At 48.9% G+C, this 144,179-nt stretch overlaps 1 protein-coding gene across 1 annotated transcript; it reads right to left on the minus strand.

Moving 5' to 3' along the window:
- Positions 1–561: 561 nt before the first annotated feature.
- On the minus strand, positions 562–95,290 carry LOC102446034 (heparan sulfate glucosamine 3-O-sulfotransferase 3A1). The gene is made up of 2 exons (XM_075903519.2): positions 94,346–95,290; positions 562–9,347 (listed from the first exon to the last, which is right to left on the minus strand). Exons 1-2 carry the CDS (start codon positions 94,768–94,770, stop codon positions 8,729–8,731), a joined length of 1,044 nt encoding a protein of 347 aa, XP_075759634.2. The 5' UTR covers positions 94,771–95,290; the 3' UTR covers positions 562–8,728.
- Between the last annotated feature and the right edge of the window lie 48,889 nt (positions 95,291–144,179).

The raw sequence follows: 144,179 nt of genomic DNA on the forward strand, positions 1-144,179 counted from the left end.
GCATGGTCCAGCCGGGTACGGCTACTGAAAAAGTCTCCGTTATGTGGCGCCGGGGCAGCCCAGCACCTACAGTGGAGCACCCATGGGGACATCACTCGAAGAAGAACACAGGAGTTCTGGAACTGTGCTAATCATGCAGTAGCCGTGTCTCGCATTTGCAATGTCACACCCATTGAAAACTCAGGAAGCCAAGCCTGTTCGCATACAAATATCTTGGGTAATAAAGCAAATGAAGTGAGCTATGGGTAGGCAGATTATTATTTCAAGTCTAAGCACAACTATTTCTTTATATTGTGCTTGCCCTGTGGCATGTGAGCCTTCCGAACACAGCACAATTATTTCTTTATTTAAACTAAATTCCCCACTTACAATCTGGGGAGTCTTATTTGGGTGGAGTGCAGAACCCACATTGTTAACTCCGGATAACAATAATTAAACGAAAATGAAATCAAAGCAGCTTAGGAAATCAATGGAACATTTTTCTGTTAAAGCCAAAAGATTATATTAAACTTCTGTGGTTTAATAAACTATTATGAAGTTTGGGAGAATATTTTTCCTGGGACTTAATCTGTTTATACATCTAAAAAAAAGTAAACAGAATATCACTTTACTTGACCACACAGAGAACCTGATACATCATGGCTGTGCTGCCGCATATGTTTCTTGGTGAAAAGTTTCCACCTTGGGTTTCGCTTAATAGACCTAAAGTGGTGTATGTTCAACTTCTTATGCCATGTGTGAAACCCTGGCTCCACTGAAGTAGACTTCAGAAGGCCAGAGCTCATCCCTTTGTGTCTTCAGAGGAGCTGCACTGATTTACACCCACTGGACCCTGACCTCCACGCTGTAGTTTGTCATTTGGCGGACTTCCCTAAATCAAAGACGTGTGAGGTAGACCGATTGCTTAAGAAGTGTGAGGCATTCATGGCCAGATTTTTCAAAGGTACTTAGTTGCCTAACAAGCAATTTTTCATTTGGGTGAACTGAAACAATTTGTGCATTTGGGTCGGTTTTGGTGAATTGTTTCAGTTGTAAAAGAGCTATCAATCCAGCAAAGACACCTAGACAGTTTGTTGCAGCATTTCTGAAACAAAACTTTTTGTTTAAACCGCCTCCCCCATTAAAAAACCCCTCTCAAAATCACAAAATATTGTATCTTAGGCGGCCCAAAGCATTTTGGGTGATTGTGCTCAGCATTTCATGTTGTCTTTTGCCACCAGTTTGACCAATTTGTTAATCATGCTGCTCTACCTCGTGGGACTGAAGCATCCAGACACTTCAAAACCCCAGTAGGTATCTCGCTGCATTTGTCAGGGCCTACACACCTTTAAAATCTGGCCAACAGATAACGTGGGCCACAGAAAAGCATATTTGATATAAGAGGCACAACAAATTTACACCAGTAGGAGAGAAAAATTCCCCTTTGTTTCAAACCATTTTATACTTCTGAATGTACATTCTCCTCATTACTTTTAAATGACGAAAACACATACAAATGAATAATTTTGCATTTTAGCATAGATCATATACCTTCCCACTCACAACCATCAACAAAAAGACAGCATAGCTTTTCAATACCCGTAAACTTTATTAAATGTGTGCTTCTTCAGTCTTAAATTAAATAAAGATTAATCTGGTCCATACAGAAATAGAACCAAAGGGAGAAAATGAGAAAAATCACAAAGCAAAGGCAAATCAGAAAACATTATGTACAAACAAGAGATTTTTTTTTCTATGTTTAAAAATACACGGACATGTCTCCTCCCCTGGAGAACTAACCTAATAAATGCTAACGTATGAAGGGTGCAAAAGAAGAGGTTGGCTATCAGAGTTATTTAAAATAAATAACTTAAATTCAGGATATACATTTCCATATACCAAGCACGTCATTGCCTGAAATATAACTTACGGTTATATCTGTCCCCTGCTGACATATCAGTTGCATTAAAATACAGGAGCCTCATTTCCTTGGAATCCCATGACATATTGGTGTTTGGGTTCATATCTAGTGTTTAAAATATTTGGATAAGACTATTCCTTGTGAGGTTATTATATACCCCCTGGCACAGAATTAGCCCTCTAGACGAATGTTGTTACAGCAGCTTTTTTTCTAGGACACAACAACAAAAATCCTCTCAGCACATCAGTGGAAAGGTCGCAAGCTCCCTGCAACGTAAGATCTGTTGGTCTAACCTGTCACACCCAAGCAGCGAGATCCCAGTTCAGTAGCAAGATGCCTGATTCAGCAAAGCATTTACACATGTGCTTGAATTCAGCATGTGCTCAGTGCCCACCTTCTGAAAGGTATTTTCATGCCTCATTCTCTTTGAAATCCACGGGAGTTAGGTGCCTAAGTGCCTGAGTCACTGGGCCTACATGCTCTGCAGAATCGGGCTGGACTTAAGCACATGCTTAAATGCTGAATGGGGGCTTCTGAGTCCAATCCCAATCCTGCAGCAGTCGATGGAAAGATGCGCTGGGTGTTTTGGTACCGTGACACCCAAAGCTGGGCTCTGATTCGGAGCAGTGAGCGCCCCCTCCCCGTGTGTCGCACGACGGCAGTTGAAGGGAACTCCATGTGCACAAATCTGATCACAAGGCTGTCATTTATTTAAAATAATGGGGGAGCCAATCGTGTTCTCATGTCCATAACTCTCACCTGGCTTGGGTCCAACATCTCACTCATTTTACCCCAGCGCATGGCTATTAGTCACAATATACGCACACCTCAGAGCCTGTCAGGAGCCTGGAAGCGCTTTGTGTACAGGTTGGACCTCCCTGGTCTGGCACAGGTCTAGTTGGACCTCCCTGGTCTGGCACAGGTCCAATTGGACCTCCCTGGTCCGGCACAGGTCCGGTTGGACCTCCCTGGTCCGGCACAGGTCTGGTTGGACCTCCCTGGTCTGGCACAGGGCTCTAACTAGTGCCCAGGATCCTGCTGCTGTGCCAGGCAGCTCCAATTACTCTGTGCACTGGGCTCCCACTGCCCTGCTGCCATGAGTTGGGCTCCTGCTGCCCTACCAAGCTGCAGGGCTCCCAGGCGCTCTCTCTCCATCGGGACTCTCTGATCCTGGAATATCCGTGATCTTTCCAGACCACAGACATTGCCAGACCAGAGAGTCCCGGTTAAGAGAGTTTCAACCTGTACGTTGCTCCCAGATCCTCAAAGTTATTTTAAAGCTTAACTCTCACTGAATTCACTTATATCCTGGCCTGCATATTTATTCCTGCCTCTGGAAATTTCCACTACATGCATCAGACGAAGTGGGTCTTTGCCCACGAAAGCTTATGCTCCTACACTTCAGTTAGTCTATAACTGAATAGGATTCCTCGCCGCTGAATTCACTTAAATATCTTTCAGGAGCTGAGACTTAGATTGTGGTGGATTTCAGCACAATTTGCAGGCCTAACGTTCCTGAAGCGATTAGGAAAATGGCAGGCTTTAGTCAACCAGTGGAGTTTTCCAAAGCAACAAAGTGATTCAGGAGCATCGCACGTCCATGGTCTGGAAAGTGGGTCAAAGGAACAAACGACAGGTGCTCAGCGTGCCTCCACACCAAAGCTGCATCACAACACGGCCATCAGCGGATCTGAATGCAGAATGCGCAGCAGAACCTGTACTCACTTTCCTCTCTAGAATGCGCGCCCAAAGCAGGGAAGCTGCAATAACAGGGCATGGCCTGTACAACCCGCCAGAACCCAGGTAGTTACATGGACAGCTAGTTTGTGTGGGCACGGCTTCATTGCTGTTGGTCCTCAAGCTAGCCAGGGTCACACCTTCCTAGCAGTGCAGATGTAGCCTCAGCCATTGCTAACCAGAGCTGAAAAAACATAAATGAGTATGAGATTTCAGAGCTAACTCAGTGATTTAGGAGCACAAATCCTATTGGCTTTCAAGGCAACTTGTCTTCCTGTGTGACTTAGGTGCGTCTCAAAATCCCACCCAGGAAGACTAAGACAGCAAATGGGAGCTTAACTCACAAATCCCTTAGTTCATGTCTACACTAGGGCTGTGTCTAGACTGCATCCCTTTTCCGTAAAAGGGATGCAAATTAGACACATCGCAATTGCAAATTAAGCGGGGATTTAAATCCCCCCCGCTTCATTTACATAAACATGGCTGCCGCTTTTTTCCGGCTCGGAGCTTTGCTGGAAAAAAGCGCCAGTCTAGACGGGGATCTTTCGGAAAATAACGCCTTTTCCGAAAGATCCCTTATTCCTCTTAAAAAAAGGGATAGTTCGAATTTATGAAGTTCAACTTCTGGGCACCTAATTTTACAAATTCAAAGTTCTGTGTCCTCACTATAGGGAAGGGTCACATTTAATTTGAGGCAGGCGCTGTTAATGTGGATGCGCTACCTCAGACTCAGAGCCTCAGGAAGCACTCAGGAGAGCTGAGGGACGCTTCCCGGAGGCCAATCAATTCAAATTAGCGGCACCAGAGCATCCACACTAATGTTATTTCAGACTTACATGTTCAGGAATAACATCACTCCCCGTGAAAAGCAGGACTACAGCTTTCCAATTCCGCCGCCCCTTATTCCGGAATAACAGGCTTGGTAGTACAGATGCTTCGCTTACAAATTCAACCTGGCGTGGGGAGGGGGCTAATTTCGGACTAAGGTCATTGTGTAGACCAGGCCTTACAAATCACCTCTAGCGCGCCTTCCACATCTTGGCCAGGATGCCTCAGGAACTTATAGCCATTGGAATCGCCAGTAGTGAATAAAATGTTCAGCCCTTATAAATGTTTTTAAATGAGTATATATTCCACTGCCAGGAAGTTCAAAGTTCAATTGACTCCCTGTTGCACAGTAATGCAGCTTTGGGGGTGGGGAAAGCATTATGTAATATAAATATACGAGTGAGCTTCTTACATGAGTCAGAGCTGTCTGGAAACACAATCTAATAGGCCACATTTCACAGAGAGGGCTTTCATTTCCCTTCAATGTGTCCTGTGTGTGTTGGAAATGTGAAAGGACCATAAATACTGTAGCTCTCCCTTAAAAGCAGGGGAATTGTCACCAGACCTCAAAAGTGCCTTTTCAAAGTGCTAGGTATGGGGAGTGAGATATTCAGATACTTGGGTCCCCTTCATCTGAATGGACGGGGTATGGCCAAAACCAAAAGAGACAGCTTGAAAACGTCCACTAGTGGTTTGGACAAAACTTGCTGAGACTTTGCTTTTCAACTAGTCTTAGAGTGGTAGCCATGTTAGTTTGTCATTTTAAAATCAACGAGTAATCCTGCGGCACCATTTTTTTCAACTAGGTTTCTGATCTGCGCTTCACTGAAATATATAGGAACCTTTCACTGAGTGCGGTGGCTTTTGATCACAGTTTAAATGCCTGACTAGGGCCAGGATTTGATTCACAAACTGAAACATGCTCTGGGTACCAGAATCAAGTCACCCTAATGACTTTAGCCTTTGGTGAACTTCGAAATGCATCCATCCTCAACCCTGCAAAGAACCAGCCCCTGCCTTGCTGTTAAAATTAACAACTGCGCTATCTTTGCCCAGCAACGGTTGTGCCTTGGAACTTGCGGTGTAAGATGGTGTGGTCACCCGAGATTGCTGTTCAAAAGATAGCTGTGCCAAACCAGTGGCTTGAATGAAACAAAGCGAGTGCTTCACACAGATTACGTTGTCAGGTGAGGTGATGACAGCAAAACACATAAAGAAGGGCCACTTGGCTGGTTCTCATATCACTCCGACTAGCTGAGCACGATCATTCAAAGTACCGCGCTAGATACAGCATTTCAGTCTGAAATTTCATTAAAATAGTCCAGTAAAATATCAAACTTCAGGAGGAAAGGAGACACACAATGTCATTGATTTTTGTTAAACCAGCTGCCAATCTGCTCGGATTGATTCTGGGACTTTGGGGAAGAAAATGGAAGCATAGAGGAGGTTGATAGGGAAGTAGAACAAGGAGAAAAAATTAACTAATTAAATTAGCTTTTCTGCTGATCCAAAAGAAATCGCCCGGTTGAGCTTTGGAGAGAGTCTGTCTATGGCAGTAACCCTGGGGCTGTTGTGACCACAGCTGGCCAGGATCGGAACAGGTGAGCCCTGTAGTTGCCATGACCCCAGCACTTTGCCAGATGGCAGTGAGAACTAAGACATAAAGGGAGCCAGTGTGTGCTCATGCAGGCGCGGCGGCATTGCTTTGGGCTGGGCTGCATTTGACCGATCTGATCCCTACTTTTTGTTTGTTTGATTAAGACGGTTATAATTCATTTACCCAGAAATTCTGTGCCACTGGGTCCTGCCAATTAAAGCCAGAACATTCTGAAACAAGAGCGGAGACAGGAAGTGACCCTGTTGGCGGACGGTGCCGGGGGCCTGTGACTCTTATGCTGGGTGGACTGCAGAGAAAATGACTTGACAGTTTTTTAGCTCCCTCCTGTTTGCTTGTGGGCCAGCTGTTATTGTATGTGGAAGAAGGAAACCTGAGCTCAGGTAAGACTTTAGGGGGGCAACAGGCGGGAGAAAGTCATGGAGCCAAAAGCCTTGCTGATGTTAATGTAGTGATTTTAATTAGATTGGGAAGCGCCTCTGGTTTGTGAACCCACCTGGGCTTGCTTCTGCCGAAGTGAGGGGGAAAGGTCTCTTGGAGCTGTTCAGATTTTCTCTTAATCTGGCTCAGAGAAAAGCTGGGACATGGGTTCTACGGTGGGCTGAGGAGAGCCAGGAGCAGGTGCAAGGACTGTCTCTAACGTCTTCCTTTTTACCCGATGAGCTGTTGGTGGCAGATGGGGCATTGGCAGCCCCGGACTGTTTCCTTTGACTTCAGAACAGGTAGGCAGGAATTGGAGGGACCAGCTGTACGGCTAGTGGGTAATTTTACACACAGCACCGTGACCTCTCTGGGGGTCAAGTCATTATCCTCCTTCAATTCCCTCCTTAACGCTCCTGGGCAGAGATGCCTAAAAAGCCCACAAACAATCTTGACAACGTTTAGGCAGCTGGTGTGCTGGGATCTGCTTGTCACGCTGACCAGGACTGTCTCTATGTTACCCAGGGCTGCCCTGGCTGTCTCCTTCCTTTGTCTTGGATGCTGTGGTCTTCGTGGCAGGGACCGTGTTTTGGCTCTGTTAATGCAGTCCTGATCCCTGATGTACATAAGCACTGCCAGGACAAACTGCAACAGGAATGTACAGGGCCTAGCACAACGGGCTCCTGATCCGTGACAGGGGCTTCCAGGTGCTACTTGATTACAGTAATAATAATCTAACGAGGCTGCTGACAAAAGGGCCGAGTTATGTGATCTGGGCACCTGCCTAGTTAATGGATTGTTCCCACCAACTCACTGGATACACGCCACAACAGAGCCATCATCCGAACACAGGAACGGCCAGACTGGGTCAGACTTAGCAGTGCAGTCGTTAGAGGCCCATCACGCTCTTGTGAACACGGGATTCCCTTTCCTCCCCAAACGCCAGCTCTTACCCTATTATGCCATATTAAGACTATCCAGGACATGGGATGTCCCTCACCACGATTTCCCACGGAGGCCGCAGCCTCAAAGCCTGTGGACAACGTCCAACGGGGGGCATGTTGACTTTGTGACACAGGAGTTTTGAAAGGGGGAGGAGATGGGAAAAGCGGCATGAGAGCTGGTTGGCTAGAAAATGGCCTTTAAACACCAATCGCATTTTCATGTCAAAAGATCAGTTTTTGTCAAAATCTATTTCCTCCCTTCTTCAACGTTCTGCAACCAAACCCCAAATTCATTCAACTTTATATTATATCCACCCCCTTTTCACCAGTAACTGGAAAATTGCCTTTCCGCTTTTTGAACCAAACCCCACAACATTTTCCATGACAAATTGATACGACAAGAGAAAAAACATTTTTGATCAAAATTTTCCACAGGAAAAACTATGTCCTGACCAGGCCTGTGATTTTCAAAAGTAATTCGAGACCATAAATTCCATTTTCAAAAGTGACTAAGAGACACATTTGAAAGGCATTTGGGCACCTCCCATAGGAGTTAGGCACCTAAATAAATTTAAAAAATCTGGCCCTATGTCACAAAGGGCCAGATATATAAAGGTATTTATGTATTACAGTGCTCACTTGTTGCATTACCTAGCTGATTTAGGGGCCTAGACCACATTTTGAAAGGTGATTTAGGCATTTAGGGATCTCAAGCTTAATGACTGGTAATGGGATTTTGACTTTTAAGAACCAAAATCCCTTTTGATAAGACTTAAGTGTCTAAATCAGTTAGGCACTGCACGGCTAAATACGGCAATGTCCACATTTTAAAAGGGTTTTGGGCCTTAGAAATCTAACCTCTATTGACTTAATGAGAGTTGGGCTCATCTATATGCCTGTCTTATTTGAAAATGGCATTTAGACGCCTACATTACTTAGGCACATTAAAAATGGTGCTTCTTTTCTAAAGAAACAATGTCAAATCCTGAAACCACTGACGTAAATGACCAGCACCCTGTTGAATTCAACAGCACCAAGCGTTGGCCCACAGCCTTTTTGCCTCGTCCAGGGGAACAGGCACCAACCCGCAGCTAACAGGGAAATGAAATCAAACCAAGCAGAGACATTGTGTCAAAAGCAACAAACAGAATGAATAGTGTTTTCAGCACAACTCTCACATTTTTCTATTTCCTTCTCTATTGATATGTAAAAATATATTTATATATGTATATATATTATATTATATTATATTTTTCTTTTCTTAAATAATTATTTTTTTCAGCCTCAGTCCCAGCCAAAGTCGTGCCCAGTCATCTGGTAGAACTTCATGTTGAAAGGCCGGTAGAACTCCCGCAGTCTCTGCACCACCTCCTGGTCGATGTTGGGGTGGGTCCGGCCTTTTGTTTTCCCCAGGCAGTGGGGTTTGCTGCTGCCCTCGGCCTTCTTCAGGCAGGGGAAGCCCTTGGTTTTGTTGAAGTAGAAGTGTTTGTCCGTGATGATCCTCTTGAGGCCCAGAAAGTCCTGGACCCTGCCCAGCTCCCCGGCAGGGTCGCTGATCAGTCTCTCCCCGCTGACAAAGAGGATCTGGCCAATGGGGAAGTAGAGGAGCCAGTTCTCCAGGTGCTTGGCGTAGATGCCTATCTGGATGGCGCTCCAGGAGGTGTCGATCAGGCCTGTAGTCCTGTTTTTGAAGGTCAGGCTCTCAAAGGTGGGGATATCGGGCTTCTTCGAGAGAGTCTGCGTGTAATCGGAGATGGCTCGGGTCACGGGGTCCCGCACCACCACGATGAGCCTGGTGCCCTTCGACATGGCGGAGATGCGCGCAGGCGCTTCCTTGGTGACAAAGTAGCTGGGGGTTTTCTCCATGGTGATCTGCCCATCAAGGGTTCTGGGCATCAGGTCCCTAGCAGGGAGAGACAGAGAGACAGAGAGAGTGAGATATTAATGCAAATATTACTGGGGATGGCACACGTGAGTCCAGGGCACCGCATGGCTCGAAGGATGACAACGTGGCAGGGAGTCATTGCCTTTTTCCTGGTAACAGAGGTTAGCGCCACCTCCTCCTGCATGTTGGGTGAAGGGGAAGGACTATGATGCCCTAATTCAGTCTGGTGCCTTAAGCCAGTGTTTTCCAATTTTATTGGGCCACGGAACCCTTTTAAACTCAAAAGAATCTTGCACAACACCTAATAACAGTCTTATACATGGTCTAGAACAGGCAATCGCAGAGCTGATTGACTGCGCGCACAGCGCTGAATAGTGACATCATCATCCCCACTCTGGCTAAGCTGGCATTACACAGGGACATCATGGCAAACACAAATGACATTTTTTTTAAAATAAAATTCATAAATTCTTAATTTTTTTTAAAATCATAAAATGTTATTGGAATGGAATTTTCTTGCAGAACTCTTATTTTCACTTTGCAGAATCCCAGGGCTCCGCAGAACACCATTTGAGAAACACTGCCTTAAGCAAATGAGCAGCCCCATTGACTGCACTGGATCTATCCATTAAACAGTTCCATGGGACCTCCGAGTTGGGTCAATAATTGAAATGCATTGGGCAGGGCATACGGATTGCCTCTCCCTAGCCATTTAGTATGGAGTGTTATGATGGCTGAGACAATACTACAGGGAGCATGAAGCTACTCAGGGTGCTAGGGTGGAGAGACTATCAAGGTGGAAACGTAACAGACAACAACGCAACACCACACTAATGGAAGTCAATGCAAGAGTAATAACTCCTGATGAGCCAACACCTGAGGCCCAAGCCACCTGAACTACAACTCCCGTGAGGCACTCATGACTCGACTTGTTTCTAGTTTGGAGCCCTCCCCGACCCCCAAATCCCAAGTCGACAGAACTACTACGAAGGACTTTGACGGGAACTGGGTCAGGTTCTTGGGGCGTGTCTACATGGAGAAAGAGCCTGGAGTAACTATTCAGTTCTAACTCCCCACGGGGACACACTCTGGCTATGTCTACACTGGCATGATTTTCGTTAAAAGAAGTTTTCCGTTAAAAGCATTTTTGGAAAAATCGTGTCTAGATTGGCAGGACGCTTTTCCGCAAAAGCACTTTTTGTGGAAAAGCATCCGTGGCCAATCGATGCAGTTTTCTGCAAAAAAGCCCCGATCGCCATTTTCACGATCGGGGCTTTTTTGCGGAAAACAGTACTGTGCTGTTTACACTGGCCCTCTTGCGCAAGAGGGCTTTTGCCCAAACAGGAGCAGCACAGTATTTCTGCAAGAACACTGACAATCTTACATGAGATCGTCAGTGTTCTTGAGGAAATTCAAGCGGCCAGTGTAGACAGCTGGCAAGTTTTTCCGCAAAAATCACATGATTTTGCAGAAAAACTTGCCAGTTTAGACACAGCCTCTCAGATTAATCTGCTTTGGAATGGGTTAAGCTAATTCCCACAAACACACTGTCAATGAAGAAACCAGACTGAAAACTGAGCAACAGCAATGACAGGGTGAGTGGATCCACACAGGGTTAGTTATGATACTGCCCATGTACATGCAGCAGGACTTATTGGATTCTTTATTTGGCTTCTAGCTTTTTTCTGAAGAGGCTACAGTGGCCCAGTGCACCCAGGGTCACCTGTGATAACGTCTTCTAGTATCGTACAAGCCAGACCCTCCTAAGGGGATCACGCTTATATCTCTAGTTACACAGAGAGCATGTCCTCACTGCAGAAAAAGGTAAATTCTTAATGTGGATTAACACAGCAGTGAAGACACAACATATTCAGGAGCATGGATTGAACTCGAGTTGCTAACCTGAGTTAATACACTCGGGCTCTGGGTGTGCCTAGTCTGGGAACATCCATAATATGGAGGAGGAAGCGGCGCTGTGTGCTGCTGTGCCCACTCCCCCGAGCTGCGGAACAGCAAGGCAGTGACGTGTTTCCCGTGTGGCTTTTCCCCGCTGCTCTCATAGAAGGGGAAGGGGGGGTGCGAAGCAAAGTGGGCCCCTGGGAGCAGGGTACCAGTTAGGTGCACAGACCTCATAGCATCCACCCTGGCCTGGCAAAATCTCTAATATGCCTCACCCCATTGCCCAGGACTGCCAGATTAAAGTGGTTCAAGTGTAGCTGAGTTGCCTTGTCTTTTAACCTCAGTTAGCTAGCCCAAGTGTAAGAACAACCCCTGAGATGAGGCAGTACCTGAGGGGCCTGTCTCACAAGAACTGATTTTCACACTCATCGGCATGTGGAGCAAAGGCTGGAGCAGGCTCTGACTCGGGAGGAGATGGTTTGAAAACATAAGAGGGAATTTTCAACCCGCCCCGCCAAGCCTTTGCTTGCTACTGCACACTGAGAACCAATGTAATGTATACGTTACTAGAGTCCTGTCCTTTTAATTCCTCCTTGCCCACATTGGGATTTCCTGCCTTCTGCTTGAGTTCTGTCAAATATCAGGGAGTCCCTGTAACAAAGGCACTCTCTTCCTGTAGGGTATGAGGAATTTTAAAGGGCCTGGACAGTCTTTTGCTATCTTTTGAGGTTGTTCAGGAGACAGCACAGTGATTTCATCTAGATGTAAGCGGGGGAATGGTCCCGCTATTGTGGGGAACTTTCCTGGCTTCTATACACCCCGGTGAAATGGACCAGCGAAAGGATCTGAGTCCCCGCTCCCACTTCCTTTACCCCACAGCTCCCCTGATCCTGAGGGCTCCCCCTCCACTCTCCTGAGTAGCAGAGCCCTCGAAACCCCAACAAGGCTGGGCCCAGGTTTCCTGGGGCTTAATCCCCGACCTTGTAGTCACTAGGGGCAGGAGTTAGGGTGTCCCCACTCCGAGGAACGGGATCATTGCAGAGGTGTGATGAGAAATGGTTCTGAGTAAATACGAAGGCATCTAAGCAAGCTTGCAGGAAGTCTAAGCTAGTTATAGTGCATCACAAAAGTGCCTCAGTGCGATCAGACCCACCTGACTGTGCTGGGCGCTGTCTAGCTACAAAGTAAAAGGCAAGCTCCAAATCTAGAAGCAACCTGAACAGGCAAGACAAAAGGTGGGAGAAGGGAAACGCTGTTACCATGATGCTATAGATGGGGAAATGAGGCAGCAGAACAAGTGACTTGCCCAGGGTCACACAGAGGATCTGTGACACAGCAGGAAATTAAATTTAAAGCCTCCTGAATCCATCTAGTACGCTGCCCACAAAAGCATTCTTCTTGCTGCCACGGAAGTTAAGCAGCCACCAGGGGTGAGCTGTTTGACCCCCTTAGACTCACGCCAGCTTACACGGTCACCTCTGAGCCAGCCGAATGTCTGCACAATGCCAGCTTTTCAAATGAACCTGTCCTGGGCCAAGTGAGACGCCACCTCCGATCGACCTTTTCTCAATTCTCATTGGAAACCGTGCTAGCTGCTGTAAACGAGCCTGTTCTTCCCAAGGGACACTGAGAATAAACCGGAGACTGTGCGCTGACATTGTTTTACCTTTGTGCAAGGAAGCACACACAATGACGCCACACTGTTTGCCCCTGAGAAACACAGGTTGTAATCAACCCAGCAGCTGACCCCTAGCCTTTGACCTCCCTTGGGCACCAGAACTAGAGTGCCACAATGAACCGTCCCCTGCCTCTATTGCCGTGACGGTCTGGCAGTAGCAACATCTGGATTGGAAACCTTACAAAACACCAGCAAAATTAAAGCCATCGATCAAGAAAGTCCCAACAAAAGCCCAGGTGGAGTTGTTAGGTTACAAGTGAGAGAGAAACGACTGATTGCTTCTGATTGTGTGCCACGCATCACAGATGCTTAGGCTGCGTGCCGAGAATGGGCCCTCAACACGCCCGAGGGTTTGCTGGACAAGGCTGTTTGTGTGACTAGCTTTCCTCACACAGCCACACGGATTGTAGCCATGCCTAGTGCGCAAGGACTCTCTTATGCTGAGAAAGTTCAATGTCATCAGACGCATGTGAAGCCCTGCATGGATATATAGTAAAAGGCAGGCCCCAACGACAGAATCAATTAAAAGCTAGGCCCCGCCCACTCTATTAGCCTCATTTAGCACAGACACTCTGACAATATTTTTCCCCTTCTTTTTCCCTCCCCAACCCTTCTCCGTCTCTGCTGTTTATTGGCACCCATGACCCCTTACTCCATTCATCTGGACAAGTGGGTTGTGCCCACGAAAGCTCATGATCCCATCTACCTGTTGTGTTAGTCTCTAAGGTGCTGCAGAACTATTTGGTTTTTTGGTTTTTTTTACGTTTTTTCAGTTACAGACTAACACGGCTCCCCTCTGAGACGGAGTAGGTGTGCAAGCTTTGTGCTGTAGGTTTGGAAGCAGAACACACCTTTAAAGGTAATTAGAAGTGTTAAGGTGGCTGGAGAGAGGGCATGCAACCTTGGGAACAGCTGTCTCTCTCAACTCTCTCGGTCTCTTCCGGGGCTCATATTGTGGTTAGGTACTGCAGGTAGTCGCTAGCTGAGTAGGTTTCCCCTGTCCTGGGAAATTGCTGGCAGTATCTGCTTACAGTTGTCCCATTTCATGGGCTCAGTGTCATCCCAAAGTTTTTGGACTCTGAGGCAGCAAGCCTACCTTCAGGTGGGAATCTAAACGCACACTGCAAGGGAGCACAACTGGAACTTGTAATGCAGCATTTGTTTCAATTGGCATGACTCCTAGGAGCCCCAGTCATGGAGCAAGACCCCGACGGGCGACGCTCCGTGCAAATGGCAAAGAGGCTGCCCTGGCTGCAGAGCTCAGGACCGAGAACACATAAGGAACACGGCCCCGATTAATTCCATCCCACCAGGTGGTCACTCCAGTCTCATGAGGCACAGCCATTAACACGCAGTCAGAAAGGGAGCGAGTAGGTGCAGACAACTGAACAAGCAGAGTGATTGCAACCAGGCTCTTGCGAAGACATCGCTGCTTGTAGGCAGCAGACACTGGGGTTTTGAGCATCATTTCACAGCAGCCATGAAATCTGTGAGGCAGAATGAGGTCCAAGGTACCTTTCCTGTTACAAGCCACCGACATGGCAACATTTCTAGAGTACCTGACCGCTCCACAGCACCCTGTAAGGCAGCAAAGTATTTGTTACCCCCCTTGCAGATGGGTCCTGGAGCCCAGAGTGGGTGCAACTTCTAAATTCACCTGGGTTAGGAGCCTTAATCCCATTTTTGAAAGTGACTTGGGCATTTAGGGCCTGGTTCATGATTTTTGAGTGCTGAGGTTGGCAATTCTGCAAGCTGCCTGTCTCCGGCTACCCAGAAAGGAAGAAGGCTGGCTTACAGGTTACAAGTTCTTTGACATTTCTAGAACTTTACCTTGACTACATTACAACACAGGAATTGCCAGGCGGAGTCAAAGCAGTGGTCCACCCAGTCCAGTACCTTGCCTCTGATATTGGTCTGTTGCAAGCGTTTCAGACAAAGGTGCAATAAACCCCACAGTGGGTGTTTATTACCAAGTTAATGGGGAAGGCTCCTTCCTGACCCTTATCAGTTGGAGGCTGCCTGATGCCCAGAAGCATGGGGGTATGGCCTCAAGGCACAGTGAACTGAGTAACATTGGTTTAACAGCCCCCACTAAACCACAAAACTGATTTGAATGAGAATGCCAACGGAATGCTGCAGGACGTGCTGAAAATGTGGGGCAGAGGCTTTCAGCCTGAAACGTGTTTTTTGACCAAAAGTGAGCTACAAACTCCTAGAGAATGAGAGTGGGATGGAGGAGATGGGGGCTGATAATGGAAATGCTGACTCACTCCGAGCCGTGAGGATGCAGAGGGCCCGGATCCAACAAAAGTTAAGCGAGAGCTCCCACCAAAGCAGCTGTGATAATTACCAACATTCGCTAATACTTTAATTAGCCTGATGGTTGCACGGTGTCCCCAGGCGATCCTAGGGGAGCACACACTGACGCCTACGTTCAGAAGCTCCACACAAGTGTGGCTAACGAACGTGCATACACATGACAAGACACCACTGAGTGCTGTTTGCAGTGTGGGGGCGGGAGGTAGCCGCCTCCCCCCGCCATCCAGCAGGCTCAAGCGCCGCATGTTAATGCAACCCTTAGGGGGTGAGACAACTTTGGAAGGCGGCTCAGCTTGCCATGGCAACAGCCTGGACTGCCTCTCACTGCCAGCTAGGCCGGCCCTTCATGGGCGCCCAGTTCCACAGTGAGGCTGAGGGAAAGGCCCTCTCATGGCCTGGGCTGAGAACACTTTAAACCGCAAGGGTAACCCCACTAAAGCCAATAGCTCCAGAGGCCAGTTGGTTCCACTGGGACATGATACAGCACAGCCAGCCAGTCAATCAAGGGGACAATCTATGATCCGCAAAGGGAGGGGCTACTGACATGGCAGCTCACCCGTGCAAACTCAAAACTCTGCTGACTTCTGTGTGTTTTGGTAACTCTTCCAATCACAGCTGCAGCATCCCGGTTAGGCGCTTAACTCTTTGAGATCCTTCCAGCACAAAGCGCGCTCCCGTGCCCTGACATGAGCATGTTCCTTTCTTCTGGGGTCGGCAAAAAATGTACTGGGACCCCCTGGGAACACACCACCGCCGGTTTGGGGAGACTGGAAAATTGCAAAGGGCATCTTTCATGGGCATCGGCCGGCTCTGCGGATGGACGCTTCTGGATTTTATTGCAAAGGAACCACTCAAAGAGACCAGCCCCGCCAACATGTTTTGGCAAAGGTGCTCCTAGTTCTCTGCTTAAAAGAGGAAGATTTCCCCAAAAGGGAGCCTTTGGGATGCTTGTTCTTATTGCAGTTCAGTTACTTCCTCTCGTCTCGGCCTGCCAGGTCCTGTTCTGCACCTGAGCCTAGAACTGCTCAAGAACACAGCGGCTAGAACAGCCCCTCTGTCGAGCTCATGCCACAGAGGCTGGGGGATGTGCCCCATGACCGAGGCGGAGCCTGCTGCCTCTAGGCAACCGTCTCCATTTGGTTTAAGGGGAACACAACCTCTGGCTGCTGCAGCTCCGTGGCCTTCGACGGTCTCAGAGACTGTGGCCTACCAGGGCTGTGCAGTGGAGTTGTACCACAGGACGCTCCCAAACCTTTCCCATCGTCACCAGGGGTCATAGCATGGAAGAGGCAAGCGCCTCAAAGCAACTTCCGAGCATGCGCTTTTGAGTCCCTTTGGGCAAAACGATTCTGAGTGTCCAACCAGAGAGGAGGGCCTGCTTTTCACAAGGACGACAGGCCACATTTGTAAAGGCTTTGAGGCACCTACAGAGAGAGGTACCTTGTGAAATTTTTCAAATGTGTCTCGATGCCTAATTACCATCACGCCCAATAGCAGCTAGGTGCTTTTGGTAATCGAGCTAGGGCCTTATCTGCATCTTTAGATGCTTATACAGGTTGGACTTCCCTGGTCCGGCACCCTCGGGGCCTGACTGGTCTCGGACGAGGGATTTTGTTGGATTAGCCTGGAATTTGGACCCCTGCCACTTACCCCCTTGGCCCGGCCGCTGGTCTCCCAGCCAGCTTCCCACCGCCTGCTCTCCCCGCATCACGGCTGCGGCTCTGCCAGGCAATTGCGTGCACTGTGCACCGGAGCTTGGGACAGCCGCGTGCGCTGGGGCTCCCTGGGCAGCCACACACTGGGTCTCCCAGCTCTGCTGGGCAGCCCAGCTGCCATGTGCTCAGAGGTCCCACCATCAGCTCCCTGCGGGCAGCCCACTGCCCTGTTGGCCCCGCAGGGATCCTTACTGCTGCCCTTCCACTGGGAATCTCTGGTCTTGTAACATCCATGCTGGACCAGGGATGCTGCAGACCAGAGAATCCTGGTTAGTAGAGTTTCAACCTGTGTATGTTTAAAAATCTGTCCCTAAAACCTTCTAACTCTTCCCATCGAAGGTGGAAATGGGCTCAACCCCAGCTCGATCAGATGGGATCTCAGTCTGAAATGGCAAAGTCCCCCGTTAGTATTTGTCTAAGTCTCATGTGAGATGCTTTTTGTGTCCGGAAGAAAAGCTGGAATCCTGGGCCAGATTTTCAAAATGGTACAACACCTAAGAGCTACCACTGAAAACACTGGGAGCTGCTGAGTGCTGAGGACTGCTGGAAATCACGGTGCTTACCTGGGATCGATAAAGTGCTGAGCAATTTTGAAACTCATAGCATCTTCCAAAGGAGCAGTAGGCAAGAATTCAATAGTCTTCAGTCCTTTGTGCTGTATTCATTCTAGCAGGAGCACAGGGGTAGATGTGGAATTTATACCGGTTTCGGAAACAGTCATATATAGCAGAAGGTAAATTTCCCCCCTCCGCAGTAAGCGTCTGCCATCAGATCCCAGCACTGAGACTGGCGCTGCACTGTCAGGGCTGGAAGGTGGGATGGAAACAGCTGCTAGCGCCTCCAGTCTGTTATTGTCCTTTTACTCTAAACATGAAGAATGGGGAGCCATTAGCAATAAAGCCAGCAGAAGCGGAGCTGTGCTGGGGACCAGATCCCGGATGGCGGTGGCTTGTTTCAAATAGCAGCAGCAGCCTGGTGTCTGTGCATCTCTCACCTGCTGCCTCCCGCCCTCACTGAAGCAAAGCGACGCAGCAGCCTCTGCTCCGTGCCGCTACCATCTCCGAGGCCAGCCCGGCCACCTTCCTCACCGCGGCGGCAAGAAGGAGAGTGCCCCAGTCCACTGTCGCAGTGACGGGGCTGGCCTGGGAGATGGTGGCAGAGCGGAGGCTACCATGTTGCTCCACTTCCCCCGGCTCCCGCTACGGTGAGTGGCGAGGGACCGACCCCTGCTTCCAACCCCAGAACCATGTTATGGACGGGACGGCTCTGCACACATCTCCTGTGGGCCACAGGGATGTGCCAGCAGTGGCATGTAGCCAGCAACTGGATGCTGCTCTAGCCCAGCTGTGCTGACAGTGGTGGCAATGGGGACTGCTGGACAGGAGTTAAATCTCCTGTGGGTGGCAGGTGAGGCCGAGAGACCCCACCTCTCCCTGGAATCCTACCGGAGGTAGTGCCATTAGGAGAATTTGAGGACTGGCACTGCCCCTAAGATAAACTGAGTTTGAGACCCCTTTGATGTTTGAACAACATGGGATGGGACTGAACGTCCCAAAACAGCAAACCTCATGCACCAATTGGACTTCTCTTTGCTACCGGCAGAGACATGCAGGGAGCTTGTATCCTCTCCAGAGCACATCGCTGCCAGTGACATCAGTGTTACAAATGATTTAATTGGACGCTACTTCAGCGGGAGCCGCAGTGATGTGTCTTTGCGCCGCTGGGTGACAGCAAGGTTAAAAATGAAGCCTGCTTGTTAATGCAGAATTATCAGGGCTCTGCATATGTGGCAGGGGGAGATAAAACAAAACACATTTCCTTGGTGCCGAGAAGGAGCAACATACTCAGCTTTAGCTCTAAAACACGGCAGCCCACTAATCCCACCAGCGTGGGAGAAGGGGTAATGGTGTTTGGAGGCCCTTCGCCCCAGTTTCATGGTGTTTTCTGCCTTGGTTTGCTGTCTATCTACATTTCAGATATTACCCAACAGGTGAATATGTTAGTGGCCCATTGATGGACTGGATCAGAGTGGGAAAATCCAACAGAAGCATAGAAACGTTGCTGTCTCCAACCACCAGGTAATTCCCCTCTTCCTCATAGGGATGTGAACGACTAGTCGACTAGCTGATAAGCAAATGCTTATTGGATAGTCGACTAGTTGCTTCCTGCCCCCTTGCTGCCTCTGTCAGAAAGAGGAAGTGGTGAGAGGGGCGGAAGAGATGGGGGTGCTTCAAAGCAGCAGCGCCGTGTCGAGCTCGGGGCCAGACCCTGGGCTCGAGGCAGTGCTGCTGCTTTGAAACGCCACATGCAGCCTGGGGCCAGCTGGGGAGTCCCCCGCTGACCCTGGGTTCCATGCGGCACTGCCACTTTGAAACACTGTGGGAGCATGGGGCCAGCAGGGGACTGCTTGAGTCCCCCACTGGCCCTGTGTTCCCCTCAATGCTTTCACCTTTGAAGTGTAGCAACAGTCCTGGGGCTGTTGCTACACTTAACAAAGCGGAGGTACCTGTATCGACTAATCGAATAGTCGATGCAAACTGCACCAACTATTCGATTAGCCAGTTCATCTAAATTCAACATTCCTAATTCCTCATGCACAGAGGTGAGGAGCACCAGGCATAGAGCTCAGTGGGAATTTTTCAACACAACGGTTTTTGGCCAGAAAATGCTGATTCATTGAAATCAAAACTTTTCAGGGGAAAGGGTCATTTTCACTATTTTTTTTCCTGGAAGATTTCTCATGCCCCAAGATGAAATTACTGGCTAAAACCAGAGAGAGCTCTAACCCCTGGATGATGAAATCAGTCTCTCCCTCTCTCTCGTGGCCCAATGAATAGTGAATTATTTATACACAAAAAACAGCTTTGACATGAAAAACTGAGCAAATTTTACCCTGTGCTGATTAGGGCACGCCCTTGGGATGTGGAGAGCCAGGTTCAAGTCCTGCCTCTGTCTAATTTGGAGTAGGGACTTGAACATATGTCTCCAAGCTGAGTGTTTGAAACACCAAGCTACTGCCTGTCCTGGAGTTTGGGTCTCTCTCTCATGTTTAAAGACAATATTGGAAGGTCTCAATCCTCACTCTGTCCCTTCCTCACGCGTTCTTTTGCAAAAAAATGTCAAAGTCAGTTTTGTCCCAGCGCAGAACAGGACATTGCTTCCGTGGTTCCGGTCATGTGTGGGCTTCACTGATTGCAAAGCACCTTAGAGAACATTCAGATGGATCCAGACTTTGAACTGAACTTTGGAATATTTACAGAGCCTAGAGAGATGGGTGCCCAAAGACCTTAAGCAGAGGCATAGGTGTGTCCAGCATTACTTCTCCCATTCCCAAACACATCTTCTCTAATCACACAGTTTGGCCAGCACGTCTACATTTTCCTCCCTGCATCCCTCCTCCAGAGGCAGCTTGTCCTTGGTGCAGGCTGAGGTAGTCGCTCTGGGAAGCAGCATGGAAATACAGAACCTTCCCCAGAAAGAATGGAACAACTGGGCCTTAGCCATATCAGCCGCCTTCTCAGCAGGACCTCCAGGTCAGGCCTCTCACACACTGCTGGGCGGGACTGGCACTGATACTGTCCAGAGATGACTTCGATTTCCAAGTTATTTCTTCCTGTCCCCACGCTAAGCTCCCTTGCAGGAATACACAGTTGCTCTTTCTCTTCTTTCAAACTGTTTTTAAGAGATGACCTTTCCGTGCTATTTCCTTGAACACAAAACCCTTTATCACCAGAGATTTGCTTTCCCCCACAGCTCCCAAAAGCAGGATTAAAATTTGAGCAAGATCAGACAATGAAAGGAAAGCTGCTCTCTTGTGACTGTAGTTACCATGTCTCTATGGTTTGTGTATGTACTGGAACTAAAGCCAAAGTCTGCCTGACCATATGAACCTGTCCCTAACATTAGGCGGTATGGGTAATATTTCCCATCAGACACTCTCTCTTGGAGTGACCCATCCAGCGAGGCTATCAGTTTTCTTTGATTAATTACTTGGGCATATGTGAATGACTTGAACTTACTTCTTTCCCTTACCTTAGATGACAGATGAAATCAATCAATGAAAAGAGGCATTCTAGCTTCTAATAAAGACTCCGTGGGAATGAAAAAGTGAAATGATTGCGGAAAACATTCAGCGAACTCAAGAAGGAAAAGAGAATGAGGAGTTGTATGCGTTAACATCAACAGGGAGTCTGTCCATTGGTTTTAATGGAAGTTGGATTGGGCAACATCTGTGTAGAACGGGGTAGACAATTTTTGACAGGGGAGGCCACTCCAAGATTTTGGAAAGTGGTTGAGGGCCGCACTCTTCCATAATATTACCGAGGAGATGCGGGGTCTGGAATGGAAGTTGGGTGCAGAAAGGAGCTTGGAGTAGGTGATTGGGGTGCAGGAGGGAGAACAAAGTCTGGGAGGTAGTTTGGATGAAGGAGGCAGTTGTGATCTAGGGCAGGTGACTGGAGTGCAAGGGTTTGGGATGTGACCCAAGGTAAGAGGGGACTGTGATCTGGGGCAGGAGATTGGGGTGCCAGATCTGGGAGGGAGTATGGGTGCAAGAGGGGGGCAGAGAGTTGGAGAAGGGAGGGACTGGGGTGCCAGAGGCAGACTGTGGCCAGGAAACTTACCAGCCAGCAGCCAAACCAGCCTGCCTTCCTGTAGAGCTAAAGCTTGCAGAGCTTAAAATATGTCTCAGCCAGTCTACATGGCCATGTGCTTGTGTGAATAGCTGAGCCGAGGAAAGGAGTGTGGTTCTTCTTGGCTGCCTGTTATTCAAACAGGCATCTCCCACTGGTCAGTTTCTGGCCAGAAACTGGCCAACAGGATTGTGCTGGGGGCAGAGCAGCTCCTGAAGCTTTCCCCCTCCTCTCCAGTTTTGAAACAAAAATGGGGCCCAGCGACCGGGTTTCTGAGCTGTGTGCGGGGCAAGCAGGGGGACCTGCCTGGGGCTCCCAGCTGCCTCCATGGGCCGGATCCAGTGGCTTGGCAGGACAGATCCAGCCCACAGGCCATATTTTGCCCAGGCCTGGTGTAAAAAGAGAGAAGAGAATGAAAGTGAGGTATAGAGACAGACACACTGATTCACTAAGCAAAGGGCTTAAATTAAGGTGGCAGTGACTGTCTTTTCGTTCTGTTTATACAGCACCGAGCACAGTGGGTCTTGTCCAAGACTAGGGCTGCTAAGTCCCGTCTGACTGATCTGAAACGATGGTCTCTCCAAAGAGAAAGCTGCTACTGCTGCTAAGATTTTACGTTCAGTTTCAATTCAGAAACATCCACTGGAGCCAGAAGGTACATTTCTGACAATTAGCTACAGAAGTGAAGCTGAACCTTCGATGGTGTCAGGAAAAAAGTGCAGTGCTGTTGGTTTATAAGTGATACTAGGGCTTCCCTCAGCAAAGGGCAAAGGACGTCCTCTAGCAGGGACTCAACATTTCAAGCATCTTATCAGGCAGGAGGTCAAGGAAACAGATATAGAATTTGGCAAGGAAGCCATCTGGCCCGGGTCGTCTCCCCCCCCCCCCCACTTCCATATTCTTAATCACCTCACTTAACTCATGATCAGTTAGGGGCAGGTCCCGATTTCAGCTGGGCTGCAGTAATTTGAGGTAATGTATTATATTTTTTTAAACTGATCCAGAGCATCTGTAGTGGGTTTCTGACCAACTCGTGCAGATCTTTGTAGAAATTAAAGAATTCTCTTAGTTTCTTTAGGTGGTACACATAATTTACCATGTTTATTCCTGGATGGTCATGATTCCACATGTAGAGGTCTTTTGTCTTAGGGAGCTAGCCAGCAATTTGTCAGTGTTTTCTTCTGATTCCCAGAAGTCCGGCCTGAATTGAAACAGAGTGAATTCAGCCAGTGCCTAGATGCTTTTATAAGTATAGACAGTTAATCAGGGACTACGGGAAATCTGGAGAAGGGACAGTGGCAAAAGACAAAGCTAGTTCTTCTACCTTTTCCTAAAAGACTATCACAGTTTCTCCATCATCTCTCTGCTTGGAAGATGTGAATCTTAATCATTTCAACCTCAAACAGGCCTTGAATGTCTCCTCTAATAGCCTGAAGAAGAAATTGACTGTTTGTTTGTCCCGAGGAAGAGTCCGATTTCTTTTCCACTTTTTTTCAAGTGGCGATTTAATAAAAGTGAAGAATGAAATCTCCCTCTACATGCCTATTTCTCACCCAGCACTGCTACTCTTTGAAGAGCTAAAAAGGACATGATCAGCTGCAGCAACTGTATTAATGGAGGAATCACAAAATTAATCAAGTCAATGGAGATCACAAAGAAATCTACATGAGAAGTGAACCCATGAGTCAGAGAAAAAGCAGGAATCCCTACCTGCTGCATGTATAAGCCCCAGATTTTCAATGTGCAATGTCAGAGCCACTCTAGAAGAAGTGGGTTGTACCCATGGAAGCTCATGATACCATCTACCTGTTTTGTTGGTCTCTAAGATGCTGCTAGACTACGCATTGTTTTTTAAGCTTTTCTAGTTACAGAGTAACTCAGCTACCCCTCTGACATTTTAGAGCCACTCTAGTTTTGTTTGTCTCATGACCCTGAGCCTGAGCTTTGTCCATAAAAGGTTCCTCATTAAAATCTGCAATAAAATCAGGGATATGGGCTCTCCATATAGCTCAGTGAAAGGTTTCAGTATAATCAAATCTAAGCTTCTACACATGAGCCACGACTGGTTCAGATTCAGTTATGGTGAATTTCCCAAGCAAAAATCGGTGCTGATTGTCTGACTCAGCGACTGCTGCGCTTTACAGAAGAGGAGGCTACCTCTCTCGATCTGGATGAGAAGCAACAGAACATCACTTTTCCAACTCAGTCACAATCTAATTTAGTTGCCCCATCCGGGGTCATGTGCTTCTCCCGGAAGAGCAGAACAGCTGCCTTTGCTTTCTTTAACAGCAACTATACTCTGTGAATTGTGGCTTGTTTACCCACTTTACATTCCAGGAAAAACAATTAAGAGTCAGGGCCAGTCGGCGGTGTTACAAATTATTTTTGGATGTCTGGTCTCACAAACAAAGGCGATGGAATGTTTGTGTCACTTGCTCTATTATATTCCTTCCTGCTCCCCATAATGAAATTCCTGGGAGTGGAGACAGATAAGGATGAAATCACAGATTTTAGATTACTGAGCCAAATGCTTGCCAAGGACAGGGAGAAGAGCACAAAAAGGCAAGTTCAAGCAAAAACATACAAACATGTATCATACACGTAACAACTCTTGACTGAGCAGAGTCGGCAACAATTATCAAACGCTTAACACTATAAACCAAACTCAATCCAATTGTGGAGGGGGCAGGTTGGAGAGACATACCAGCCAGGCCAGGAGCTCTGCCATCTTCCGTTAATATTATTAATTAATATTATTATTAACAGATATTCTATTTTTCTCTATACTGTAAAGAGATAATATGAAATATTTATTAACTGGTAAATCAATTACATGCCTGTATATTATCCCCCACTTGGCACTGGCTTGCCAAACCAAATACCAGAGCACTGGTAATTCAGCGTGGTGCATGGAGAGGTCTTATATGTTGCGTAGATTACTTTCCCAGGACCGTATGCTCCCTCCCCCTTTTAATTTACAACAAAACATTCAGTTTCTCTCCCACATATTAAATAAACAAGTCAAATTGGGAGAAATCAAATTGCTCTCCCGAATGATCAATTACTGCTCAAGAACACGCCAAACAATTCAATTGGACAAGCCGTGTTTCTGCATTACTTCATGTTTATTGACTTGGGGTTTGAGCGTATAAGGTGTTGGGGTGAGACGGGGGGTTGAAGAAGCTGGGGAGGAGTTCGGGGTGAGGGGAATGGGGCACAAGGGGGAAACGGCTGAGGAAGTGAGGGGGAAGACAGCGGCATGCAGGATCAGGTGAGAGGGAGGACATAGGAGGCGACAGGGCAGAAATCACTGGGCATGTAGCTCAGCTGCCTACACTGATCCTCTCCACCGGTCCATAGGGGATATAACGTCATTGCTCAACTCCTGTGCAGCTTTCCATGACATCTTGCAGGGAGTGGAGTCGACTCCCACACGTCCGGCACATGCTGGGTTTGAGGATCCCAGCAGTCAGGCATGGAGACACGGCAAGATCTCCCCTGGCACCAGCTTTTAAAAGAGGTGTTGGAGCCCTCAAATGTCTACAGAACACCAGAATGCTGCACCCCCGACGGTGATCTCTTTGGTGTACCACGCTGCCACCCAGCCCCTGTATAGTCACAAGCAAACGGCTTGTGTCGATTAGGGATGCTGCAGAATGATTCATTAATTCCCCTGCATAACCACGGGAGCAGAGGCACTTACCACTGCAATACACAATTTAAACAACCCCTTTCCGTGAGCCGATCACGCCCCCGAGATCAATTTGGGATGTGCTGTTCCCTTCATTCCCCTGCAGGGTACTTCATATTCAGCCATTCGATGGGACTTGACAGATCGGTCCCAACAGTTAATAAAGTGTCGACTTGGGGCAGAAGAAACACCCCAAATCAAGTGTAAGCATGTTAGTCACTGTAACTGTATAAGCTCCTAAGTACAGGTAGACCATACATAACAATTGGGATGTAAGAGTGATATAAAAAAGAACAGTGATAGAAATGTAGCCGTGTTAGTCTGGGGTAGCTGAAGCAAAATGCAGGACAATGTAGCACTTTAAAGACTAACAAGATGGTTTATTAGGTGATGAGCTTTCATGGGCCAGACCCACTTCCTCAGATCAAATAGTGGAAGAAAATATGGTTGTGACTATTTTCTTCCACTATTTGATCTGAGGAAGTGGGTCTGGCCCACGAAAGCTCATCATCTAATAAACCATCTTGTTAGTCTTTAAAGTGCTACATTGTCCTGCATTTTGCTTCATAAAAAAGAACAAGTATTCAATTTACTCCGGGCTATTTGAAAAAAAACAACAACAACAAAAAAAATGACTCTGCTTCTGGTGGCTTCTGGAACACGTACAGTTCCTCACAAACCTGGATGTGAAACTGAGCTGGAAACTTTATAAAATATTTGAGTCCTCACTGCTTAGAAAGTTCCTTTGCCTTGCTATCTCCGTTCAACCACATCTTTTGCAGAACCTAGAAAAACATCTCTTTTGAAATCCCCCTAGAACAGTTCTTTCCCACAAGCGGGCTGCATTACTTCTCCGTTTACAGTAAATCTGACAATCAGTGCGCAAGGTTTGGCATCTGAGGCTAGCTTAGGAGCCAGAGACCTAAGTGCTCTTTCTAAATCAAATTTAAAAATCATCAGGCAGGCTAAGCACTTTGGAAAGGAGCCAGGACACAAATTCTTCCTCTGCTCCTTCAGGTCTTCCTGAAATTCTCAAATCATTACAGCAAGACTCTTCTTGGAGGTCTGCAACTTCAAGTTTAAGAGAAGATAAGTCTGCGCGGCTTCTCTGCACCTGGGTAGAACACGCTTGATCTTCTATGGATGGTCTCCCTTCTGCTTGGTTTACCGGTCTTGTCAGCCCTGACAGAGTCACTTGCACATTTGTGGCCCTGATATGTACTGTGTCCTCATTCTACCACAGCCTTCTCCAGAATGGCTACCGTAGACCCAGAGCGCTCAATAGCGGCATCTTCTACGGGGGATGCGGAGCCTCCATTCTCATTTTCTGGCTACTGGTAAAGCTCCTGGTAGAAATGTGCCTGCTGATTTTCCAGAGGTTTTGGCTTCAGAGGGGTAGCGGAGTTCCCACAAAAGCTCATGATCCCATCTACAAGTGTTGTTAGTCTTTAAGGTGCTTCAAGACTATTAGTTGTTTAAGTTTTTTCCACAGATTACCTGTTCCTTTCCTGGGGCAGCTGGTCAAGTGCCCTGGACTCTGCATGGAAATGGATGTCAGTATTTGGCTGTCGAGCTCAAGGGGATCAGCTCATCCATGTCTCACAGCCCTCCTTAGAGTCCATCAGTGCTTCAACATTTTCACTAATATGGTGTGATGCGTTCAAAGACCACGTAGCACTTGTGAGCTGTCGTCTTACGAGAGAAGACTGAGCGTTCCCATAGAAAAGTCATTGTGCTGGGAGTCGGCAGGGAGGGAGTCGGATGTTTACTCATCTCTCTTAAGGGTTTCTATAGCATGTATCACCTTGGTTATAAATGAAACTACATCCCTACCATACTAATGGGGCTGTCTTGGCGCTATATGCATGGCAAGATCTCCATTTTACTCACTCAGGGATTGCCTTTCGGGCCTGCCGCCAGATCAGTATGAACATGATAGCCACATCAATGATAATTCTCCCTCCAATTTTTTAAATTATGGATGTAAAAACCATGTGAAATGGTTAACTGATTTGTTTAACTCGTTAACCCACTTGGCCATGTTGGGGGGTTACTCTGGCCTCGACACCAGTGCACTGTGGCTGATGGGGGTTGCTCTGGCCCTGCCAGCTGGGGGCTGCTCCGGCCCTGCCAACCTGCCGTGGCTGGTGTCCTGCTGGCTGGGGCACTGCTCCCGCTAGCCAGGCCCTCTGGTTAACTGGTTACCCATTAAGCATGCTGGTAAGGCTAATGTGTACCAGGTCAACAGAGAAACAAAAGACAGAACTATGCAGCACTTTAAAGACTAACAAGATGGTTTATTAGGGGATGAGCTTTCGTGGGTCAGACCCACTTCCTCAGATCAATATGTGGAAGAAAACTGGCATGACCATATATACCAAAGGGATACAATCAAAAAAATGAACGCATGTGAAATTGACAAATCAAAATTTAGACCAGAGTAAGGGTGAGGGGGGGAAGGTTAGTGTCTGTGAGAATGACATTAGGGGTGATAATTGGGGAAGCTATCTTTGTAATGGGTGAGATAGAGTCTTTGTTTAGAGCCATACATGAAGTGCCTCATTTAAGCATGAATGACAATTCTGAAGCTTCTCGTTGACGTCTGAAGTTAAAGTCTCTTTGAAGCAATATGCATGTTTTAAGGTCATTGAGGGAATGGTCAGTCTGGCTGAAATGGCAAGCAACAGCTTTTTCTATGAGAGAGAGTCTTATATCTCTTTTGTGTGCATTGATTCTTTGGCGAATTGTCTGAAAAGTTTGTCCAATGTACATAGCAGATGGACACATGATGGCATAAATTATATTTTTGGATGAACAGGAATATGTGTTCTTGATCTTGTAATAGGCATGGTTAGGTCCAATAATGGTGTCAGCAGAGTAAATATGTGGACAAAGCTGGCACCGGGAAAGTTCCAGGGTTGGTATTAGTGTGGTATGTCCTGTAGTTGTAGGTAAGAATCATCTTGAGGTTAGGTGGTTGTCTATAGGTAAACGGTGAACCTTTTATATCCCTGTTTTAAATACCACCATCATCAGGAAGAAACTGAGAAACAAAGTATTTACACACCAATTCAGATTTAACATAACTCGACACAACAGTAAACAAATTTAGAAATGCTATTGTGCTCTACCCACATCTTATGCTCCAGACATAATTGCATTTTCTCTACTCAATGTGTTTTAAAATGTGCTTATTGTCAAAGAAAATCTCTGTGCAAAAGTGACACCTCGTTCCATTCATCTGCTTCCCATGTGTTTTTGAGTCAGATCAGACTTTTCCTCCACTGACGCAAAACATGAGCACTTCTGATCCCATTAGCACCACAGACTCAGTGCAGCTACAGGAGAGCAAACTGGATTTTACTCTGCACCACCAATTAACTCTCACTGTCTGCTAAATTCCAATTGCAAAGTCTTTCGGCCCGATCCTATGAGGCGCTAGCATCCTCAAGTCTACCTAAGGTGCTATCACCCTACTCTCTGAACACCTCACCTCCCAACTGTTCATGTACTTGTCCCGAGAACACTCAGCTGAGAGACAGAAGTGCTACTATCTCCCACTGTATAGCTGAGAAACTGAGGCAGAAAGTGACTACGTGTCAGATTTTTTAAAGGGATTAAGGCAGCTACAATGCAGACAGGCAGCAAGTGCCTAATTACCAAAATCTCACTCGGTGCCGATTTGCCTCTTTAGGTTCCTACATTCTTTTACCAAAAGGTCACTCTGTGATGGAGCAGGGACTGGAATCCGGGTCTCCCAAGTCTACTCTAACCACAGGACCATCCTGGCTGGCTGGTTTGATAAGAGCCCTGGCTGAGTTTGAGGGGCTGGTAGTTAGAAAATTCTCTGACTCTTACCTGGAACAGCAGAGCTAGAAATCCCTGCGTGGGATTAAGGACAGGGTCCATTTTGAGAGCGTTACAAAGCAATACAGGCCGGGCATCTCTGCCCACTGGTGCTTACAATTCACTTTCAGAGCGAGGCGCCTCCCTTTTCCCTGCTGAAATTAAACTGATCTGTGCTGAAATACAGTGACTGATGTCAGGCGCACCCAGAGACATCTTTATGGAGGATGATGCCTCTATTTATTCAAGCAAGCTTCAGTATTTATGTATCTCATTACATCTGCAGCCTGTAGCATCTGTTTCCACGCTATATCTGTCAAGCAACATCTTATCAGCGGAGCTCCTTCTATTCACTCCGCTCCCTTCTCTGCTTTCACCTCACCGATAAGTAACCCGATGCTTCTTCTAACCTCTTTTTAAATAACAGAAGGGAGACAGGGCTAAAGAGACAGCCTGAAAGAGCAATGCAAACGCTTGGCGTGCTCTGCACACATCAGAGCGGCGGTGCTTGACAGATCCTCGGGTGAAGTCAGCCCCCTAGTTAGTTAAATTATGATAATAGCTACTGCTATCTTATATTCACACAGTGGCTTTCAGACACAAGGCTCTCAAAGCTCTTTACAAGCTTAGCAGGCACACACACTGTGGATCCCTTGTGCACAGACACGTTCCACCCGCACTTATACCAAAGAAAATCGGGACTTCGGTGGAGCTTCTCGAGATCTTACAAAGCTTCTCTAGGCCAATGCACTGCCCCCAAGAATACCTGCAAGCGAGGGTAGGCTGACCAAGCACACATGATTCAAGGGTCATTGCTGGTCTACTCTAGTTCATTTTCCATGTCAGAGGAAGAAGGGTGATCTACCGGTCTTAGTATAAAACAGGGAGCCTGGGATTCCTGAGTAAAGCCCCGGCTGGGATGATTGAGTTGGGTTGGACTCCTGGGGCCTCTTCCAGCCCTTAGATTTTAGGATTCTCTGTTACGCGAGTCACCTCGTTTCAGTTTTCTAATCTGGGAACTGCAAATTGCACCTGTCAGGCTTCACTGGCCCACTGAGAGGACTGAGCAGCCAATGTTTATGCAGCATTTTGAAACGGAGGAGCTCTCGGTAAGTGCACAGGGTTAGAATTCTCCCAACACGGACATGCAGCCACCACCTCTTATCGACTCGAGAGACTAAGGCCAGAAGGAACCATCCTGATAGCAGAATGGTCCAACTAAAATCCCCCTAAAGGAGTTTGGTAGGAAGACTTTAAATCCCCCAAGCAATCTCCAGCCAGAACTCTGGGATATAACCCACCCCCCTACTCCTGCATCCAGTGCCCCAGCACCTGAAATGACCAGAAGGGGCCATAAACACATCAGAACTGAGCCCGCTGGCAGCATGCCAGCCCCTCGCAACTTCCTGGCATAATTGCTGCAGAATGAAGGCTGCCCAGGCTGCTCTCTTAGGGTATGTCTACACTACATTCCTCTTTCGAGAGAGGAATGCAAATGCAGAGGAATGAAACTGCAAATGAAGCAAAATACCCTGTTTTGAAAAAAGAAGCGCTGTCCAGACGCGGTTATTTCGAAGGAAAACCTTTCTTTCAAAATTACCCTTACTCCTTATAAAATGAGGTTTAAGGCTAATTTCAAAAGCAGGGTTTTCTTTCAAAATAACCGCATCTAGACAGCATTTCTTTTTTCGAAATAGGGTATTTTGAAATAGCACCCAGATGTGATTATGCAAATAAAGCGTGGGAAAGTGAAATTCGCGCTTCATTTGCAATTTCGCTCAGCTGCATTTGCATTCCTCTCTTGAAAGAGGAATGCAATGTAGACATGCTAGCTTCTGCATTTCCAGGGAAGGTCTGAGAGAACACAGCCCCAAGATGGGCCCGGGCAGATGGACTGTGCAGACTGACTGAGCCCTGCCACTCTGTGATCCCAGGCAACGGCAGCTGTTGCTACCCTGTGTTTGTGTTTGTGTAGTGACATTTTCAGTGACTAAACAGCCCCAACTACATGCAAGATGAACCTCCACAACCCTGGGTTTCTGATTCAAATGTTTGGTCAACACCAGCCTAGGCGAGATGAGGGCTCTGAAAAGCACAGAGAAAGACAGGACCTGACAACAGATCCACGACCCCAGGCTAGAATCTCTTGGACCAGGCGCCAAACCCCTGCATCGAGCCAACGCCTCCTTCGCTCCTGGGGAGACCCTCACGCGGGGCTGAGCAAAATGTTCCTCAGCAGGCTGGGAGCGAGCGCTTTGGCCCCCGCCATTCTTCAGTCCTTAGTCTCAGCACACAGCCTGCCAGCCAGGAGGCCGGTCGCGTCACCGGCTCCAAGACCAACACCACCTTCAACACAGGCCACCAGGAAATGGAAACGTTTCCACGGCTCCTGAGCCAGGCGAGCTCTGTGGCCTGCGACGGATCCCCTCAGGCATCAAGGTAACCATTTCTTTCCTCAGGCTTTGAAGCTAGAGAAATAGCTGGGCAGCTTCCTCCACCACCAGGCTGTTCGCCTGCTAACCAGAAGGGTGCATGGACCGCTGCCCTTTAAGAGACAGTAGCAGCCGTCCACTGGCAACAGGAGCCTTACTGTAAGATAGGTGGGACGTGCCTTTTATTCCTCGCACGCGCTCGTGCCATTCAACAATGAAGCGGTCTTTCTTCTCTTCCAGGCCTCACCATCAATGCGCCCCTGCTGAATAAACAGCCACACATTCAAGGGAAACGTTCCCTGACTAATGCCACCAGCTCGGTGCAGCTTACAGATTTGACTTGGGTGCCACCTGATCCAAAGTCCGGGGAAGCCCGTTGACTCCAGCTCAGGCCCCTGGGAGGTGGGAAACCAGGGCTCTACACCTGGGCTTTGCTTTGTGTGTGGCCCCACACAAGTCACTTAGGGCTAGAGGCTGGTGCATTGGAGGTTGCTCCACCACGATACAGGGCCAGGCAGGGGCCAGGGAGGGGCATGCCACCTGGAGTTCCTGGGGATAGGGACGGCTATACCCCCGAAAAGAGGGAGCAGCATGAGCTTCCCACCACGGCTGCCAAAGTCCGCAGGCCTGTATGCAGTGGGAGTATGAAGGGTGTGAAAGCACCCCCATACCAGCATGCTCCGGACAGCTGGGGGAAGGCTGGAGCTGGTTTCCTCGTGTACTTGGGGGGGGGTCATGAGGATGCATTCACACCCTTGTGGTCCACATTTATAAAGAATCCTCCCCCCCCCCCCCCCGCCACACACACACACAAATTCCTGCGTACAGGCCTGGTCTGGAACTGCAAATGAGATGGATCCCTGCAAAGGATAGGGAGAGGGTACAAAGGGAGCCGGTCTTTTCCCATCTGTGATGGGGACAGGCAAATCTGGCTCCTACTCTGCTTCCTACCTGTCAAATCTCACCTCCCTCACAAGCTAATTTAGACTGGTGAGGGAATTTGCCCTAGTGGATTGCAATTGGACTAGTCTAGGACTCAGGACAGCTGAATTCTATTCCTGGTTCTGCCACTAGGCTGCTGGAAGACCCTGGCTGGGTACATTACTTTCCCCTCTCTGTACCTCAGTTTCTCCATCAGTATAATGGGGATAATGATACCTAACTCTCTTTGCAAAATGCTTTTATTTTTACTGATGAAAGGTGCAATATGAGAGCCAGGTATGAGAGTAATATGAAAGACATTTTCAGGTTTATGGTACCTGCCAAAGAATTAGTATTTCACAAAGATTTTTAAAAATGGGTGCCTTCAGTTAGGTATGGACTTAAGAGCTCAGATACATATATAAGTAGCTGGATTTTGGAAGGGATTTTCAGTGGGAGCTGCTGAGATCTCAGAACTTTTGAAAATTCCCTTTTGGAATTTTTACTCAATATTTTTACTTTAAAAATTTAAAATTCAGAAATTCTGGCCCTGATCTAGAATTGCTGAATAAAACAAGGCAGGGTAGAGGGATTATGTGGGGGAAAAGATCATTGTGACCCGCTCTGTTAGTAATGTCAGTCTTAAGAGATAACCAGAGGAGAATGAGGGAAAAGATGAGAAGCATCTGAAGGATGTAAATACCATGTAGTGAGAGGAATTATTTACAATGACGTATGGGAGAATAACTAGGGGCGACGGGAGGGAACAAAAAAAGCATTTAGCCTATCAAGAAAAATTTCCTCACAATGAACTCAGTAGCTTCAGAGCGGTAGTTGAGGTAGTCTGCAACAGGAAAACCTTAAAAAACAATAGCGTAATAGCACCTTAAAGACTAACAAAACATGTAGAACACTACTGTCATCTGAAGAAGTGGGCTGTGCCCATGAAAGCTCACAATACCATCTACATGTTTTGCTAATCTTTAAGGAGTTACTAATTTATTGTTGTTTTTTAAGTTTTTCCAATGAACTCAATGAAACACTAGACAGACTCCCAATATTGCTTTCCACAAGCAGTCAAATTTCATCAGCCAGGTCCCCAAAAATCTTGTGACTGACTTAAAAAATCATTAATTTGTATTACCAAAATATTTCTGGGTTCTGTTTATTTTTGCTACTTGGCTGAAATTTTTAAAATTGGTCCCTTTTCAGACTCTCCTCTGCTGACAGCTAGAAACTCCTTTTCAAAAAGGAGAGAAAAAAAGCGAAGTTTTTCATCTAATCACATGACCCCAGGAGCTGAGTCTTTATGAAAAAAGCCAAATGTTACGAGACTCACGATAAAAATCACAAGAATTAGCGACTTTGGGAGAAGCGCTGGGAGCCCCATTGCTTGGCTCTAGTAAATTGGCTAAAACACAAGCGAATCTCCTAGAACAATCATTCTTGCATTGGCCAGGAACCAGTCTGGATGGCAGAACTTTCCATCCTGGAGACCCAAAATGCTCCGATTAATCAGATGTGTGGTTTTCAGTCTCTTGCCTCCCCAAACACAGACCCGCTCCCCTCGGCCCCACTCAGCTGCAGGGGTTGTACAACCTCTCCAGGCGCATGAGCTCCGATGTTTTGCTAACAACAAGATCCTTTCACGAGCCGAAAGCAGCTCTCTCCTGCTCCCTGCAACGCCCTCCCAGTCCCCCAACAAGCAGAACATTCAGGTCTAGAACATGGGGCCTCCCCTCCTCCCCAAGAGAAAACACAAAAACGCTCACAGACTCTGGCTTGGGAAAAGCAGTAATTAGGTTGAGGGGAAATAAACTGCTGCTTCAGCACTTTGCTCACGGCTGGTCCTACAACAATGACGCCCCCTCCGCGGAGGAGAAAGGAACTCGGCCTCCATGCACCGAGGAGCTCGCAGGGCTCGCCGCTGGCATGCAGGGCTCATTAGTTCACACCCGGGCGATAATCCCAAGCCCTGGACAAGCCGTTCACAGCGTTTCAAGAATTCCATCTGGGAATCGGAGCTGAAAGGGCCTTGTCCAAGGGTTCGGCCTCCAAATGCACTTAGGGCTTAATCCTGCTGTGATCCTACCTTCCAAGGGGGGGCGAGGTGTTAAAAGGAGGGAAACGACACCCCTTTGTCACAGGGGATTTAGAACGGGAAGCGATTTACCGGACGCCCGGGTGGCTATTGTGGGGGCGAGTGTCCCCCACTGGGGCGAGAGTGTTCCAGTATCTCCGTGCCCAGTCCACAGAGGAGATGGGTTGACGAGCCATTAAACGCGGTGGCTCAGGCGGCAACGGCTACTACTTTTAGCTTGTCAGCTCCCCACTGCAACCCCTGCTGGGTTTGTGTCCGAGATAGAGGCCATTGCACACATCGCAATCCTCAGATTTGCGCTCTGTGAGAGGCGGGGAGGGAAGCGAACTGTGATGCTACGGGGGCAGGGAACCTCTTCTGCGTGAGGGGCCACGGACTCACAGACAAATCTGTCGGGGGCCGCACACAAGTGAGAAGCAACCCCCCTCCCAAACTCCAAACCCAACTCCCACTGACATGGCCCCTGGCTGAGAAGGAGAAAGACGCATTCCCCTCACACACCAGGGGAGACCCAGCCTAGTAGATTTTGTACTCCAGCCCCGCGGCGGATCAGCGGTTACCCCCACTGCAATCGAGCCACTGGGCTGGGACCAGAGAACCGTGGCCACTGGAAGCTGCAGGGACGGTGCCTGCGCAGAGCCAACATCAGCCAAATGTCTTACAGCCCACAATCAGCTCACGTGTTTGCCCACCACTGCTCTGTAGTCACACAACAGTCACATACGGAGCGTTCTACAAGAGTAGGGAAGGATCACAAAGCGTTGTACACTGATTGACTAATTAAGCCACATGCGGTATGTCTACACTACCCTCCTAGTTCGAACTAGGAGGGTAGTGTAGGCATACCGCACTTGCAAATGAAGCCCGGGATTTGAATTTGCATAAGCGGGGAGCCGCCATTTTTAAAACCCCGCTGGTTCGAACCCCGTGCAGCGCAGCTCGAACTAGGTAGTTCGGACTAGGCTTCCTATTCTGAACTACCGGTACTACCTAGTTCGAACTAGCGGGGTAGTGTAGACATACCCATGGCTACTGTAGGCAGTGCCCTGGCTACTTTAAGTAACTATTATTACAACTGTTTTACAGGTGGGGAAACTGAGGCAAGCGATGGGTAAGTTACTTGCTTAAAGGCAGAGTGCAGCTCAGTGGAAGAGGTGGAAACAGACCCCAGAGTCTCACTGTCCCTCACAGAATCACCTAAATGAATTCTCTAGATCGAGGCAGATATTTTTCTCCATTCAACCCATCCCGCTGCAGCACCGTGGGACTCGGCTTGTTATCATGATTCAATCCTAGCCACTCCGTTTATCGCTGTAAACACCCTCACAAATAAGAAAATATCCCAGAGAAATGTTGCATCAACCTCAGTTTTTTACCAGGCTCCAAAAACAAGGATATGAACACAGGTCTCCAGCCACTGAGATACAGAGGAGTATTAACATATCATGATCCTCATCTAAGAGACTTATTGCGTTTGATCTACTATTGGCATGTGAAATACACCAGCAGCTTAGTCAGGAGAATTGACTGAAGAATCTAAGGGTGCATCTACACAGCAGGATTAAAGCCAAAATAAGCTAGGAAACTTGAGCACCGGCAATTGCGTAGCTTAAGTCGAAATAGCTTATTTTGGATTTTGGCGCCGTCCACACAGCAGGAAGTCCAAGTTAGAGCGCTCTTCTTCCAACTTCCCTTCCTTCTTGTACAATGAGGGTTACAGGAATCAGAGTACAAAGTCCTTCAGCTCGACGTTATTTTGAAATGATGTCGAAACAACTGCTTGTAGTGTAGACGCAGACGGTGTTATTTTGGAAAAATGCACGTTATTCCAAAGTAACACTGCTGTGTAGACACAGCGTAAGAGTTTATCGACAGAGCTTGTCCTGAATACCTCCGTGTGCAAAGTGCCCTGCCCAGCTGCACTTTGCTTTGAATCCAAGGCTGGGAGGCAGAAATGACCTGGGGTAAGAAGCAAGATGATGCCGGCGAGGGAAGCATTTATGACTAACCACAGTGCAGGTTTCTGGGCCGGTTTACATCTGGCCTGCTGTCTGCATGTGGCCTCGGGAGTCTTAAAATCCTCCCTCTCCCCGTGCTGTGTTGGGTAAAGGCAGCGCCTATTTGGACAGCAGTGATTTCGGTGTTATCTCTAGCCAGACTGCTAAACAGAAATACCCTTGCCTGGGTCTCTCGAGCTTCCGTCCTTCCCTTCTATGCTTGCCCCGATTTTGGCAGCTCCTAGGACGTCTGTGACAGGCACTCACTTTTCTGAATGATCCATCAGGCCTGACGTCTAACATTGCCAAGGGTCTCTACTAGACCGTCGAGTGATTAAAAAATGTAATTGCGATTAATCACACGATTAATCATGTGTGCCTCCCCTTTGAAACATAGCGGTGGCGTTTCAATGGGGCACTGCTGCATGGAGCCCGGGGTCAGCTGGAGTTCCCAGCTGACCCCGGGCTCCATGCAGCGCTGCCCCTTTGAAGCACAGTGGTAGCGTTTCTAAGGGGCAGTACGTTAGGAGCCGGGGATCAGCTGGGGACTCCAGATGATCCCCGGCTCCGCTGTTGCAAAGCCCTTTTGAAGCACCAGAGCAGCACTTCAAAGGGGCTTTTCGACGGCTCCTAATGCGCTGCCCTTTTAAAGCACCAAAACAGCGCTTCAAAGGGGCAGCGCAAGGGATCAGCTGGAATGTCCGGCTCCGCGTTGCAAAGCCCCTTTGATGTGCTACTCCGGTGCTTCAAAGGGGCTTTGCAACAGCTGATCCCCGGCTCCACTTGTGCTGCCCCTTTGAAGCTCCGGAGCGGCACTTTAAAGAGGCAGCAAAGCATTAACGCCTGCGATTAACACGTTAAAAAAATGAACGTGTTAATCCTATCCTGCGTTAATTACAGGCGTTAATGCAGGACAGTGACAGCCCTAGTCTCTATGCATTTTCAGAACTGTCGGCCTCATTCCAAGAGGAAGCAAGCACCCTGAACCCCCCGCGGTCTCACTGCCTCACAGGAAAGGGTCCTGCGTCGCCAGCACCATTTGCTGCAGCACCCGGCTGCGCCTCAGAGCTTTCCTTAAACTACAGGTCTAATGGCTTTTGAGGCTTAATGGGACACCCAGGGCAAGGCAGCTGTTTCTTACTATTGCCTTATTATTGGATCTGACATGCCAGTGACTTGCTGATTGACCTGCTAAAGAGGGGGACAGAACCCTAAGGGATTAGGCCAGGGGAAGAAGGAAGGCAGAGGAGGGAGGTGGGAAGGGAAAACAGCACTGATCACAGCTAATTACAGATTACAATCCCCCTCCCTAATTGCTTTGGTTAATTATTGATGGGCAACGCTTTTTCTTTCAGGTTGTCAGGTAACCTGAGAGCCCCAGGGTCCAAGCAGGCTCCCAGCCGTATTTTGTCATCTCAGGCTAGTAACAGTGGCCACACGAGGAATAGCCGGGGTCCCGCCATCCTCCAATTGGCCTGGAAAAGGGAAACTTACCAACCAGACCCCAAAAGGAGGATATTTCGGGAAGCGCATCTGGGCATCTCCCAGAGACTGAGGGCTCCTAAGTGCTATTGACAAGCAGAAACCCTTTAATGCCATTAGCTGAGCAGCCCATTGATTTTCCTTTCTTTAACAAGGAAATCATTTGAGTTGATCTAATCTGAGCACTCAACACAGCCCCGCTCCTGACCGGCTGGGTCTCGCCATCACTTTTCAGCGTTCGCGCTCGCAAACAATTCAAACTGCCCTGGTCGTTCTTAACATTTGCTGAAGCTGCTGGCATTTTCCCTGTCCTGTTGGAGAGCGATCCTCTTACCACGGCTGGACGAATGTAATCCACGGCCTTCAAACTCGCACATGCAGGGGCTTCCCACAGCTCTGCCTCCTGTGCCCGGGCTCCACCCTTTGTGGGAGTGGCGGCAGCAGTAGGAATCACTCCGAGAAATGCAATCCACCCAGCTGATGGGAGACTTGCCACCGCTTCTCTTTAGCAGGCCGCTGTCCCCATCGCCAGCATCAAGACCTCCAGTGGTGTGATCAATACATTGGAGCACCCTCATGTGAGCCTGGAGCTCAAGGCCTTAGCCACAGGCCTGTTGGTTAATCTGCCCTTCACCTACCACATACAGGCGGCCTCTACCCAAGCTGTTCTCTCACCAACCAATATGTTGGCCTGTTGATCTATCCATCCCTTCCCCTAGGGGGCATGGGAAACAAGGAAATGGCATTTTCCTGTCTGTCATGATCAGTGGGTGAAGTTAGGGTTGGGGGAGGCAAACTCCCAACCCTGCCCCATCTGCATAGGCCCTGCCCCTCAGAACGATGGGGATGTTGGAGGGCACATGGCCGTAGCCCCCCCAGCCCAGAGCACGGGGAGGGCGAGTGCTGCAGGCAGCAAGACTCCGCCCCCAGTATGCCCGTGGCAGATGTTCTGAGGACAGAGTGTGGGCAGAGCTAGGCTGGTGGTTCGGAAGGCAAAGCCTTCCCCTGCCTAGCGCGTCTGCTGCTAATCTTGGAAAGAATGCCCCTCGCCCAAGACCACGGGTCTGTCAAACAGAATGTCGTTGCTTGTTGGCCCCTGCCAGAGGCAGGCTAACAGTAACAGCTCTTCATACTTTTTGCCGTCTGACTTTAAAGCCCTTTAAGGAACAGCTGAACGCAGCTCTCCCGGTTCCTGGAGGGGGACTCAGAGGTTAAGGCGCAAATTTTCACCGGCGGCCACTCACGGTTTGGGGGCGTGAGGCCCGAAGATTCCATTCAGGTACCAGGCTCCCCTCTTCGAGCATTTTAGCTCCTCCGTCTTGACCATGCTGTCCGCAGCCCCAGGATGGGGAAGGGATCTGCCCCCCCCCCCCCCCCCCCGAACTCAGCGCAGAAGCAGGGATTTAATCGGAGCCCCGGCAGGTGAGGGCGGCCGAAGCTCTTCCTCTCACATCAGTCATTTGCTAACTCTTTAGAGCAACAGCCAATTCTAACAATCAAAGCAAATTGGCCCTGCTTCACTCTCCTAATGTCACCAGTGCAGCTCCCAAATTAGAAGTGATTTCTCATTTCCCGACAGACCCGCCTGGATACATTCAAGTTGCTGGTTGGTTTTGTTGTTTGCTTCTTAATAAAAACTGACACCAGTGGTGCGGTCCTATGCCGATGCCTCCATCATTACGTAACCCGCTGATTCCCCCTGTGCTTGACAAAAGCAAAGGAGGGGCCCCCCACGGCTTCTCTTGCTGCCTCCGAGCCGCACGTTGAGCACACAGTGAAAGCATCACAGTGAACTAGGATGGAAACATTTTACACGCGGGTGTCCATGACGATGCAAGCTGCAAGGAGCAGGCCAATCAGCTCAGAGGCTGCCATTTTCTGTTCTTTTTTTAAACGTGTTTTTAAAAGAGTCGCCTGAATGGAGTGCCAGTTAAAGAAACCGGACTGACAGCTCTGGAGAGGTGAAGGCAGATCTCAGGAAGCCTCTGCTGAACCACCACACAGGACAGGGCATTGCAAGCTTCTGCCAGGGCAGTGGTTGGTATAGGAGAAGAACACACTGAGGGTATGTCTACACTACCCCCCTAGTTCGAACTAGGGGGGTAATGTATGCATACCGAACTTGCTAATGAAGCCCGGGATTTGAATTTCCCGGGCTTCATTAGCATAAAGCCGGCGCCGCCATTTTTAAAAGCCGGCTAGTGCGAACCCCGTGCCGCGTGGCTACACGCGGCACGGACTAGATAGTTCGGATTAGGAAGCCTAATCCGAACTATCTGTACACCTCGTGGAACGAGGCGTACAGATAGTTCGGAATGGCTTGCTAGTCCGAACTATCTAGCCCATGCCGCGTGTAGCCGCGCGGCACGGGGTTCGAACAAGCCGGCATTTAAAAATGGCGCCGGCCGGCTTATGCAAATAAAGCCTGGGAAATTCAAATCCCAGGCTTCATTTGCACGTTCGGTATGCATACATTACACTGCTAGTTCGCACTAGTGGGGTAGTGTAGACATACCCTGATTTAGGCATCCAAATGTCATTTTTTTCTTTTCAAAAGGGATTTAGGCACTCAGACTACATGAGATTTTGGTCTCCTATATGCCTAAATCCCTTTTAGAATTCAAAAACAGGCTCCTAAATCAGTTAGGTATTGCAGCACTAGGCACAACAATGTGTCCATATCTTTAAAAACCAGGGCCTAAGTGAGTTACTCTAGGTCACAGTGGGAGTCTTTAGCAAAGGAGAAAATAGACCTTAGATCACTTGAGTGTCACAGGAATGCCTCAATCTCAAGACCATCCTTCCTCTCGGAAGGATACAACCCCAATATTCGAGATCCAAACCCAGCCAAACTTTTGGGCATTAGAAATCCTGATCCACGTTGTTTTACTTGAGCCCATCTGTTGTTGGGTCCAGCTCCGCCCTCCACCCAAGGCAGAATAACTGTTGGAGGCAGACACTATCGCACATGGACGGGGGGGAAGGGGAATGTTCATTTTCACTCACCGGGGGGGGGGAAGGAGACACATCACAAAAAGAAAATCCCGCTTTGCCTTAATTTGGGAAGCTTACGTCCAAGGCCGGACCAAGCAAGTCACCTCAGAAAGGAAGGCTGAAGAACTGTTTATTATTTGAATGTCTCTTACTAGGCTTCATTTTTTGATAAATTAGCTTCAGCTTCATTACTTCATGATATATTTCCCCTGACATTTAATTATACTTACCCCAAACACATTAAGCCAATCAGTCTGAACAGCTTCTTATTAATATGCAAATTTCTCTTTTGAAAACCCATGAATCTGTGAAAAATCTCTTTAGGCTTCAATTAGGTCCACTCAGGAAGTTGTGTACCTCACACAGACACTCGCTCCATTCACTGCCTGGATGAGTCAGCAGTCACTAATTGTTCCAGCTAACTACTCTGGCAGCCGCCTGTGGTTGGGGAAGGCAGAGATGGGGGGTGAGGGGCAGGGAAGAGGGAAAGGAGAGAATGGAACACAGATGCCGAAACAATAAAAAGATATAGTGAGGCCACTATTAGTGGTGGATAATTGGGAACCACGGGATTTTGTGACAGCACGAAAGGTCGTGGGCATCTGAACGGCGCAGAGTGCGCACACCGCAGAGGGAGATGGGTTTCTTTGGTTTAACATTTTTGGAAGAAAGTTTCCGTTTTTCTTTTCAAACTGACATTTCGAGGTCAACATTTGACCAAAATGTTTGGATTGTATTGAACAGAATTTTGGCCAAAATGTTTGGATTGTATTGAACAGAATTTTGGCCAAAATGTTTGGATTGTATTGAACAGAATTTTGGCCAAAATGTTTGGATTGTATTGAACCAAACCATCAAGCCCCTTTTCCTAATTTTTTTACTAGACATTTACATTTTTTAGAACATAAGAACGGCCGTACTGGGTCAGACCAAAGGTCCTTCTAGCCCAGTATCCTGTCTGCCGACAGTGGCCAGCACCAGGAGCCCCAGAGAAGGTGGACTGAAGACAATGATCAAGCGATTTGTCTCCTGCCATCTCTCTCCAGCCTCTGACAAACAGAGGCCAAGGACACCATTTTATCCCCTGGCTAACAGCCTTTTATGGACCTAACCTCCATGAAATTATCTAGCTTCTCTTTAAACTCTATTATAGTCATAGTCTTCACAGCCTCCTCTGGCAAGGAGTTCCACAGGTTGACTACACGCTGTTGTTTTGTTCCATTTTGGAATTTTTCTGTGAAGTAACAGAATTTCTTGCAAAGTAAAAAAAATCTGGTTCCTGCCCAGCTCTATTTGAAACCCAACAGGTCTAGCCACTAAAGGGGGACAAAGTCACACTGGGTCTGCAAGACATTCACCTGACCATTCTGACGGCTGCTGAAAGCCACCTGAGGTCAGCAGGAACTGAACTGAGATTCACATTCTCTTCTCCCACAGGCCACGGAACCAATAAGAGAGCAAGAAGTAGTTACTAGTGGATACACTAATGCTAGCAAGCTAGTTCATGAGGACACAGTCTTAGGCCTCATCTACACTTACCAAGACATTGGTGCTGCGCGGATTGATTTAGCGGCTCTAAAGACCCACTAGTTTGACTGCCGATCACGCTCCTGTTGACTCCTTGGGATCAAGAAGAGTGAGGGGAGTCTAAGAGAGAGTTTCTCCTGTCAACCTCCCACAGCAGAAACACCACCGTAACTCAAACTAAAGTATGTCAACTCCAGCTATGCTATTCGATATTGCCCCCTAGCGTTGACCTAACCTTACATTACCAGACCCTTCAGGGGATAGCTGAATTAGTCTGTACAGGATAAACTTAAAAAACAACAAATGGTCTGGTAGCACTTTATAGACTAACAAAACACGTAGATGGGACCATGAGCTTTCGTGGGCACAGCCCACTTCTTCAGATGACCGGAGTTTTGAGTTTAGAATGTGCAGGGAGAAAGAGGTGGGGGGGAAAGGAAAAGAAAGGAAGGGAGCAGGAAACAAGGAGCAGAAGGTATGAAAATATCAAAGGGAAAAACAAGTAGGCAGAACTGGTAACCTATACGCACCTAAAGATTGGATAGTTAAAAGAAGCAGGACAGCAATTAGATAGGAAGGGTACTAACTCAAGAATCTACACAAAGAGCTGTTGGCACCTTCATTAAATGTTAGGTTGATAATGTCCCAGCCATCCGTTATCTCGATTGAGGAGGTCATCAGTGTGAGAATTGAATTTGTGGATGAACTGGAATTCTAATGCCTCTCCGTGTATTTGGCTTGTAGAATTGGTTTGTGACAGGACAGCCACCTGGAGATCTTTTAAAGAGTGATTAGGTAGACTGAAGTGTTTTCCAGCATGTTTCTGTATGTTCCTTTTACCTAGATCTGATTTGTGTCCATTGATTCTTTCCCGTAGGGGCTGTCCAGTTTGTCCAATATATATAGCAGTGGGACATTGCTGGCATTTGATGGCATAGATCAAATTACTGATGTGCAGTTAAAGGAGCCTTTGATTTGGTAGCTTATGTTATTGGCTCCAGTGATGAATTTGCTTATATAGATATGTGGGCACAGTTGGCACTGCAGCTGATTGCAGGGCTGGGTTCCTGGATGCTTATGATGTGGTTGTGTAGCATGGTGACTGAAAATAATTAGTTTCAGGTTGGGGGGTTGTCTGTAAGCGAGAATAGGCTTTTCCCCAAGGCCTCTGAGAATGAGGGATCATTTTCCAAAATGGGTTGCAGATTGTGTATAATGCGTTGGAGGGGTTTGAGTTGTGGGCTGTAGGTAATGACAAGTGGAATTTTTGTTATTTTCTTTTTTGGGTCCGTCTTGAAGTAGTTCATGTCTGGGTACTTTTTTGGCTCTGTCAATCTGTTTTTACACTTCTCCAGTGGGTATTTCAGTTTTAGGAATGCTCTGTAAAGATACTGTAGGTGTTTGTCTCTGTCTGCGGGATCGGAGCAAATCCGGTTGTATCTTAGGGCTTGCCTGTATACAATAGACTGAGAAATGTGTCTGGGATGGAAGCTGGAGAAATGAAGGTAAGTGCAGCAGTCAGTGGGTTTCTGGTATAGGGTGGTGAAAATTTGTCCATTATTTAATTGTACAGTAGTCCAGGAAGTGGATTTCTCGTGAGGACTGCTCCAGGCTGAGGTTGATGGTGGGGTGGAAGTTGTTGAAATCCCTGTGAAATTCTTCAAGACTCTCTTTTCTGTGGGTCCATATGATGAAGATGTCATTGATGTAGCATAAGTGAAGTACAGGTGTTAGGGGGTGAGAGCTGAGGAAACGTTGTTCAAGGTCAGCCATAAAGATGTTGGCATATTGTGGTGGCATGCGGGTGCCCATGGCTGTGCCGCTGACTTGGTTATACAAATTGTCTCCGAATTCGAAGTAGTTGTGGGTAAGGACAAAGTCGCAGAGCTCTGTAATCAGGTGTGCAGTGCTGTTATCAGGGATGGTGTTTCTGATGGCTTGTAATCCGTCTTCATGTGGAATGTTGGTGTAAAGGGCTTCTACGTCCATAGTGGCCAGGATGGTATTTTCAGGTAGATTACTGATGTTTTGAAGTTTCCTCAGGAAGTCAGTGGTGTCGTGGAGGTAGCTAGGAGTGCTGGTAGCTAGGTTCTGAGGAAGGAGTCGATGTAGCCAGATAATTCTGTGGTAAGTGTGCCAATGCTTGAGATGATGGGCCATCCAGGACTTCCAGGTTTGTGTATTTTGAGTAGCAGATAGAAAGTTCCTGGTCAGGGATTGGGGGGGGGTGTTGGTGTAAATTTGTACCTGAGTAGACGCATCTGCACTCACAGCTCAAAGTATCTTGGAGATGGTTTTTTCCAGTGTTTTTTCCATCTAACCCCAGGCTAGTACTACTGCTGAAGAGAAGGGTGAGGTGGGATTTGATAGCAGCCTTTAATCACCTGAAGGAGGGTGGTCCAAAGAGGTTGGAGAGAGGCTGTACTCAGTGGTGACAGACGGCAGAATGAGGACCAATGGTCTCAAGTTGCAGTGGGGAAGGTCTAGGTTGGATACTAAGAAAAACTATTTCTGTAGGAGGGTGGGGAAGCACTGGAATGGGTTCACTAGGGAGCTGGTGGAATCTCCCTCCCTAGAGGTTTTTAAGTTCCAGCTTGACAAAGTCTTGGCTGGGATGATTGCGTTGGGGTTGGTCCTGCTATGGGCCTCGATGACTCCTGAGGTCTCTTCGAATCCTACGAGTCTATTATACTGGGACCACAAGCTCCTGTGTGTAAATAATTAGTAAACTTGGCCCCATGAGACCCAAACTTGGCCCCACCAGACCCATTCCCCATCTGAGTTCGGGGACTCCTGCGCCAAGCCTCCCATTAGATGTGTGTGCATGAGAGAGAGAAAGACAGAGAGAGATTATGAAGGCAGGAGAGCTCTGAGGCAGAGATTTCTGTCCCTTCAGTCCTGCTGAAGACAGGCGGGGACCAGAAAGAGTGAATGATGGGCTGAGTGTAGGGTAACCAGAGCACAACTGTGAAAAATTGGGACAGAAGCTCAGGGGGTAATAGGCACCTATAGAAGACAAAGCCCCAAATATCAGGACGGTCTCTGTGAAATCAGGACATCTGGTCAGTCTAGGCTGAGATAACAGAGCTGGCTCCTAAATTGCAGAGCTCAGCTGGACTACAAGGCCCTGAGCAGCTGCCTACTTTCTCTCCACTTGGACCCCAAACCCACTTTCAGTGAGGCTTGGCCAGAGGCTGAGCGTAGCACAGCTGAGAGAAAGGGAAAGATGGCCTATGATCTCTGCAAGCTGTCATGGCCCCAAAGCTCGGCAGCGGAGCCCACCTGCTCAGCCCACGGCCGGGCTGCAAGCATCCACCATCCTGGATCAGCAGTGATTACGCCAGCCCATTAGAGAGAAACAGCAGAGGGGTGCCCCACAACACTCCAAAGCCGTCCTCCCAAAGCAGCACAGGCAGGGCAGGAGATCTTATGAGACGAGTCTTTGCTGGATTTCAGGGACTTCCACCCAAGCCGGAAAAAAGCCATGAGACCGGCTTTGCCCATTGTAATAGGGGACGTATGCGTCTAGCCCCAGTGCTGAGATGCATGGGGTGGGGTAAAAGACATTGGAAGAAGAGCTACTTGAAAAATGAGTCAGGCCCATAGGGGGAAATGTCCTTTTCCCACCAACATTTAGCTTTCTACCAAAATAACAACACACAACAATTACACTCAGAATTTGGAATGTTTTTCCAACCATCTTTTGTCCAAAGTTTACTGGAACGGTCTGGGGGTGGTTCATCGAGAGCTGGGGTTCAGTATTTGAACTTGGGATTCTTATTTTAGTTAACCAGGTCATCAATCCCTCTACCTACTGCGCATGCATCGTAGCTACTCTTCCCTCCACCCAAGCCATTCGCTCCTGGCTCACTGCGAGGGGGCACTGTTTAACTTCATGTCTGAGTGAAATGACCCTTCCAAAAATGCCACGGTGCTTTCCTCTAGGCCTGAGATGGTCTCTCAGCAGCCACTCTCTGTGGGGCAGGCCTGCAAAGAGTCCCGAGGTGCCGAAATCTCCCTGCGGAACGCTGGGATGATAAGCAAGAAAAGGCAAGAGTTTTTCTGCTGCCGCCCTGTCTGGAGGGGACAGCCGCACACTTATCCACTCCCAAGGCCAGGAGCCAGACAGAAAAGCAACCTCTCAAATCCCACAGCCCACAGGGCACAGCTGCCGGGTGTATATTCAACTCCTCTTCCTCCTGAGGGACTGCTCAAAGTTACACTTTTGTCCTTAAAGAACTCACCACGGCAGCTGCAGGGAGGGAAAGGGAAAGACCTTGATGTCTTACTTTCCCAAGGTAAAACGATTAGAGGATACAGCAGCCAGCCCGACGGCAGCAAATATAACTAGGCTTCTGACTGCCTAGTTCCAGCAAGCGAAGGCATCTCTGCTTGGGAGCTATGGAAAGGGGCAGTAAAGTCTCACATCAGTGCTTAACGAAACAACGGGCCTGTTTTCCATGCAGATACCGAGTGACCAGCACGCACTTTGCATTAGTCAAACTGGCCCTATGTCGGGCCACCTCAGTGGGGACGGATCCAGAGCTCACTTTGTAAGATGCCACTTTCAATTCCTCTCTCTCTATTGCACTCCTCCAGGAGAGCTGTCTGCTGTTGCTGAGATACCAAGGCAGCAAAGGGAACCATGGAAATAATTCCAAGGAGCGCCGGGACTCCAACGTAACTCACTGGAGGAGGATATCAGAAGATGTCCCCACTTTCACAGTCCTGCTGACTGCAGCGCACACTAAGTACAGTCTATGCCAACCTGAAACGGGGCTGGAGAGAACTGATTGGAAGAAATGGATGCAATCGTTTTCCATCAAAAAATTTGTTTAATCAAAATCAAAATGTGTTGTGGGAACAAGGGGAAAGAATCCAAAATGAACTGTTTAATTTTGATGAGGTGAAAAGTTTGATTTTCACTATCAATTGGATTCATTTTGTTTAGACTTATATTAAAACTCAAATGATAACGTTGCATTTCCATTTGATATTCTGTTTAATCTCTTAATATCTCAGCCAAACCAAAATAAATCAAAATGATAAAATCAAAACAAAGTATTTTTACCTCATCAAAACAATTCACCATGATCAGAGGAAAAAATGCGTGGACCATCTTTTTCTGCAATTTGAATTGTGCAGGACATTTCGGCTTTTCGATCTGATTAGTACGGTGAAAAAAATTCAAAATGTTGGAATTTCTCCACAGACTGGAAATTCCGGTTCCCGATCAGCCTGGAGTGCTCTCTTTCAAGACCAGGCATTCAGTTTATCCCAAGAGTAGGCACAGCAGATTGAAAGAGAGGGGTGTGAGTTACAGAACACAATTCAAGGATGTGAGCAATTAATCGACTTGACCAGCGGGGAACTGGTGACGCTTCCGCCTTTGAAATGTAGCCTATGGGGGCCGTGTGCCCCGCCGGCCCCGCGCTCCCAGCGGCGCTTCCACCTTTCAAATCCAGCAAGAGCTGGCAGGGCTCTTGCTACATTTCAAAGGCAAAGGTGCCCTTATCGACTAATCGAAGTCGATGCAAATTACATTGACTATTTGATTAGTTGATTCATCTAAATTTAACATCCTTACCAACTTGCCTCAAACCTAACCTGGATTTGGGGCAGTGAAGAGAGTTCGTTCCTCCCAGGTGAGTCAGAATGTGAGCTCTCGAGGACGACCAACACGAGTGCCAATTCCTTCTGTAACACAACCGTCTGTCCTGAACGCACTGCGCACAGCGTTTGCCCATAGACAACAGCCACCTGCCTCCACCCATCTGTGCTGGCTCTGAACGAGATTAATCCGGGCAGAGAGGGGACAGGCTCCTCCCAAGGAGCCAGCCAGTCTGTGTCAGGGCACACAGCTTGCTACCTGGCCCTGCAGCCATCTCCCCACACCACTGGCCCCAGCCAGGGAAAGAAAAGGCAGCTTACTATGAACAGGAGCTGAGGTCTGGATCTTTGTCTTTCTTCCAGCGGGAGCCAATTCTCAGCACTTCTCGTTGGAATAATAAACCAATTAAGTTCCTGCTGTTTCCTTTCCATGGATAGACATGATGCCAAGGCTGGAATGTTTAAGTACAAAGTTCAGGGAGGGAAAAAATACAAGCTGGGACGAGGAGGAGGGATGCAAGATGGAGGCAAGAGGAGGTAACAGGTGGGTCTAATACACACTCATACTGCAGTCGATGGCCGCTTCCAGTGCCCTACCTCCAGCCCAAGCCTGTACTCTGCCAAGCAAATCCCCCATGGTTTTTCCTTTCTTCCTATCACGTGCAGGGTCTCAGCTCTCTTCCCGCTTCCTCTTCCTAGTCATGCACATCTTGCATTGACCTAGGGCACATTTTTTACGAGCATCATGCTTTTAGGCATTCGTTTCCAATCCCCATTTGTCAGTTCACCACATCTCTTGATTTTCTATGACCCATCCCCAAAGGGATGGAGTGCCAGCTATTTGAAATGATTATAGGTACTGCCTGTGATGCCCGGGAGGCCCCATTTTGCAGGCACGGTACAGACACAGAGTAAGAGAGTTCCTTCTCCCAAGGGCTTAAAACCTAAACAGACAAGTCAGAGCTACGAGCACATTTTGCATGTGAGAAGTGAGGGCTGGAGCCATTAAGTGACTTGAACAAGGTCACAATAAGAAACTGCAGCAGTGTCAGGAATGAACCCCAGCTCTCCCCAGTTCCAGGCCAACGTTTTACCCACAAAGCCACCTTTCCTCTCCGCTGACCTGACAATTGCTCCATCATTTTTTGCGCGGCTCGGCTTGTCTTTGAGGCGGATTTGCCAGCAGTTTCACCATCAGAATCCTTGTTGGTTTCCAAAGAACGATGGAAAAGAGCCAGCCTAATTCAGAGAAGAGGGCTGCAGCACTAGAAGCAGAAAACAAGATCTTCCCCTGCCCCATGAGGCTTAATTTCGACCCAGGAGGAGAGCCAACACTAGAGAGGAAAACGGAATTCCGTTTCTAGCCTTGAGACAGTGATCTGTCCATGAACTGGCCCCGGGCTGCCAAGCCATTCAACGCAGGCCAAACTACGGTGAGAACTTTCAAGTACCACTGACCTCAACCAGATGTGAGCTAGTAACTTGAAAGTCAAGGGCAAGTAGGTTGCAAACAAGCCACTGAGACACCCAGCACTGCAAGCGCACGCTGCAATTTCTACTGTGAAACAGACTCTGCCAGGTCGGCTGTTGGCTGAGCAAGCAGCGTGCCAAAAGAATCCGATACCCCTCCTTGCGATCAGCCAGGGATGGGGAGGGGCCTCCCCCACTCTATATAAATATATGCAAGATCAAATCTGTTAAAATTATATCCACCACTTTTGTTTTCTAAAGGTCCCAGTTTATCCTGGGTTAAAAGAATAAGGATAGCAATGAGGCAGGCTAGGAACACAATCCCTTCCTGTATAAACAATGTAGCTTTCGCTGACTCGAAGTGCATCATATGGCATATATTTTATGTACGTTTATACATATATTTTTCAAACCGGCTAGAGACACAGAGTGATCCTATATCATCTAAAAACAACAATCTTATTTGGACTTCTGGCAGCTTTCCCTGCTAGCTTCCCTGTCACAGCTGCCCCCCATCTTCCCTGCGGGCTGCCAGTGTGTTCGGTCCTCTGCCCCCATTATTTTTCACAAAGGCATATCAATCACTGTGGAAACTCTTATTATCTTATTTTCCCTCTGCTTCCCTCTTGTCTGTTTGGAGAAAAATTAATGCATTTGTCTCAGGAAAAATGCGCCGTCTCTATAATTCAGTTTTAAAACAAGCACAACTCGCAAATGGAAAAGCCCGGGGTTGGTGACTCATTTTTCATGCAAGTAATTGAACCCTTCCCTTCGATTTTTCCTTTGGGTGTTAAAGATAACTGATGCCTTTCTGGAATTTGCGGTGATCTCGTGAAAGACAGAAAAGCAAGGCAGATCGCACACGACCAGCTGCATGTTTCAGCATCTCTCTGGAAAAGCGGCTGAGATTTTGCAAGAATGATTCGTGATTTGGGGTGCCCAGTTTGAGACATCTTATAGGGGACTAGTTTTCAGTAAGTCGATAATCAGAGCATCTGTAAAGAAGACCCCTGTAAAGTGATTCAAAGCAGGCATCCAAAAACTGCAGTGGCCCAAGTCATTAGCCATCTTGGAAAATCTTGAGCCTCTGTATACATCCAAATATCTGATGTGTGGAAAAACAAATTGGTGGACAGAAGAACATAACATAAGAATGGCCAAACTAGGCCAGAGCAACGGTCCATCTAGCTCAGTATCCTGTCTTCTGACAGTGGCCAATGCCAGATGCCACAGAAGAACAGGGAATCATCACATGATCTCTCTCCTGTCATCCATTTCCAGCCTCTGACAAACAAAGGCTAGGGAGATAATTCCTACCCATCCTGGCTATAGCCATTGATGGACCAAACCTCCATGAATGTATCTAGTTCTTTTTGAACCCTGTTAAAGTCCTGGTCTTCACAACTTCCTCTGGCAAGGAGTTCCATAGGTTGACTGTGCTGTATGAAGAAAAATATCCTTTTTTTTTTTAAACATTCTACCTATTAGTTTCATTTGATGACCCCTAGTTCTTTTATATTATGGGAAGAAGCAAGTAACTTCCTTATTCATTTTTTCCACGCCAGTCATGATTTTATAGACCTCTATCATATCTGCCCCCCCCACAGTGTCCTCTTTTCTAAGTTGAAAAGTCCCAGTCTTTTTAATCTCTTTTCATATGGCCCTCAATCCAATCCCCTGATAATTTTTGTTGCCCTTTTCTGAACCTTTTCTAATGCCAATATCTCTTTTCTTAGATACTGTATGCAGTATTCAAGATGTAGGCGTACCATGGATTTATATAGAGGCAATAAGATATTCTGTTTTATTCTCTATCCCTTTTTTAATGGTTCCTAACATTCTGTTCTGTTCACTTTTCTGACTGCTGCTGCACATTGAGTGGATGTTTTCAGAAAACTATCCACAGTGACTCCAAGGTCTCTCTCAAGTAGTTATAACTAAATTAGTCCCCATCATATTGTATGTATCATTGGCATTATTTTTTCTAATGTGCATTACTTTATATTTATCAACATTAAATTTCATTTTCCATTTTCTTGCCCAATCACTTAGTTTAGTGAGAAAACATGATGCAAACCAAGCTACTTAATCTTGACCTCTCTTTCTGCATAAAAGTCTCTCTCCTCTATTGATGCTAATTGTAGTTACACTTTGTGTACCAAAACTGAGCATTGACCCACAAAACGGTGACGGAAATTCATTTAATTCTTTTGACACTGTCTCTCATTGAATGCACTCTGGTCTTCCAAACCTGAAAAGATACAGCCAGTTGTAGACTAATTGACATAAATGTAAAAGCTTCAGAGGACTAGCCAAATTAGTCTGTAACTGGAAAAACTTAAAAAAAAAAACAATGAATGGTCTAGCAGCACTGTAAAGACGAACAAAACATGTGGATGGTATAACGAGCTTTCATGGGTATAACCCACTCCTTCAGATGAATGGAGTATTAAAAGTCCAGTTCCAAAATAAATAGGGGATTGTGGAGGGAGGGGGGAGAAGGAAGGGAAAAATAGTGAAGTATAGTGTTCAAGTCACATAAAGCTGCACATCCATTAATGTGATCCATGCCATCAAATGCCAGCAATGCTCTCTGGCCTCTGCCATGTATATTGGCCAAACTGGGCAGTCTCTACAGCAGGGGTTCCCAACCTTTTTCAGTCCCCGTACCTCCTTGGCTTTTAGTAAACATTCCAGTACCCTCTATTCAATATGAAAGGAAATAAATTCTAGATTCTAGAATCCACAACTTTTTTCACTAACACTACTCCTTTTGGAATATTTCAATTAGGATAATCTAGTTATTTACCAAATATTCCCCAGACCCCCTTGACAAGCTTCTCGTACCCCCTGGAGGTACACGTACCCCAGATTGGGAACCCCTGTTCTACAGGAAATAATGAATGGACACAAATCAGATATCCAAAAAGGCAACACACAGAAACCCGTTGGTGAACACTTTAACCTGCCCGGGCACTAATCAATGGATCTCAAAGTCACCATGTTGTTTCAGGCCAATTCCACAAGCCAATTTCACAGGGCAGCCTTGGAATTTCACTTCATTTACAAGTTTGGGACCCACCACAAAGGTTTGAATAAAGACATCACCTGGCTAGCACACAACCCTCCCTATCCTAATGACTTAACCAACCAAATAAGAACTTAAGAACAATTTGCAACTTCTCTATCAGCTTCATGTATCATAGAATAATAGGACTGGAAGGGACCTCGAGAGGTCATCGAGTCCAGCCCCCCGCCCTCAAGGCAGGACCAAGCTCCGTCTATACCATCCCTGACAGATGTCTATCTAACCTGTTCTTAAATATCTCCAGAGAGGGAGATTCCACCACCTCCCTTGGCAATTTATTCCAATATTTGACCACCCTGACAGTTAGGAATTTTTTCCTAATGTCCAATCTAAACCTCCCCTGCTGCACTTTAAGCCCATTACTCCTTGTCCTGTCCTCAGAAACCAAGAGGAACAAATTTTCTCCTTCCTCCTTGTGACACCCTTTTAGATATTTGAAAACCGCTATCATGTCCCCCCTTAATCTTCTTTTTTCCAAACTAAACAAGCCCAGTTCATGAAGCCTGGCTTCATAGGTCATGTTCTCTAAACCTTTAATCATTCTTGTCGCTCTTCTCTGTACCCTTTCCAATTTCTCCACATCTTTCTTGAAATGTGGCGCCCAGAACTGGACACAGTACTCCAGCTGAGGCCTAACTAGTGCAGAGTAGAGCGGCAGAATGACTTCACGAGTTTTGCTTACAACACACCTGTTGATACAACCTAGAATCACATTTGCTTTTTTTTGCAACAGCATCACACTGTTGACTCATATTCAACTTGTGGTCCACTATGACCCCTAGATCCCTTTCCGCCATGCTCCTTCCTAGACAGTCGCTTCCCATCTTGTATGTATGGAACTGATTGTTCCTTCCTAAGTGGAGCACTTTGCATTTCTCTTTATTAAACCTCATCCTGTTTACCTCTGACCATTTCTCTAACTTGCTAAGGTCATTTTGAATTATGTCCCTATCCTCCAAAGAAGTCGCAACCCCACCCAGTTTGGTATCATCTGCAAACTTAATAAGCGTACTCTCTATCCCAATATCTACATCATCGATGAAGATATTGAACAGTACGGGTCCCAAAACAGACCCTTGCGGAACTCCACTTGTTATCCCTTTCCAGCAGGATTTAGCACCGTTAACAACAACTCTCTGACTACGGCCAATTATGCACCCACCTTATCGTGGCCCTATCTAAGTTATATTTGCCTAGTTTATCAATAAGAATATCATGCGAGACCGTATCAAATGCCTTACTAAAGTCTAGGTATATGACATCCACGGCTTCTCCCTTATCCACAAGGCTCGTTATCCTATCAAAGAAAGCTATCAGATTAGTTTGGCATGACTTGTTCTTCACAAACCCATGCTGGCTATTCCCTATCACTTTATTACCTTCCAAGTGTTTGCATAGGATTTCCTTAATTACCTGCTCCATTATCTTCCCTGGGACAGACGTTAAACTGACCGGTCTGTAGTTTCCTACATTCTAATTTACTACTATTTTTTTCCTTCTTTCTTCCCCCTCTACCCCATCCCCTATTTACTTTGGAACTGGACTTTCAATACTCCATTCATCTGAAAGAGTGGGTTGTACCCACGACAGCTCATGATCCCATCTACATGTTTTGTTAATCTTTAGGGTGCTGCTAGACCATTTGTTTACATAAGTTTAAACGGCAGGATCCATATATCCACCACAGACGTTCATTCCATCTCTAATAAAGGCACAGGGTATGGACGCAGCTTGCAGGGGGGGGCTCCTTAGGGAGCAGATTTAAGTGTGGGGAGCTAAGTGGGGAGGGTGTCTGAGTGCAGAGATCGGGGTCCAAGTGCAGTGATTTACCCTGCAATTACTTACCTCTCTGCTGACTGCTCCACGGGCCCAAAACGATGTGCCTACACTGCCGCTCTTGTGGCTTCCCTTTGTTTCCCTACCAGAAAGGCATTTTTCTGCAGTGCAAGACATGAAATCTTGATGGGACATGAATTCTGCACAGAATTTCCACCAGGAACAGACTGGGAGAAGCACATTCCTGTTTCCCGCCTCCAGGGCAAGTGAATGCACATCACGGGATTTCAAAGAGCAGGAGTGAGGAAAAGCACATGAGAGGAACAGTCATTCGTCCAAACATGAGGAGATGAGCTGTAGGCAGAGGAGCACTTGAGACAGGGTGTGACACCGGGAGCGTTTAGAGGGGATGGACGGCATTAGAGCCACTCGAGTGCCAATGCCATTGGAGTGTATTCCAAAGACGCCAGTTTCTCTTGTATAACACGTGAGTATTTGGGCATATCGGGAGATGGCTGTTGGGGTCCCTCCCTACCTCTGCATGAGAACTTTGCAAAGGGAAACATCCATTTTAGTGGCTACTTGGCTGAGTGGAGCATGGGCAGCCGGGAACCTGTTCTAGCTCCGATAAGATACAATTATAAATTGAAGATAAAAGACTGGATTTGGACTCTTCTCTACTGTGTGCTTCTGTTCAGTCTCATTTCTAATGTCCCAGGCAATGGAGTTTCTTTCCCTATCCTCCCTTGGGAGACAACTGTATACACCACTCTATAAGATCATTTTCCCATATACTTGTTCTTTCCCCTTCTCTCATCCTAGGTAGACTTGTTTGAACCACACGGAGCAATTCCACGTCAATTTTCAGCCTGCAGAAAATACTGTGACATGCCAGATATTCTTTATATATACACATCTGGGCTCATCAATTGACAGTTTTATCATAGAGCCAGATATCTAAAAGGAATCCCCTTAGAGAATATATATTTTTCCTACATTATGCTGAGAAGAGACTTCTTTATATCTCACTATATATTTCATTCTACTGCTGCCAGGCAAAAAAAAAAAAAAAATCTATTTGTACTATAAAAAGAGTTACTGACCCCGGGTTGTGATCTAAAGTATATGGAGTCACACTTTTACCCACGGAGTCATTCTTCATCCTTCCGGAGCCAATTCTTTGCCCTTTTGTTAAAAAGAACTTAAATGGCTAGGGAAAGGCTCTGTTTCCTTGCTCAGTGGCAAAGAAGGAAAGGACCCTAGGATAGGAGGAGGAGGGACCTTAATAGGCGCTCCACAGCCTGATTTGCAAATCCGGGCTAAGGAAAGGGACGGAGCAGCAGCGAACGTGCTGACCACTCACGGCCTCACCTCCACAAGCCCCGTGGCCTAGTGATGGATTTTAGCCACAGTTCAAAAGGTTGCAGATGAAGAGTCGTTCTCCCAAGTTTCTCTTCTCAGCTATTTCTGCCCCATACCGGGGAAGGCGTCACTGTCTAACCTTCTATCCTACGGAATCCTGCACATACTAATAGGGAGAGTCCTGTGCACAGGGGGCCTGGGCTTTCTGGTTAACAGCAGAACGAGATGCCATGAGTGGACTATTCTGCCTGCAGTGGCACCGACAGTCATTGTCCACCATTAGAGGCCAGTCTGGTCTATCCGCTTATGCCACATTCATCCCCGCTGGGTCTGCATACTGGCGCTAAAGGAAGCAGAGCCCTGCCTTGGGGACAGAAGAATCCCAGGCACTGTTACAGGCTGGGGACCGACTGGCTAAGTAGCAGTTCTGCAGAGAAGGACCCAGGGGCTGTGTCTAGACTGGCAAGTTTTTCCGTAAAAGCAAGCGCTTTTGCAGAAAAACTTGCCAGCTGTCTACACTGGCCACTTGACTTTCCGCAAGAACGCTGACTTCCTGACGAAATCAGTGCTTCTTGCGGAAATACTATGCTGCTCCCGTTCGGGCAAAAGTCTCTTTTGTGCAAAGCTTTTGCGCAAAAGGGCCAGTGTAGACAGCTCAGATTTGTTTTGCGCAAAAAAGCCCCGATCGCAAAAATGGCGATTGGGGCTTTTTTGCGCAAAAGCGCGCCTAGATTGGCACGGACACTTTTCCGCAAAAAGTGCTTTTGTGGAAAAGCATCCGTGCCAATCTAGACACTCTTTTCAGCAAATGCTTTTAACGAAAAACTTTTTCGTTAAAAGCATTTGCGGAAAATCATGCCAGTCTAGACGTAGCCAGGGAGTACAGAGAATAAGAAGCTGGATATGAGTCAGCAGTGTGCCCTTGTAGCCAAGAAGGCTAATGGCATATTAGGGGGCATTAGGAGCAACATTGCCAACAGATCCAGAGATGTCATTATTCCCCTTTATTTGGCTCTGGTGAGGCCACATCTGGAGTATTGTGTCCAGTTCTGGGTCCCCCACTATAGAAAGGATGTGGATGCATTGGAGCAGGTCCAGCGGAGGGCAACCAACATGATTAGGGGGCTGGAGCACATGACCTACGAGGAGAGGCTGAGGAATTTGTGTTCGTTTAGTCTAAAGAAGAGAAGAGTGAGGGGGGATTTGAGAGCAGCCTTCAACTTTCTGGTGGAAGGTTTCAAAGAGGCTGGAGAAAGGCTGTTCTCAGTAATGGCGGATGGCAGAACAAGGAGCAATGGGCTCAAGTTACAGTGGGGGAGATCTAGGTTGGATATTAGGAAAAACGATTTCCCTAGGAGGGTGGGGAAGCGCTGGGCTGGGTTCCCTAGGGAGAGGGTGGAATCTCCATCCCTAGAGGTTTTAAGTTCCGGCTTGACAAAGTCCTGGCTGGGATGATTGAGCTGGGGTTGGTCCTGCTTTGGGAAGGGGGCTGGACTCAAATGCTGAGCTTTCCCAATGATTATTTATGCCCATTTTAAAAATGAAGCAACTAAGGCAGAGAAGGGAAGTGATACAGCCAGTCAGTGGAGGACAGCAAGGATTAGTACTTAGGGGATCCTAATTCTAGATCTCTGCTCAGTCCTCTAGATCAATTCTGCCTCTGCAGATAACTGTAACTGCAACTGCTGGTGTCCAAAGGCATCAACAATACATCAATGGGTAACACTTTCAGCAAGGCCTGATTTACACCTAAACCTTACGTCAATCTAGCTATGTCATTCAGGTCTGAGAAAGCGAATAAGGAATAATTTACTCTTCCCATAATGCAAGAACTAGGAGTCACCAAGGCTGTGTCTAGACTACATGCCTCTGTCATCAGAGGCATGTAGATTAGACACATAGGCAAAGGCAAATGAAGCCGCGATTTAAATGATCGCGGCTTCATTTACATTTACATGGCTGCCGCGCTGAGCCGACAAACAGCTGATCAGCTGTTTGTCCGCTCAGCGCATTAGTCTGGACGCTCCCCTGCCAACATCAAAGCCCTTTGTCGGCAGCCCCGTTATTCCTCGTGGGATGAGGTTTACTGGGGCTGCCGACAAAGGGCTTTGATGTCGGCAGGGGAGCGTCCAGACTAACGCGCTGAGCGGACAAACAGCTGATCAGCTGTTTGTCGGCTCAGCGCGGCAGCCATGTAAATGTAAATGAAGCCGCGATCATTTAAATCGCGGCTTCATTTGCCTTTGCCAAAACAACAAATCTACATGGCTCCGTAGACGGAACCATGTAGTTTAGACGTACCCCAAATGAAATGAATAGGCTACAGGTTTAAAACAAACAAAAGGAGGCATTTCTTCACACAACTCACAGTCAACTTGTGGAACTCCTTGCCAGAGGATACTGTAAAGGCTAAGACTATAACAGGGTAAAAAAAAGGAAGCTAGGTCCATCAATGGCTATTACCCAGGATGGGCAGGGATGGTGTCCCCAGCGTCTGTTTGTCAGAAACTGGGCATAGGCAACAGAGAAAGAATCATTTGATGATTCCCTGTTCTGTTCATTCCCTCTGGGGCACCTGGCATTGGTCACTGTCAGAAGACAGGATACTGGGCTAGATGGACCCAGTTTGGCCATTCTGATGTTCTTATGAAATATTCACGCTCTGAGCAATGTTCTTCGGTCAGTCTAATCCCCGGCTAGGTCAACCCACCATTCCAGAGAGATGCATTACCTACATCAACAGGAAACTCCTTTCCATCAGTGTAGGGCATGTCTGAACGACAGCACCATAGCAAAAGTATCATGGCTGAGTCACTGCAATGGCTGCCATGTAGATGTGATCTCAGTCTGGCTCCTTTAAGGTGTCTCAAATGTGGCAACCAAAACCATTAGCCCCTTTTGAATCCTCTAGCCCTGATGTTTGTAAGCAATCTCCTTAAAGGCCCTCTTGTGCCATCTATTCCCTGGTTTTTCTTCTATTGGCAGAGACTCTGGTTTGAAAAGAGGCTCTTCTTTGTTTCCCAGAAAGTTCCATGTTCGCAACAATGCTATTCTTCCTGCAGCCACCAGTTGTGCTGTTAAGGAGGATCTCAACTCTGGGAGACCAATAAGAGGAATCCAGGGACGTGGCAAAAAAGAACAGAAAAAGAACCTGTTTTCATGCAAATGTTCCTCATAACAGTAGTAATAACTGAAAGATCAGGGAAGACGAGCCATGCGTGAAACACCAGCCACGATGCTGCTACAGAGAATGCTTCCGAAGGGGACCCACCACGGCCTCCAAGCTACATTTCACCCTCCCAAATCAAGGCAAACTGGAAACCGATTCCCGTCAGCTGAGCCACCAGCACAATGGAACCTGGTGCGGCATTGTTTAGCAACACGGCACACACGCGGCGCGCTATTGTCCCTCCTTTGATTAATGAAGCGATCGCACAAACAGGGCAGTCCATGCCCAGCGCCTTGTTACTGACCCACACCAGGAAATTCCCCTGAGAGCATCAACTGGCCCAGCCCTCCCCTTCCCTAACCGTGTCAAGCGATTGTTTATGAAAAGATGAATGTGCCCAATAATCCCGGGTGAAGGGCGCTGATGTATGTGATGTTAATGAATGAAATAATCCGTTGGGTAATAACCGGCCTGTATATTTGTCAAGAGGGAACGAGGAGGACATTAGCATGCTACCCCCACAGAGCCGTTATCTCCTGGGCTTATGTTTGACAACCGCCCTGAGATGGTCCAGGAATGAAATACGGAGCAGCCCCCAGACATAATTAAACTGCCAGGGTGGATGTACCTAAATGAACTTGATAGCTTAATGATACCAGCAAGCACAGGAGCAATGCCGAGGGTTGGAAAGGGATGTGCATAATGAACGCAGACGTCAAGGCTGTCACTGAGTAGCCCCCTTAGGGGAACGGTGTCATGAACAGCGATTCCCGGAGCCTCCTTGTTATCATAGCAGGACTTGCCTTCTCCTCCTCGTTGCTGTGCACTCTCAGGCACAGAGACCTTTTAGCTGAGCCGGGGTGGCTTGTTCTCCGTGCCGGAAGCTCTTTCAGCACGTGGCCTCTCTACTTAGGCCACCTTGATCGCCTGCCCCTGCCAGTTGCATTGACTCGCACGAGCTACGGCGCACAAGACCTGGCCCGGGAGCCAGGGATCCTAGTCTCTGCTCTATCAGCGAAGCTTTAGGCAAGTCATTTTCTCCACTACCATCCCCTTTCCTCGCTCCTCTGGGGGATTCCAGAGAGAGTGGGGAGCTTCAGGCCTCCTGCCCTCTCTAAAGGGTGGTTGGGGGATGGGAGACTCAGGGCTAGAGCCATCCTGGAGAGGGGACACACTCCCAGCCTGCCCCTTTCACCTGCCTCCTGATTTCTCTCTCTCCTGCATGGTTTTAAGAGAGGCAATCCCATTCCAGGCACATCCCCTTGTCCTGGCACAAGCATTCCCTGATTCTGCTTTACGTTAGGATCAGAGGAAGCTGGATACTGAATTTGGTGCTCCTAGCTCTTACCATTTAGGAGGAGTTCTTACCGTTTAGACGGATGGATGGACAAACTCTCTCAAATACACGATAACTGAATGCAGCTAAACACTGCAGATCTAGCCATGGATCTGCTGAATGGACCCGACTGCACCTGTTCTGCTGCTGACACCAGAACACCTACTGCATCCCCAGTCCCACAACGAAGGCTGAAACAGCATTCCTCGCTTTATTACCATGCTGCAGACAGCTTGCTGGCAGTCTGACCATGGCTCACCAGCTTTCTAACCTCAAGCCTCTGCCAGTTGGGCTACTGAAGACTCTTTCTTAGCAGTCGCCAGTAGTAAGGCTTTTATCTTCAGCGAACCAACCCCTGGAAGGCAGGAGAACAGAGTGTGTGTATAACCACACCAATCCGCAAAGTAGTCGCTTGGCACGAGACATGAGCCCTCAATAGGCACGAGACATGAGCCCTCAATAGTACAGAGCCAACGCACATTGGCACAGGAGAGCAAGAGATACGTCAACTTTCACCTCCTGTTCTTCATGAATATCAAAGGCCCCCCCCCCCACATCTCCAGGGCTAGCAACCTAGTTTTGAAAGGCCTCAAAATTATTAAACTTTTGAGACAAATAATTACTAGCCTCCAGGCCGGAAATGTGCATAGAAAGGCCAAGTGGAGAACTCCATGGAGTACAATCGTTGATCCTCCGCTCACTGTGCACGGGACGTGTGTTACGAGGGGGCTCATACATGAGGCTACCAGAAATCAAGCTGAGTAGATTCACTATTGATACATCACACTCACACTAACAAGGGTTAAAAGAAGTCTTCCTAGATCTCAGCTGCACGGGAAAGGTTAAATACACAGGAAGGGGGGGCCAATTTCGGTTTTCCCAGCTTCCTGGACTCAAACATTTGCCCCCCTTCCCTTCCACCAGTGGAACCTAAAGAAAAAACTTCCCTAACTCAGAAAGTTCTTTGCATTGTGGAATTTGCTTTCCCATTTATACTCCGGGGTCCTGTTTTGTCAGCGAGCAGCCACCTAAATTAGAAGCTCACTTACTGTCTGGGGGTTCATTTAGCTAAGCCTCATAATCACTTATTTAGGACACAGAGTCTACAAGGAGAGTGGGATTTACTCTCCTCGGCAGGTGCGCGCTAGTTCAATAGACCAGCCTAATGAACAATCAGGCGCTTTGTGGTGCTAAAGCTCCGCTCCCTGATCAAAGCAGGACCGAAGCTCTGCTCAGGAAAGGAAGGAAGGCCCCGAACAGAACTACCAATTGGGCTGCTTGGAGCAGATTGTTTTTAACACCGGGGAAAGTGTTTGAAGGGCCCAGGAGAAGAGGTGGCCTGTGCAATCTCAGCCACGCACCAGTTCCTTGCAAATAAACCAGATCCATTTGCTGCTTCACAGAATCCCAGGGTTGGAAGAGACCTCAGGAGGTCCTTGAGTCCAACCTCCTGCTCAAGGCAGGAGCAACCCCAACTCAATCAGCCCAGCCAGGGCTTTGCCAAGCCAGGACTTCAAAACCTCTAGGGATGGAGATTCCACCCCCTCCCTAGGGACCCCAGCCCCCCCTCCCTAGGGACCCCACCCCAGTGCTTCCCCACCCTCCTATGGAAATAGCTTTTCCTACTATCCAACCTAGACCTCCCCCTTGTGTGTCAGGATTCTAGAGGAAGTGGGTCTAGTGCAGTGGTGTGCAACCCAAGGAGGTTGCAGCTGTCTTTTGGGGGGGGGGGTCGAAACTTTGACCCTGGCCAACTGCCATTTTCTTTTCCTGGCTCGGTGCCCGGTCGGGGGTGGAGGGAGTGGAAGGGGAGTGGACCAGCGCTTTAAATTAAAGGGGCTGCAACAAAATGTTCCTGGAGCTCCCCCCCCACCCCCCCAACAAAAATCTTCCTGGCTCTGGAGGTCGCGAATTAAAAAAAGTTGAGCACCATTGGTCTAGTGGATAGGTCACTCAGTTAATCAAAGCAAAACCAGGATTAGAACCTAGATCTGACTCTCCAAGCCTGTACAGTATTGTCTCTCCAGGTGTAAGTGCATTGTAACATACACCAGATGGGTCCCCGTGCCTACAGCTTGCTTAGGAGTGCTCTAGATGAGAGCCATAAGAAATACACTCACATAAGAACGGCCACACTGGGTCAGACCAAAGGTCCATCTAGACGGGTATCCAGTCTTCTGACAGTGGCCAAGGCCTGAGGGAATGAACTGAATAGAGCCAGATCTCTGTGTGAACAGAAACACGCCCAGACAACCCCTAAACACACACTGGAGTCTTACGTGGCAGGCCACAATCACCTATTATTAAAAGTCATGCTTCCATACTCCCTCCTTTTGAGAGGCAATGCAGGGATTCACATGGCGCGCGGCTCGGGAGGTAATTGCCGGTTATTGCTCTAATGGCCCCAATTTTAGCAGCAAATGAGCAATGTACAGTATCAGTCTTATTAAAGAAATAATCGTGGGAAATTAAAGTGCCCACCGCAGAGATGGAACATTTGTCCCGTTTTTCTAGACAGAGCCATGCCAATGCTGACATTTGACAGCAGCAGGTGGGGACTGTGCTCCTGCTATCATTGCAATATATTTCAACTTAAAAAGTTCAGCGTGCGCGTAACTAACCAGCACAATATGGATCGGCTAGCTTTGCAATGGGTGGCTTGCCTGGGTGACTAAGAAATCAGTACAAAGCCAGCACGGGAAATCCGGATGGGAACACGTCCTATCTCCCTCTGAAAGGAGATAAGGAAAACTGCTTAATGAAAAAAAGAAGACAAAAGGAAAGTCCAGCCAGTTTCGGGAGGAAAAAAAAATAACAATCAACAGATGCAATAGCCCCTCGTGCCTTAGGGAAAGTCAACTTGGAACACAGCGTGTTGGAATTAATGTAGTAAATTGCAAAGCAAAAATGAGCTATTAAGATGGGCTAAAAATAAAGAACTACTGTCCGGGCCAGAAAAGCAAAGCGATGGTTCAGAGAACTCTAATCTAAATCAACAGACTCCGAAAAGCAGAAATTGCTTACCCAGGAATCGTTCCCACTATTCAGGATGGATAACGACAATGTCGAGCAAACCCAAATGCAGACGGTGCTGGGCAACACAGGGGAAAAAAATCAGGGGTGTTTGGTTGGCTTTATACATGCAAGGAGCCACCTGACAACTGAGATTATGGAGGAAGAGATGCTGGGTTCATTCAAGAGCAAACTGTGCCCAATCCCAAGGAAACGGCCTTTGCAGCAGAATGCCACCGCGTCACGTTTGCCAGTCTTTACAGATATGAACACCCGACTCCTAAGAAGCCGTCTGTTAGGACAGGAAGCATTAGTCTCATTTAGGGCGCCTCGTGTAAGGCTGGTTTGTCAGGTGACGTCCCCAAGGTCACAGAGCAAATCAGTTGCAGGGATTAGAACTCCATCACAGCACAATATGTGCCATTAACATTCGACAACTGACAATTACTTGTCCTCTGCTATTGATTGCAAATGTTATAGGGATGCAAAGAATAAATTCTCCAGGCTAGATTCTCAGCTGGTAAAATCCACTGACTTCGATGAATCTAGACAGATTTACATCAGAGGATCTGGCCCTCACTTCCAATTATTTAACAACTACACTCTTCCATAAAAATATCCCGGCCCCATGCAGCACCTTTATGAGAGAGTAATGGTGATTCATTACATTAAATAAATGCCGCCAACTCCCTTGGGATTAAAGGCACTTTAAATATGGAGCCTTACATTTAGAATCGTTCTTTAATACTGATTAGATTACAAGGCAAATCCACTTTTTAAAACATATTCTGGTTTTGATTTGCCTAGTGAGAGATGTTAAGTCTGGAGTGTCTGGAAATCCACTTTTACTGAGCTTCAACCGACAGGATTTTAATGGAATCCGAAATATTGGGCTAATCAAACAATGGAACACCCAGCCTCACATATCAAATCCCATCCACCCTCCAAACCAAACCAACCCGCTTGACAAGGGTTTTTTTTTAATAACGTTCGATTTATTAAAATGTCCTGGAACAAGATAAACCTTCTGTCTCATCTGCCTCACAGGAGGAGCCAGGAGCTCTCTGATGACTGGATTAGTCAGGCTGTCTAGTTTTACTTGGACAGCGCCTCCATCTCCCGCAGCTCTCTCAGTTGTATGGAATCTTCTAGCACAATGTTTCTTAAACTTTGAAAGACCGAGGAACACCAAAAAATAATTTTTTTTTATGAGGAACACCAAGAATTTTTTGTTAAGAAAAAAACAAGGTCACCTGCCCCTTTAAGGGAGGCCATTTTTAATTCTGTTCTCCACGGCACACCTCCAACTGCCTGGAACACAGTTTAAGAAACACTGTTCTAGCAGGACGGGTACAACGAGTCAAAGCCTGGCAGAACAACCCGGCGCTCTGGTCTAGCAGACGGGGCACAGGCCTGGGATGCAAGGGAGCCAGAGTCTGGCTCCGCCACAGACCTTCTCAGCCTTCCATGGTCCTTCCAAACATCTCCAAGTGCTGAGCTCAGCCTGCAACTCCCATCCCAAGAAGTGTCCCAATCCTCCCCTTCACCCACCTGGCTGAGAGGCCAAATGGGCCATACTGACTGTCAGTGCTCTCCAGATGTGCTCTGCCTGCCCGCCCCCGCGAGCACCCACAAAACATGGGCTGTGACCTCTCTGGTAAGAACTCCATGTCCCTCTCCTCCCAGGCCACTCAATTCTTTCATCTGCTCGTCTGCCCAGCTCATGGCCACCTCGTTGTGCCAGAGGCTGTGTGACCCTAAATATGAAAGGCCCCATTCTCCTCTCACGCCCTAGGGTGGACAGGTGACCGGTTTTTGCTCCGATAGTCTGGTATTTGTGGCCCCTGTCCGGTAAAATAAAACAGAAAATACGGGACATGTACATTTTTCTGTTTTTTCTTGGCTGGAAGACAGGCTGGGACATTCTTTCCCTGCTGCATCTGGCAGGGGGAGCGTATTGATTTAAAGGCGCTGTGACCTTTTTTTTCCCCTCAACAACTTTGATCCCCTGTTTGTGTTTTTTCTCTCCATTTTTTTCCCCGCCATGTTCAGGATTTTTTGTGAAAGAATCCGGCAACCCTACACGCCAGTGCAAATCAGGAGTGACTCCACTGAATACAACAAGTGACAGCAACGTAAGCCAGGCCGAAGGGAGAGGGGAGTGAGGCCCAAGGGCACTGTGCAAGGCAGGGGACATTTATGGGACCTGAGGAGAGAAGATTTGAACTCAAGGAGGACACGCTTGTGATGAACAAAGAGCTTCATCGGACGTCTATGGAAGTCAATGAAACGCCTCCCCGTGATCTGCAGGGGCGGCCACTCCGGCTGGAAGTACACTGGTCAGAAACAAGCAACACCGGGGAGAAGAAAGGGTCTGTCATGTAAAATAAAAGACAGGTGGCCAGGCTAGAGGGGAATTCCTGCATGGTTCCCAGCCTCTAAGCGGGCATCAGTGGAGGTGCTCCCAAGAGAAAGCCAGAAGCCGGAGCCCTCTCACTGCACAGGGTTCTTTTCTTCTAACAAAGCACCGTAATAGGATAAGTCAAGCGTTTAGCCCCTGGGCTTAGAAGATCAGATAGAGCTCTGCTTCCCATCCACCTCTTGGCTGATAATTTCCCTGGAAGCATTTATCCAAGGAGGCTAATTGGCTTGAGCAATTCTTAAATGCATTCACCATCTTTTGCAGATCCCTCTGCAGATCCGGAGAGGCAAGGTAATTTGAGCAGCTGAAGGACTCTACCCCATCCAGGGGAGAAAGCAAAAGAGCAACAACAAAAAAATCTGTATTGTATAGTCCACTTTAAACAGTTGCAATTATCGGCAGGGACAAGAGAGGAGATGAGCAATCTAGGAGGAGGAGCTAGGTATCGAATGGCAAGGAAAATGCTGGATTCTCTTTCAAAAGCCACACAGTCGCTCGTAGCAGTCACCGGACTCAGACGGGGAGTTCCAGGCCAAACCTAGCTCTCACAGGGACTGCATCTATGAGAGAGAGAAAGGGAAAGGGAGGGGCCAATGGCAAGAACTTGGTTAATTGCTTATGTGAAATTCACAACCAACTCTATTCACAACTAACTCTACAAGATGGGATCTGGAGAGAAAAAAGCCTCTCTGAATGGTTTGGGGAACTGAGGGCGGAGGGGGGAGGGGAAGGGGGTTTCGCAAAGCTGAAACCGTCCCCAACGTGGGAGTTAATACAACCAGGGTGACATTTAGCAAAGCCTCACATGCCAGAGCATCAATCTTGGCCTGACGAAAAGAACCCCCCCAAAAAAACCTCCCCATGAAAGAAGGAAAAATGTGTCCGTGTCGCCATCCATTTTGAAACACACGGCAAGGCTCGGGCACATCTGCCCAGTAGGCCAGCTGAGCGTCCTCTGTCAGACGTGTATCCTGTCACGAGTGCAACCAATGAGGAAAACCCTGACGAAGGGAAGAACAAAACCCGACCCGGCTCCTGACATTTCAGGCCCTCCACGTCTCCTCTGATCTCCCTAACTTCCTGGGATTTAAGAGCCCTAGAAAAATGCCCAGTGTAAAAGACAGATTCAAAAACTGAAGAAACCCAATCCCGATGCAAAAAACTTTGGGTACTTCAACCTTTCTGTCTTCATTCCCTCTTCCTGCCCCCCATCTCCCTGACGGCCAACCTCCTGGATTTATGGGCTGTAAGTTTTGGTATTCCGTGCTCATGGAAAAACACTGGAAAGAGTTCCAGTGGGCCAAACCTGAGCCAAAGAATCAAATATCAAGGCACAAAACACTAGGCACCAGAGTTTCTATAGACCACAGACAGTCCCTGCGTAACTGTAAAAATTCTTATATTTACTGTGACAGTATTTATTTTAGTTTTTTTTTTTTTAAAAGAGAGAGAGAGAGAGAGACAGAGAGATACTTTCGACAAACTTGCGTTAACTGCAAGGCCTGTGCTTTTTTTTTTTTAAACAGGGGAATTGTATATCATAAAAGGGTCATGAACACCACAAACGAAAGCCCGCCAGCTGTCTGCTAGGGTACAAAGACTTGCACTCAACTCTAATGAATCCCTTTGTCAAATCCTTTGTTGTCCTTTTGGGGCAGGTATCCTTGCCACATCATTACACACAGTTCAGCCCGCCCCTTGCTGGAGAGGGACTGTACCAGGGTGTAGTCAGAGGCGAGGGGTAATGAGATGGAAGCTGGTGTAACTTGCAGAGAGGAGCTGAAAAGAGGGAAGCAGCAGCCCAGCAGAGCAGAGGGGGTAAGAAGGGGCATGGAAAAGGCGAGATTCCCCTTCCATTCTAGTGTGCATCATTTTCCAGACAACGCAGCACTGCCCCATAGCGCACCCCACCTTCACCCCTCCCAATGAATCCCATTTCCCCACCAGCCAAAGCACTGGGTCGGCTCAGTCTCTGCAGCACCTGCACATCAGGGATATCGGCACGTTCTAAGGTTTCCCTACGCCCCAGCTAGTCCCTGCGGCCAGGATTCCAGCAGGGCTTATGGCAGGCGGCGGTGCAACCCATTCCAGCACCACAGCAGCCCGCACAAGGTCCAATGAGTTTGGCAGCATGTAAATTACACAAGCAGAGATGCCTTCACACCAGCCTCTAGATGTCGATACACGTCAATTTCACTCGACACACGGAGACAACTGTACAGAGAAGCAAAGTAAGAAAAACGCTGCTTGAGAACGTATCGAAGTTTGATTGGAGGATATTTACTTAGATTTGAGGATGTGATGTTGATAATTTGTGTTTTAATAGTTATCAAGCTTTAAATGTTTTGAATCTGAGCATCTACTGTCATTAAATAATTGTCTGACCCTCTCCCCAGCATTTTCCGTAACTGTGAAAACGGAAATTGACTACTAGAGAGAGAGATAGGGAGGAAATGCTTACTACCTATAATTTTGCGCAACTGTGGCAATTTAAACATGCTTTAAAATGAACACTGATATTGCCCATCAAAATGATAAAAATAAAAATAAAAATCAAACTCTACCAAGACTACCCATCAATCGCTTGTGAATTTGGCCCACTGAAACAAATCCTGCATTTAAATTCACTAGGCTAATTCCAGAGTCACTTGTCATTTTAACCCAAATTTACCTAGTGCAGCCATGAATGGAGTCTTCCCCAGTGTGTCTAAGAGTACATCTACAGTGCACGCTTATTTCGAAATAAGTACAGACTAACTCAGCTACCCCCGAAACTTCTGTTCCAGAATAGTTACTCCAAAATAGCTTATTTTGAAATAGCACGTCTACACTGCAGGGAAGCCTCAAAATTAGTCCAAGACAGGTTTCCCTAATGTAGACGGGCTATATCGATTTAGAGCCCCAGGAAGCACTGGGAAGGAATAGCTTAGAATGGCCCGGGGGAGGGGCTATTTTGAAATAGCAGCAGTGGAGCATCTACACACACCTTATTTCAAAATAGCTATTTTGGAATAGGCGTTATTTCTCATAGAATGAGGTTTACAGATTTCAGAATAATCCGTCCGTTATTTTGAAATTATGTGTAGATGCTCGTATTGTTATCTCGAACTAACGGTGCCATGTAGACGCACCCTGGATCTCTCATCCCACTCAGGTTATACTGACTTCCTTTACCACTTTCAATTAAAGGGCGTGAACAGGACAAGCACAGGCACATGGATGTGCTGAAACTGACCGGCGGCACTCAGAAATTACACAGCACATTAGAGCTGGTCACCACAAATTATTCTTCAGTTAGGAAAGGAGGATGGTTTTATAGTACAAAAAAAAATAATTTAAAAACAGCCACAACATAAGAAGATGGTTCTTGTGCTGAAGAACCTCAAAGATGACTTGAAAACCAGCAGCCTTCTGTCTAGCCCAGGAGGGCTGGCAGGTCCCACAACTGCTAAATCAAGCAAATGGCTTTCACTTTCCACAGCAGCAGGAAACCATCTGTTAGTGATTGCTCTGAATCACGCAGACAGCCTGGAGCGGGGGAGTTTTAACACCTCGGCAGGGTAAGAGCCCTCTTTGGGGTGTACCAGTTGCTGATGGGGTGCGTGAGATGACGGGTGGGGTGTAGTAACCAGAGATTCTCCTCTTGCAGCCTTTGATTTTGGAGTGTGTGTTAGGAGCATGTGTGAATCGGCTGGAGAAAAAGTATGGATTGGTTTTTAAACCGTTTGTTTTTGGATGAAGCCAAAGACACTTGAATGTCAGCATTGCACAGATGGGTGAATCAGAAACGGAGACAGCCAGGCAGAAGCCGGGTTCTGAAAGTTCGCTGTCACTTTGCCAAATGGCCTTCTAATCATCCGTAATTAGGAAACGATGAACAGATGAAGCCTATAAAACACACACTCACCCCTGATATCGGCAAATAGAGCCTTCGTTTTCAGCTGGAGTTCAGGAATTTCTCCAAGCCCTGATATGCAATTCCAGGCACAGCCCATCAGCTCTGAATGCAGCATCATTAGACCGGGGCTTGTAAGGCATCCTGCAAGCGACATGTGTCCTGCTGCCTCAGTGCAGGCGGGGATGAGTGGAGGAGGCCCAAGCAGTCAAATGAAGCCACTTTGATGGAGCTGCATTGGCTACTGGTGCGGCTGAATCGGACTCGAGGCGATCGGCACCATCCAACTCAATTGAACGCTTGTGCAGGGTATTTGGGATAGAGCGCGATGCCTGTGTGGGACTCTGCAGCCAGCTGCCTGCATTTCCTGCGGTTCTTCAGTCCGGAAAGGAAGCGTATGAACGTACGGCCTGAGAGGGGGTCTCAGCATGGGCTGCATCCAGGCATTGCAGAAACACGCGCAGCACAAAATGCACCCACTGTCCTTTACTAACACACCTCCCTCGTCACCTGGAGGTGCTGAGCACGTGTGTCTGGGACACTAGGCTCCGCCTTCCCAAACCACCAGCCTGGCCCTGCCCACACTCCGCCCCCCTGCTGTAGGCATTCTGCGGGGGGGGGGGGGGGGGTTGCTGCCCTCAGCGCCCGCCCTCCACGTGCTCCAGGGCCAGGGAGGATGGAGATGCACACCACCCACCTTCCCCATGCGCCAGGGCCAGGGAGGATGGAGATGCACACTACCCACCTTCCCCATGCGCCTGGGCCAGGGAGGATGGAGATGCACATCACCCACCTTCCCCATGCGCCAGGGCCAGGGAGGATGGAGAGGCACATCACCCACCTTCCCCATGCGCCAGGGCCAGGGAGGATGGAGAGGCACATCACCCACCTTCCCCATGCGCCAGGGCCAGGGAGGATGGAGAGGCACATCACCCACCTTCCCCATGCGCCAGGGCCAGGGAGGATGGAGAGGCACATCACCCACCTTCCCCATGCGCCTGGGCCAGGGAGGATGGAGATGCACGTCACCCACCTTCCCCATGCACCAGGGCCAGGGAGGATGGAGATGCACATCACCCACCTTCCCCATGCACCAGGGCCAGGGAGGATGGAGAGGCACATCACCCACCTTCCCCATGCACCAGGGCCAGGGAGGATGGAGAGGCACATCACCCACCTTCCCCATGCGCCGGGGCCAGGGAGGATGGAGATGCACATCACCCACCTTCCCCATGCTCCAGGGCCAGGGAGGATGGAGATGCACATCACCCACCTTCCCCATGCGCCAGGGCCAGGGAGGATGGAGATGCACATCACCCACCTTCCCCATGCGCCAGGGCCAGGGAGGATGGAGATGCACATCACCCACCTTCCCCATGCGCCAGGGCCAGGGAGGATGGAGATGCACACCACCCACCTTCCCCATGCGCCAGGGCCAGGGAGGATGGAGATGCACATCACCCACCTTCCCCATGCGCCAGGGCCAGGGAGGATGGAGAGGCACATCACCCACCTTCCCCATGCGCCAGGGCCAGGGAGGATGGAGAGGCACATCACCCACCTTCCCCATGCGCCAGGGCCAGGGAGGATGGAGATGCACACTACCCACCTTCCCCATGCGCCAGGGCCAGGGAGGATGGAGATGCACACTACCCACCTTCCCCATGCGCCAGGGCCAGGGAGGATGGAGATGCACACTACCCACCTTCCCCATGCGCCAGGGCCAGGGAGGATGGAGATGCACACTACCCACCTTCCCCATGCGCCAGGGCCAGGGAGGATGGAGATGCACATCACCCACCTTCCCCATGCTCCAGGGCCAGGGAGGATGGAGATGCACATCACCCACCTTCCCCATGCTCCAGGGCCAGGGAGGATGGAGATGCACACTACCCACCTTCCCCATGTGCCAGGGCCAGGGAGGATGGAGATGCACACTACCCACCTTCCCCATGCGCCAGGGCCAGGGAGGATGGAGATGAACACCACCCACCTTCCCCATGCGCCAGGGCCAGGGAGGATGGAGATGCACACTACCCACCTTCCCCATGCGCCAGGGCCAGGGAGGATGGAGATGCACACTACCCACCTTCCCCATGCGCCAGGGCCAGGGAGGATGGAGATGCACACTACCCACCTTCCCCATGCGCCAGGGCCAGGGAGGATGGAGATGCACACCACCCACCTTCCCCATGCGCCAGGGCCAGGGAGGATGGAGATGCACATCACCCACCTTCCCCATGCGCCGGGGCCAGCGGCTTGGGCCCATGCCCCTCATCCTCCCTTTGGTGCTGGGGTGGGGAGGTTGGGGCCGTGTGCCACTCCACCTCCCTGTGGGGGGGCAATCTGGCTCTGGTGGGGGGGGGGGGAGAAGTCCGGGCAGAAGAGGCAGGGTTGCGGACAGGGCTAGGGGCTTGCTTTCCCCCAGCCCTACTTTCACTCAGCCCTCATGGCACAGCCTCCCTCGGCCAGCAGCTGGCCCTAGAGCTAAGCTGCTGAGGATTTCAGTACGTACACGAGGCGATGACGATGAAACGCACTCACTGTTTGAGGTGGACCTGGGCCTTTCAACCCAGAGAGAATTCCCCACTTCCCGCTCCCTAGCAAAGGTCACCGAGATCTCTGAGCAGCAGGGTTTGGGTTCTGGGGCTGTTGATCTGCAGCGTAGCGGTGCAGGCTCACCCTACGCCTGGCCATCTACTCCCACTTAAACAAGCTCTTATCCCAAACGCCGCAGGCCTGAGGCAGCCAGCATGGGCCAGCTGCAAGTGTCGAACGTCTAGACAGACCTGAAACTCACTGCCGCAGGCCTTTCCCTGCTGTGCACACCTACCCGCAGCATCTGTCCAACCCAACGAGCAGTCCTGTGGCAACTTACAGCCTAACACATCGATTAGGGCATGAGCTGTCCTGGGTGAAACCCTCTGCATCAGATGAGCTGGAGTGGACATGATGCTCACGTGATGTTTGTTGCCAGTGTCAGCCTGCGAACGCTTGGGGAAGCAATCGATGGAGAAGTCCCAACTCTCGTTTCAACCATCCCACGTTAGGGATGTAAGCGACTAGCTGAGTAGTCGACTACCGGATAGGCTTATCAGGTAGTCAAGGGAGAAGCAGGGGCCGGTGCTGGGGGGAGCCAGCTTTTAAGTCTCCACCGTGTGGGGGGAAGGGAGGGGGAGGGAGGGGCAGCAGAGCCGTAGACATCCTGGATCTGGCGCAAGCTGGGACTGTTCAGTCCTGGCAGGTGCCGACTCCACTGTGGCTCTGCACTTTAAATACAGTCAGAGCCCGGCAGCTCTGACTACATTTAAAATGCTAGCGAATGTCACCCCCTGCATCAACTAATCGAGTTCTTGATGGAATCTCCATTGACTACTCAATTCGCTAATCGACTGTTACTTAATATCCCTAGTCCACGTGGAATTCTTCTTCTTGTAGGGCTGGTAGGAGGGATCCCATGGACGTGGGGGCACCCTGCTGCACAGCTCTGGCACGCGCTGGCTGAGCTGTGGCAAAAGCCAGCAGGGAGCTACTGAACAAGCTGCTTGAGACCTGGGTTGCAATAGGACGGTGCCTGTCAGAAATGGGAAGTTACTTTCACCATTGCCTGTGGGTCAATGCAATGTTCAGTGACATGCTGGACATATTCCCTCAGTCGGACGCAGGGAAAATGGGCTGCCAGGTTGCGCTGAGCTAATGGTGGGAGGGCAGATGAACAATGTTGTTGGGGGAGTTGAGTCGCCAGAGTGGTAGTACCTTGGGGCATGTACTGTAGATAGTTCATTGTCCTTCAGCAGGGAACCAATAGGAGCATTGCAAATGGCTTGTTCTGCCTTTGCAAAGTCCAGTCCCACGGCAGTGTGCGTGGAAGCCTGGATTTTTAGGAGTCTCTAGTTTTACCTGGCTGGTGCCCTGGATGCCACCTGGCCTCTCCAAGACCAGAGCTGCAGGACTTGCGTTCCCAGAGTTCTCCGAGTGAGCCAGCAAATAATTGGTGAGTTACGTCCTTTCACCTCGCTTCCTCTTCCCGGCCAGGGGCCCGCGTTGGAAGATACATTGTCATTCAGTTTCTCTGAAGGGAAAACAACAAGCCTGACTCCGACCTCGTCTATATTAAGAAGCGAGCCCTGGGGTAATGGATGGGCTTTATTTACACCAGTGCAAACTGCTAATAGATATGCTGCCCTAGAGTAACGTGGGGACTGAAACAGCGTTAGTTTCCTTTAACTGCTCCCCTCGCAGTTTGATGCACAGTTCTAGCTGCGGTCAGGTTCTTAACATGGCCAAGTCCTTAATCCACCCCCAACAAGACTGAGCCGGAATGACGACCGAGTGAGGACTGCAGAGCATGCCCCCATGAGAGAACCGGAGCAAGAAGAGGCTATTTTTTTCCTGAATGTTGGGTGACCCTGGACCGTGGGTGCAGTGCACAGATCTCTCCTCCCCGCTAAAGCCTTCAAATGTCTCACGTGCCTGCTGGAAAACTCACCCCTTTGCGGGAAATAATTGTCAAGTTAACAGTGGAGACTGAAGGCCCAATCCTGTTTCCACCCGCCGCCATGTTGAAAGCAACGGCCTGCAGCCGCTCTCCCTGCCTATCTGCTCCCGTTGGAACCCTCCACCTCGCTCGCTCTCGGGCCTTTTCCAAGGCACAAGCCAGTCTTTCCCCTCTCAATTGCTCCTGCAGCGGAGGCTCCTTGACACCCTGACACTGTTATTCCAAGGATTAAAGGAGATAAGGGCCAGTTACTTGAGTACACAGAGCAAGAGGGAGGCATGTGTCTGGTGACAAACACTGGCAGACTCTGTTGTCAAGGGGCACAGCGGAACAGTCGCTTTTCTTACTAATCCTCTACCAAGCCCCGGAGAATGCACTTGCCTCCACCTCCACACGCCAGGCACAGTGTTAATTAACTCAGCTGGGCTGAAGGGGAGGGGGATTGTGCAGAGAGAGACTCGGGCTCTCAGCATAATGGCCCAAGCGGACGGTGGGACCCCGCTGCCCAGGCTGCCTCCTGAGGTCGCTTCCGACCCTAATGTCCAAGGGTTCTTTGAAAGCCACATCCCTAAATATCGGAATGCCCCTCCCTAGTCGTGTTCCGGTGCCCTGACCTGCAGCAATGAGGCCGACTCGCCTCACTGTCCTACACAGAGCGTTTCCCAGCTTGCAAAGGTGCTTCCGGGAACTCCAAGAGGTCTGCTGTCTCCACTGCAAGGCATCGGGGGGCTGGAAAGAAAGGCCGGACGGGCGCTGGGTCGTGGGGATAAGCCGGAGAAAAGCGCCAGTTTAGACGTGATTCTCCGGAAAATAAGCCCCTTTCCGGAGGATCTCTTATCCCCAAGCCGGAAAAAAGCGGCAGCCATGTTAATGTAAATTCTGTGGGGGATATTTAAATCCCCCACGGATTTTGCTATTCCAACGTGTCTAATCTGCATCCCTTTTCCGGAAAAGGGGTGCAGTGTAGACACAGCCATCTAGTTTAATCTTGAAACCAGATAGATCTTTTGCCCCCACTACTTCCCTTGGAAGGCCGTTCCAGAACCTCACTCCTCAATGGTTAGAAACCTTCGTCTAATCTCAAGTCTAAACTTCCTACTAGCCAGTTTATATCCATTTGTTCTTGTATCCACATTGGTATTAAGCTTAAATAATTCCTCTCCCTCCCTGGTATTTATCCCTCTAATATACAGGCAGCCCCCGAGTTACGGGGATCCGACTTATGTCGGATCCGCAGTTACGAACGGAGATTTTCTCGCACCGGAGGACTGGAGCGGCGGGACTCCTGGTCCCACCGCCCGCCTCCTCCAGGGCAAGAAAAGCTGCTCCCCGTCTCCCTGGTCTGCTGGGGGAGCCAGCAGACCAGGGAGACGGGGAGCAAAGCAGCGGAGGACCCGGGCCGGACCCGCGGCACTGATCTGGAAGCGCCGCGGGTCCGGCCCGGGTCTTCCGCTGCTTTGCTCCCCGTCTCCCTGGTCTGCTGGGGGGGGATGCAGCTAGTGCCCCCCACCCCCAGCAGACCAGGGAAACGTGGAGCAAAGCCCGGGGCCTGTGGTAGAGCAGGTGGGGCGCTGCCGGTTGGTCCCGCAGCACCGCTCCTTGGCGCTACTGGACCAACCCGGCAGCACCCCAGCTGCTCTGCCCCAGGAGTCCTGATTCAGCCGCTGCTGATTAGTTTCAGCAGCGGCTGAATCAGGACGCCTGGGGCAGAGCAGCTGGGGTGCTGCTGGGTTGGTCCAGTAGCGCTGAGGAGCAGCCGCGCTACTGGACCAACCCAGCAGCACCCCAGCTGCTCTGCCCCAGTTGTCCCCAAGTCAGCCGCTGCTGAAACTGACCAGCGCTGACTACAGGAAGCCCGAGGCACAGTTGCTCTGCCCCGGGCTTCCTGGAATCAGCTGCTGATCAGTTTCAGCAGCTGACTTGGGGACTGGGGTTCTTAAGTTGAATCTGTATGTATGCCAGTTCCGACTTACATACAAATTCAACTTAAAAAACAAACCTACAGTCCCTATCTTGTACGTAACCCGGGGACTGCCTGTATTTAAAAAGTGCAATCATGTCCCCCCTCAGCCTTCTTTTGGTTAAGGTAAACAAGCCAAGCTCCTTGAGTCTCCTTTCATAAGACAGGTTTTCCATTCCTCGGATCATCCTAGTGGCCCTTCTTTGTACCTGTTCCAGTTTGAATTCATCCTTCTTAAACATGGGAGACCAGAACTGCACACACTATTCCAAATGGGGTCTCACCAATGCCTTGTATAACGGCACTAACACCTCCTTATCCCTACTGGAAATACCTCGCCTAATACATCCCAAGATCGTATTAGCCTTTTTCACGGCCATGTCACAATGGCGGCTCAGTCATTCTATAACCAACCAGGACTCCGAGGTCCCTCTCCTCCTCCGTTACTTCCAACTGATGTGTCCCCAGCTTATACAGGCAGTCCCCGGGTTACGTACAAGATAGGGACTGTAGGTTTGTTCTTAAGTTGAATTTGTATGTAAGTTGGAACTGGCGTCCAGATTCAGCCCGGCTGAAACTGACCAGGGGCTGACTACAGGAAGCCCGAGGCAGAGTTGCTCTGCCCCGGGCTTCCTGGAATCAGCCGCTGATCAGTTTCAACAGCGGCTGAATCTGGACTCCTGGGACAGAGCAGCTGGGGTGCTGCCGGGTAGGTCCCCACAGCGCCGCACCTCAGCGCTGCGGGGACCAACCCGGCAGCACCCCAGCAGCTCTACCCCAGGTGTCTCCAAGTCAGCCGCTGCTGAAACTGATCAGCGGCTGATTCCAGGAAGCCCGGGGAAGAGCAACTCTGCCTCGGGCTTCCTGTAGTCAGCCCCTGGTCAGTTTCAGCCGGGCTGAATCTGGACACCAGTTCCGACTTACATACCAGACATGCCCCATGCCCATTGCCCGGGTGCTCAGTTGCAAGATCATCTGCTTTTGTCACTGAACGCCTTGAATCTGGATTTTCCAGGGAGCAGTCCTAACCATCACAATGACAAGAGGGTAACGTGCAACTATGTGTCTGGGTTGCCCAATCCAACACCAGATGCACTGGAGGTAGCACTAAACACTCAGGTGGCTTTAGTTTTGTCTTCTGGAGGGTGTAAACCTTTCTGATTGTCACCGTCATTCAGCTACTACCCTGAGAAAAGCCATGGAAAAGGTTGTACATAAGAATTAATATTCATGCTCTCTGAAAGGCCAGGGTTCTGCTAGCACATCACTACCCCCCTTTGCCATTACACACAGCTTTTCACGCACAAGGATTCTAAATTGTTTTGCAGATTACAGGCAAAGGATCACTTCCCCATCGCTGAAATTCTACCAGCCCTGGGCTAGCATCCAGGAGTCAGCCACAAGCCACCCATCAGTTTGTGAAAGGGGACGAAAGGAGAGCACAGCCAATTGGAAGAGTGGGGGCCGTTTTTAGGGACAGAGACTAGAATTACCTGACCTGGCTTTCAGCCAGGGTGACACTGTGTAAAAAGAGTCAGGAGAACTTTGAACGAACCCAAGCGTTAGGACCACAACATCCAGGATACAGTGAAAGGTGGCCCCTTCGACTGCAAACTGGGAGGACCAGGCCAGAAAGACACTCTCCACCAGAAGCCCACCACCACGCCTTGCACCTGGATTTTCCGGGGAGCTGTCCTCACCATCACAACGACAAGAGGGTAACATGTGCAACTATGGATCTAGGCATCAAGAGGGCCTGTGTTATAACCCCAGCTCTGCTACTGACTCACTGGTCGACTGTGGGCAAGTCAATGTACCTTTCTTCCTCAGTTTGCCCATCTGTACAATGGGGATAATGAGAATTCCAGCTACCTGATGGGAGCTGTGAGGACTCATTCGCCCATGTCAGAGTGGTTACTTTAAACCTTGAAAGGGCAATGTTTGAGCCCAGTGGGAAAGTCATTGTTGTTAAATGAGGGAAGAAACAGAGTTCTAGGGTCTGCACAAATGTTAAGACACTGCTAGAGTTGTTACTTATTATTCCTATTGTGGTAGCCCCCCAGTCGTAGTCCGGAACCCAATGTTGCGTCATGCACACAGCACCGTCCACTGGGAAAACTCCTTTCTAAGTGTTGCTGCTTTCTCTTTGCAGCTCTGTGCCACCTACCACCGCAGGCCAGGAAGGCACCACAGACAGTGGGAACCGGCACATCAGAGTTCATCCTTGCCCTGGATGCCCCTGCGATCTGAAGGATTTCTACGTGGATCTCAGTTCATTGGTGCGCTGGCGGGACACAGCCTCCGCGGACCTGAACCCCACTCCTCCCAAGGGAGACACCAGACTCCAGCCTAACCCAGCCACCGCTGTAATCAACAGTGACTCTTCCCATGAACTTCACGGGCAGTTAGCATGAGCCCTTCGAGTGCAAACTGCCCTTTGTAGCCAGTGGGACAGTCGGCAAATGGGGAAAATGTCTCCCCAAATACAAGAAAACCCAACGCCCTACCTGAGCCAAGGGGGCTGCAGTTCATTAAATCTGAAAGGGCTTTAAAATGTCCCATTCACCGGTGTATGTGGAGTTTGCTGCTATTCAACATTTCGCACTGCCTGGCATCACTCTTTATAGTGCTCGCCTTCCTCCCGATCACGGTGTTACAGCTTGTCAGAAACCAGAATTTCCTCCCCGCAGGAAAGTCCAACAGTTCAAAAACTGCATTTGTTCTAAATTGGAATAACAGCAACAACAAAAAAGTCACAATTTCTCATGGAACAGAAACACCAAAAACTGTAACGTGGGACCAATCAAAAGAGGCCTGTTTGGTGCCACTGAAACACTCGGATGTGAAAGAGCATATCAAATGCAATATAACAAATTAAGATCAAAGCTGAAACAAACCAAAATATGAAATGAAAGGCTTTGACTGTAACAAAACGGAACACGAACGTCAAAATGATTTGTTTCAACACTTTCCCGTCAACGTCATTGAGAATCAACACATTCCCACCAAAAACGTCAACATCAATGAAGCTGTCTTTTCCCACAAACAACCTGTTCTGATGAAAATTTTGCCACTGACTCTCCCCAGTGCTGCGGTGTTTGAACGGCCCGCACCGCAGAGTAATATGTTTGAACATTACAAACAGAACCCTCCTCACTGAAATGAAGGAAAAAACAAACGGTATCACAGTCAGCCAAACTGCAATCCCAGGAGCAAAACTTTCATTGAAATCCAACTCTCTCCCATGTACTTTCCCAACAAAGCCTTTGCTGAATGGCGTTTGGCGTTTGCTTGAAAGAGCTCCCCTGAGCCTGAAATCAACAAATGTTTTGTGTACTGGAAAGACTGGACAATTTGGTCTAGGTTCTTTTCTGTTTGTTATTAAATTCATGTAACAAACATTAAAAACCCCCAAACCATCAAAACTTGGCATCTAAACCCCCTGACGGTACCTCTTTTACAACTGACAGACTTTCAAGATGGTAAAAGTTTTAGCTAGCCTTGGTGTTTAACTATCAATAATACTCCTAGAGGGATTAACCACTGAAAATCTTTGTAGTTCCTTTTCGCCTGGTCTACACTAGGACCTTAGTCCAAAATTAGCCCCCCAAGGTCTATTTTTTAAGGGATGAATCCACACTACCAAGCCCGTTATTCCGGAAAAAGGGGCTGTGGTATTCAAATGCTGTAGTCCTGCTTTTTATGAGGAATAATGCTATTCCCAAATGTGTAAACCCAAAATAACGGTAGTGTGGATGCTCCGGAGCTGCTAATTCAAACTACAGGCAGTCCCCGGGTTACATGGATCCGACTTACATCAGATCCCTACTTACAAACGGGGTGAGGCAACCCCGCACTAGCTGCTTCCCCCCAGCAGACCAGGGAGACGCGAAGCTAGCGCCCGCGGCCCCCCCCCCCCCCCCAGCAGACTAGGGAGACGCGGAGCGGCTTTTCTCAGCAGACACCTCAGCTTGAGAATAAAGGACTGAGGGAAGTGAGGTGCGGGAGAATAAAACTGAGCTCTGGAGAAATGTTTGGCTAGAGTTTCCCCTACAATATGTACCAGTTCCGACTTACATACAAATTCAACTTAAGAACAAACCTACAGTCCCTATCTTGTACATAACTCGGGGACTGCCTGTACAGTAAACTTCTGATAATTAGGCACCTTTAGGACCCAGGGGGTGCCGGATTATCAGATATGCCGGACTATCAGAAGGGGGGGCTATGAGGGGTCGGGGTGGGGTGGGGGGATGCTACCCCAGACCCCCTCATAGCCCCCCCCCCTTCCAATAGTCTGGCTCTGCCCCAGGAGTCCCTGGTTCAGCCGCTGCTGGTCAGTTTCAGCAGCGGCTGAATCGGGGATGTCTGCAGCAGAGCAGCTGGGGACGGGGTGCTGCCGGGTTGGTCCCGCAGCGCCGCTCCTCGGCGCTACTGGACCAACCCGGCAGCACCCCAGTTTCTCTGCCCCAGGTGTCCCCAAGTCAGCTGCTGCTGAAACTGATCAGCGGCTGATTCCAGGAAGCCAGAGGCAGAGCTGCTCTGCCCCGGGCTTCCTGGAGTCAGCCCTGGTCAGTTTCAGCAGCGGCTGAATCAGGACGCCTGGGGCAGAGCAGCTGGAAGGCTGCTGGGTTGGTCCCACAGCGCCGAGGAGCAGCGCTACTGGACCAACCCGGTAGCACCCCAGTTTCTCTGCCCCAGGTGTCCCCAAGTCAGCTGCTGCTGAAACTGATCAGCAGCTGACTCCAGGAAGCCCGAGACAGCAGCTCTGCCCCGGACTTCCTGGAGTCAGCTGCTGGTCAGTTTCAACAGCAGCTGAATCGGGAGGCCTGGGACAGAGCAGCTGGGGCGCTGCTGGGTTGGTCTGGTAGCGCCAAACCTTAGCACTGCGGGGACCAACCTGGCAGCACCTCAGCTGCTCTACCCCAGGTGTACCCAAGTCAGCTGCTGCTGAAACTGATCAGCGGCTGATTCCAGGAAGCTGGGGCAGAGCAGCTCTGCCTCGGGCTTCCTGGAGTCAGCTGCTGGTCAATTTCAGCAGTGGCTGAATCGGGGACAGTTGGGGTGCTGCCGGGTTGGTCCCGCAGCCCCAAGCAGCAGCGCTACGGGACCTACCTGGCAGCACTCCAGCTGTTCTGCCCCCGGCTTCCCCGATTCAGCCGCTGGTCAGTTTTAGCAGTGGCTGAATCGGGGAAGCTGGGGGCAGAGAAGCTCCAATGGTCCAGCTGCCCGGAGCACTTCTGGGTTCCTGATGGTGCCGGACCATCAGGAGTGCCAAACCATCAGATGCCGGACCATTGGAGTTTTACTGTAATTTGCTTCCAGGCATCCTCCCACAGCTCCCCAGAGGTAGCGCATCCACATTAACAACGCCTGCCTCAGAGTACATTTGATTCTTCTCTGTAGTGAGGACACGGAAATTTGAATTTGTAAAATTGGGTGCCCAGCAGTTGAGCTCGGTAAATATGAAATAATCTCCCAGTGTAGACATGGCCTTTAAGTCTTAAAATGTAGCCTTATGAGTTTGGGTGCAAACTTGTAAGATGGCAGGAGTGTGGCTGAACAGAGAACTTGGCCCACAGAGAATATGCTGCAAAAGAAGCATTAGTATGTGCTTTGCCTGGCTCTACGCTATCTACTCCCCTGCCCCACTGCCCTGTGCTCACAACACTACGGGCCCCTGCACCTCAGGCCTGGGGCTCTTACTCGGGAGGACGTAAGAAACAGCCCCTCCGAAGCTCTTCATCCCGGATTGCAGCTGGACCTCTCCCCCCATGCAGTTTTCTACCTGGTTCTGCGTGGGGCACGCAGCCAGCCCGAACACGGCCTTTCCGATATGGGTTCTATCCCCTGAGCAAAGCCCCATTTTACTTCAACAGGTGGACAGCCTGTGGGTCAAACCAGAGCATAGACCACTTCCTTAAACTAGGCGGAACCTCCCTGCTTCCTACAGACCATTATAGGAAGTTAACAATTCAGGGGAAAAATAAACCAAGGATGCTGAAGCAACAAAAACTATAAACTTCTGCTACCGTTCAAAGAGGATGAACTTTGATTTCAAGCACTTGAATTTTAAAATTGAAAACAGGCTTTATAAAATGTTTTCCTCCTCTGATTAGGAAGATCAAAAGATTGAAGAAAGCAAGAAAGCCATGAATGCTACCCGGTGAAAATCTCATTTAAATATCCATGCTGCAATGAATTGGTTTATATATAAAAAGACTGATGGGGGCAGAGGACAGAAAGAAAAGACAGTGCATTTGAATAAACACTGGAAGAATGTTTGCATTGATAACAAAATTAGGAAAACCCTTAAAAAACTGAAATGCTTTATTCCCAGGTGTAACACTCAGCTGAAATTGCTGCTGTAAGCAAGTATTTAAAAGGGAGGGATTTAAAACATACTGAAGAGCATTTTGCTTTAAGGTTTTCAAGAGCAGGTTAGCCAAACACCTGTCACGGATGTTCTAGCCGTGGTGTCCAACATGCTAACCACATGTGGGTATTTGGCCTGTTAAGTATGGCTTCAGAGCTTGGTCGGACATCACAGGTCTAGATAATTCTTAGTCCGGCCTCAGTGCAAGAGACTGGACTAGATGACCCATCAAGATTTTTTTCAGCCCTACAGTTCTAGGATTGATACGATTCTGTAGGTCCCAATTTATGACATTTACATCCAAATGAACAGGACAATTCTCCCCAGACTCAGTGGGAGTTAGGTCAGGCCCATCAAACTCAATGTGATCATTCAGCTCCTGATTTATAGGCCAGAGCTGCATAAAGATGCAAGTAAGAGGCAGGCCAAGGTTTGAGAGTTCTAGACCAGCTTTCCCTTTCTTGAACCTGGAGGTGCCAATCTTCACATCTCAGATTGCCATGGCAGGCCAATGGAGCACCACACTCAACATACGTTGCACCTGTGTTCAATACTAGGGCAGCTGAAATCAGCGGCATTCCAAACGAGCAATATTTGGGCACCTCTGCTGTACTTCATCAAATAACGAACCATTCACAAGACATCAATGCCAAATGCATTGCATCCTCTGGCTTCCAAAGCGTGGCATTATCCCACGGTGCAGTGTCCTATGCCGGAGTACTAAACCAGTCACAGGGGCTGTAGAATCCCGGTGATCGGGGGAAATTTAGGCAAGATCATTGCAACAGATGGTGCTGCAAGACTAACATTATAAACTTCTCTGCAAAGAAAAGAAAGCAATGACCTTGGCAGGAACAAAAACAGGCATCTTTCTTTCTTTTTGCAGAACCACGTAGCTGACGAAATAGAAACACCAAGAATAATTAGACTTCCACAAATATATTCATTTACTCTCTAGTTAGAGGCCTGATTCTTCTTACTCGCAGGAGGAGTCACAGTGAAGCCAATGGGCTTATTCATGTGAGTAAGGACTCCTCATAAGAGTCCGGTTTGCAGAATTAGGTCCCTTAGCTTACAAACTGTGGGGAATCTTTTGCATAGTTACTGAATTTCCCTGAAAGCAGATTTACCCCCAGAAAGCTTGAAACAAGACACCCGGGGTAAGAAAGCTAGTGAGTATGCCACTGAACTGCAAGAGCCCAATCTGCACGTGACTAATCTCTCTGATTTACTCCGGGCTCCTCATGTGAGTAAGTGCTGTAGGGTTGGCCTGAGGAACAGAACTACAACTGCAACCTAATCCACTTCCCTCCCATAATAGAGGCACTTAATGAGAATTTGCAAAGATTTATGACCATAACAATCTCTTCTCCCCTTCCCCCTTTCGCCTTCTCTTTCGGCATGCATACAGTTTGGGTTACTCCGCAATTCTCTAGGGAAAGCAAAATGTAATTAGTAGCTAAGCGGTGTTAATACAGACAGGAGAGAGATTGGACGGCATTTTTATCCTCACGTTTTCTCATCACTTGTTCCCTCCGCAGAGCAATTGGGAAAGAAACTAACTACTCCCATAGGCCTAATTTCTCTTATTGTGCTTCAGAAGATATGGGGCTGGAATCCTGGCTCCAGTGAAGTGAATAGGAGTTTTGTCATGGTCACAGCGGAGCCAGGTTCTATCCAAGGACTAAAGACACGACCCGACGGCAAGAGCCCCCGGAAGGCAGTCGCGCTCCCAGCCTAAATGTGGGACAACTGGTAACAGAGTTTGTAGCTCAGCTACTTATTACAAACGGAGGTAAGTGCATCGCTCTCCTGCTGGCTCCAGGCATGCCTTTACAGTGTGCGACTCACGGTACATCTACACAGCAGCTGGGAACCGCACTTTCCAGCTTGGGTCCAGACAAGAGCAGACTTTGCTCAAGCTGTCAGCAAAACCAGCAAAGGCCTGGTCTATGCCAGGGATGCGAATGGGTAACTGGTTAATGGGTGATGGTTAACAACTAACAGTTTCATGGGAGCACCCATGGGCGGAGGGCTGCTCCGGCCCCATGCGAGGCTGCTGACTCCCAGCTCACACGTGCTGGCAGCCAGCAGCCCAGCCCAGGGCCAGAAGCAGCCACTGAACCAGTTAACTAATTAAACGGGATTTTACATCCCTAATCGACTGAAAAATTACATCAGCAAAGCCGTGTTGGTCAGGGGCATGAAACCACCAAAGCCCTGACCGATACAGCTGTGCTGACAACCTCCAGGGTCTCCACAGCTATGCCCAGAGGTGAACGTAGACGGAGGAGCCCTCCTACAACGCTCCACCAAGAGCTGGCGGAGCTGCGGCAAACGCCAGCCGGGAGCTATTTCAAGAGCTGGCAGGAACCAGCGGGCTTCCACCACTACAGCTAACTTTGTTTGGGGATGTGCCGATTCTACACTGAGGAAAACCCTTTTCTGTCAGTGCAATGTCCTACTGTAGAGATATCCCCAGGCTACCTGGCTAAGTATAACTCTGCCTGCCTCTAACATGCATTCTTGGGTGGTTCACTCAAGCCATCAGAGTCACCTTGCTATTTTTAGGCCCCATGTGCAAAGTTATCACATACACGTCTACCTGTAACCGCCACTAGGCAGATTTGAACCTAGGACCTCTGGAGCTTAGTATAGGAGTTTCTACCCTCTGAGCTAAAAGCCAGCTGGCTCCCAGCCCATGCTGTAGAGGTCTCTTGGTCTTAGCTGTTGCTGTGGGCTAGTGAACCACACTAGGTGCGTGGGTTACATACCCATCCTGGAAAGTGCCTGGCCCCACTGCTGTGTAGACATATCAGGCTTAGTGGCAGGAAAATGGACTTAATCCCTTCCCATGACAGCCACATGGTGTTTTGACACTGATTTCCAAGGGACGGGTCTCTGGGAGTTTAGCCCAAGAAGTCTTTGACCTATAAAGGCCAGATTCTCAAGACTGCTCAACACCCACAAACAGAACTGCGTCTTCAAGAGAGTTCCACCCCCATTTAAGCACCCAGACGTGAGGCCAAGCTTCTGAAAACTCCCAGCTCCACATGGGAAACCTGGTTGTGAGGTCACAATGGGAACTATTGGCTGCAGAGCCCTTAAAAACATCCAACTGCTTGTGCTACCTAAATGGGAACCAAGCTCTTCTGAAAATCCGGCCCTGTCACACCCCCATCCTGCTCAAAACGACTTGTTTTCCTCAATGGCTTGAAATAAAAGGAACCCCAGATAGTCCAGCCTCCCCACGGGCGAGAAATTGAAGAGAGTATTTATGTGAAAAAAGCAACAACAAAACAACCCTCCATCCTTTGACTTAGCTCCCAAAACTTATCCACCCAAAATGAGCCCGGGTCCCCCTAAGTATGTGGAATCAAATGTTGCTTTTTTAATCTTCCCCCACGTATATACACTAGATGGCGCTCCACATCACGTAGTGAAGAGACGCGAATACCTCAAGACTCCCAAGCAATGTCAGACCCTGCAAACGCAAGAAACAAGGGGAGGGAGCGGACGGTGAGAGAGAGACTGGTCTCTTTCTGCTTTCTCCCAGGACTATTCATCTATTCACACTCAACGAGTCAGCCTTCGCCCTGATTAGGACTTTCCCTGCAGATAACATAGTGACCTGGGGGCCAAGTTCACCGGCAGACACTGGCGGTGCAAAGCAGACATAAATCTGGTTCAACTGAACAGGCAGAGCGGTTTTATAGCTGCTTCCTATCTTAGAGTGGCGCAAAGCAGCTGGGACATTCAGGTGAATCTAGCCCTGCACAGGCCAGTCTCCCGTGCAAGATAAACCCCCTGTGGGTAGCTCTCCTGCCCCAGCCCCACAGGCCCACCACCAGCGCACACGCCACAGCTACAAAAGCAGGGGGATGGTTTTCCTCACAGCAAAGGTGTTTTGCCCCCAGATAAACCTCATACTAACCTGATGGTCACTTGGTAACAGGAACGCCGATGACCAGCTTAGCTATTTTAGGTATGTCTATGACCCCGCCCCACAGTATCTGAGCCCCTCACAATGTGTGCTTATCCTCCCAACAGCCCATGAGGCAAGAAGGGGCTATTACCCCCAAGGTACAGATGGGAAACTGAGGCACCGAGCCACAAAGCAACTTGCCCAAGGTTACATAGGAAGTCGGCAGCAGAGCAGGAAATTTATTCTCCTCTCCTGAGACCAGGCTAGCGCCTGAACAACACTTCCCTTCTCTGACAATGTTCATCGTTTTCTTATGCTGCATTTGAAGACAGCAGCCTTCATCGCCCATCTGCCAAATTTTCCAACAAGCTCCTTCACGCTGTCCCCCAGGCTTCCTTTAAATGGCTGCAAAGCGACCTCACTCACCTCCTTCAGACCTCTCTTTTGCCACCAGGCCTAAAAAGTCTCAACAGTTAGGCAGCCGGTGTGCTCAGACCACTGCCCATCACGCCGGCCAATACCATCTCACTGCACGCCCCTCGTGGTCTGACCAGCGGTCTCTTGTTTTGTACTGTAAGCTCGTGGGGTCAGGGACTGACTTTTTGTTCTGTTTGGGTGTGTCTAGACTACATGGCTCCATCGACGGAGCCATGTAAACGAGTACTAGACATAGGAAAATGAAGCAGCGATTTAAATAATCGCTGCTTCATTTACATCAAAATGGCCACCACGCTGTGCCAATCAGCTGATTGGCGGCAGAGTGGGGCAGTTTGGACGCGCCGCGGTCGACAAGGGAAGCCTTTGTCGACCGCTCCGGTATGCCTCGTGAAATGTAGACAATTGTGTAGCACCGAACACGATGGGTCTCTGACTGGGGTTTGTAAGCCCTACTGCAATACAAATACACAATTCAGGGCTCCCATTCTGCCAGGGATGCCTCTGTCTTTGCTACCTCAGCTACGCAGATTCCAAAATCACTGCTGACAGCTATCCTGTTTGGGAGACAGCAGAGTTCATTGAACAGGGTCACTGGAGCCCCCCCTAAAAAAAACATCCAAAGTTTGGTTTCACGTAATCAAGCTTTCTTAAACTCCAGCCTCCACAACACAAACTGATTCTTGGATCAGAAGAGCCAGCCAAAAACAAATGCCTCCACCCTTGAACACAAGGATTGGGAAGCTTACATCGGCTTTAACGGCCAAACTTCCAACAGTGAGCGCACACTGGGTATGTGCATAAAATTAAAAAAAAAAAAAAAGAATCAATATCAAGCAAATGCCCAACTCTCATTATCAGGCCGCAGAGAGTGCCAACTACATAAAGGCTGGCGGTTCCAGCATTGGGGAGACACATCAACATCTAGAAACGAAAGACTGTCAGCCCAGCTGTGTGATGGAAAGAAAAAAAATCTCACTTACCCTGAGGAAATGTGTATGGTACATAAAGTCTCCCTACCAGGCATAGCAATTTGACTGAGGACGGCAGTGGCTTACAATTGCTAAAGCATTTCCCCTCAGAGAGAAGAGGGCATTTGGTGTTTACATCAAGTAGTTTGCTCTGCAGTACTTGTCTCATGATGGCTCGGCCATCTGGTGTGATCCTATTTCTCAGGTATTGCGCTAGTTCTTTTCAAACGTTTCCCTCTGCGTAAACACATAATCCTACCCAAACGACATCCTCTCCCTCTGGTCATTGGCCGGGTGGCAAACGACTCCCATTCCGTTCCTTTGCACCATGCTGTCCAGATGAGCGCTGGCCATATGACCTGGAGGCTCACATTTCATCTCAAACTGTGTGACTTGGGGCTTCAGTCGGAGGGGCTAGGAAACTCACGGCACAAGGAGGCCCTTTCCAGCTGTTTCCAGCTGCTATGAACTTGCGTTCCCTCCCATCCTTTTCAGGAACGGAACAACTCTCGGCTTGCACTGACCCTCAAGCATTATTGATCGCCTTGGAAAAACCCAAGAGGATATTGATACGAGGGACACGGGGCATCCTAGATCTTGAGACAGGAAATCCCCCCCCTCCACCCGTCGGGTAATCTTTCATCTCTTGCAGAACACTGGAGCCTAATGACATTAGCTCAGCTTTTCTCTAGTTCGACTGGCAGCAGCATTACAAAGGCAGGGAGATTAAAACACATGAAATAAACAGGACCTGCATGACTGACAGCAGAATGACATTCCGACGGGTGGCGCACTGCTAGCAAAGGATCAGAGAGAAACAGGGAGGCTCACAATGCTATCAACATTCCTCTTTCAGACATTTCTTACTCGAGTGTGGTAACCCCACAGACCTGATGTTTTCCCCAGGCTCTCTACAGTCATATGTCGGGTAGGAGGAACGGTAGCTCTATGAAAACATAGGCTCACCTGCTACTGAACTCTGTCAACTCAATCGACATGTTCAGGACCCGAGCAGAGACTGCTGTGTTTTAAAGTCAATGAGGCCATTGTGGGCCATGTCCCCTCCTCCTCCCCCTTATGAGCTGCGTCCTCACAAAACTGAAATGGAGGAAGCTGTGGCAGGCACTGAACGTCCCTTGATATTCGACCGACAGGCAAACGCACATGGAGGTGTCACACCTCTCAAACACAGTCACAGAGGTTGGTTTTAAATAAACCTCATGGCAGGAGAGCTGCCTTTTAAACAGATGCAATGCGGTCTAAGAAGAGAGGTGATTATTCCCCGATTGAACGTACAGCATTTTAGATACATTTCATTTATTGTCTAGAACCACCGTAGGTGTTGAGATGTCAGAATTCTGCTACAAGTTCCCTGCCTTCGGAGTCTGCTATCCTACAGGTATTAAAAATTAATTCATCGATTACAAATAATCCGATCTTACTGCACTTCTGGTATCTGGCTCTCCAAACACTGATGTCTCTAGTTAAAAGATTTCGTGATAACATGCAACTGCTACTAAAGTTCATCTTTTATTCCAAATAGATGTTCTCCCTTTATCGTCTGTGGTCAACGTTGCTTCTCTTCTCCGCCTGTGAGAGGCACTGTTGCAACAATATGCAGTCGAATGGAGTCTAATATACAGTCTCTCAAGAAGCCAAAGACAGCAACTTCATGAAACATGTAAAATCCACTGATCCCTTCCCTCCCCTTTAGGTCTGCTATTTAGCTGCCACTGTCAATAAACATCTACAAATATTAGCATCTAAAGGCTTTTCTCTTTCAGCATAATAATTCAGACCCATTTGGTTACGTTTTAGATAAGGCATTCATTGCCCATGGAGATTTCCTAGAGCCACCAAAAGGGAACTCAAGTGTTTATATCCTGTAATGATGCTGTTTAGTCTGCCTGTTTGAAAATAAAAATAAATCTGAAACCTAAGATGGTGACTCCAAAGACCAACAATCAAGAGATGCTAGCAGACATATGGCAATAGTATCGGTATTCGGTTCTACTCAAAGGTTACGGCGAATGCATGTAAAGATTTTTTAAAATAATGTATTTTAAAGGGCCATTTAACGGACTGCTGACTTTCTGATCATGCAGCTCTGACATCCTCGGAGCTCCACGTTAGTAAGGATTACTCGCAAGAGTAACGGTGGCAGGATTGGGTCTGTAGCAATGAAAAATCCCACACAAAGAACGCACTGTACCAGCAAAACGGTGAAACTCAGCACACCAGACAGCAAACGAACTGAAGCAATTAATGTAAACACTCAAGTATCAAATGGTAAAACATGGTGATTACATGAAAAGCCTGGAGGGGAACTCCTCACTTGGGCAAGAGCTAACAGATCAAACCCACCCACTGTGGAAAATTAACCCCTCCTCACTGAGAAATCTATTGGGCAGTAATGTATGTGCCTGGTATATGGTCCGAATCGGTAGTCCTTGCGCAGGCAAAATTTTCAGGAGAGGATGGCATTTTCAGTGCCATCTCCTCTGCAATGAATCAAGGAATCTACAGTCTAAGAAACAGATTTCATGAATTACCCACCATAAAGAATGGCAGACCTTGTCCCAAGCCATGTGTTTATTTTTCAAAGTCAAGAGTTGATTAAAGTTCTTGAGATGTGTTTTTAATGTTTCCTTTCTGATATAGGGTCAGTGCACGGAAAATTGGATAAGCGCACACTAAAAATATCATTCTGTAAATAGCTTCAGCCCTCACAAGAGGAAATCTTTACTCATAAAAAAAACTCACCCCGCAATCTGAGCAAATATGGTGTATTCTACACATTGTGATACATGGAAAGATAGAGGTCTCTTCCCTTGGCAAAAACATACTGCACGAACACTCCAGCAAGACTAACTACAATGATACTCCTGATTTCAGTATAGTCTTCACAATCTTAACCAAGTTCCACCCTCCACTAAAACATTAGTCAGAATTAAATGCCTATTAGATACAAGTTTTAGGGTGACTATTTTACTTATTTGCCAGATGCAAAACCCCAGTATTTCTATTGTGCAAAAGGAAGACAACCTATTCTTAGATCCAACAAGTCTTTTTCATATAAACTTGCCAGAGGACACAACTTTATTAACTTTAAATTACTACGAAACGTCAGGGAAAAAAAATCTAACTAATAACACTGGAAATACTGCCTGTGGCTTTAATTTCTGTTTTCTCGTTGTCAAGGGCTCCCACTTATTTTCTTTTCCTGTAAATGAAAAATTAACTATTTAAAAAAAAAACCATCTTCACATTTGCTTCCTTTCCTGCCTTTTTGGAGATTACTATCGCTAATGTTTTATTATTATCAGACTGCTTAAAATGATACAGGTGTAATTTACAGCATTATTCATACTTCAATGGAGGAAATATATTTTACTCTAGATTCTTAAGAGCTGTTCATGTTCATTTGCTTGATTTTGTAATAAATGTTATCAGGTATTTCCACACTGTGAGTTACTTAAAAATACAGACTTAGCTCATTTTCTTAGGAATTACTACCTGCTGCTACAAAGACAACAGCAAGTTTAAGGATACTCTGTTTAGAGACTTTGCTGTACATGATACTGTCCTCATTAAAAAAAGAAAGATGAGCCCAGCATTTTACAAAAACCAAAAATCAAACAAAGGCAGGGCTCTGTAGGGTATTGCTAAGTTTTCAACTACTCCACAGCTTGGTATTTCTACAATGAGATTTTATTTAAAAAATAAAAAAAGTTCCGTTTTCTTGCAACGAGACTTATTTTTAAGACCATCTAAAGAAATATTCGACTCAGGATGGTGTCTAAAATTACCAGCCAAATAAACGTTCTCAATTTTACACACTAGAGCAATCCCATCATGTGTGTGAAGTTATGTATACGTGTGTCGGCAACTTCCTTAACTCAGCATTCCACTTCATTTTTTTCACATCTTTTAGATCATCACAGTAGAAAAACCATGAATTATAGTATCTTGAGCCTGACTTTCAAAATATAGTTTGCTATCAACTTAGGCCTAGTCTACACTACTGTGCTAGGTTGACATAATGGAACATATGTCAACCTAACTCTGTAAGGCCTTGTGTACGCTGATCCCCCTCCACGTCAAACTACCCTATGCAACTTCAGCTACAAAAACAATGGAGCTGAAGTCAACATACATACTGGGGTGTTTTCCATGCGGCAAAGTGGAGTCAATGGGAGAGCACTCAGAAATCGATTTATCGTGTCTAAGCAGACGTGATAAATTGACTGCTGGTGGATTAATCACTGCAGTATCAATCACCGCATAGTGAAGACAAGGCGTGAGTGTCTACACTGAAATGTCAATTCTTCCATTGTAACTTGTCTACTAACTACCCTGACGTAATAACGCCACATCTGCATGAGTAGCACTTAGGTCAATTTATCAGGTCATTGCAGCGTAAATTGCAGGGTCCTGGACTAATCCCTGCCTCCCCCAACCCCACTTCTGCTCTGCCTCTTCCTGCCCCTGTTTTGCCATCTCTTGGGCCCCACCCCATCCATTCCCTCAACCCCCACCCTTTCTCTGTCCCTGCCTGCCTCTTCCCATCCCTGCTCTACCCCCACCTTTTCCCAAGCTCCACCCCTGCCCCACCTTTGTTCTAGCCCTCCAGCTGCTGAGTGTGGGGGCGGGCCAGATTCCTGCGGCCAGCGCCAGGCCCGCCTACTAATCCTCCAGGTCACCCTGAGCCCATTAGGCCCCCAAAGCACAGGGCCAGGACAGCTGGCCCAAATCATCCTATGGATACTGCACTGCTTACATCAATGGTTACTGCTTTTCAGAACAGTCCCACAATACCCACACTGGCAGTGAAATTGATGCAAGTGCTGATCACAGTGTGGACACATGGAACCGATTGAATAGCTGCAGAGGCTGTACCTGGAAGTATGTCAACTTAATTTTGTAGCGTAGGTTTGCTCTGAACCTTAACAAAAAAAACAAAAACAAAAAAAGACCACCAACAATTTCCTAAACATTATTATATGGTCCTTTCCTTCCTTGATAAGAAGGAGGTCTGATACCCATTGCGTTGTTGGTTGTTTTAATCACTAAAGAAATCCTACAAAGAAAACAAGCCAGTCACTAAATGAATCACATCATCAAGGCTGAAAACTTTGGAGCCCGTTTCAAGAGCTAAGCGTCCCTGAGAGGAACTCTCCCTATAAAATGAGTTGTCTGTGGCCTCCACACACACGGTGCTCCCTCTGCACTGACATAGCTAGGATGAGTGCTGTTCCCACGTTCCCTCCTCCACCCTGTTTCCGCTTCACTGATGGAATTGTGGATAAACGAGACTTGTGGATTGTGTGCCGTGACCTGATCCTGACAGGCATTTGGGAGCGATGGAGGGGGGAGAGGCAGAGGAAGATTTGAGGGTCAGGGTTGGAGGGATTACTGTGGGGCTGACATGTGTCTATGGGAATGAGGGCTGGGGTCAGGGCTGTAGGATGTCTTTGGGGATCAGGCCTAGGATGCTATGGGGATCTTTGGGGATCAGAGCTGGGAAGCTGGACAATAGAGATCAGGGGAGAGGGAGTCATGAGGCTAATGCTAGGGGGATCTGAGGATCCCATAGGGATCCAGGACTAGGAGGCGCTATGGGGATCGGGACTATGGGGTGTCTTTTGAGATCAAGGTTGTAGGCTATGGGGATAAGGATTGGGGATGGGCTTGGGAAGCAGATCTGGGAGTTATGGGGGTTCTCTGGGGATCAGGACCCGAGGCTATGAAATGGAGTGTCTTGGAGTGGGGGTTACAGACTATGACGCTGGGATGGGTTTGGGAAGCAGGTTTTGGGGACAGGGCTATGGGGTGTCTGGAGATGAGGGTTATGGGCTATTGGGATCTGGACGGGGGTGGGTATGAGCAGCAGGTCAGGGGATTATGGGGATCAGGAGGAGGTGGGTTTGGGCAGCAGGTCAGGGGGCTACAAGGTGGGGATTGAGGTATGGTCTATAGAGATCGGGGGCGCGTTGGGCAGGAAGTCAGGGGACTATGGGTGGAAACTGGGGTTATGGGCTATGGGGATAGGGAGGAGGTGAGTTTGGGCACCAGGTCAGGGGGCTACAGGGTGGGGATGGAGATATGGTCTATGGAGATTGGGAGGGCGGGTTGGGCAGCCGGTCAGGGGACTAAGGGGGGGGGAACGGGATTGGGGTAGGTCTATGGAGATTGGGGGTTGGACAGAAGGTTGGGGGCTACGGGGTGGGGATTAGGGTACGGTCAATGGGGATCGGGAAGGGGTGGGTTTGGGCAACAGGTCACAGGGCTCTTGGGGGATGGGGACTGGAGTAGGTCTATGGGGATCGGGCCAAGGGATGGGGCATCAGGTCAGGGGACTACGGGGGGCTGGGGATCGAGGTACAGCCTATGGAGAAGGGGGGACTGGGCAGCAGGTCGGGGGTTGTGGGGTGGGGATCAGGGCAGGGACCCGCGGTCACGCCCCGCCCCGCCGTACCTGTACCAGGCCAGGCCCCGCTCGTAGCCGCGGTCGAAGAAGTGGGGCTCGGCCCCCGCGGCCCGCACGTCCGGGTGCACCCGCAGGAACTCCAGCAGCGCCCGCGTGCCGCCCTTCTTCACGCCCACGATGATGGCCTGCGGCAGCCGCTTGCTGCCCTCGCCCAGCAGCAGGGCCAGCGTGCCCGGGGGCTCCCCGCCGCCGCCCGACCCCGCGCCCCGCCCGGCCGCCTCGGGCCGCTTCCTCGGCGCCCCGCTGGGCAGCGCGGGGGAGCCCGCTCGCAGGGGCCCGGGCCGGCTGGGGCAGCGCTCGGCCAGGCAGTAGCAGGCGAACAGCGACATGAGCAGGGACAGGAGCAGCAGCAGCAGCTTCCTGGAGACGCTGCGGGGCAGAGGCTCGGGGGCGGGTGGGCCGCTCCCGGCCATGCTAGCCCGAGGGATCTGCCCGCCCCCCAGCCATGCTAGGCGGCCCCCCCGCCCCGGCAGTCAGCAGCCAGCGGGGGGGCGCGGGGCTGCCCCGGGCCGCATGGTCCCTGGAGCTGGGAGGGGGGCTCGGTTTGTGCCCCCCCCGTCTCTTAAGGGTGATGCTTCAGGGGGGCCTCATCTGCCGGCGGCTGGGCTGGAGGGGGCCCGCGGCCAAGCGATCCGGTCTGGCGAGTCGCTCCGGGAGTGGCTGCGCGCAGGTCCCGCTCCAGTGCCCGCCGGGACCCCGGGGTGGGCACGATGCAGGCAGCCCCCGGCCGGGGCGGGGGTGTCTCTGCCACCCGACGGGACGGCGCCACCAGGCTGCTCCCTTCACCGCCTCCCCCGGCAGCGCGGCCACCTGGGCTGAGCAGGAGACCCGCCTCGGGCCGGGGGCTCGCTGCTGTCCCCGCCCCGCTCGCCCTCCAGCTGCTGCCGCACGTGGAGCCGGAGCAAACTTCTCCAGTGGCAGCGAGCGGGATGCGCCCCTGAGCCGGGGGATGCGGAGCGGGGGGGGGGGGGGGGGAACAGCCCTCGCCGGTGACCCAATGGCGTGAGAGGGGCGTGGCTTGCGCTGAACGCCCCTCCCCTAAGCGCGCCTGTAGCCCGTGGGAAAATCCACGCGGGGTTTGTGGGAAAATCCACGCGGGGTTTGTATCAGTCTCCTTCTCACCCCGAGCCCCTTTCCCCAGCGCAAGCACATGCCTCTTTGCATGGAGGAAGCCCCGTTAGCATCGTAGCTGGGGATTCAAGGAATCTGGGGTCTAAAGAAAGGCCGGGGGGGCTCGGTAGAAATGATTCTAAAGCCCCCTCGCCTGCGAGAATGAACGATCTGCTTTGTACTGAATGTTGACAGCATCGGGTAGGATTTCTGAACGAAGAATTGTATCTCTGCTCCAGCATTCTATAGGAGAGCTTAAACAGAGAGTTTAGACCAGTGTTTCTCAACCTTTTTTTAATAAATTACCCCTTTTAAAAAATTAGAAGTACCCCCAGTACCTATAGTTTTCAGACACACAAAATTCTTTTCTACCATTGCAACACATTTGTTTAAACAACTTAATCGTAGCCGGGAGGGTGTAAAAAGTACAAAAATAATAAAACGCTGTAAACCTTAAAACAAAAATTCAGTTTTCTCCAAATTTCAGTCCCCTCCAGACTTCTCTTGAGAACCCCGAAGGGTACTTGTATCACTGATTGAGAAACACTGGTTTAGACAGCCTAGAGCCGGCTTGGGCACCCTTTTCAAGCCAAACTCATCAAAATTCAGAACAAATGCCCATTTGCATGACTGAAAATATACAACTTAATGTTATTGATAATTGACATGCTGATGAACAATAGCCTAAATGAAACATTGTCCTCACAGACTTTATTTAATGGGACTTCTGCTGTCACATCTTTCCACACATTTCTTTGAAGTTTACATCAGGGCTGGTCAAATTCAGGTTCATGCACACATTCAAGCTACTGTGAGTAATGACACATTTTTTCAATTTTGAATTCATTTTTCATTTTAATTTAAAAAGTTGCATGTGTTTTGGGAATGATAAAAGAACCATATTTAGATCCATACTGAGCAATATTTGGGTGCAGAGCCATAGGCTGCAGATCCCTGATCTAGAGAAAGGATCTAATCCTATTAGATGCTATAGGATTTAGATGATTTCTGTAGAACCCTATTTTAAATGATCTCCTAGAATTTCATAGGGAATTGTAAAATTCTACAGGTTAAACATTCTGTAGAAAGGTTCTCAATTCCTTCTTAAATCCCCTTTTCCAGACGGGCTTCATATCAAGACAAGACTATCCATAGCTGGCTGTATACCCATCCATCCACCTAGGTTTTCAGATAATATCCATCACCATGATTTAGGATCACAAATTTCTGATTTAGGCCCTGATCCTGCAAACATGTATGCACACAAGTATCTTTACATATAGGAAGTGATCTCACTGAAGTCAATGAGATGTGTAAAATGAGGCACCTGCATACTTTGCAGGATTCTGGTCTGGCAGGAGGAGGCAATTTATAAAGTTCTGAAACCAGATTCAGATCCAGGAGTTATTTCAATCGACCATACTTATGCTTTCAGGAGAGATTTGCATGCTTGGTCCCCCAGTTTATCATAAATATACACATATTGCTTTCAGAGTGTATTAGTCTCCTTTGAGAGTAAATAAAATGTTGAAATAGCTATCAGCTTCATGCCTGGAATGCCTGATACTAGGAGGTCCATTATTTCATTGCCTGTGGGAATGTCCTTTTAATATGAAATGTTTGTCATAGACTACAGAGTTGTTAAACACACTTGCACATGAAACACTGGACTTGGATCATTTCTTGTTAATTGGGTGCTGATCTTGCTAAGCAATTAAATTTTAGCTACTTAGAAGCGGCGCTTGTGTATTTTGAAATTATTCAATGAAGATAAAAAATTGCAATGAATATTATTTAGCTGTCTGCAGTGTGGGCTGAATTATACAAATGTGTCTGTAAATAGAAAACAGACTGCAATTCATAACAAATATTTACAAGGAATCATTTTACTAGGTCTGCTTAGAAATTTGATAACTTTTTTTTTCTTTTTTAGCAAATAAACATCTTTAATGTATGATTTTTAGCTCTAGACCCCCTCCTCATATACAGTAACCAGAGATGATTGTTTACCTAAAATCAGGGAACTATGTTATGGGCCACAGGCAAGATTTATTCAAGTATTTAGGTACTCAAAGGTACATTTAAGTGCACCTACTGGAATTTACTAACAGATTTACCTGACGTGGCTTGAGTCCTTAACTCAGTTAAGGGTTTTTTTTCTTTAAATAAAAGACTGCACATGATTTATTTAAATGATTATGTTGTTCAAAAATAGTATTACTAGTTAATTTTTATTTCGCATTTTTTAAAAAAGGATTGTTACATTTTTCTGTATTTTTTCTTGTAATTTTTTAAAATGGGAATTCCACCATGTGTGATTTTTTTCTTCATTCCTATCAACTCTTACCATTCGGTGTGTTTTAACAAAAAAAGGGCTATAGTCAATGTGATTTCCAATAACTTTTTCTTCTAGTTTTCAAGCCTCCACATTTCTCCATTTTATCTTTTTTCTGTAAGGTTTATTGAGAAGCAATCCTATTCCAAATTCATCCTTTTTTCCCCCGCTCATCTTGGTTTAATCTCTTTTAACATTTGCTCATTTACATCAGTTTTGAGGACTGTACTTGATTGTTGATTCTGTCTCTTTTTTTCTTTGGTTTTATGAGAAGGGAGCCCATTCCAGGTACCCCCCATTTTCCTGGTACAATCAAACCCTTATGTTGCTTTAAGTTATGCTCAGATGACGCTGTATACTGAATTTGGTGGTCCTAGCTCTTACTGTTTAGGAAGAGTTTTTGATCAAATAGAGAAGCCAACAAACTCTCTAAAATATATGTAGACTAAAGAGTCTGGACAAGTTAGGCACTTAATTTCAGCTAGACATCCAACTGCATCCTTAAGTCCCTACGGGCTCATCTACACTGGCCCCTTTTCCGAAAGGGGCATGCTAATTTCACAGGTCGTAATAGGGAAATCCGCGGGGGATTTAAATATCCCCCGCGGCATTTAAATAAAAATGTCCGCCGCTTTTTTCCGGCTTTTAGAAAAGCCGGAAAAGAACGTCTACACTGGCCCCGATTCTCCGGAAAAAAGCCCTTTTCCGGAGGATCTCTTATTCCTACTTTGAAGAGAAATAGGAATAAGAGAAGTAGGAATAAGAGATCCTCCGGAAAAGGGCTTTTTTCCGGAGGATCGGGGCCAGTGTAGACGTTCTTTTCCGGCTTTTCTAAAAGCCGGAAAAAAGCGGCGGACATTTTTATTTAAATGCCGCGGGGGATATTTAAATCCCCCGCGGATTTCCCTATTACGACCTGTGAAATTAGCATGCCCCTTTCGGAAAAGGGGCCAGTGTAGACGTAGCCTACATGTTTTGGTAAATGTGGCCTCCAATACAAAAGCTATAGAAGTCAGTGAACAAATTTAGCTGACTTCAGTAATATTGAAGCAGATCCTATATATCAAATCAGATCAATTTAACACAGCTTGAGTTCTTTGTCCTGGCTGCTATGTTTTTTCAGAGCAACCTACATTTTCAATATGAGTAACTGTTATTTTATAGCAGACTGAAGAAAACAAAATCAAGAAAGAACAAAGATGAAGTTCCCATGAGAGAACACATTGGCAGAGGGGGGTGTCTCAGGTGAGCATGCACAAATCCCATTGAGAGTAAAAGACATAGAACTGCAGACAGAGCTTGACACTAATTAGGGTTCAGTATTAAGTGTTGTGTTATTGATATTTTTATTCTAGATTTAGGCATTTGGGTGTAAACTGCTGAATACTATACTTTTATTAGATGAGTACAGTTTATTTTTCTATATTTGTGAATGTATGCACCTCCGCTGTTTCAGATATAATACAAAATAAATATTTTTCAGGGTAATACATATCATTTTTCAGTTTACATTCCAGAATAAGAGGTGTTTCACATTTTAGTTGCACTGAACACAGCAATATTGATACACATTTTGCCATTATGACAGAGTAATCTATATTTTTGTTCTGTGCTTTCCCCCTTTCTTTTATAGTTTATTGCTTTTTCTATTTAGCTATCGCAAGCTTTTGTATTATCAGCCATCACTATCTGCATACCTTCCACAACAGTGACTCCCCTAATTCCTTAGCAGACTTCATGGAATCTCTGCCTGTTGTCTGTGGGTTATTACAGGAAGCCTTATCTGGGGTAGGCTTCTTGAAAGGAAACACAAGAGAGTACTGGACATAGTGAGAATTATACCAGTTATTAGGAGAAAGCTTTTTTGAGTTTGGCAGGATTTATGGAAGACGGTAAGGACTCTGCATTCATCTAATCTTCCCTGGAAGTTCATTCTACAGCCAGATCACCTTGATTGATTGCTAGTGTAACCCAGGGTATATCCACATTTCTTTGTTTCACTTTCTTCTTCTCCTCATCATTTAAATTGCTCATTCATTTTTAAAGATGTGATAAATAAATGAAAAAGAAGTATACAATCCTGCAGGTGCTTGAAGGACAATTCCTGAACTGGTCACAGTATTTCCCCCAAAAGATTCCTTGTTTTCAGCTGAATTTCAGAAAACAATTTTTCCCCCTTAAACCTTACACGCAACCTTTCTTGGAGGGAAAAGGAAAGAAATGGAGGAAGTTCATCATGAAACCAATTTTAGTTCTTAGGATTTACGAGGCTTGATCTAAAGCCCATTGAAGTCAATGGGACTTAAGCATGTGCTTAAAGTTCACCCTGTGTAAGACTTTTGCTGACTCAGGAACACTGTGTTTCATCAGTAACTTTCAGAGCGCTTTTCAAGGGTGGTTGAGCACCACTGTCATCCTTTTTACGGATGGGAATTGAGGCATCGGGCAGTTACATCAGTCCTCCAAGCTAGCCTGGCAAGTCAGAGCACATCTGGGAACAGATCTCAAGACGAGTTATTCTCAGGCCTTTGTTCTTAACACTGAGCAGCAGATCCTGGCGCTAACGCTCCGCAGAGAATTCATCAGACGGCCCTGCTTGCATTCACTCACTAGTCTCCTCCACATCTCCTTTTAGAGGTCTTCAGCCATCACATACGTGGCCCCAGCCCATCTCAATGACATGACTGTAAGTGTCCGTTTGGGTGACTTTTCTGGCAGTGAGCACAGTTCTCCCATTGAAGTTAAGAGCAAGACACTTGCTGACTTCAATGGGAGGAAAAGCTGATTAGTGATTAGGGGGATCACAAATTAAAGGGGCCTGATTTGGAGGCTTCTTAATGAGGCCTGATTTGCAAGCCGTGCTGGGCGCCCGCCATCTGAGAACTGGGTCCCAGCGGAAGGGAGTCAGGTGCCTGGATGCAGGAGTCCCATTTGCCCATGTTCTCTGGCTTAAGAGGGTTTGCTCTACGCTATTTAGGCATCTGTAGGACGGCGAGTTACGGCACATTATGCCTTGGATTCACCGTGAATGGGTGGCCAATTACAGCCCCTATTGGAATTTCACTGGTTTCTTTTTTTTAACTAGCGACGCCCATAATGTCGATACGACCAGGCGTTCAACTGGAATTTGGGGGCGAGGGGCCAAGGGCGCTGGGGGCTAGCACCTCCTGACACCTCATTATAAAGCTAGAAGCCAAAGGGAGCCACGTGGTGTGAGGAAGCTGCCCCAGAAGAAAACATCCCATTGTCCCAGGGGAGGTGGGGTGATGAACAGAGGAGAGAGAGCCAGATTGATAACCAAGGGGCAGGCTGACCCTGAACCGGGCTGTGTAACAAAAGCCCCTTCATTGAGGCTGAATAGGAACAATAGCTAATGGGGATGGGCCAGCAGCAGCCTGAGGATTTGAGAGCCCAGAGAAGAGGAGTCAATGGAGGGTCCTGTTTTACCCAAATCCTCTATTGATCTCCGTAATCTCCTGGGCTTTCCCCTCCTTGAAACTGCTCTGAAAGTTCAAGGACTTTTTGCCTCTGAATTGTGTGGACAGGCCCATTGTTTGCCTGGAATTCCACCCAGGCCACCTAACTCATAGCCCAGGCGATCCGGCCTGGGACTGATTTGGAAAGCGAACGCCGGCGCACAGATCGCTGGGCTGCAGAGCTTTTGCTTGCACTTGGGCTTTGTCCTGGGCGGGGGGGGGGGTTCATCTTGGGTTGGAGCAGTCGGAGGCTCAGGGGCTCCGTGCTCTGCAGACCCCCCCCCTTGCCTTCAATGCAGGGGAAAACACTTAGGAGAGAATTGTAGCCTTACGGGGGAGGGGAGGCTGCGGCAGCCTATGGGGGGCATGGAGAAAGGGAGCCCTCAGAGGAATGACACTGCTACACCCTGGTCTAGGTTGCAACATTTACTCCCTCCCTCAGCCTTCCCACAGCAGCTGGCATGGAAGGGAGGGGATGGCCACAGGCTGACGCCGGCCCCTCACCTTCCGGCTGTCTCACTCTCTCATGCCTCTGTTGTGTTTGGGCATTGGCATCCTGTCTGCTGGGGAAGGATCCTTTGCCCTCCCTCGCCCCACCCCAAACATCGGCCAGGGGCTGCCTGAACCTCCCCTCTTCAATGTGCAAAGGAATCCTAGGACGCCAGGCGAGCTGGTGTTCTGCCCACGGGAACGCTCTGATGGGAGAGGCACAGAGCGGAGCGAGGAAACAGGATTGTTTGTGGGGATTTGTTTTTCGTTAGTTCTACTATGACATGAGGCCAGCTCAGGATCGGGCCCCTTGGGTACATCTCACCCACAAGCCTTCTCCATGTCTGGTCATTTGATGTGAGCGCGTGGGGGCAGGGAACATTTCCCCTTCCCCCTCCCGGATGCGTGTGCCGGGCCCTGATTCCAGCTGGGGCACTGCTGCCGAAACAGAGAGCTTCAGCAGGTCCTTGGGCACATGCAGCAAAACAGGATAAAGCCCCCACTAAGCCAGGAGCCTGAGGGAAGGGGGGGGGCTAGCTGCCCCTCGAGGGAGGGAAAGGGGTCAGAGATGAGGCAAGGAAGATGGAGAACAGAACTGGTTCCTAGCATCCCTTTCCTGGACCCTCCCCTCCCCTCGCCAGGACTGGCCCTTTGCGGCATGGGGGCGGGATGTCTCAGGGGACACATTTTATGGGGCTCCCCTTACACTCCTGCAGGTTCGCAGTCTGCCAGCCATGCTGTAGCTAATGCTGGGAGCTGCTCCCATGCAACAGAGGGCAGAATCAGGCCCCTCTTTACCAGATGACAAGGAAGCTGTTCTGGTCAGTTTCTGTGCAGGCCCCTAAACATGCTGAATGCTTTAATATAGAGAAGTGGATATTAACTGGCCCTGGCCAAATTCAGGCTGGAAATGAGAAGATGGTTTCTAATCAGCTGAGCATGTGAATCTCCCAGTAAGAGTTGTGGAGGCAAACAATTTTAAGTGAGAGCAGGACAAGGTTATGGGTGTGATTGTGTGATGGGGTTGCACGTGATGGAAGGGGGCCAGGCTTACCAGCCCTGGGATCACGTCTGGTTTATGCCTTATGTTCTTAACCCTCATGATTCAGGGCTTCACTTGGTTCCCAGCAGGGGTCAGGAAGGGACATTTTCACCCAATGCATTCTGGGAGGGTGTTTTTTAATCTCTTTCCCATGAAGTATCAGGGATGGCCATGGCTGGAGATGGGAAACTGGGTGGGATGAGCCAGCGCCCTGAGCAGGGACTGAGCACTCTCGATCTCTCTCTCTCTCTCGGGTGCCTGGTTCTTGTTCACACACTCGGGGTCTCACCCTCTGCGGGATTAGGAAGGAAGTTTCCTCAAGGTCAGATTGGCAGTGACCTGGGGGTTCTCTCACCTTCCTCTGCATGTGGGCGTTGGTCCCTTGCCGGGATTGTCTGGGGGTAGCTCGCTTAATCATTTCCCTGCCTTGTGCACTGCGGCACCTCCCTCGCTCCTATGCCTTGCCTATGGCACATAACAGCTTGGTCTCCTCTGGGTCTTGTTTCAGCTGTTAGGGGATGCTGGCCTGTGATATACACAGGAGATCAGGCTACGTGAGCTAATGGCCCCTTTTGGACTTAAATACTATAACTCTACATGGAAGTTGTCAGAAAATAGGTGGTTTCCCCTTAGAAAATGTTGATTTGTAGGATTTCTGATGAAAAATGGGTAGAGTTAAGGAAAGCAGATTCCATTCTGCTCCCCCTCCCCCTCCAAAAATCAGTATGATCAACAATGCTTTTGCATTCCAGTTACCCAGAAAAGCAGGCAACAACTCCCCGAGCAGAGCACTTGCCGAGCACTGGAAGTCGTTCTTTGCTTTGGCTGCCCCAGGAGGCGCTGTTCTGTTATGCCTGGTGTCTGTGTCCAGTGCTGAAAATCAGCTCCATCCACCCTGTATCTGATCCCCTGTCCCAGCCCGGGAATAAAGATAAACCAGCATGACGGAGAAGAAGAGGGGACATCTGGAAGATGTTGAGGCAGGAACACCTGCCCATGAATTAATAAGAGCCGGTAAGACGAGGAGACTGAACAGAATTCAAAACCTTTCCGGCTTCTTCCCAGGAAAACTTTGTGCTGTGATCAGTTACTTGGTTGTCGCAGGCATAAGACTGGGAGTGCACCCCTCTCAGACCCCATGGGATCCCACTGGACTCATCGTGCAGCTGGAGTAATTATCCCTGTGGGAATTGCTGCTCCTGGAGGTGGCTGGCATGTCCCTGCAGCCCCTGAGACAGGCAGAGCAGGGGGTCTCCACATGCTGCCCTTGCCTGCAGACTCTGCTCCTGCAGCTCCCATTGATCAATCATGGGGAATCGTGGCCAGTAGAAGCTGTGGGCTCAGTGCCTGTAGATGAGGCAGCACATGGTGCCAAGGAGCCATTGCTGTCCATGCCAGCTGCTTTCAGGCAGGAGTAGGGCCAGGGCAGGAGTAAACTGCCTTACCCCACTGCTCCACCACCTGGAAGCCGTCTCAGTTACGTGGTGCCCAGCCAGAGGCTGCTTCCTGAACCCCTGTCCCAGCCCTGAACCTCCTCCTGCACCCAACCTCCTGCCCCAGACGTGAGTCCCCTGAAACCCCAATCCCACACCCTTGTTTAAGCCTAGAGCCCATCCCACATTCTGAACCCTTTGGCTGAAGACTGCAGGCTGCAGCCCAACCCCCTACCCCAGCTGGTGAAAGTGAATGAGGATGGGGGAGGAAGAGGGATGGAGTGAGCAGGGTGAGGCCTCTGAGAAGGGTTGGAGCAGGGGCAGGGCCTCAAAGAAGGGGCGGGAAGGACGTGGGGCAGGGGTATTTGGGTTCGAGGTAGATCTTACATTGCACTTAAATTGAAAAAGTGATCTTGTGGTTAAAAAGGTTGGAGACCCCTGGTTCAGGGGTCTCTGAATAAGACCCTGCATCTAGTTTAGTTTCTGACATACGTTACCTAAAAGCACCTAGCTCCTGCCCCACTGACAATGCAGCGGAGGTCTGGAGTTGTCGGGTGTTGTGGGTGGGTGGTGTACATTCAGCTCGGCCTCCCAGATCCGGGTGACGGCACACGGCGACCTGGGGTGCTCCTCTCAACCATTTCAGCACCTCTGACAATTAGGCCACGTGTTAGATCCCAAAGTGCACAGTAAGTCCCTCTTTTGACATGGGCTTTTAGCATGTTCCCTATGGTAAACCCATGAGCAGCCCACTGGCTGCAATGGGACCATTCACACGCTTGATGTGATGCCTGTGCTTTAATACCTTAGGGCACGTCTGCCCAGCCGCGTTATTTCGGAACACCTGACGCTATTTCTAAATAACAAAGTGCGCGTCTGCACAGCAAGCCGTTATTTTGAAATACTGTCGATCTGGAGGACGTCCTACTCCGACTCCTGTCACCCTCATTTCACGAGGTGTAAGGGAAGTGGGAGGAAGAGCGTTCCTGTGTAGACAGTGCCAAAAGCCACTACTCCGACTACAGCTGTGCAATTGACGCAGCTGAACTCGACTTTGTCCCGCAGTGTAGACGTGCCCTTACTGAAACTAGTTTAGGAGCTCCATTTACTTCTTATCTCCCGACACAATCTTTTCCGGAATGCCAATAAGCAAATGTATCCTGCAAGCCAATCACTCCCTTGGACACACAACTCGTAGGAGTTACAGGCCCCGTGACATTCCAAAGTAATTCAAAGAGCAAATATTCAACCCTGTGCTTACTGCATGCTCCTTCATGGGACAGGGACTGTGTCTTCAGACTGTCTAAGTGCCTGGCACCCTGCTGCCATAGTCGTCCATTCACATGGGCCAGAGCCCTTCAGACCCCATTCACGCTGACTGGCAAGAAGGGTTATGTCACACAGGCAGGGGCAAATGACGACTTTGCGGGGCCCCGGGCAGCATACTTCCACGGGGCCCCCCCTTTGCCACGGCGCATGCGCGGGGCTTTCAGAAGCGCGGGGCCCGGGGCGGCCGCCCCGTTCGCCCTGCCGTATATCTGCCCCTGCACACAGGTGCTCCTTTGTAACACTCAAGACCCCCCATGCCCATGTCAGTTCACAGGTGACAGCTTTTTTCTGGCTCTTTATTGGCTGTCCAGAGGGGCCAGGTGCAAGAATCTCCCACCATCCCTCTCCTTGTGTGGCCTGGGTAGAACCAGGCATGGCTCCATTGCCCCCAGCGCATGTAGCAGGAGAGCCAAGGAGGGGGAAAGAAGGTGGGAGCTTGATTCCCCCTCCTCAACCTGTGAAGTGGAACCAGCAGAGCAGAGGGAAGGATGATGAACCCCCCTGTGCCTGGCAAAAGGATTGTGTGATCTATTGTGTGTGCAAAGCACCTGGAGAGCCTTGGATGAAAGGCCCTGGATACAGAAGTATATACAATATGTACTACCGTTACGTGTACATCTCACGTGTTCCACAGCTGAACAACACGCCGGCATCACCCGCACAACCTGGGTATTTCATGGACAAGCGTCCCCAGGCAGCCAGTGTCTTCTGCACTTTGACAAAGCCACAGGCTGACTGCTCCGTGCAAGCCCCTCTTCAAGTAAATGTGGTCCCTGGGGTGGGGGGTGACTTGGGATTGCCTGGAAGCTGCCTGAGCAGCACACCGCTAACGAGAAGCCAGCCCGCAATGATCGCAGAGCTGTGCAAACGCAACTCACCAGCGGCTCGCCGGTACAGTTTGGTGGGGCTCGCTTGGGACAGCTATATTAGCCAACAGCTTTGGAAACAGGGACGTCTCTGGTTTATTACCGCGGTTGCTTTCTTCGTGCCCAGCAGCCCACTGCGGATGGCTTGTTACAATCACAATTCAGTGCACTCTGGAATGGCAGTGAAATACCATTCAGGGATGTTCCATTTTTATAATAGTCTCAATTAAAAAAAAAAGTCCAAACCAAACCATACCAGGAAAATTACACCCTACGTCTGCAGTCACAGTTCTGGGTGGAAATGGCATGCCTCTTTCCACTGTCAAAGTACAGTGAATTTGCAGCATGTTCTTGAGGACAGGATACAGGACTGGGAGACAGATGTACCACCCGGGTCTTCCCACCCCATCTCTCCCGGGGCTTCCTATGGAATGCTGAGCAAGTGACATCACTGCTCTTTGCCTCAGTTTCTATAAACCAGGGCTAACCATGCTTAAACACCTTAGTAAAGTGCTAGGAGACATACAGGTGAGAAGCCTTAACTATTGGCAGATGGCAAGAGACCGTAAAAGAAAGCCAAATCCGCTGTCATCACAACAGGCCTGCGCCAAAGCCTGCTGCAGTTAATGGGGCTCTGAGAATATGAACCAAAAGCCCAGACCGAAACACTCGTAATTGGGACTGAGGTGGGTGGTAAAATCCAGGTGTGAAATCCCGGCAAATCTCTCATGAATATATTCAGATCCAGGCTTTGGGATTATCCCTTATGAAAACCAGGCCATTTTCTGTATTTTTATTGGACATTTGGTGGGAGTGACTCTTATTTGTAGGATGTGTCTAGACTACAGGGTTTTTTCGAAAAAACTTCCCCTGCGTCTAGACTGCCACCGCATCCTTTCAAAATTAAATCAAAAGACTGCGGTGGTTTTTTTCGACCGCGGTAAACCTCATTTTATGAGGAAGAATGCCTTTTTTTGAAAGTGCTCTTTGGAAAAAAGGCGTTCTTGAATGCAACCAGGGCTTTTTTGAAAGAGAGCATCCAGACTGCCTGGGTGCTCTCTTTCAAAAAAGCAGCTCACTTTTTCGAAAGAAGTGATTGCAGTCTAGACGCTCTCTTTCAAAAGAGGCTTGTAGTCTAGACATACCCATATTATGGCAGTAACTAGAGGCCCAACCCAGCTCAGGGTCTAATTGTGCATATGCATTGAAAGAGTCCCTGCCCCCTGAAATCTAACCAGAGAGGGGAAGTGACATGCCCAGGGTCACCCCGTAAGGCAGTGGCAGAGCCGGGATGTGTGACTGTTGACTCCCAGTGCAGTGCTCCATTCACTGGGCCATGCTGCCTCTCCACGCTGTCTCCACTGATATGTCCCCTTCTCCTTGAAAGGTTTTGCCTCAGATTTCTGCTCCGTTCAGGCTGGGGATCCAGGCTGGTGGCTGTTCCAGTTAACTGGGTGAGGTGCAGTGGGCAGGGCTCTATAAAATTCACTCCAAGCGGTGTCAGAGAATACTGCCTCCTGCTGGACTAGGGAGTGAGAGACACTAATGCAGATCCTTGTGTGTGTAATTTGCCCTCCCTATATCTTTTTGGCTGTTTTGGGCAGATACAGCCCCCTCCAATTCTTGTCCCAAACCAACGTGCAGTATTGTGGTGCTCTGTTAAAAAAGGGGCAACATTGCCTCCCAGAGGTGGCTGTGCATCAGTGGTGGGCAAAGTGATTTCTATGTATCTGTGAAGTGTTGACACCTGGATGAAAAAACCATCATGGAGATGAAAGGGAAGAAAGAACACCCAAGGCAACTAAAACTGTAGGGGAAATGTATAGGGAAATTACTGTCCTATCATTCATTTCTCCATCTTTATCAAGGGGTGTCGGCCCTGTATTGGCCCTACCAAGGGTTAAAATCCTGCCCTGGGAGAGGGCGGGGCCTGAGCAGCAAGCCGCTGTGTATAGAAGCCAATTAGGGCCCAGCTGGAGCTGTATAAATAGGGGCTCCTGGGGAGGAGGAGAAGACACTCTTGCTCCAGCTGTGGAGCAGGAGGGACCTGGTTGCCGGGGAAGCTGGAGGCTTCCTGAGACAAAGCAGGGCTGGGGAAAAACAGACAGAGCTGGGGAGCTCCGGCTAGAGGAAATCCCAGGTTGAGGCCTTGCTTCAAGGCCTGAGGATACTAGGGCTGCAGGGAGGTAGCCAGGGTAGACGAAGGGAGCAGGTCCACATCCCCTTGCCAATGTTGAGTGGCCATGTCAGACTGAGGCAGGGGCTACATGACGACTGGCAGGGGGTCACTGAGGGCATAGGGGATGTGAGGTTTCCTGGGAGAGGAGGACTCCAGCGTGCAGGGGCAGTGCCGTGAGGGAAGGGCACTGTGGGCTAGGAGGGACTTGCAGTAACTCCGAGGACAGGTAACTGAGGGTGAGACTCGGGCCAGCAGAGGGCGCTCTGAGGCTGAAGACCTAATTCCGGAGGTGACCAGCAGGAGGTGCCCCAGTGGTGACAATTTCTTACGATCTGTCCATCATCTGCCTGCCTACCCACCTGTCTGCTTAAGCACGTTCACTGTGTCATTCACCACAGTGTCTGGGCATGACACAAAAATTAGTTAGTGGGGAATCTGCCTGGGATCGGAACGTTTATGCGGAAATGGTTTGTGAGGATTTTCTTTCTTCCTCTAAGGCCGCGTTTCTCAAACTGTGGGTCCTGACCCTCTGGGGGGGAGGGGTCACGAACAACTTAGAGGGCGGTTGCAGCAATTTAGAGGAGGGTCGCGGTATCACAAAGTTTGAGAAAGCCCTGCTCTCAGGAATTAGCTAGTGCCTTTTTGCAGCAACCTGAAACCCCAGCATCTCCAATGGCAATAATTTACATGCACTGGACGAGCCAGGAAGCAGAACAGAAAGCAAGCCAAGGCTGGGAACACTTTAACTTCTAAAGCGTTTTGAGGAAATTTTTCGGGCTGGGTTTTCACCAACTTCGGAGCACAAACTGCAGGTGTAATTTCACGCCCAATTTGTAAGGGCAATTATCCTGACCGTGTGGGTCATTACTTGATTTGTGCAGGCAATTTGTGCCCTGGAATGTTTTGAAAAATGTGGTCCTTATTGTTTCACAGGACGGAATCACCCGTCTGCGGTAGAAGATTTTATTGATCACACTTCTATTGGCCTTCAGCTGCCAACGCTGCTCCCTGCTAGCATGTGTGTGCGCACTCAGCTGCCTTTGCTGCTGCCAGGCACCTGGACTGCCACGGACTGTGCTGGCAGAAGATGCAGGATGCCCAGCGGCACCATCTGGGCTGAGAATTAAGTGGGGACTCATACAAAGACGTGCCAATGTAAGACAAGTTGTTCCAGAAAAACTGTAGCATGAACCAGGCCATGGTGTACATGCATCTACGGGTATGTCTAGACTAGACAACATGGTCCACGTTAGCTAACCCCTGGGGTCAACCTCAGGCAGCTAAACCAAGAAATCAGGTGTTACTCAGCATTTAAACTAAGAAGGTTGAGGTTAGGTTGGGATTCACTAACCTCAACCTACCTAGTCTCAATCACTTTTCTAATCTGGACTCAGCCTATATGTACCAACTGGGCCCTTCTCTGGTCTCCCAGATGATCCCCTCTCTGTTCCTGAGGACTCCTCTTTCCATTCTCCCCCTCCCTTCCTGGACCCCATATCTTACAAAACCCACTTCTCTGAGTGAATCGAACTCAACCGGAGATGATGATTTGGAACCCATGTCTTTGGAATATGTATAAAGGACAAAAACTTCCTACCTGTCAGGGGGGTTAAACACTGGAATAAGCTGCGTAGGGAGGTTGTGGAATCCCCATCTCTGGAGATATTTGAGAGCAGGTTAGACAGACACCTGTCAGGGATGACCTAGATGGCAGTTGCCAAAAAAAAAAAAAAAAAAAAAAAGAAGCAAACATGATTCTGGGCTGCATTAACAGGAGTGTTGTGAGCAAGACACGAGAAGTCATTCTTCCGCTCTACTCTGCGCTGGTTAGGCCTCAATTGGAGTGTTGTGTCCAGTTCTGGGTACCACATTTCAGGAAAGATGTGGGGAAATTGGAGAAGGTCCAGAGAAGAGCAACAAAAATGATGAACGGTCTAGAGAACATGACCCATGAGGGAAGACTGAAAGAATTGAGCTTGTTTAGTTTGGAAAAGAGAAGACTGAGAGGGGACATGAGAGCAGTTTTCAAGTACCTAAAAGGGTGTTACAAGGAGGAGGGAGAAAAATGTTCTCCTTGGCCTCTGAGGATAGGACAAGAAGCAATGGGCAGCAAGGGAGGTTTAGGTTGGACATTAGGAAAAACTTCCTAACTGTCAGGGTGGTCAAACACTGGAAAAAGTTGCATAGGGAGGTTGTGGAATCTCCATCACTGGAGATATTTAAGAGCAGGGTAGATAGACACCTTTTGGGGTGATCTAGATGACAGTTGGTCCTGCCGTGAGGGCAGGGGACTGGACTCGATGACCTCTTGAGGTTCCTTCCAGTTCTAGTGTTCTAGGATTCTATGATATCTACCAGCAAAGTGAAGCCAAAGTCAGTCTTGAGGAATTTCCTAATTGCCCCTCCCTGTTTCTCCGTGCAGAAGCCTCTTAACAAACAGATGGAAAGGCGGAGCTAGGGAAATGGGAACACAAAGAAGGTGGTTGTTTAGGTGATGGTCTCCCTGTGTGTGTTGCAATGCAGTGGGCATGGCTGGCAAAAGCGATACACTGAACTAACAGGGCCTATGAGCACCATGCTGCATCATTCAGCTTTGGTTAAGGCTGAGTGGTTAGTCCCAGGGGAGGAGCTGTTTGTCTTGATGTGATCAGAGTGGTTGCCTGTTCTTGTGTGTACAGTGATGTGCATGGGTACACCGTTCAGCTCTGGTCCAGGAACAGGGCCCCTGAATGCTACTGCAGCACAAATCAATACAAATATGCATGCACACGTATGTATATATGTAAGAATGTTTGCTTGCATGTGTGTTTGCAGCAGGGACGGATGAGAGTGCTGCGGGACCCAGGGCAGCGAAATTTCGCGGGGCCCCCCCTTTGACACGGCGCATGTGCCGTGGTGCCACAGCGCAGCGCGGGTCCTCGAGAAGTGCGGGGCCCAGGGCAGCCGCCCCACTCGCCCTGCCCTAAATCCACTGCCGGTTTGCAGCATGTGTGTATTCACAGGTGTATGTACATACATGTATGTTTTACGTGTATGCATGTGTTTGTATATACACAAGCATGTATGCCTAGATGCATACATTCACATAAATATGTGTTCTACGTGTATGCTTGCAAGATGTGCTAGTGCTCATGTCTTTGAGCATGGATTTGAGTGCATGGATTTGGATGAGGTACCATGCGGATGCAGAGGAGAACACTTGTAGGCTGAGGACGCCAATATGAACAGCGTCAGAGAAATCTCCAGCCACTTTGCTGAATCCCTTGTGTCATTAGAGGCTGTATTATTTGCCCAGTAATGTTTGCACATACAGTGAGCTGAATGAACCTCGGGGGATTTGACTGACATGCTGTTCTCATTTCAGACCCGGAAGGGGTCGTCCATTTCATATATTGGTTTTGCTGCTGGCCTGTTTCTTTAAGCCTGCAATTCCCTCCCGCCTCTTGTTTGGTCTGTTCAATAAAACCTGCCAGCGTGCCCCCTCCCCAGCGCTCTGCCATCGCACAGCCAACATGCTCGATACATGCAGTCAGCTTTTCCAGCCAGCCCCAGTGCCTGAGGAAACTGTCTAAGTGCTGCAAGAAGCCACTTTATAAACTGAAGCTGGCGAGGAAATGATTGATGCGCCCAAACGGGCCATGCCACGGCTTCCACACTTCCCTGTATTTATAGTACGTGCGCCTTGCCCCTACCTCCAGTTTGACAAGACTATTCCCATTCACTCCATGGTATGAATTTGGCACAGCCTGACATAAACTTCATTACTTTGGGCCACCAAGGGAGAAAGTCATTGTTGTAAACTTTCTCTCCTCGCCCCACCCGCCCCCTTCTCCCCCCTCAGTGGTATTATTTCTTTACAAGCCAACAAGAACAGAACCAAATGTTTCACATCTGCTCTCACCGTTCGGCCATTTGCATGAGAATCCCCGGTCAGTGTTTCAATGATGCACAACTCACTGGCTGAGAATGGGGGCTGGAGCCGGTTATCAGAGCCCCTTCTTGCTTCTGCCAGATGTCCTGGGTTAGGACACAAAAGAGACACACCCAGAGCTTTAACAAATCACCTCCTTTTGGGTACTAATCGCTCAAGGGATGGAGGGGGTTTCTGGGTGCCCGAGAATATCACGGAACTGATCCCCAACCTCGGGTCAAGCGTTTTTAACCTCAGCATTTAAGACTTCTATTGTAGGCATTCTTACGTTCTTGCATCAGATCTTTGAAGCCAAGGCTGTGCGCCAGTAACGTTTTAAGGCTAAAAGGGCAGGTTTTGTAGAATTAATCATTAATGGCAATGCTAATCGCAGATCATCCTGTCTTCCACAGGAAAGGTGGATTTGGCGTCCGATAAAAAGAAACAGATTTAAAGAAAAAAAATCCACCTCCCAGAAGCTGCCTATAGACACCACAACAAAACCTCCATAAATCTCTCCTGCCCCCAGTGCTTGCCAAAAAAAGTCTTCTTCCACCTCTGCCCCCCTCTAACATACAGCCACTTGTTTGCTGAAGAATGTTCTGGCCTGCGCGCCATCCTTTAAATCATTGCCAATGGGTTAGCTGTTTGAGTGTGCGGAGGCTCTGTGGAGACAGGGGCCTGGGATTTTTTGGACAGCATTAGATCTTTTTCCCTGTGGGCCAGTCGTTAGGAGCTGTTATTTGACTGCCTCCGCAGTCGATGAAAGGGTTGGTATTGACTAGCGCTGGTAAACGCGCTTTGAAAATTGTCACTGGGAAAATAATACTTTGAGGCCGGACCGCTCCGTTTCCAATAGTCTGTCCAGCCAGCGTCCCTCTTAACCCTTCAGTGCCTGGCATTTGGCAGCCAAATGAATGCTGAAGGCGGATGCGTGTGCACTGGACAGGTCTGTGGACTCCATCGGGTTAAATGTTCTGAATGTGACCTCTAAGCGGGTGTGGTCTTCAAGGCAAGCGGTGAGGTGAGAGAGGAAACCCCTCCATAAGCCTGGGATTATCCTGGGAGCTAGTTATTCCCTAAGGCTATGTCTACACTGTGGTTTTTTTGTGGAAGAGGCTATGCAAATGGCATGCTCATTTGCATATCTTCTTCCGATTCTTTTTGCGGAAGAGGTTTTGCCGCTAAGAAGCCCCGTGTAGACAGGGCCATTTGTCGGAAAAACCCCTTTTTCACAGGATCCTGTAAACCTCGATTTTTGAGGACTAAGGGATCTTGCGAAAAAGGAGTTTTTTCCGACAAATGGCCCTGTCTACACGGGGCTTTGTAGTGGCAAAACCTCTTCCGCAAAAAGAATTGGAAGAAGATATGCAACTGAGCGTGCCATTTGCATATTCTCTTCCGCAAAAAAACCACAGTGTAGATATAGGCTAAGTGATTCCAGCCCCCAAGATGAGGATCAGGACTTCATGCACCTGTCTTATCCTGGCTTTTTAGACTGCTCCTAGGGTTGGTGGCATGTAAGTTTGACCCCGTTGGTTTTCAACCTTTTCTGTATCAGAAGCTCTTCTTACCAGAACCACCCCTTCCCCCTGACTGTGGCTGGCACCTGTTGTGGTCTTGCCCTCAAATTGTTGCTTCGCTACATTGTTTTATCAGAGCCCATTGCTTGGCATGGATATCCTGTGCTAAGAAAATAAGATTCTGCACCCTACTTAGCATCTCGAAACATCACTAGTGGTGATGCCCTATCCCCTAAGCCTCACCAGAATCCACCCCATCTCCCTCCCTTCAGGATGTCCCTTATCCTGTGTTAGCGGACCGGTCCCTCCCAGGGTGGGCATTAACAGCCCCATTTTAGAGAGGACTGGACTAGGGCCCAGCTAGGCCAGGGCTAGCTCCAAACCCTGCTGAGGTCAGCAAGAATTTTCCAGAGCGCTGAGGTGAGATCTAGGGATCCAGAGCTAGCCAGTGACCAAGCCAGGAATGGAATTCCAACCTTCTGGTGAACTTCAGCCCCTTTTCCATCCCTGGGCCTCTCTCCCTTCATCGCTAACTGAAAGGAGGTAGATGAGCTCTCGCTTTTGCCATTAGCTGGGGAGACAGGAAACATCACAAAGACAGACATAATTGGACTGGGCAGACCATGGCCAGGGAAGATGGTCCTTCGGTGTGGTTCAGGTCCCCGCGCTACCACTGACGGCAGGTCACTCAGGGTATGTCAGCACTAGCTCGTTAGTTCGAGCTAGGTAGGCAAATGCGGGCAACCGGAGTTGCAAATGAAACCCGGCATTTAAATATCCCGGGGTTCATTTGCATGTTGCCGGGTGCCGCCGTTTTTAAATCCCCCTTAGTCTGAACTCCGTGCCCGCAGCTACACGCGGCACGGAGTAGGTAGTTCGAATTAGAGATCCTAATTCGAACTACAGTTACTCCTCATTTCACGAGGAGAATTAGGATCTCTAATTCGAACTACCTACTCCGTGCCGCCTGTAGCCACGGGCACGGAGTTCGGACTAAGGGGGATTTAAAAATGGCGGCGCCCAGCAACATGCGAATGAAGCCCGGGATATTTAAATCCCGGGCTTCATTTGCAACTCCAGTTGCCCTTATGTGCCTACCTAGCTCGAACTAACGAGCTAGTGTAGACATACCCTCAGGTATCTAACTCCCACTGAAATCAACTGAGAGCCCTCGCCTCTTCCTGGGTCTCATTTCCTGATCTGTACAAAGGGGATCATAGCATCTCCCTCCCTCCCTCCCTCCCTCCCAGGGGCATTGTGAGGCTAAAGACCCTAGTGATTGTGAGGAGTGAAATAGTGCGGTAATGGGGCCATAGAAGTCCCTAAAACCTAGACCTAATTTAAAGCCAATGGCGTTGAGACTTGTGTGCAATACATTGGAAGTCCCCTGTTAACACAGTGCATTGTGATGTGTCAGTCCTAGTTTGGATTAGAGCAACTCGTTGCTTACAGGGAATTTGTTCTGTGACTTCATCACCCCCCCTCAGTGCGTGTGTGCGTATGTGTGTGTGCGCGCATGCGTGTGTGTATGCTCTGTAGTTTTGTGCCTGCCAAGCTAAGGACAGAATTTCAAAGCTGCCTAAGGGATCTGCATGTCCATATCCTCTTGGCCAGGGATTGGCAAATCTTTTCCATCTTGGGATGCCCTCCAGATGGGAACCCTCTCCCAGGTAGCACTATGGGAAGGGCAGGTGATCAGGAGACCCTGAAACCTATTTGCAGCGCACCTGGAAGGCATGACCCTCAGATGAAGAACCCCTGATTTAGGTGGCTTGCAAAACGTCAAGCTTAGGTCATTCTGGGTCCATCTACTCTGCAGGACAAACCTGAGTTAAGCTATGCAACTTCAACTACATTAATTGCATAGCTGAAGTCCAAATAGCTTAACTCGACTTTTGGCACTGTCTACGCAGAAGGAAGAGCACTCTTCCTTCAACTTCCCTTATTCCTCGTGAAATGAGGGTTCCAGAAGTCAGAGTAAGAAGCCCGTTACTTCCAAATTATTTCAACATAACGGGCTTGCTGTATAGACGCGCTCTCTGTTTCGAAATAAGCGTGCAGAGTAGACACAGCCTCTGATAACCAGACCCAGATCCTCAAAAGTATTGAGGATCCTAACTTTCGAGTTAATTTCATTGACTGAAGTTAGGGGCCCAACTAGCATCTGAGGATCTGGATCCTGACTTTTTAGTTGTGCTTATAAATCCAATTCGTCCGCTTTCAAATGGCCTAGCCAGCCCCGAAAAGTGGTCACAAAATTGTACCCTCAGCAATTTGTCAGGTGCAAAACTCAAAGCCCTGTTAAAGCCAGACCAAAAATCAAGCCCTGTGGGTGGCCTAAATTTTTAAAGCGTCTCTCATTTTTGGCCATCCACAAGCTGCCTGAACTAACAGCTATAATGTGCCTGCAGGTCAAAGATTTACACACACACCGCTTGGCTCACACAGACCCAGATCACGTGTGTCAGTTTCCGCATGCGAGTCATCCCAGGGAAAGGCACACGTGGGAGGTCAGGGTGCCTCGAACTTGTGCGGACCCCTCGTGGCAGGGTGCATCTGATTCCATGAGGGAGCTTTGCAAAAGGCTGCTTTTATTCCTTGCTTCTCTGTGAAGCTACCAAAAAAGTAAACCCCAACGACACAGTAACTGAAGCAACCACATGCAATCCCAGGCGCCCTGGCTGTTGCCCTCTTCAGGTCTGAATCCTTGATCCGATCCAGAGTATTGCTTCAACGGCTGTTAGCTTGTTGGCTTTGGGACAGTGCAGAGCAGGAGAAAATCTAGTCCCCGCTGGGTTTTGTTAGATTTTTTGTTTAGTGCAGGAGCACCTGCTCGCTCAGGAAACAGTTGGCCCCAGCAAGACAGGTGTTGCCTGGCCCCCTGGAGATGCTTCCCAGGCCTCTTCTGCAGAATCAAGCCTCTGGAAGAGCCAGGATCAGCTGGCTTTGAGACACGCTGTTTTTACTAGCCCCGTTTAAATGATGCTTTCACCATATGTCAGACCTCGCAGTTAATCCAGACTTATGGCAAACGGGCCTTGCCAGGGTCCCAGCTCCGAAATCCACCCCGTTCCTGCCAAATGCAGAGAGACCCAGGCATGCAAAAGCAGCGTGTCAGTCAGGCTAAGTGGGTCTGGCAGCAGAGTTCTCTCTCGTGGGCAGCCTGTCCCTCACCTGAGCAACCCACAAAGGGCGAGAGCACAATCCAGCGGGAGCCCTTAGCCCGTGGAGGAGCTGCCCACAATGACCACGCCCCTGCTAGAAATCACCCCCCTTCCATTCCTGAAGAATGGCAGCTCAGGCTAAGGTGTCAATTGGCCGTGGAAGCCGAGAGGATCCGCAGGGAGATCTGGCCACGTGGATGTCTGCCCCTCCTACGCAGTCAGCAGGGGAAACTCGGGTGCCACAAACCCCACCCCGTATGAACACGCAGCCAAGGGAGGCCGACCAGCAACAGGGCTTTGGGCACTGACCCCTGGCTCCGGCCGGGGGCAGCTGGGGTTGAACCCTGGCTCCAGCTGTGAGGCTTTGGTTGCTGATCCTCAGCTCTGGCCATGCAGCCACTGCCCCTTTCTCCAGCTCTGACTTCATCTTTGGCTGCACAGCTCCTGCTCTGGCCACTGGCACCGATCCCAGCCATGCAGCAAAGGATGCCAACCCCTGGCTTTGGCCGCACAGTGGTACATCTCACCACCCACCCCATCACTCCTGCTCCCCCCCACACATTAACCCTACCATCACCCCAGCCCCTGCTGCTTCCCCCTTGGACTCTCCCATCCAGGGCTTCATTTGTCTTGCGGTTGCTGAGAAAAGTGATAGTAACAAACACACAAGTGCCACTTTTTCACAGCACACTCACTCGCTAGTAACACTTGTATGTTTGTTGCCATCACTTACCCCCTTTCACAGGCTGCCAGGTAGCTACGGGGTCCGTGAAAAGTGATATTAACAAACACGGAATGATCGTTTGTCACAGCATTATTGCAGTTGCACAAATAAACCCCACGGAGATGACAATGAATTCGATGAGCGTGCCTGCTTCTTTGTTTGTTTTTCCTAAAGTTAATTAAATATTTTAGGGCTAGGCGTCAGAGCAGCCACCAGCAACAACTGGTGGCCACACTTTGAGGTGACCGAAAAAAATGTTTGAGACCCCCTGAACCCAGGAATGATGATTATAGGAGCGGCTGTAGGACTCAGGCCCCACTGTACTGAGCACTGTACGTAGAACAGAAAGACAATCTCTTCCCGAAAGCATTTACATGTGGAGGCTCTGATCCTGCGTAGTTTCATGCACATACTTAACTTTACACCCAGCAGGTGTCCCATTTTTACCTGTATAAACTTAACCCCTGCAGAATCTGGGGGTGGCTGATTAAACAAAAAATCCAGTGTAATGCTGCTTCCTACAGTCCAGACAACAGTCTTATCTGGAAAAAAGTGGCCAGCCCACTGCTGGGTGTGATTTGACTGTCTTATATTGTAGCCGTTTGACTTCCCAGCAATTCACTACTTTATGCGAGCAGATGGGAACACGGTCGCACTGAGTATTCAGCAGAGCCAACAAAATACACTTCCAGCAGATAACAAAGTGGATGCTGTGGTTGGCATTTTGCAAGCCAGTCTGGAGTTTGTTCCCTGCACAGGAGGTACTTAGAAGTAACTGAGCAGAAAACCTGTTAAGTATCCCTATAAAATGGAGAGTTATAGCACAAATGCCATTTTCGCCCGCCAGTAAGCTGAGTGAAATGCGTGACTGCAAACAAAGGGCTGGCACCAGCAGAACCCTGCTAAAAGTACAGCCCTGTGGCAGGATTTGCTAGACAGTGCAAGGCCGTGTGTCCTGATGTGGGGCATTTGAGAGCTATTTAGCAACACTGCATTGGGACTTGAAGCAGAATTAATTGCACTTAAATTGCATCCTTCCAGCAATTTGTTAATCTGCTCCAGCAGGAAGAGAATGAGGGCCAGCAAACACCATCCCCCTACCCCACCTCCCCAAAACCCAAGACATTGGTGCTTAGAAAGGAGCTCTTTTTTAAAAGCACTTAAAAAACACCTCAACAATTCTCCCCTTGGGTTTGAAGAGAACTCTTCTCTCTCTCAATGTAACAGGTATCTCCAGAGAGGCATAAACACAGGCGTGCGCACCCAACCAGCTGTTATCATGCCTCCAAATGACAACTCTCCGACTTTCTGTTTATTAGTTTGAGGCAGTTCTTAGCACACAAATGCTTTAATAAAAGCTCCTTTCAGCCAAAGATCTCAGCCTGCTTTACAAACATTAATGAATCAAGTCTGGGGGTACATCTAGACTACAGGCTTTTGTCAGAGGCTTTGTCGACAGTATCTGTCGCCAAAGCGCGTCTAGACTACACCCAGTTCTGTCGACAAAGCAAGCTGCTTTATCGACATGAGCGCGTGGACGCAAAGGACAGTGTAGATGCAATAACGCCTTCTGTCGACAGAACTCTGTCGACAAAAGGCGTTATTCCTTGTAGAATGAGGTTTACCGCTGTCGACAAAACTGCCGAGTTCTGTTGACGTTACGTTGACAGAACTTGGCGGTAGTGTAGACGCAGGTATCGTTTTGTCGACAAAACCCCGTAGTCTAGACATACCCTCACATCATCCATGGACTATATCATATAGCTGCAGTACTGTACTTTCGTGACACAGCTATCTACGGCAAACCATGGCAGAGCCATGAATGGAAACCAAGAAGTTTTCTTGAGTCCACTGCTTTTACTCTACATACGCTGATACTTGACTCTATATAGCAGTCCTTCCCCTGAGCTACAGAGATATAACTGAATTATATTAGGTAAAAAGGAATTTCTCCTTGAGGGACTGCAGAATTTGGTCCATTGCAATTACTTGTGAGTTCATCTGATGAAGTGGGGTTTACCCACGGAAAGCTCATGATATAATATATTTGTTAGTCTCTAACATGCCACAGGACTGCACATTTTATTTCAAGATACAGACTAACATGGCCCCCTTCTGAGACACATGGTGCAAGCAATATAGGAAGAATTTCCAAAAGCGAGCTAGGGGAATTGGCATCCATAGACTTCCCCCCAATTCCCATAGGCTCCTTTGAAAAAAAAAAAATCACAGTTTAAAGCAGCTAGACTGAATTCTTAGAGAATTTTCTTCCAGCAGCAGAACCATCTGACTCAATTGGGTGAGGCTAGTAGCAAGGCATCATGCCTTATTCTATGCTAAGATAGGTCATTGTAAACTTGAAGTATAATTTGGAGTTAATTCCCCATATGCATAACTTATTATTTAATACTTGCCTATTTGCTTATATTGATGCCTTGGTCTAACAAGAGCAGACAGGGAAACCTTCCATACAACCGTATCTGTCACCTCCAAATTACATTTTATTAACACAGATCACCCACAGCAAAGCAAACCAATCAAAGCCATTAATCCTCTAACACCATCAATATTATCATTGCCACCAACCCAATTAAAAGCATTTGTCAGTCCTCAGTAATAAGCTCCAAACTAGCGCCGAGGTCTCTGTCTTTCACCGGATGGCTCGCAGTACGTTATGAAATATGTATGAAGTACCAAGCAGATGTCATCTAAAGTATTTTGCTTATGATGTTCGCAGCGGGTAGAGGGCCTGAAGAGTACATGTAATTCCCAGCAGTGTCATCGTCAGGGCCAGACACACCCCTGCTCATGTCAAGATGAGAACACACACACAAAAACGGGGCTTAAATATCCGAGCCAAAAGTGACTGCTATTGAGGTTGGGGCTTAGCCAGTCTCAGCAGTGCCACATACTGCCTGCAAAGCATTTGAGATGACACATTCGCCTCTCCCCAAACAAAGAACCGTGCGCACACACACACACACACACACCTCACAAAAGTTGAGCTGAGGACTGGTCAAAAAGTTCTGTCCAAACTTTCCCTCTCCCCCGTGAAAAAAAGAAAATAGGATGTTAGGAAAACTGGGACTTTTCAGTTTAGAGAAGAGGAGACTGAAGGGGGGATATGATAGAGGTGTATAAAATCATGAGTGGTATGGAAAAGGTGAACAAAGAAAAGTTATTTACTTGTCCGCATAATATAAGAATTAGAGGACACCAAATGAAATTAATTGGTAGAAGCTTTAAAACTAATAAAAGAAAATTCTTCTTTATACAGTGCACAGTCAACCTGTGGAACTCCTTGCCAAAGGAGGCTGTGAAGGCTAGGACTATAACCGAGTTTTAAAAAGAGCTAGATAATTTCATGGAGGCTAGGTCCATAAAAGGCTATTAGCCAGAGGGCAAGGAATGGTGTCCCTGGCCTGTTTGTCAAAGGCTGGAGATGTATGGCAGCAGACAAATCGCTTGATCATTTTCTTCAGTCTACCCCCTCTGGGGTACCTGGTGCTGGCCACTGTCGGCAGACAGGATACTGGGCTAGATGGACCTTTGGTCTGACCCAGTATGGCCATTCTTGTGTTCTTATGTTCTAAAAACTTGGTCAGTGACCAGTGATATTTATTTATGTATTGCAAAAAAGTGTTTTCTATTGAAAATTTTGATTTTCGTATCAAAAAGCCAAAGGCCTACAGACTGAAATCATTTTTTTAAAATTAAAACAAGAGTGTTTCAGCCAGACTTTTTAGAGCAAAAAACTGCTTACTATTTGGAAACGGTGCCATGGGGTTTACTAGATGCTGCGGTCTGAGCGCTGGGTTCTTCAACAAGACTACATCTCCCATGATCCACTGCAGCAGGGATACACAACCTATTTTCCGTTGTGTGCTGCATATGAAGCTCTGTGTCAGGTAGGCTGCATCCACACAACATATTTATGCAACTCGGACATCTGCTAAAGAAAGGAAGGGTTCGTATTCATAAAGGCTACATCTACACTGGCATGATTTTCCGGAAATGCTTTTAACGGAAAAGTTTTTCGTTAAAAGCATTTTCGGAAAAGAGCATCTAGATTGGCACGGACATTCTTCCGCAAAAGCACTTTTTGCGGAAAAGCGTCCATGCCAATCTAGACGCGCTTTTGCGCAAAAAAAGTACTGTGCTGTCTACACTGGCCGTCTTACCCAAATGATTTGTGCAAGAGGGCTTTTGCCCGAACGGGAGCAGCATAGTATTTCCGCAAGAACACTGACGATCTTACATGAGATCGTCAGTGTTCTTGCGGAAATTCAAACGGCCAGTGTAGACAGTTGGCAAGTTTTTCCGCAAAAGTAGCTGATTTTGCGGAAAAACTGGCCAGTCTAGACACAGCCCCTGGTCTTAAAAAGGAATCTGATTTTAGTTATACTGGTGAAGGTCCGTCCTGGTTCTTTATGGCTCTGAAGTACATAGATGCAAATCGGGCCGCAAACATTCAGACGTAGGAGTCCTGATCCTCAGCAGGTTTGAACAAATAGAGCCCTGCACTGATACAAAATTTGTATCTGTCGCCGCATTTGTATCCGCAAAAATGAGTCGTGGACATCTGCACTGACATCCACGGACATGGCTACAAAGCGGATATCCGCTCTGACATCCGCAGACATGGCTACAAAGCGGATATCTGCACTGACATCTGCGGATGTGGCTACAAAGCGGATATCTGCACTGACATCCGCAGATGTGGCTGTGAGGGGGTCACTCACCACCGTAGCGGGGGTCCGTCATCTGTCCCCGGGATCAGTCCATTCCGCCCGCACAGGCCTCCGCTCACGTGGCGTTTCCCCTCTGGAATCTTCCGGTCGCGTTGCTCTCTTCGCCACACTGCCCTCCGGCAGTGCCCAAGTCACTCGCTCTGAGCCCCCCTTCCGGGGGTTTGGTGTCTCTCCAGCAGGCCTTGCCGCAGGCCTAGCAGGCTGGCTGTCCGAGCGCCCTGACCCAACCTGACTCTCTAGCCCTGCCCTAGCTCCAGAGAGTGTCCTGCTCCCTCGGCAGCCAGGCTCACGGCCTTGCCGCAGGCCTAGCAGGCCGGCCGGTTGGCTGGCTGTCCAAGCGCCCTGACCCAGCCTGACTCTCTAGCCCTGCCCTAGCTCCAGAGAGCGTCCTGCTCCCTCGGCAGCCAGGCTCACACTCCCTTTGCTGAAGCAGCCCTTCCCTTTTATAGCTCCCAGCTGGGCCTTAATTGGCCAATGCCGCCCAGCTGGGCTGAACTCCCCGGGCCTGCTCCAGGCTGGGGTTTGGCTCTTAAAGGGCCAGTACAGGGCAGCTGCCCTGTTACAGTGGCTACAAAGCAGATATCCGCACTGACATCCGCAGACGTGGCTACAAAGCGGATATCCGCACTGACATCTACAGACGTGGCTACAAAGCGGATATCCGCACTGACATCCGCAGACGTGGCTACAAAGCGGATATCTGCACTGACATCTGCAGACGTGGCTACAAAGCGGATATCTGCACTGACATCTGCAGACGTGGCTACAAAGCGGATATCTGCACTGACATCCGCGGATGTGGCTACAAAACAGATATCTGCACTGACATCCGCAGATGTGGCTACAAAGCGGATATCTGCACTGACATCCGCGGATGTGGCTACAAAACAGATATCTGCACTGACATCCGCAGATGTGGCTACAAAGCAGATATCTGCACTGACATCCGCGGATGTGGCTACAAAACAGATATCCGCACTGACATCCGCAGACGTGGCTACAAAGCGGATATCTGCACTGACATCCGCAGACATAGCTACAAGATGGAGATCCGCAAGCTTCTAGGGTTCTAAGTACAAAATTTAATTCCACATCCGCATCCACAAAAATGAGCCGTGGATATCTGCACCCACAGCTGCGGATGCGGATACCCATGGATATGAAGCAGATATTGGCAGATTTGCCAGGCTCTGTGGCTTGGCACAACTCTCCTGAAGTCAACAGAGCACAGAGGATCTGCCCCCGGAATGACAACTCCATCTTCCTCCCTCACTTGACTGACGAAGCCACTGATGTGACGATTTCTATATGATCTGCAAGCTCTCTCCCAACCTTTCGCACCCCAGCTTGCGGGTCTTGCTGCACTTTTCAAAATGCAGACAGGGAGAGGGAGCGAGGGCAATTTATGTTCTGGCTGGAGAGGCTGAATCAATATGCTGCAAGGGGAGAGCTATTCCTAGCGAGTAAATGGCTCCCTGCTGGAAGGCAGTGCGGTGCAGACCAGCTCCACGGGACAAAGGGCGTGTGACAGGCAGTGCCTTGCAAGTGCCCCCCGTGGCGCCCTTCCCTCTCCACGCAGACGGCAGAGGGTGGGCCAGAGCCAGCACTGGCACGTGGACATCGTGTTGCCAGCTCCGCTTGCCAGGAAGTCACCAAACCCTGAGGAGGCTCCCACGGAAGCTACACCAGCGCTCGGCGCAGTCACGACTGTCACTAAACACCATTTCCAGAGAATTCCATAGAGCATCACGCACATGTGACACACTGGTGGGGCACGAGGGGGCGCTGCCCCTCAAATGCCATGGGCGGCAGCAGCCAGTAACCAGAGGGGCAAGAGCCTCTGGGGGGACTAGCTGGGGAAGGGGGCTGGTTCCCCCTTGGTCTGCCTCCTGCCCCTCACTGGCAGTAGTGGGGAAAGTGGAGCAATGCAGCCCCCCCTCTGTGCCCCCGCACTCTCTGCTCTGCTGGCTCGGGGAGGGGCAGGACCGTCCCCACATTCACCGGCGGGAAGTCGAGTGATGCGTTTGGGGGAGCAGAGCAAATAGGGACTGCCAGAGAGGGTGGGGGAGGCTGGACCCCTGGATCACATCGAGGGAAGAGGCAGGTGGACTAAGGGCAGGGAAGATGTGGGGGTGGGCAGAGCAGGGGTTGAGAAGAAGGGGCGTGGGGTGGATGGGAGTTGTCCCGGCCCTTCCCCGGGCTCTGGGGGATAGGGGTGTCTCATGGCTGTGTGCCTCCTCACCAGTCACCCTTGCTGCAAAGTGATCCAAAAACTAATTGTATGATGTAAAAAATTAATGGCGATCAATCACACTGTTACACAATAATAGAACACCATTCATTTGCATATTTTTGAATGTTTTTTACATTTTCCAATACACTGACCTTAATTACAACACACAATACAAAACATACACTGCTCAATTTAGGCATCTTCCTATTTCAAATATTTGCACTATTAGCAGCCTTACCCAGCATTGCCTGCGTCCTACAGGGCAGGGGCTAGCAAACTTGTTTGTGTTCGCAATTGGCTGAACGAGAAGTAGGACAGAGTCAACACCTAGACTTTTAAAGTTTTACATAGGTTGGTTTTGAATGCAGTTATGTAACAGAAAAAAACATCTACATTTGTAAGTTACTCTTTCATGGTAAAGAGATCGCACTACCGTGTTTGTATGAGATGAATTGAAAAATACTATTTCTTTTGTTTATCATTTTTACAATGCAGATAAAAATAATATAATATGAGCATCGTACACATTGTAGTCCACGTTGTAATTGAAATCAATATAGGTGAAAATGTAGGAAGACATTCAACACTATTTAATACATTTCACTTGGTGTTCTATTGTTTAACTGCGATTAAAACTGTGATTGATCACAATTAATTTTTTTGAGTTAACTGTTTGCGATAACTGCAATTAATCGATAACCCTAATATATTCACAGACACGTGTACCCAGGCAAAGACAGTTACAAAGTCATTCACAGGCGGCTCAGAAGTGTTAATAAAATCCATTCCATCAGTGGGGCCAACAGCCAACGTAGGCCCAAGGCAAAACGCAGGGCAGGCCCGGCTCCATGCCCCGAAAGGGGCGGGGCTGAGGATGGAAGGGGCGGGGCTGAGGGCAGTCGGTTACCTCAGACCATGGCGTTCCCCTTCCCAAGCTCTCAGAACCGTGCGTAGCAGCACTCCGGTGGTAATTCAAAGACACCCGGGGCGGCAGCAGCGGGGAGCTCCAGGCTGCTTTGAATCTAGGGCGCCCTTGCCTCCCCCCTGCCCACACCCCCACCCCGGTCAATGGGCCTGCATGCTTTTGCCCGCCAGAAGCAGCTACAGCTGAGCACTGTCACCATCAGGAGGACACTCTGCTTCTTGGGAAGGGCGTTCTGTACACTGCAGCCCAGGTTGGCGGAGGTTGGTTAATTTCAGCTGAGCCTCCCTTTCTTATCAGCGCGGCTTTGAGCCAGCGGGTTCATGAAAGGGAGAGCCCAGAGCTAGGTGGAGGAGGGCGTTCCCCTGGTCTGAGCTCGGCCCCACAGAGAGTAAAGTCAAGTGGATTTTAAAAACAAAAGTCCACTAGCCGAACCCTTCCCCCACCCCTGGGTTTGATTTCTGAACACAGCTGGGCAGCTAACCCCAGGCCTAGCCCAGGGAAGGAGTAAAGGGAAGCTGAAATCAAGCTCGTTCAACCTTTGATCCTGTCGTAAGGGCTTCATCCCTGGAGGTTCGGTGCTCCCCGCTTCACTGGGGCAGATGGCCCGTGTCATCCCATCCCACCTGCCATCTGTGCCGCTCTCCTCGCTGGCTAACCTGCCTCTCCTGCCCCACCTGCTTCATGAGCCAGCTCTCCCCACATCACAGGTGGGCTCCCTAGTATACAGCAACAAGAAAGAACGCGTTTGGGTAGAAACGAGCTCTGACTAATGTGCTGCTCCTCCAAAGTGCGCGTGGCATGAGCAAGATAGTTAATTAGCCTCCACAAACTTCCTCAGCTGCAGATGAGAGAGATCTCAGCCCAAGGAGGCCTGGAAGGCGATTCCTTCCAAGCACAGGCTCCGGTGAGACATAACAACTCTGACTTGCTGTGCACAAGAATGTAGAAGAGAAGAGCAGGGAAGGATTGCAGCTTGTCAAGGGGTTTCTGACCAGACATATTGGTGACTTCTTTCTCTGAATGTCACTGTAATTGTCACTGAAAGGTGCTAGATTGGTCACTGGGCCCTTTGACGCTTATTTTCTCGTTAGGGAAGCCAAATAGTCGTTTGCGTGTATGTCACATCACGTCTGAGCTCCGTTTATCCTCCCAGGTTCCACCTGCCATCCGCCACCTCCTCTCCGAAGAGGACCCACCCTACTATTCGAAACCCATCAGCCACCTAGGGGTAACCTCTAAGACCGTTAGTCATGTGAACAATTCATGTCTCCGAGGGAGAGTCAACCAGATGAGTGAGAAGCAAACAAGATGCGAGTCTGAAGTGGGTGTGATGGCTGAGGGTAATGAGTATGGCATTCGTTAAGCACCGATATCACTGCTTGCAGGTACACAGCCCCGTCTGCTTACGGCTCTCCGTTCTTTACCACCCCTCAACGCCCGACAGCGAGAGTTACATAAGGAGACATTTTGTGGATGAGTAAATTGAGGCTCTGAAGAGACACTGAGGCTACATCTAGACTGCAGGCTTCTTTCGAATGAAGCTTTTCTGGAAGAGATCTTCCAAAAAAACTTCTTCTGAAAGAGAGCGTCCACACTTCAAAAGCGCATCGAAAAAGCCATCTGCTTTTTCGAAAGAGAGCATCCACACTCGTTGGACGCACTCTCGCATGTAAGCTGTGATTACTATGGATGGAATGGACACCAGGGCACCTGTGCTTTTTCCTGGAGGCCTCTTCTTCCGAAAAAACTCCCTCTTCTGCATCTACACACACACACCTTTTTTTCTGAAAGAGCTCTTTCAGAAAAGGCGTTCTTCCTCATAGAATGCGGTTTACCAATGTGGAAAAACCCCTGCGCTCTTTCGATTTTCTTTCAAAAGAACGCAATAGCAGTGTGGACGTAGGTGAAGTTTTTTCGGAAAAACCCTGCAGTCTAGATGCACCCAAAGTGACTTGCTAAAGGCCACAAAGTGATTCACTGTCAGAGGATTGGAACCCAGTTCTCCTGAGTCTTAGCCACTAGAGGCCACTGCTGCCTCAAAGCACATATCATCACCTACTACAGGAATTTAGCAGCTCTTTTCCTCCTGCAAGTAAAACCCCAGTGGCTTCCCCCTGCCCCACTGACTCCTGTTGTCCCATATCCTAGAGTCACTGGCACCAAGTGTTGAGTAAATTCGGCATGGAAGGCACTGACAAATGAGGAAGGTATGGATTGATTTTAGTAAAGATTTTCTCCAGTCTTTGCGTATGCCTCCGACTGAAGCAAACACAAATCTTCTGCAAGATCTGGGAGAGCTCTCGATTAAGTGTTATAATTATGGCAAACATTCCCAGACGTCGGAGAGGAAGATAAAACACTCTTTTTGAAAGGCTGCAATGGGACACTACAGGTTGAACCTCTCTCATCCAGAACTCTCTGGTCCGGCAACCTCCGTAGTCCAGTACAATTTTAGTGGTCAAGATTCCTGTGGTCCTATAAAGTTTGTTGACAGCCACCAGTCCTGGCGGTCAGTGTTCTGTGCCGTCCTTTAGCTGTGATTTACCTCTAGCTGTCTTCTCAGAGCCCAGAAAGCAGTGGAAGTCCTGGTAATGCTGCTAGACAATATTGGCCTCCCATAGTCCGGAAAATTCTCTGGTTCGGAACTGATCAGGTCCCGAGAGTGCCAGACTAGAGAGGTCCAACCTGTACTTTATTTCTTTGACACCAGAATGATAACACGCAGTCACCAACATCAGAGAGAGAAAAAGCAGATTGCTCACTGAGAAAGAAAGCACAGCTTACCCCACCTTGCCCTAGGGCTGTCTCTTTGAAAACCCAGATTCCATGCTTCCATACAGCGTCTCCTAGGGTATGGCTACACTGCGGGAGGGGGAGGTTCGGAAGGAGGTACGCAAATGCAAGTGCTATTTGCATTCCTCTTCAGAAAAAAAAAGACAGCGTAGCAGTAACCCTAGTCTGCAAGGCACACCAGGAAACCTTCTTAAAGAGATAACGGGTGGTTTCAACGGTTCTCAGTGCACCCCATCGAAGACCCCCTCGTTCCTCTTTCTATCCGGAGAGAGTGACGTTGTCCCAACATTGCCCCTGACCCTTTAAACACCATCCCTGGTTCTTGCTTGTTGTGCTGCCCAACTGGCTATTGGGGGGCTGAGATCTCGCGTCTCTCCCGCAGCATCACAGTTCTCTTTGGAACACGAGTCCACAATCGATGTGACGGGGCAGACTGCCAGGCCTCCCCCAAAGGAGATCCCAACTCAAGAGGGGGCATCAGGTTGCTCGATTGCTACCTCCCACTGCAGCTGTGTGTGCTCTGTACAGAGGCTTGTGGGGCAAACTGGCGGAGGGGGGGTTATGGGTCGATGGGAAAGGCTGGACGCCTCCGCTTGGACTAAGATCACAGCTGAAAATATTTGTATATTAAACTGAGCCCCAACTCCAAAGGTCCTTTTAAGCACCCCCCACTGTCGCTAGCCAAGACACCGTTTTATGGTCACTTCTCGGGTCATAACCCTGCTGTGGAAAAGGGTCATTCCCCGGCTGCCCAGCCATTTCCCACACAAGTCACCAGCGTGGCGTTTGCTTTGTCCCCAGGTTTGCCCACATCCCACTGACCTGCCTGGCACATCGGGGTGGCCAAATGCCCTGGGCATTGGCGGCAGCAGGACTGGAGGCCGCAGGTGAAGGTTTTCAGGCTCTGCATGGTGGGGGCCAGGACATCCCCCCTGCAAAAAAGTTCTGTTTTAACTGAAATCCACCCCACTCCCTTTTCACCCTCCACGTCCCCGCCAGGCTGCTTTGGCTGGAGACGGCTGTCCCCAGAGCGGGGTGGCCCTTTGCTGCACCTCCAGCGCAGGAGACGGTGGAAACGGTTTCCCTCTGAAGGACATCAGTAAAATGTCTGAACGCTGCCTGTCGCTGGACCATCTGGCTGCTGATAATACAATATTAATAACCACACTCAATTAAACCAGGCTTCCCTGGGGGAGCAGGGTTTCAATTGGCCAATGTCAAAAGAATTGATGTAATCCAAGTTCTGATGCCACCGATAGCAGCTGGCCTGGGAGGAACGGCTGGGACAGGACTGTTTCTCTACGCATTTACATGGCTTCTGAGACGGTCCCTGCAAAGATCAAATGCTTCAGAGGGGCCTTTGGAGGAAGGAGGGTTCAAGGCAGGCAGGCGGCAGGAGTCGTCCAAAGCCTGGCCACACGTCTGAAGACGTCGCGCCGTGAGGGAGGGCGCGCTGTAAATTCCGGTGTGAGAGGCAGCCCCGGGGCTCAGTGGACAGAGAGATGAATCTGCCGCTAAGGAGGTTTCTCTGCCACATGAGGATCAAGGTGTCCCGTCGTGTAGCTCCCTTATTATAATGAGCACTAACGTGCGGAAGAGGGGGATCATAGTCACTCTCTATTGGAGAGGATCCCGCCCCCCCCACCTCCGGTATCCGGCGTTTCCTCCCACCCGCCAGGCCTTATCATTGCAAGCTGATAACGCACACTGGGGACGGGAGACCTGGACCAGCGAAGGATCAGCTCCCCTCCCCCTTCACCTGGCTCCCCCTGCTACCAAATGCTCTTTGTGTTTCCATGGCATAGGTGCCCTGCGGAGAGGCGAGGCGGGTGGAGACATCTGGATTAACTGGAAGGATAGCTGCGATGGGAAGGAGGGAGCTGGATTGGCCTGGGGCAGTTATTTTTGAATCAAAGAACAACAGGCAGGGGCATCTGGCTGGGTGGGATAGGGATTAGCATGCATCTCTGTGGAGAAGGGGATTACAAGCAAGGGCAGCTGTTATGACAAGAATGTGGGTCGTGTCCTATCATGCCGAGGGATGGATGGGGAATAGTAGAGGTTTCCCATTGTGATCGCTAATGATACCCAACCAACATCCGGACTGCATGTAGCTGGGCAGGGGCCTGAATTTAAACCTTATCACTGCAAGAATGGCTGCACCAGGAGCAGTCCGTTGGCTGCTGAGCACTGGGTGACAGCTGGTTCTCTGGGAAGGCGCCGTTTTCAGGCGTGGTATTGCCAGTCCTCGCAGCCTTCAAGATGTTCCCAGGACAGGCAGGCTAGTAAAACCAGAAGAGCTGGTTTGAACTTGGTGGGCTGTTTTTAACTTTTCCTCTGCAGTGCGTGTGAAACATTTGCAGTGGAAAGTGAAACAATTTTAAATTCTGAGGGAGGTTTTTATGGCTGTTTAAAATGAACACATGTTTTGCGATTAACTTGAGTCTGGAACCATTTGGTTGGAAATTCCATTCAGCTCAAGACGAACTCCGGTGTGAGAAGGAGTTCCTTTCGCAGCCTCGGACCGACTGCACATCAGCATTCAGACTCGCAAACCCAACTCCCCACGCTTTTGGGCCCTGCTGCATCGCATTCTGCAGAAATGCGGAATCTGAGGGGGGCATTAAAGTAAATCACTGACCCGAGGGATGGTGGGGGAGTTTTTTCTGAAGAAACTGGCAGAAGGTGTAGTCGTTTTCATACGAAAGTGTGTGTGTGTGTGTGTCCTACCAGCAATTACAAGGTCTGGCGAAGCGATCCTGAGGTGGCTACATCTCGGCTTGCCAGGCATGTGGTAGGCTTGCCAGATGCTTTCAACAAGAATTCCAAACATGGCAAACTTTTTTTTTTTTTTTTTGCTCAAGGAAAAGTCACTGCACCTTTAAATTACCCTGTGCACCTCACTCTTCCCCCCCACCAAATGCGGCAGGGGAAAACTGTCCCCGCCAGGCTTCTGTCTGAAGGAAACAGGAAATACTGGACATTTCACACGTCCGGTATTTTCTAGGTTTTTTTTCCAGATGGGGGACCCGAATACCAAACTGTCCAGGCGAAAACTGGACACCTGGCAAACCTAGCGTGTGGTATTTGACTGGAATACCTGGTTGAAAAGGCTGAACTCCAGTTGGCCCTGCCAGCTGGGCCATTTGTGGGATTAGGAAGTTGACAACACGAGCCTCACCCAGAGCCAGAGCCCACTGAAATAATGAAGAGCCTAGCGTGGCAAGCTACTTGGCTAACTACGTACCTCTAAGCAATTGAATTCAGCTCTGTCAGAAGCAGAGGCAGGATGGTCCAGTGGACCGGTCTATGACGCAGAAAATCTGAGCCCTCGCCCTGGCACAGCTACTGACCTAGGGCTACACTCTTAACCTGTTTCCGCTCTTGTTAACGGAGGCTGTCATTGCCCTCTCCAGAGCAGGGTTGTGTTTGTATAGCACCTAGCACAGTGAACTGGGGCAGAGTGGAATGGCTACCCCCAACCGAGAGGACTTTAAACAAAAAATGCCAAGATTTAATTCAAATTCTTCCTCCTCTCACATCCACCCTTCAAAAATCCCCAGGCAAATACACACCCCAGTAAAGAGCAACTTCCTCAGCAAAGCCCCCATGCACGCAACTGTCTCTAGGTAACCAATCCTCCTGCAACTTCAGCAGCTGTGGAGGCCAGGGAGTTTTATAGAGAGCTGTGTTTCCTTACCCAGAGTCCTTTGCAGGAAAGGGTGGTCCCTTCCTTGTCTCTCTGGGTGACTGACAGCTCATCTGGCTATCTTTTCCCCTCATTCCTAGCGCTCTCAGTGCATTGACAGGCAGTTGAGTCTCCCACTGTCAGGCCCACAGAGCTGTTGTAGGGAAAGTTTGTTGCTGCCAACACTGCATTGTATGCTTCATTTGACAACGGTTAGAGCAGTTTCAAAACACCTGTAGGATCACACTGGAGGTGTTTCCCTGAATGATCAAATAAATAGGCCAAAAAGTCAGGTCTCTACCTTCAGAGATGGCAAATCTTTGATGCTTTTACATGAGAGGAACATCTCTTTCTTCTACAAAGTGCCTGGATGATTCTGCAGGGCAGCACATGGGAAAAAAACTCTTTCCTGACCACCTGAGGCCATCTGCTTCCCTCTAAAGCATGCGATTGGACCAGCCAATGCCTCACTATAAATATAGAGTTGCCAACTCTTGCGGTTTTATAGAAAGTCTCCTGACAGTTGGAATTTCTGGTAAAGCCCCAGCTTTGTGAATGCAAAGATTCTTAGCTTTCGTTGCTTTTTAAGAATGATAAACCTGGTTTGAAAGCCGCCTGCTTTTCCCAGGCATTCGTTCTCTGAGCCTTAATCTTAGATCATCTGCACGCTGGGAAAGAAATGTCAAGACAACGCTCACTGAAATGCATCAGTCCTAGAGGTGGCTGGGCCCAATTCACCCCTCTCCAGAGAGTGAAGTATTACTCCTGTCCTACTGTAACAAAAGACAGGACTATGTAGCACTTTAAAGACTAACAAGATGGTTTATTAGGTGATGAGCTTTCGTGGGACAGACCTACTTCCTCAGATCAAATTGTGGAAGAAAATTGGCACGACCATATATACCAAAGGGTTACAATCAAAAAAAGTGAACACGTATAAAAAGGACAAATCAAATTTCAGAACAGAGGGGGAATGAGGGGGGGAGGTTAATGTCTGTGAGCTAATGATATTAGAAGTGATAATTGGGGAAGCTAGCTTTGTAATGGGTAAGGTAATTAGCATCTTTGTTGAGACCCAGTCGTAAAGTGTCAAATTTAAGCATGAATGACAGTTCAGAGGTTTCTCTTTGAAGTCTGGTGTTAAAATGTCTTTGAAGCAGGATGCAGGTAGTCAAGTTGTTGAGACAATGCCCTTTCTAGCTGAAATGGCAAGAAACTGTTTTTTTCTTTGTGACAATGTCTGTTTTCTGTTTTGTGTGCATTGATTCTTTGGCAAAGTGTCTGAGAGGTTTGTCCAATGACTGCTTCATGCTGGGTGAAAATCAGCTAGGTATGAAGATACTCAGTCAGGGACAAATCCCGCATTTCTGAAACCCCTGTTTTAAAGTTTCATTTTCATTTTGCTCATCCATCCTCTCTCTCTCTCTCTGCACACACATGCTAAATATAGTAGCTGCTTATTTAGTTATCTAAAGTATTCTAACTAATCACTGCCGTTTTCCTTTATAGACTGCCGGTTGGATCTTGAGGCAAGCTCGCTCTGAGCACCCGGACAATGGAAACCGTGGAGCTGCATTCAAAGAGGGGGCTTGTTATTTTTGTACCAATTACAAGTTTATGGATCAGGCTGAAAGGTGTTTAATATGTTGTAATATTTAGACACACTTGGCTCCAACATTTATAGGGGCTGTTTGTAGCAACAAGGAACATGCGCTCACCCTGTAAGTATGCGGCGTTCACATAAAAACTGCCCAGATGTGCGGGGGAAAGAAAAGAAACCCAAATCAACCTGAGAAATGGGGAACAAGTGTTTCTGGCTGCATTGCGGGCACTAAGAGGCAAAGGGAGGAGGTATATGATACCTATCCTGCATTCTCCCATCGGCTGCTGCCTACGTTTATAAGGTGTTTTCTTTTCAGGTCCCAAACCCCATTGCACAATATTGTAAAAATGCTATAAAATATTTTATAGCATCGTACAACTCTATTTCTGACAGGATGTTTAACCCCTGAGTTGCTTGTCTCCTCTAGTAGACGCCTGGCACGTGTCCAATCAAAAAGTGCCTCAGACATTCTGTGGATACTGGGGTCTCTGGAGGGGCATGTATGGCGGCGCATCGGGGTCCCCCGCCTCCTGCACCCCCGTAGTGGCACAAACAGACTCCACCAGCCAGTAGAATAGAGGGAGTTGATTGCTTCTCCAGGATACAGCATAGCACAGATGTCATCTGGTTACAGGAACCGGGGCTAGGAGGCCTCAGTGCCCCCCCTTGAGATGGGGGGTGGCTGGGCCCTACAATCCCAGCCCCCTCCCTAGCTCCTTCTCCCCTGCTTCCCAGACAGCAACTAAATCCGTCCCTTCCAGCCCTGCCCCCCAGCCAGGGGCGGCATTTCCCCTTCCTTTGTTCCTCTCCCTGGGGGGTAACTGGTAGAACAGGTCACCTCCCTGTCCCATCAGCTACTCGGCTGGGCCGTGGTACAGACAGCAGCCAGTGGAGGTCACTCACAACCCAAGCCTAGCAACCAGCAAGGTACCCCCACTACCTCACAGCATGTGAAAGGTGCCTGATGGACAGTCTGAAGGAGATAACCTGCGGACTTGGCAGCTGCTAGTCCAGCGCACAGCCTGATCTCCGTGTCAGGGCGGAGATCAGTACCCTTGGACTATTCAGTGCTCACCTCTGCTGAAACCTCCATGTAGTACCAGTTCTGGAGATGGATTTCATGAAGTGGACACTTCCCTGCTATGAACCCGATTGAGACCCACCAACCTCATCAGCAGAGAGGCCATCAGCCAAAGGGCAACTGGATGCAACTGTTGGCGCCGACTGACCCGAGAGGGGATTTGACCCAACCATCTCAGAGAGGTAAAACATCCAAACCCCATTGCTAGAGCTGTGGAGGGGGAGGGGAAGCCATTTTGTTTCACAATGGATTTTAAAATACAGAGGTTGATTTCAGTCTTTGGGAATGGAAACAAACAATCGTAAATCCTCAGCAAAAAGGAAGGGAATCCAACCTGGGGCAGACTGCCAGGCAGCCCTGCGGGGGCTAACAGGGGGCCAAGAGCTTGGATATCCTGCTCCCCTCAGCCCACTGAGCCTTATCTACACTGGGACTTTATTTTGAAATAACCCCTCCCCCCGCTAGATCAAATGAATAAGTAGAGCGTCCGCACTACCAAGCCCGTTATTTCGAAATAACCAACCATTTCATTCAAAATCTGTACTCCTGCTTTCCTGGGGGGAAAACGCTAATTCCAAAATGTTATTTTGAAATAGCGGCAGTTCCGGTGCTGCTATTTCGAAATAACGACTCCCCAGAGTAATTCGAACTAATTCCTCCCCAGTGCTTCCTGGGGTTCTAAGTCCAAGATCGCACGTCCACATCAATGGAGCCTGCCTCGGACTAATTTTGAGGCTTCCCTGAAGTGTGGACATGCTAGCTGGAATTTATTAAATCAGGAGTTATCAAGTCGAATTTCATCATTTTGAAATGGTTTCCTAGAGTAGACATGGCCCACGTGGGCCACATCAGAAATCGACCTACTTTCCATTGCGACTTCATAAATCTTGAACCACCTCTGCAGAACATTTCCAGAGAGAGGAATCAGCATTCACCAGGGAAACATTGTCTGTTCCATTGGAGAATCTCCAACCAATTCTACTCATTTGCTCTTGTTCGAGCGGGGCCTGGTGTCTGGCCGATGGCACAGCTCGATTCTCAGCTGTGCCATTAGCCTGCAAAGAGATCTTGCACACATCACATCTCGCCTCCCTGCCTCATTCTCCCCATCTGTACAATGGGGATAACGAAGCCGGCCTCCTTTGTAAAGTGCTTTGAGCTCTATTGAGGAAAAACACTAGAGAAGAGGTGGCCGGATGTTATCCAACCCCCCAGCTGGGGCTTCAGGTTCAAGGGGTGACGAGGGGAAGCCACGGTGCTGATCTGAGACATTCAGGCAGCACATAGGTAAGTAGGAATGGATGGAGTTGAACTGGGAAACACCCTTGTTCCTCAGACCTGCTACCCCTTCAGATTGGAGGTAGGAAATTGAGCCCTTTGAACCTACTCTAGCGAAGGCTGAGTACTTAGCCTGTTAGACCCTTGTGCCTGGCACTCTTGGACCATATGGATGGAAGTGGGGAGACAGCTCAGGGAGGGGCAGGGCAGGGCATGGACAATCCAGCTGCCCTCCCCTCCCCTCAATAAATATTGCAGCCAGCTTGGGAATTTTTTTATACGGGTTGGAAAATTCCAACGCATTCTGGAGGCCAAAGGCCCTTCTTTTGCAGATGTTGGATTCAGTGCCTGCCAGCAGTCAGCCCTTGGCCCAGCATTTGTTGGAAAGAAAGTGCAAAAATTAGCCAGCTGTACTAGGGAGAGATTTTCATCTTTTCCCCACCTTTAATCAGAAAAATAATAACTCAGCAAATGAATCAGACAAGATTTATTCTAGCCTGGGGAAAAGTCACCCCTGCACAGCGGCCTAGAGGCCACTTAAATCTCACTTAAACCCTCATCTGAGGAATTAAGTGAGATTAAGTGGTGTTTTAGCTTTGGGCTGGCCCACTCCCTGGAGGTGAATTTTCACCCTGTACGGCAGAGCCAGCTAGTGCTCTGAAAGGTAGAAATCAAGGTACTTTTTGTCCACAGGGCATGAAAAAACACTACAAGTGTGACCTCATTTTCCGCCTCCCGCAGCTGTGATATGGTGCGGGGTGCTGAGTCCCAGGGCAGATTGAATCCCAAGATGATACTTTATCTCCAGCCTGAGTTGTCAGTGCCCTCCCAGCCTCTCCCTTTGAAATCCTAAGGCAACCTGCGGTGCCCCACGTCCCCAGAGACACTGTTGATACTTTAACGAGGACCTTGTACTAACATTTTCCCTAAATCCCACAGCCCAGGGGGCTGGCCGGGAAGCCCGTGAGAGAATGGGGATCTAGTCAGTTGTTTTTCTGTTTAAACACAACGTGTTCCATAAACATAAAGGAGAAAACCGGACTTGGCGGCCGCACATATGTATGTGCCTGGACGGGGAGTGTTTATACTTTGTTTCTGGAACCTACACGAAATCAAACAGAGATCTATAATGGAAACCATTCGGCACGGCTTTAATTACAGAGCTTGCTACCACTGCCCCCCAGGTATTAATTAATAGCAGAGCCCAGGGGCCAGCTGGCACAACTTGAAATGGGGGCACCATGGGGAAGCTCTTAGTCTCTCCCCCCCACACACATCCGAGCATCTTTGACAGTCCTTGCTGCCGGATGCCAGCCACTCCCAGGTGAGGGGAAAGCGTTTTCTCCTCAGAGCGGCGAACGCCATGCTGACCAGGGGGCCGGCAGAGAGGTCCGCGTAGCCATGAGCCAGTGAGGACGGCTGCATCCAGAGATGTCCATTGGGCTGGGCAGTGCACAGGGACAACACTGTGCCTCCTGCCAGGCTGGGCTTCCCGGCCACAAGCACAAAGGGAACCAGAGATGTCGCTTGCCCAGCATCACAGAGCAGGTCAGAACCTGAGCCATGGACAGAACCTAGGTCTCTTGATAGCTGTGCAGGGCATAGTTCCTTGAGCCACATTGGAGCGCTATGGTACACTGGCCCTATGCTGCTCCTGCATCAGGGAAGCTCTTCTCCCCCATCCCAGGCTGTTTCACCTTTTTTATAACCTCTCCTATTGGGGAACTAAGTAGGGCTGCCGTGGGGGAGCAGAATGGCTGTGTCTAGACTGGCAAGTTTTTCCGCAAAATCATCTGCTTTTGCGGAAAAACTTGCCAGCTGTCTACACTGGCCATTTGATTTTCCGCAAGAACACTGACGATCTCATGTAAGATCGTCAGTGTTCTTGCGGAAATACTGTGCTGCTCCCATTCGGGCAAAAGCCCTCTTGTGTAAATCATTTGCGCAGGAGGGCCAGTGTAAACAGCACAGTACTGTTTTCCGCAAAGAAGTCCCGATCGCGAAATTGGCAATCGGGGCTTTTTTGCGGAAAAGCGCGTCTAGATTGGCCACGGACGCTTTTCCGCAAAAAGTGCTTTTGCGGAAAAGCGTCCTGCCAATCTAGACGCACTTTTCCGAAAATGCTTTTAACGGAAAACTTTTCCATTAAAAGCATTTCCGGAAAATCATGCCAGTGTAGACATAGCCAATTTGACCCATAATGCTTGGCTTGTGAGGGGACGGTGTTTTTCTGGCCAGCTGGGTGGCCAAAATGGAGTGTGCTCTCATTCCCGACAGGAGACCCCAAAGGCTGCTGGGGAAGAGCGGGAGCACAATGGATGGGCCGGTTGCTGTCTTCCATTATACCCATGATGGCAGTCATGGGGCTACATGGGAGACATGTGTGACCGGGTGTGCTTTGGATGTTCAGTGACAATTCTAAGGGTACGTCCACACAGCACCATTATTTCAAAATAACTTAGTCCGCATCTACGCAGCAGGCAGTTATTTCGAAATAGCGTCAACATACGGTCACGCTGGAGGACTTCTTACACCGACTCCTGTAACCCTCATTGTATGAGGAGTAAGGGGAGTCGGAGGAAGAGTGCTCTATTTGAAATAAATGCTGTGTAGATGCTCCCAATTTTGAAATAAGTTACGCAATTGATGTAGCTCAAGTTGCATTGCTAATTTTGAGTTTAAACCCTGCTGTGTAGACGCACCCTAACAGAGCCGTAACAGGTCGGTTGCTAACCATTAATGAACAGCTACAAATGTGGTGGGGTCTGCTGGTGCTTAGTTGCAGCTATACACTTAGGCTAGGTCTACACTGCAATGTTAAATCGCAAAAAGAAACGCATCTTTTTCCAATTTACTTTCGAAAGAGACTTTTCTGAAATGTGGCCTGTTTACATGGCTCCAAATTTTGGGGAAAAAGTGCTCTTTTGACCCATCCTTTATGCCGCATAGAACGAGGTTTACAGTGATGGCGAAAGAGCACATCCGGTTTTTTGAAAAAAAATTCAGAAAGGCAGACGCATTCCTTGGACATGGCATTGCTTTTCCAGGATGCCGCCAGTATCCCAGAAAAGCAATGCAGTCTAGATGCAGCTTTAGGGTAATACCATTTTGCATGTTTCCAAAACTGCCTGCTTGCAACCCGGTGGTGCGGCCACGTGACGGACACAGAGTTGTTTCCATTAGGTACCCAGCCCAGGAGGGCTCTGTGACATCACCTGCCGGCTCAGGAGAGTTGATTGGCAGGTTCCCGGGCTGCTCTTTTCGAAGGCCCAATGGGGCTAGGTGCCCCCATCTCGTTGCCCTTCGGGGGGTGGGACGCAGAGCTGCCTTTGGAGAACTCCCCGTAAATGACCGTCGATGTGGTGGATGTGGGTGGCTGCAGGCCTGCCTGGCTTTGGAGACGCGAGCGTGTGGGGTCCCATAGCCGACAAGCCCTTGCCAGAGTTGTGCAAATCGTGGTACTTCCAAGTAGCTTGCACAGATTCCTCGGACTATGTTACACATGCTCTGGTTCGACCCCGGGGATTGGGCTCAGGGACGGACTCAACAGGAGCAGCTCTCTTGCCTGGCTGGCGGGGGCAATAATTGGACCCCTGCCTTTTCCAGGTGCCCCCTACTCTTCACTGCTGCTCAGCGTTTCTGTTGGGAGGGGGTAAGGAGTGGAGCTATTGCCCCACCCACTGCCTGCCCCTCCCCCGAGAGCTGGTACCGCAGCTATGCAGGCAACTCTGCCGCACTGCACAGACAGGTACCAAACCCGCCCTCCCACGCATGACAGCCACCGGGCGGCCCTTCCCCGCAAGGCCCTCCCGACGGACGTTACGGGGAAGCAGCGGAGGGACACAGATGGAGCAGGCCCTGCTTGCTAGCGCTTGGCGGACTCATGGAGTGACCTTGGGTGAGGCAATTGACTTTCCTGTGCGTCAGTTTCCCCACCTGCAAAATAGAGACGCTCGACCTTGAGAGGTGCCCTGGCCAGAGAGGGCAGGAGAGTGGGTTGTGTCTTCATTACAGGCAGAAAAAAAGCCCGTGAGGACTAATTGAATTTAGGATGCACTAGACAAAGCCTGAAAATCCCACAGGCTCCAGGAGTTCCAGGCAGTCCCCTCCCAGGCCCTCTGAGCTAATAAGCCTTTCTGTAGCGACAACACATTTCCAGTCACAGCCTCTCTGATACTAGGGCCTGTTTCATCCACACTGGGGACGGGACGGGGAGAAACAGCTGTAAAGCTGCTCAGCAAATTCAGTTCTCTGCTTCCCCTCAGAAATCGGCACTTGCCAGAGGCATTCTGGCGACCTGGAGTGTGTGTGTGTGTGTGGGGGGGGGGGGGTCCAGGGTTGTCCATGCCCAGTCCTTGCTCTGGGTCATGCTTGGAGAAGATGGCACGGCAGGGCTGTGTGTGGTGCCGGCCATGCACCATCGCCAGGGAGTTACAGCGACCCTGATTCATGACACCTCGACCCCGATCCTTCACCAGGGTGCTATCGACTGGCCCCAGCGACTGGCCCCCATGCGTGCAAAACAAAGCAACTCTGCTTGGCCAGTACAAAGGTTACTAATATTTGGGGGGTGCAAAGTGTCCTGTGTCCTTGTCCTGTGTGCATGCCTGATCTCCACAGATAACAGACCGGAAAGACGGGTATCCAAAGTGCCTGCTGCTTTTGCAACAGCCCTTCCACTGGGCCGTGTGCTAAGCTCACCGAGCACAGGAGCTCATGCCAGGCCCAGAGAATTTCACCTGCACAACCGCTCACACACTGCCCTGTTTGGGGAAGTTATCAGTGTAGCCGGGTAAACTTGACAGCCTGGCTCCTATTTGCATGGGGGTTCCAGCACTGGAATCCTAGAAATGTAGGGCAGGAAGGGACCTTAAAGGTCCCTCCACTGAGGCAGGACTAAGTCAGGCCCATACGCAGGGATTTTTTTTGGGGGGGGGGTGCTTTTTTTGTAAATGTGGACCGCAAGGGTGTGAATGCACCTCCGCTCCCCTCCCCCCCCCCCCCCCCCGATCCACCAAGTAAGCCAGCCCCACCCGTGGCCTTGTTCCTGGGTGAGGAAGGGAAAATCAGCCCCAGTCTTCTACCGCAACGTAAAGATTAAACCACACCCCAATAAATGCAGTGCTGCTAACAATGTGTTAGGATTGTACGGTTACTGCTATTCTGCATGTAGGTTAACTTACCCTCCACTATTCAACACAAAAATACACAAAAGTGCGGATGTGTGACAGAAGCCGACACCCATGCATTAAATGAATCGCACACAAGCAATCGCACGTACACAATGCCACGCTATGCAAACACCCACCAACACACACAAATCCAAGTGCACAGAGATGCCAGGACCAGATATGATACATATTATTAAGCCACAAAGGCCTGTATATACGACATCAAAATGTATTGTTGGGGATGTATCCTCGGGGCTGCTTCATGAAAGCGCTTCAGCATTAAGAGACACCTCAGCTCATTCAAAATGATGAATTGGTCCCAGGGAGCTGATCCCAGTGGACTTACACTGACTTCTGCCCTCTGAAGATGCGGACCATTTTTTTTATGTTATATCCAAACATACCACCCCATGAATCGGACTCTAAACACCCGCCATTCCGAGTCTGTGAATTCAAACCTGCTCTGCGATTGAAATAAACCATTGTGCACTGTGCCCACTCTGTCTCTGCCGGTATCTCTGCTGATACGGAGTATTGTGGCACAGAGACAAAAGACACGCTAGTCCTTTCATTACAGAATTGCATCTTTTCTTCCGCCTAGCACTACTTCACTGGTGAGTGGTTTCCATCTTTCATCATGCAAAGGGAAATGATTAAAAGAGAATTACTGGAATTCCTAACGTCCCCATCAGAGATCAGGCCTGGTCATTTGGAAAATAAGTAATGACCATCATTTGTTAATGTCGCCGTTAAGTGATGAATTTTTTATGCTTAACACACCAGGCATATTTCCTCTTTATTTCTAAATTTGTTTTTAGATCCGTTAATTTAATTAAATCTCTGCTGTCAAAGCTGTGTCCAAGGTGACCAACTGTGAAAGATACCTGGCTCGCACTGGATAATCAAAGCATGGGGTAGGAAGTCTGGAAACAGGTCTCCATCCTAGCGAAAACTGACAGATCTGATAGAACATAGCTGCTTCAGAATGATACCTGCTCTCAGAGAAGACCTATTCCTGGGCCATCATCTAGCTCACTAGCTGCCATCTTTACTTTATAGATATTGAGTGTGATTGTGTTCTTGCTTATCTTTGTATAAGTCAGGATTTGGTGTATGGAAAGCAATGGAGTTTTTCTAATGTACATCTGCTTTGAGACTTGAATCAGTCCCACTGGCATGAATGTAAAAAGTTGCACTAACAAAAGAATTATTATTTCTCCTGAGCATATGGTATAGGGAGCTGTTTCTTTGGAGACCCAAGATTCAGGATGCAAATCCTGCTCCATCTCCCTCAATCTCCGATATCGTGCTAGCTCCAATACCATCTCATGACCCAGCAGAAGAAAACTGTTGGTGAAAGACTTGGACTTTTCAGCTTAGAAAAGAGGAGACTAAGGGGAGATATGATAGAGGTCTATAAAATCATGACTGGTGTGGAAAAAGTGAATAAGGAAAAGTTATTTACTTATTCCCACAATATATGAATTAGGGGTCACCAAATGAAATTAATAGGCAGCATGTTTAAAACAAACAAAAGGAAGTTTTTCTCCACTCAGTTCACAGTCAACCTGTGGAACTCCTTGCCAGAGGATATGGTGAAGACTAGGATTTAACAGAGTTCAAAAAAGAGCTAGATAACTTCATGGAGGTGAGGTCCCTCAATGGCTATTAGCCAGGATGGGTAGGAATAGTGTCCGGAGCCTCTGTTTGTCTGTAAATGGGCGACAGGAGAGGGATTACATGAGGATGACAGGATGGGTGACAGCAGAGAGATCACGTGTTGTGTTCCCTCCTTCTGGGGCATCGGACACTGGCCACTGTCGGCAGACAGGACACAGGGCTAGATGGATCTTTAGTCTGACCCAGTGTGACCTTTCTTATATGCTTGCAACCCAACGTAATTTAGCTAGTGTGTGGGCTGCAGGGTGGGGCTGAGGATGAGCTTTGGGCTGTATGAAGGGGCTCCAGCTTTGGGGGGGGGGAATCAGGGCTGGGGCAGGAGGGGGTTACTTCCAGCAGCTCCCGGTCAGCGGTGTGGAGGGGTGGGGGGCTAGCACCGCAGACCATGCTGCCCCCAGAAGAGCCAGCAGCAGGTTCCCAGCCAATGGGAGTGCGGAGCTAATGCTTGGGGCAGGGACAGTGCATGGAGCTGTGTGTGCTCCCCCTCCCCCCACCTAGGAGCCAGGCCTACTGCTGGCTGCTTCTGGGGTTCAGCGCAGTCTGCGGTACCAGGACAGGCAGGCATCTGCCTTAGCACCCCCACAGCTTACCTGATCCCCCTGCAGCAGTAGGAACCAGTGCCTGACCTTCCACCACCCACTCCTGGGTCGCAACCTGTAGTTTGAAAACTTGCTCCAGCGTGAGCGAAAGATCCACCGGGGATCTCACTAGACCAGGGCAAAAGTTTTTACCTGAAACTTTTTTTTCGGGTGAAAAAATATAGATTTGATGATACTGCAACATGTTGTGATTTGTGTCGATTTTGCTGACTTGTTTCTGTAGAACCTTTCCCTGCCTTAAACCTGAAGCCTTCAGTTTTTCTTAGTGAAAAATGTTGATTCTTTTAAAATTCAACGTGAAAGAAATTTAGAAATGGCCTTTATTTTTTTTAATACTTTAAAATACTTGAGATTGGAATGCACAAAATGTTTCCACCGACCCCAAACCGTGTGTGTCAATTTTCAAGTTGCCTGTGTCTATGAGGTATCTGGATGATGAG

Source organism: Pelodiscus sinensis, chromosome 20, assembly GCF_052426305.1.
Source record: "Pelodiscus sinensis isolate ZL-2025 chromosome 20, ASM5242630v1, whole genome shotgun sequence".
Classification (NCBI taxonomy): Eukaryota; Metazoa; Chordata; order Testudines; family Trionychidae; genus Pelodiscus; species Pelodiscus sinensis.

Excerpts from the sequence above, each read along its gene's own strand:
- LOC102446034 (XM_075903519.2), bottom strand. The coding sequence starts at position 94,770 with ATGGCCGGGAGCGGCCCACCCGCCCCCGAGCCTCTGCCCCGCAGCGTC. Across the intron at positions 9,348-94,345 it reads CGGGGCCTGGCCTGGTACAG|GGACCTGATGCCCAGAACCC; the intron begins GTACGGCGGGGC and ends TCTCCCTGCTAG.